Source organism: Triturus cristatus, chromosome 7 (genome assembly GCF_964204655.1).
Source record: "Triturus cristatus chromosome 7, aTriCri1.1, whole genome shotgun sequence".
Taxonomy (NCBI): Eukaryota; Metazoa; Chordata; class Amphibia; order Caudata; family Salamandridae; genus Triturus; species Triturus cristatus.
In genome coordinates this window covers 1,245,455,796-1,245,599,974 of record NC_140590.1, presented here as the reverse complement: position 1 = coordinate 1,245,599,974, position 144,179 = coordinate 1,245,455,796, and the positions used below count along the sequence as shown (strand labels likewise).

The window sequence follows — 144,179 nt, the reverse complement described above, 5'->3', positions numbered from 1 at the left end:
CTGCCCCAGCTCCACCTCCAAAGAGGAAAGACTTTGCTACCTCCCCTTTGAGAATACCTTCACCCCCCCCCTCCGCCTCCTCCCTCTCCCCCCACCTCATCATTCCCCCACACCCTCTCCGGATGAGGATGATGACGATGTCTACGATGACAGAGGGGAAGAGCCCCATGACCAACCCACAGGGGACCCCACTCCTACAGGCTCCCCAGATCCATGGGACGACTATAACATTCCAGACATCTCTAACGTCCCGCAGGACGACCTTTACCCTTCAAGACTTTCCCCACCAGAAGACACAATGGGGTTTAGCCAACTACTCCATAGGCCTGCACACTACCACGGAGTCGATCTCCATACAGACCCCGTGGAGGAGGACTTCCTCCTAGATACCTTCGATACAACACACAGGGCCACCTCCACCCAGGGCCACCTCCACCCTGCCCATGCTTAAGGGGGTTATCAAACACGGGCCGGAGGTCTTTAACCCCTTCCATGCGGGGCGGATTCCCCCGCGGTGCTGACTGCTGCTTGCGCGGGCGGGCTCATGACGGAACGGTTCCGTCATGAGCACAGCTCAACCGACGCTCATGACGGAACCGTTCCGTCATGAGCGTCGAAGGGGTTAAAGACCCGGTCAGGGCCAGGGTCATCAACCCTCGCATCGAGAAGAAGTATAAGGCCGCCCCTACAGACCCCACCTACATCAGAGGGCCAGCACCACTAGTCTTCCTAGTAGTGTCCACTGCAAGAAAGCGTGCACACTCCCAAGCATCAGGTGAGGCACCACCACCTGATAAGGAGTCAAAACTCCTAGACGCCTCGGGCAAGCGCACTGCATCCCAGGCTGCCAATATATGGCGCATCGCAAACACACAAGCGCTTTTGGCAAGGTATGACAGGGCACATTATGACAAACTGAAAGCCATAATGCAACACCTCCCTGACAAATACAAAAATAGAGCAAACGAACTAATCCAGGAGGGTAAAACCATTACCAACACCTCCATTCGCTGCGCCCTAGATGTAGCTGACACCGCCTCTAGGGCAATTAACACCAGCGTCTTCCTCCGTAGGCATGCCTGGCTACGAATTTCAGGTTTCAAACCCGAGGTGCAGGCTTCCATCCTGAACCACCCCTTTGACCAGGAACATCTGTTCGGCCCAAACGTTGACGATGCCCTGGAAAAAATGAAAAAAGATACAGATACGGCAAAGTCTATGGGAGCCTTACAGTCGCACCCTCCCAGGCGCTCCTTTCACCGCTCTTCCTTTCGAAGCACCTCCAGAGGCTACTCCTCCGATAACGCTTCTACTTCCTATAAAGCCCCTACCTAATCCACCTTCACAAGGGGTTACCAAAGAGGCGGTTACAGGGGAAACAATAATAAAGGCAGGGGCAAGACTAACGCCTCCCGCTCTGCCTCTACCCCTGCCCAATGACTTCCCTCCACTCCCCCCAGACCATCCCACTCCGGTCGGGGACAGACTCCACAATTTCCTTCCTGTTTGGACTACTATCACCTCAGACAAATGGGTAACACAAATCATTTGGTCAGGCTACTGCCTCGAACTAGCATCTACCCCCCCCCCCCCAAACATTCCACCCAAACAACGACCAATGTCACAGGAACATTTGTCACTTCTAAAGCAGGAGGTAATCTCACTCCTATAAAAGAATGCAATAGAACTAGTTCCTACCCACCAACAAAATATGGGGGTTTACTCCCTATATTTTCTCATACCAAAAAGGGACGACACTCTAAGGCCCATCCTGTACCTCAGACCCCTAAATCACTTATACACTCAGACCATTTCCACATGGTCACACTCCAGCAGGTCCTTCCCCTGCTCTCTCAAAACGACTTCCTTGCCACCCTAGACCTCAAGGACGCCTATTTCCACATTCCTGTTCACAAGGCTCACAGGAAATTTCTCAGATTTGTAGTGGACGGTCAACACTATCAGTTCAAAGTGCTCCCATTCAGAGTCACCACAGCACCACGGGTGTTTACCAAGTGCCTAGCGGTAGTGGCAGCACACCTGCGAAGACAACACATCCACGTCTTCCCATACCTAGACGACTGGCTGATAAAAGCCAGCTCATACAACCAGTGCGTACATCACACTTACGCCACTATCCAACTACTTCACCAACTGGGCTTCACAGTAAACCATACAACGTCCCATCTGCAACCGTCCCACCTAAAACAATACCTCAGTGCCACCATAGACACCTCAAAAGCGCTAGCCTATCCCAGTCCTGCCAGGATAGCAAGCATTCAGGCTCTACGTGCCAAATTTCAACCAGAACACTCTCTTCCAGCTCGAGTGTTCATGCAACTTATAGGAATGATGGCCTCTTGCATACTCATAGTACCTCACGCAAGACTCCAGATGCGTCCTCTCCAAGAGTGCTTAGTACGCTAATGGAACCAGGCCCAGGGTCAATTGACAGATCTGGTGTTGGTAGACAGTCGCGCCCATCGCTCTCTGCAGTGGTGGACCACCAAAAACCTTTCCAAAGGGCGACCGTTCCTGGACCCGATTCCTCAGATAGTACTGACAGCGGACACATCGCTCTCCTGCTGGGGTGCTCACCTACTACATTACACCATGCAGGGCAAGTGGACACCTCAACAAAAGTTACGCCACATCAACCACCTGGAGTTGCTAGCCATATTCTTAGCCCTAAAAGCCTTTCAAACACATGTCTCAGGCAAGGCTGTCCTAGTCTGCACAGACAACATGACAGCCATGTACTATATACAAAAAACAAGGCGGCACACACTCTCCCCAGCTCTCTCACCTAGCACAGAGCATATGGAGATGGGCCATACCCCAAAACATCTTTCTCCTAGCCCAACATGTCCCAGGAGTCCAAAACACTATGGCCGACCTGCTGAGCAGGAAAACACAACAGATCCACGAGTGGGAACTTCATCCACAAGTGCTTCACCCATACTTTCAAATGTGGGGGCATCCACAGATAGACCTCTTCGCCACCCACGAAAACGCCAAATGCCCAAGCTTCGCCGCCAGGTATCCACACCCATCGTCCAAAGGCAATGCGATATGGATGAACTGGTCAGGCAGATTTGCGTACGCCTTTCCGCCTCTCCCACTCATTCCACCAGTGGTGCGCAAACTACAGCAACACTCCCTCACTCTCATCCTAGTAGTTCCAACTTGGGCCAGACAACCGTGGTACACCACACTGCTGGAACTATCTGTAGTACCCCACCAAAAGTTACCCCTCTCTCCACGCCTCTTAACCCAGAACCATAGAGAGATCAGGCACCCAGACCCTGCTCAGCTCAACCTTGCGATCTGGCTCCTGAAATCCTAGAATTTGGTTATCTTAATCTTCCCCCTGACTGTATGAACGTCATTAGAGAAGCTAGACGACCTACCACTAGAGCTTGCTACACAGCCAAGTGGAAACGTTTTGTGATCTATTGTCACAACAATAACTTGAATCCCCTAGATGTGTCCAATCAACACATTATAGGCTATTTACTACACCTACAAAGATGCAACCTAGCCTACACGTCTGTTAGACTGCACCTTGCAGCCATAGCAGCTTATTTGCAAAACAGGCAACACCTATCACTCTTTAGAGTACCTGCCATAAAAGCCTTCATGGAAGGCCTCAAAATAATAATTCCCCCCAGAGTGCCACCCTGACCTGTGTGGAACCTAAACATCGTTCTCACAAGACTAATGGGGCCTCCCTTCGAACCTCTACACAAATGTGAACTTCAATTCCTAACATGGAAAACTGCCTTTCTTGTAGCCATTACTTCCCTCAGAAGGGTCAGTGAGATACAAGCACTCACCATTCAAGAACCCTTTCTGCAAATGCACCATAACAAGGTTGTTCTCCGCACTAATCCAAAATTCTTCCCTAAAGTCATTTCTCCCTTTCGCCTAAACCAATCTGTAGAACTGCCCGTATTCTTCTCGCAGCCACAGACCATTGCAGAAAGAGCTCTACACACACTAGATGTAAAACGAGCCTTACTCTACTACATCGAGAGAACATAACCCTTTCGTAAAACCAAACATCTGTTCGTGTCTTTCTCACCACCACACAAAGGCAACCCCATCTCTAAATCTGGGATAGCTAGGTGGATTGTTAAATGCATACAGATTTGCTACCACAAAGCAAAACGAACACTATCTGTTCCCCCTAAAGCCCACTCTACACGTAAGATAGGGGCTTCCATGGCATTTTTAGGGAACATCCCCTTAGATGATATCTTCAAAGCAGCTACATGGTCTACACCGCACACCTTCACTAAACACTATTGTGTAGATGTGCAAACTAAGAAACAAGCTAGTGTGGGCCAGGCTGTACTCAAAACATTGTTTCAAACCACTGCAACAGATACTAGTGGTTGCCGCTAGGAGCGAGTACTTCTATATAATCTATGCACAGTGTGTAATCTGCAGCTCATATGCCTCGAACGGCAAATGCTACTTACCAGTATGCATCTGTTCATGGCATGTAGAGCTGCAGATCTACACATGCCCACCCGCCTCCCCGGCTACCTTTATCTGTTACAGTTTATCTTATTTAGATACAACACACATGGGCATCTTCACTGCTTATTACTACGCTCCATCATTTCCAGGCTGGCGAAAAACAATCTGAGGATGGAGCCGAAGCCCATGCGCAATACGATCCAAAGGAGGAGTCACATACCTCGTGACTTCCAAAGACTTTCCAAGAGGAAAAACAACTGCAAACATCCGGGCCCAACACCAGATGGCGATCTATGCACAGTGTGTAGATCTGCAGCTCTACATGCCAAGAACAGATGCATACTGGTAAGTAGCATTTGCCTTATCTGGGCGCACGGGAAAACCAGGAGGGCTCTTAGGTATATGTCACTGCCTAGGGAAAGAGGTGGCTTTGCAGTCCCTGATTTTAAAACCTATTATTGGGCTGCGGCCCTCCAATATATGAGTAGTTTGTTTGGTGGGTGCCTTTACGGATCCCTGGGCCAAAGCAGGGCTCCCAGATGTGTATGAGTTATTGCTTGGCGATGAAGGGGTGAACTGCTTTATGAAATTTAGTGAACCTCGCTATTATAAGAAAACAAAATTTAAGACCCTGCTGGCAGCTTTCAAAATCTGGGCCGCACTTAAAAAAAAAGACGGGCCTCGGGAGAATACATTTCTACACTCAATTGTACAAAAACCCTATGTTTCCTGGAATTTTCTCTGATGTAACTGTGGCAGAATGGGCGAAACATGGGGTTCGGAATGCTGGGGATTTAATACGGACGGATGGAATTCGCCAGTTTAGCAACATCCAGTCTGAGTTTGGCCTTGAAAGGACTAACTTTTTTAAATATCTGCAGCTATAAAGCTTCTTTAGCAGGAAGGTGGGAGGGCTCAATGGCTTTGCCAGAGTTAAAGTCATTGATGCTATTAGGGATGGTAGGAACTGCACTACAAAGACAATATATGCTTAATCAGGATGATCTGGAAAAACATGGGAATAAATGGGCTGAACAGTTGGGTGTAGAACCGGAGAAGTTTCTTGAATCCTTAGAACTTGGGCAGACGGTTGTGTGCTCTGCAGGGCTTCAAGCTAAGCATTATAAGACAATTTTTGCACTTTATTACACACGGCGAAGATTGCACAATGGGGTGGGGGGGGCAGGTAGGAGTTAGATGCCCTCGGTGTGACTCGTTGGATGTTGATTTAGCTCATATGTTTGCGTCCTGCCCACATCTTGAAACCTTAATGAATTCCATCAAGAAATTTCTTGACCTGACTTTGGGCGTGAAAGTTAAGTTAACCCCGGCTTTAATACTTCTCGGGGTTAGTAGCAACGGAGTGCAAGATCCATCTTATCGCTTCCTTTTCCTGGCTATGGCCATAGTGTGGATCTGTATCGCTTCGACCTGGTTTGACCCAGTAGCCCCAACATTCCAGCACTGGCTTGCGCGGTTACTTGCCATGTTTAATTTGTAAAGAGGTATTTACGAGAGAAAGGGCAAAAGAGGGAGATTATTGGGTAGGTGCATCTGGACTCCTATTCTGAGTTGGAAGGAGTCTCAGGCTTCTAATGGTCCCTGATCCACTTGAATGCACGGAGGTGGAATTTATTGTTACTGTCAGTCATATCAAATTTTGTCGTTTATAAATTTTGTAGGATAATTGTGATTTTTTTGCCTCTCTTGATTGTCTTGTGAAACAGGATGACATTTTTTCTTTCTTTCGATAGTTAAGATCCGAATAAACCTCACGTCTTAACTTGTTGTATAACTCTGTGCTGTTTATATATAAAACTGCAATAAAAATATATTTTTTAAAACAAAAGGACACCCAAGGTATTTGTCCTTGTATTAGTGCAGAGCTACGTCTTTCATGAATTCACAGGAATTTGCAGAAGTTGGCCAGAAAATCGTACTCCTAGAAAATATTTGTGAACTGCATTTTAGCACGAGCAAATATGTATGTGTAGATTTGCTGATAAAAATCTGTTGAGTGTTTAAAACGTCACTTTCCCGCCAACCACTTTTTTTCCCCAACCCTGGAAGAAGTTTTACTTCTGCCCTCGTCAGGAGTACATTTCCAACCTTTCTCAAAATGGGAAAAGAGTAGGGAAGAGCTAGTGAAAACCCTTAACCCCTTCAGTGCCCATGACGAGCTGGACTCGTCATGGGCTGCGGTGGCGCTGTGCCCATGACGAGTCCAGCTCGTCATGAACTCCGCTCGCTAATAAAAAGCGCGGCACTGGGCGGGGAAAGGGGCGGGCATGCAAGGGGTTAAAGCAATGACATTAGTAGAGTTGCACAGAATTAAAAGGGCATTCCAACCTTGGAAGAACTATCGTTTACCGGTACTTCCAGCCCCAGTGTGTAGATCTACAGAAAGGTGGCAAAATAAGGGAATGGCTAGTATTCAACCGTAGTATAATATAAACCCTGGCATAATTAGAGAGAGGAATATCAGATCTCCTTTATAATGAGATTACTGCCATAATTTGTCGCCGTATTATGTGGCAGCAAAGGGACAAGTGATGTTTTTTACAGGATAAGTAGATTTATGAAACAATCTGTCCCATCGGTAAGTAGATATTTTATTAAATTCTGCATCCCTGAGTGCTTCAGTCTCCTGATTCATGACCACTATCAGGGCGCTGCCGTTGCTGGTCCCATTAGTTCATTGAAAGGTGGGGCAACGCCTTGATAGACGAGTGGCCATATGAAGCAGGCTGCGGCCGAGGTGGACCTTGTTGCTGCTGTGACATTGTGCGAGCAAAACCCTCTAACTGCCTTCTGAACCTGAGCGAATGTACAATCAGCCATTATGTGAGACAATACCAGTGTCTTCCGTGACGGTCCTCACCTTCTGAGTACCTCCATGCTGGTTGCTGTCTGACCTATTCATGGAATGTATGGGCTGCTGTTTCTCGCCTGTTGTCAAAAGTGCTAAAGCCAGAAAACCTTTGTATGCGGGTGAAGGATACTGTGGAAATCCCACTGCACATTACATGTCCTCTTCCCGTCTGTTTGCTCTGTATTTCATTTAGTTTTCTTTTCCTTTAGTTTTTATTTTCCTCCATGACGGTGCAGCCCTCATTGCACCTTCAGGCCTTGATCTGACCAGTAAACCATCCAGGCGGTACAGTGCACTTCTTCGCGCCAGCAGGTGGCTCTGCACACACACTCCTTCCAAGTGGGGGCCTCCAGACGCTTGACCCTTGCAGATCCTGGGGGCGCCGAATACACAGTGGGTGCAGCAAGTAGCAGTTAAGTGGCCACGTTGTCACCTGGCAGGAGCTACAGGATGAGGCGGGGCCTCACCGCAGGCCTGAGAAGACTGCCCTGTGTGCCGCACTATGAGCAGCGTTGCAAGAACTTCCACAACTGCGGCCATGTCGAAGGCACCAGTGTCAGCCCTACCAAGTGCCACGCATCAGGCGTTAGACTAACTCATTTCAGTGTGGTGATGCACATCACTCCACTGAAATGGAAAGTCACACATTTATATAGCACCTGCTGGGATCTCAAACCAAGCCGTAGCGCTACTAAATGAACCAGAAAACTGGTAGTGTGCCCTGAGTGCAGCTTGCAGGCAGGCTCAGCTCTCTAAGGCCTCTTCACGCAGGTGAGGTTACAATGTAACTAATTCACCCGCACCGGCGTTGTTGAGCAGACAGTTTCAGCTGAGTGCTCACACCTCGCATAAATGTTTGCTTGAGCTGAAATACCATAAAGTGAGGACGCCGTCACCCAGGACCCGTATGCCACCAAAGTGTTAGTGCCTGAGCAGGCACTGCAGTTAGTCCAGCAGCACTGAGGCCATTATCAAAATGCTATGCAGGCACTGTCCTCGACTCGTGGCCTGGACCGCGCTGGCGCTGCTGCAGGGGAAAATCATTGCAGCAGGCTGGTACATCAGTCCGAGTGTTGCGCCGCACAGGCGCAGGCTCGGTGGCAGCAGCTGCTGCAAAAGTGTCCGGTTACCAAACATAGTTGCTTATACTACTGCTCAACTGTTTCAGTGCGGTTAGTAACTGAAATGCAGAAATACCTTATTTTTGGGCGGCTCAGCATTAAACTCATTTTGCTCGAATGAGGCTGAGCTGCGAGCTGCAGTAAAGACAGCCCAATGACTGGCACTCCCAGGATTGTTTCCTCTTCGCCGCAGTCTCATAGCTGCCAAAGTTTCAGATTGCTGTGTGACATTTTCATAATTACAGTGTAATTAGAGTGATGTTTCAACGAGTATGAGTGACACTTTCTTGCGAGCAAAAATCAAGCAATGAAGAGTGCTCACACCGAGCATAACTGTTTGCTTGAGCTGAAATAGTAAAATACCATAATGTGAGGACACCGTCACCCGCGACCCGTATGCCACCAAAGTGATGGTGCCTGAGCAGGCACTGCAGTGAGTCCAGCAGCACTGAGTAGTCAAGCGATACCGTGATCAAGCCGAAAGGTGAAACGCGTTGGTAGAGGAAATTTTCTGCTAATAAATTAATTGAGCATCCCGGAGTCCTGGCTTATTGTTTTTTGGAATATTGTGGAGCACCAAAGTCCATCCAGGACTGCCGCAAGTACAAGCCCCAGAGTTGTGTAATAAAAAAATATATATATACGCACAAGTTACTTACCTTCGGTAATAATATATCTGTAAGAAACATTAGTAGTGATAGATTCCTTACCTTAGAATTACCCCCAGGCGTCAGACTGGATCCGGAAAGTTTTCGTCAGCAGTACCCCTGCGCGTCGGTAGGTGTCGTAGTGCGGCTCCGCATGTGCCGTTGGCATCGTCGGCGCCGAGATGACATCGCTGGACCTACTTAGACACGCCCACGCTCTCTGACGTCAGTTCTGGACACGACTTTCCGCACCAGGAACGCAGAGCCATGCAAGAAATTGACCACTGGTGCCATGAAACTAGGGCCCTGAAAGGGATTACCTTAACCCTAGAAATCAGTTCGCAGAACGGGGAGGATGGGTGGCGCGGTAAGGAATCTATCACTACTAATGTTTCTTACAGATATATCGTTGCCGAAGGTAAGTAACTTGTGCATCTGAAAGAAACACATAGTGATAGATTCCTTACCTTAGAATAGATACCCCAGCAATACCAACCCCGGGTGGTAGGTCTGCGAACCAAGACCACACCAGAAAGTCCTGGAGAACAGAACGGCCAAAGAAGCTGTCTCTCCGGACTTGGTTGTCCAGGCAGCTATGCTTGGTAAACGTGTGCAGCGAGGCCCACATAGCTGCAAGGGAGCTCCCCGTCCCAAAGCAGTAGTGGCTGCTGTCGCCCTGGTAGAATGGGCGTGCAGCCCCACCAGAGACTCTTTTTTAGCCAAAGAATAACAAGCCTTTATGCACAGAACGACCCACCGAGAGATGGTCCGCATGTGCACGGCCCAACCTTTCCTGGCGCCCACGTAGCCAACAAAGAACTGGTCATCCACCTGGAACTGTTGTGTGCAGTTCAGGTAGAATGAGAGTGCACTTTTTGGGTCCAGACGGTGGAGCCTCTCTTCCTCTTTTGAGAGATGTGGAGGCGGAAGAAGGTGGGCAAAGTGATGGTCTGCCCGATATGAAAGGCAGTGACAATCTTCGGCAGAAAAGATGGACGAGTTCTTGGAACTACTTTGTCCGGATGGACAGAGAGGAAAGGAGGTTTAGAAGAAAGAGCCTGGAGCTCACTCTTCTGGCTGAGGTTATGGCCACCAGGAAAGCTGTCTTTAAAGTGAGAAGATGAAGAGGACAGTTGTGAAGTGGCTCAAAGGGAGCACACATCAGACATGTCAGAACCAGATTCAAGTCCCACTGAGGCATTATGAATGGAACAGGAGGGAAAAGATGAGTAATTCCTTTCAAGAATCTATTTACGGGGGGGAGGAGCCTAGCGCTTGACCAAGATGGCCGCGTGAGCTTTGAGCTCCCGAGACCCTCGTGCCCTCCGTCGTCTATCCTGTATATAATCCTGTTTGTATGCATGGCATCGTGTAGATGACTTGTCATGGAGGCGATCGATGCCACCCGAGGTCGAATCGCCCACCGGGAACCGGAGTTATGCATGGCGGAAGATTGAGGCCCATCTCCGAGGGATGCCAGGGGCTCGAGTTGGCAGGATGCCCGACCTCTAATTGAACAACAGCGGCCAGGCGAGGTGTGAACTGCCGGACGGAGGTCCCTATCCTTTCACTTTCACTTTCTCGCCCTTTGTCTGCCCAGCCCAGGGAGTGCTCGCGTCTGCTTTATTATCATTTGGACGCTCTGCATGCCGCACTGGCGACCCATCGTAAGACGGAGCACTCCTGATCTCTCTCGCTGAGAGAGGGCAGTCCTGTTTGACCCGACTTGCTTGAGCCCACCATGTCGGGTAAAGCAGAGGTGGACCGGCCGAAGCCCAAGGCCACCAGGCGGGGAGCCTACACTCAAGCCAATAACATGGACCGCTATGCCCAGCAGAAGGGGTCACCGGGTGCACCGAGCCAGTCCCCGGACACACAGAAGACTGCCTCACCCTTGGCCCCGGAGCTCTCACTGCAGGATGTCATGGGTGCACTCGACGGGCTGCAGACTTCGATTGGGAGACAGTTTGATGCCCTGGCGCACAAAGTGGATACCATCTTGGTGGATGTTAATCTGATCCGCGCGGATTCGGGCAAAACAAATGAACGGGTCAAATCCCTGGACATCAAGACCACGGGCCTCGCCGATGATGTCTCGGACCTGCAGACCGAGGTCCGTAAGTTGCGGACCGAGAATGATCTCGCCGCCCGTCGGCTGGAGGACTTCGAGAGCCGGGCCAGGCGCAACAACGTGCGCGTTATCGGGGTCCCGGAGTCCTCGGACGAGACTTCAGTGGACCTGCTCGTGGAGGACTTGGTGCTCAATCATCTGCAGCCTAAGGGTCTAGGGAAGTTCTTCGCAGTTGAGCGGGCCCATAGAGTGCCGGGTGGGCGGCCCAAGGTGGGAGCCACACCGAGGCCGATCGTCGCCCGGCTCTTTCATTTTCGAGACCGGGACGCTATCCTGCAGGCCTCGAGGGTAACGGGCCCGGTCCCCTTCCAGAACGCGTCGGTGAATTTCTATCCTGACTCCACCCAGCAGGTGCAGAGGCAGCGGCAGGGCTTCCTGGGGGTGAAGAGGAGGCTTCGGGAGAGGGAACTGAAATACGCCATGCTCTTCCCTGCCAGACTACGTGTGGTGTTTGAAGACCGAACATTCTTCTTTGAGTCGCCTGCCATGGCGGATGAATGGCTGGACGCTCTGCCTCGACGACGCACGGAAGAGGACACTGCCGTAGACGGGGACAGTGGCCGGGATGAACAAGGTTGATGTCTTCGGAACCGGACTGACTCGGACTGACTTTAGATAATGACTTGCAGTAAATACGGAGGTTGTGGGAGGACGAGGGGAGCTCTTTCCTCCCTTAGGGTACTTTTTGTAGATTTTGGGTTTGGTAGGGCGACAGGCACACTGCAAGTTGGGGGGGCTTTGTAAGCTGCAGCAGGGGTGCAGGGTGGGGGGGGTTTCCGGGATTTTGGGTTTGTTGTTGGGGGGTTTGTTTCCGCAAGGCATAGTGATTATTTCCAGGACTGTTCCATGGTGGCTCTTTGGGTGTGGGGTGGGCCTCTTTACGTTTGGGGATGGGGGGTAGGGGTTTAAGTGTTATAAGCTGGAATGTTAATGGTTTGGGGGATCGCATTAAGCGTGGGATTGTTTTGCAATTCTTGAAACGGTCATTGCCGGATGTTGCCCTGCTGCAGGAGACGCATCTTATAGGTAATACGTGCTATGCCCTGAATAGGAAGGGTTATAAATTCATAGCTCATTCGGGATTCTCCTCTGGGTCCAGGGGTGTGGGCATCCTAGTCAGAGCCTTGCTACCATTTGAGGTGGACTCCACCATTGTTGATGATAGGGGGAGGTTTGTGGCGGTGGCGGGGCGGTGGGAAGGAAGAACTTTGGTTTTAGTTTCGGTTTATGTCCCGCCGGCCCTGCAGGCCTCCACGTTCACAGATCTGGGTAGGGCCCTGCTGGATCTCCCGGGGGGTATGCTTGTAGTGGGAGGTGATTTCAACGCTGTTGGCTCCGGCCTGCTGGATAGATACCCGCCCAGAGACACTGGGGGGGCTCAGAAGTGGCTTCCAGACTTTCTAGATACGCTTGGCCTGATAGACTGCTGGAGGCTCCGGCACCCCACACAGAGCCAATACACTTTCCACTCCGGGGCGCATGGTAGCCTTTCTAGGATTGACTACCTACTCACTCTGGCTGCGCATGCCTCATTGGTGTCTGAGGCCAGGCACATGGCGCGTGGTATATCTGACCATTCGCCGGTGTGGGTCAGGCTGGATCTGGGTCGAGAGGGAGGGGGAAGGGTGGCCCCTATCAACCCTTGGTATTTCCGAGACCCCAAGATGCGCAGCGCGCTGGTAAAGACAGTAGATAATTTTTTCAAGGACAATCAGGGATCCGTGGACTCGGCAGTGTCGCTGTGGGAAGCATTTAAGACCGTGTTGCGAGGGGAAGCCCTCTCCCTTGTAGTGGCTGCCAAGCGGCGGAGAGATGGCGAGGTTTTGCAGGTTGAGGAGGAGATCGCGGCTTTGGAGGGAGCGCTGGAGGAGGAGGTTACAGAGGCCTCACTGCATGAGCTGTGCTTGAAGCAATCCGAGTATAAGGACCTGGTGACGAATGCCGCTAAGACCCTCGGTAGGGAACAGCAGGGCCGTCTGTATGATGTTGGTGACAAGGCCGGGAAACTCCTGGCTTGGCTGGACAAAAAAGAACGGGTCAATAGAGTAGTGCCGGAGTTGACGGGAGAGGGGGGAGAGGTGATTGTGGAACCTGAGAGGATTGTGCAGTGTTTCTCGGACTATTTCCGTATGGTTTATGCCTCAGTGTCGGACAGGCCGCCCGAGGACTCGCGTGACCTCCTGCGTGATATTGCATTGCCCTGTCTCTCTGATATAGATAGGGACGATCTAGATGGTGACATAACGGTCGATGAGGTGGCGGGGGCTATCCGCGCGTTGAACTCGGGCAAGGCCTCGGGTCCGAACGGCTTGCCGGTCGACCTGTACAAGCTGTTTCCGGATAGGGTTGCCCCTCACCTGCGCGCCATGTTCGTGGAGGCGCGGGGGAGTGGGGCCCTCCCGTTGGATCAGCGACTGGCGACGATTGTGGTTATACACAAAGAGGGCAAACCCTGAGATAAGTGCGCCTCATATAGGCCTATCTCACTCCTTAACGCAGAGCCGAAAATTCTGGCTAAAATCCTGGCGGCCCGGTTGATTAGGGTACTCGGTGACTTGGTCCACCCGGATCAATCCGGATTCATCCCGCACCGTAACACAGCGTTAAATCTTCGGCGCCTTCATGGTGTAATCGCCAGGGCGGGCACGCTGCGTGAACCAGCTATTGTGGCGTCTCTCGATGCCACGATGGCCTTTGACACGGTGGAATGGGCATATTTGTGGGCCGTGTTGACCAAGTTCGGCTTTGGCCACGGTTTTGTGAGCTGGGTGAGGTTGCTGTATGAGGGCCCTCTCGCGAGTGTGGTGGTAAATGGCCGGGCGTCGACTCCGTTTCAGCTTGGGAGGGGTACTCGGCAAGGTTGTCCCCTGTCGCCATTGTTGTTTGCCCTCGCCCTTGAGCCGCTGGCTGCGTGGATACGCTGGCACCCGGATATACGGGGACTTAGATGGTCGCCTGAAAATGAGGACCGTATATCGCTCTATGCTGATGACATCCTGTTGTATCTTGCCTCACCCAAGAAATCACTTATAGTGGTCTGTGACGTACTCACATCTTTCGGTAGGAACTTGGGTCTCGTTATCAACTGGAGTAAATCGTATTTATATGTTCTTAGTGGCGAGGTTCCACCGATCCCTCGAACTTGTTCGATCCAGGTTGCTCAGCAGGGCTTCGTGTATCTGGGGATCTTTATCTCCATGGACTCTGCCGTGCGATATGAGAGGAACCTGCTCCCCCCCCCTAGCGCGCCTGAGGCGGGATGTGGAGGGCTGGCGGAGGCTGCCGCTCTCCCTCGTTGGGCGCACGGCCCTGTTCAAAATGATGTCTCTTCCCCGGTTCCTCTACGCACTGCAGAATACTTTGGATTGGGTACCGGCCAACTACTTTCGGGAGGTCGAAGGCCTCCAACGAACGTTGCTGTGGGACGGGCGGCCGCGAATAGCTATTGCAAAGTTGACGCTCCCATGGTACGACGGGGGTATTGCGCTTCCAGACATCCGACGGTACTATTGGGCCACCCAGCTGAGTGCGCTTAATCATGGGTTTTATGGCCCTGCCCTCAGCCCTGGGTATGCCATGGACAGGTGGTTGCTGCGTGGTGGTAACTATTACAGGGCGTTGTATTCGCGGTCCCTGGACTCGTCCCTCACGGGGCCCACTGGTGTGGCGGTGCGTGTGTAGAAGATGGCAACTGACTCGCTGGGCTGGAAGGATAGGCTCACCCTCGCTACCCCGCTGGTTGAATCTGAGAGACTGGGTAGGCTTTGGCACACAAAAGGCTTTGACAAATGGGACTTGATCGGCATCTCCAGGGTCGGAGATGTCCTGATTAAGGGGAGGGTGAAGTCCTTTGAAGAGTTGCAGAAGGAGTATGAGCTGGGGCCATCTGAGTTTTTCCGCTATATTCAGGTGCGTCACGCCCTCCGATCAGTCCTCATAGAGGGTGAGAAGGTGCCTGAGTCCTCTCCTTCGGAGGACCGGGTCCTTGATGGCCATATGCCCGAGAGCACGATCTCGCTCATCTATAGGAAACTGATCAACGTCCGGGCGGATATGCTTCTGGGGTTGAGGGACCAGTGGTCTAGGGATGGCCTCGAGTTGGATGACGAGGATTGGCAGTCTGCTGTTTCCTCTCCTAAGGAGGTTGCGATCCCGTCGCGTCTGAGGCTGGTGCAGCTTAAAATACTGCATCGAGTGTATGTGACGGGGCCAAGGCTGGTTCACATGGGATTCTCGGAGGACGGCCTATGCAGGAGGGGATGTGGTATGGTGGGTACTTTCCTGCATATCATTTGGGAATGTGGTGTCATCACGGAATTCTGGAGGAGAGTCCATGCAGTGATGGGGGAGGTGACGGGCATTGCTATGCAGCCGGAAGCGCGGTGTTGTCTCCTGAATGTCTGGGGGCCCACTGATCATAATGCGGCGCAGACCCAATGGGTGACTCTGGGTAACATGGTCGCTAAGAGAGATATAGCGCGATTGTGGGGATCCGTGGGGCCTCCCACATTGACCGCGTGGAAAGAAAATATGGACTGGAGTATGCTAAGGGAGAAGACGGTATATTGCGCTAGAGGCCGCCCTCGGAAGTGGCACGCCATCTGGGGGCGGTGGAATCAATACAGGGGGGGGAATTTGTCTTGCCCCTGATTTGGATCCCCCCGAGGAACAGCTTTCCTCCTAACCTTCTTTCCAGCTCAGTATGGTTAATGGACTTCTTTGGCCTCTGCTGTCCCCCTTCTTCCTCTTTTCACAGTACTGTAAATGGTAGATGATTGGGGTCCTGCCTCCCCTGGGGGGCTATCACCATGGGCATTTAGTGTTCTTGCCTTGCTGGGGGTTGTTGTGTGTTTTGTGTTTATTTAAAAAATGGAATCTTTGCACTCCTCCTTCACTGTACTGTGGACGCGTCTCTGTTCCTCTTTATCGAAGCTGCCGAACCTCCGGGTTGTCGGCTGAATAGCTGTGTCCAGACTTTTGAAAATAAAGGTTTTTATAAAAAAAAAAATAATAATAAAAAAAAAGAATCTATTTACAACCGGGGACTTGTATAGGGAAGGTTGATCTGGAAGCCGTAAAAAGGCTAACATGGCCGAAAGATAGCCCTTAATAGTGCCCAGAGTAGAGCCCTGCTAGGTCAAAGAAAGGAGGAATAGAAGGACCTCTGAAAGAGGAGCAGAAAGGGCATCCACAGCCTTTACTGTGCACCATGCCACAAACGTATTCAATCAATCAATCAGAATATTTATAGAGCGCGCTACTCACCCGTGAAGGTCTCAAGGCGCTGGAGGGGAGGGGGGGGGGGGGGTCTGCTGCTACTGCTCGAAAAGCCAAGTCTTGGGGTGTTTCCTGAAGGTGAGGTGGTCCTGGGTCAGTCGAAGGTGGGCTGGGAGGGAGTTCCACGTCTTGGCAGCCAGGTAGGAGAAAGACCTTCCTCCGGTGGTGGTTCTGTGAATCCGTGGTATGGTGGCAAGGGCGAGGCTGGCGGAGCGGAGCGGGTGGGTAGGTGTGTAGAAAGTGAGGTGGTTGTTGAGGTATTCGGGGCCCATTTGTGGAGGGCTTTGTGTGCGTGGGTGAAGAGCCAGAACGTGATCCTCTTGTTGACGGGGATCCAGTGCAGGTCTCTCAGGTGGGCGGAGATGTGGCTGTGGCGGGGGATGTCGAGGATGAGTCGTGCGGATGCATTCTGTATGTGCTGGAGTCTTTTCTTAAGTTTGGCTGATGTCGTCGGTGGCGGTCTCGGTGCTGTGGTTGGCTCGGAATCCGGACTGGGATGGGTCGAGGGAGCCGTTAGCCTCAAGGAAAGCAGTCAGCTGTTTATTGACGGTCTTCTCGATGACTTTTGCCGGGAAGGGGAGAAGAGAGATGGGGCGGACGTTCTAGAGGTCTTTCAGGTCCGCTGTGGGTTTCTTCAGTAGGGCTTTGATTTCTGCGTGCTTCCAGCTCTCTGGGAAGGTGGCGAATGTGAAGGAGTTGTTTATGACGTTCCGGAGTTGGGGTGCGACGATGGCGTCGGCTTTGTTGAAGATGTGGTGAGGGCATGGGTCGGAGGGAGAGCCGGAGTGGATGGTGTTCATCACGTGGGTGGTGTCTTCAGTGCTGGTGGGCGTCCAAGTGTTGAGGGTGGTGGTAGGGGGGGTAGGTTTAGTGGCTGGAGGCGCGGTCTGGGCGTTGTAGCTGTCGTGTATGTTGGCGATCTTGCGGTGGAAGAACGTGGCGAGGGAGTTGCAGAGGCCTTGTGATGGTGTGATGTCGTTGCTGCTGGCGTTGGGTTTGGAGAGCTCTTTTACGATGCTGAAGAGTTCCTTGCTGTTGTGAGTGTTGTTGTCCAGCCATTCTTTGAACGAAGTTTTTTGGGTGGTGCGGATCAGCTGGTGGTGTATGCGCGTGGCGTTCTTGAGGGCTGTCAGGTTTTCTGTCGTCTGTTCGACGCGCCAGGCTTTCTCCAGGGTACGACAGGATCTCTTTGACTCCTTAAGGTCTTCGGTGAACCATGTGGCTCTCCTGTTGCTGGGCCTGACTGGAGGGGTTCTCAGAGGTGCAAGGGCGTTGGCGCAGTTGGTGATCCACTGTGTGAAGTTGTGGGTTGCGGCGTTGGTGTCAGTCGTGTCGGAGGGAGGGTTCTGGTTCAGTGCTGTTGATAGCTGGTCGGTGGTTACTTTGCTCCAGCATCTGCGGGGGATATGTTGCGGGCGGTGGTGGGATGTTGTTTTCTTGAAGGTGAAATGGATACAGCTGTGGTCGGTCCAGTGTAGTCCGGAGGAGTGGCTGAAGGTGACGTGGCTGCTGGTGGAGAAGATGGGGTCGAGCGTGTGGCCGGCGGAGTGGGTGGGGGTGTTCACAAGCTGCTTGAGTCCGAGGTTGTCGAGCAGGCTGGTGGTGTTGCTGTCATTGTTATTCCACCTGCAGGCGTATACCGTCTTAGTGGAGGGATGCCTGGCTGCCAAGATTACATCACAAACTTCGGGAGGCAGGTCAAAAGACGTCAACTGCCGCCGCTCAATCTCCACACAAGGAGGTGGAGGCTGGACAGGTTGAGGTGGAGGACCGTCCCCTGGTGCTGCGACCAAAGATCCTCCCGAAGAGGCAGTCGGATCGGGGGATCGATAGCCATGCTGAGTAGCTCAGGATACCATACTCTTCGAGCCCAGTCCGGAGCCACAAGAATGACTTGGGCCCGGTCGCGCTTGATCTTCTTCAGCACTCTGGGTAGAAGTGGTATAGGCGGAAAGGCGTATAGTAGACCGCAACTCCACTCGCGACGAAAAGCGTTGCCCAGCGAGTGCCGCCTTGGAAATTCCAACGCGCAGAACTGATGACATTGCGCGTTCTCTTTGGTTGCAAATAGATCTAACCAAGGCTCTCCCCACTGCTGAAAGAGACCTTGTGCCACGTCCGAGTTCAAACGCCATTCGTGATCTATCATGCACCGGTGGCTGAGTTTGTCCGCCCTGGAGTTCAGAGAACCTTCTAAGTGTTGAACCACCAGGGAAATGCCCTGATGTTCCAGCCATGTCCAGAGGCGCAGAGCCTCCTGACATATTCTGCATTTGTAAAGTGCACAGATACCTCTAGAGAGGTGTCCAGGGGCCGTCGGGAAAATTAAGCAAGCTATTGCCCAGAGTCACATGGTGGTGGGCTAACCTGCCGCCGGGGATCGAACCGTGAACCCTGTGGTCCGGAGTCAGGCACCCTGGCCGCTGCGCCACACCTCTTCCACATAGGGTCCACAACCCCACCCCGCCCTGTTTGTTGCAGTACCACATGGCGGTGGTGTTGTCTGTGAACACCTGCACTACTTTCCCCTTGACAGAAGGAAGGAATGCCTTCAGTGCAAGTCGGATCGCCCGAAGCTCCAGAAGGTTGATATGGAGCCGGGACTCCGCCGGAGACCAGTCTCCTCTGAGCTCCGCCTCTCCCATGTGGCTGCCCCAGCCCAGAAGGGACGCGTCCGTCACAACTGTGTGTTCCGGTTGGGTAAGGGAAAGGTATCAAACATTGATCCAATTGCGATTAGTGAGCCACCACTGCAATTGTCGTGCAGCGCCCTCCGAGATCTGGACGTGATTGGACAGGTTGCCCTGATGCTGTGCCCAATGGAACTTCAGGTCCCACTGCAGAGCCTGCATATGCCATCTGGCATGATCCACTAACAGGATGCAGGAGGCCATCAGGCCCAGTTGCCGGAGGGTCATCCTGACCGAAACCCGGGATAGAGGCTGAAAGATCGGAATCATCGCCTGAATATCCTGGACTCGCTGCTCGGGAGGATAAACCCGAAACTGCACCGAGTCCAGAACCGCTCCGATGAAGAGGATCTTCTGAGAGGGAATCAGGTGGGACTTCAGCACGTTGATGGAGAACCCCAGCAAATGCAGGAGGCCGGCCGTAGTCTGGAGGTGGGAGATGACTGCCTGGGGCGAGCCCGCCTTCAACAACCAGTCATCGAGATAGGGGAAGACTGGAACCCCTGATCGGCGCAGATGAGCTGCGACCACTGCCATCACTTTTGTGAACACCCGAGGGGTGCTGGTAAGGCCAAAGGGGAGCACTGTGAAGTGAAAGTGCTCATGGCCTACCGTGAACCGCAGGTAACGCTGGTGGGCCGGCAGGACGGGGATATGAAAGTAAGCGTCCTGCAAGTCAAACGCTACCATCCAGTCTTGCGGGTCTAGGGCAAACAAGACCTGAGCAAGTGTGAGCATCTTGAAATTGACGTTACGAAGGTCTAAGATAGGACGCAGGCCATTGTCCTTCTTGGGGACCAGAAAGTAGTGGGAATAACAACCACAACCTACTTCTGGCCCAGGAACGTGCTCGATGGCCCCCTTGGCCAAGAGGGCCGTGACTTCCTGTTGAAGAAGCGCAAGATGGTCCCCCGACATGCGGTGGTACTGAGGTGGCATGGCTGGAGAGGAAGTCTCGAAGGGGAGGGAATAGCCCCTTCAGACAATTTGCAGCACCCACTTGTCCGAGGTGATGTTGCACCAGTGTGGGAGATGATGTCAAATCCTGCCGCCCACTGGCGTTTGATGGGCCTGAAAGGTTGGACTAGGAAGACTTTGTAGTGGATACTGCGGGAGTGGAGGTGGACTGACCCACCCGCTGGCCCCAGAACCGCCTCAATGGCTCCCACGTCTGCGACCGCGCTGAGTATGTTGCTGCACAGGCCTGTGGCTCTGGAACGAACGTGTTGGGGCACCACTTCCGTGGCCACGAAAGGAGTGGAAGGTGGAGTAGGGCGAGTGGCCGACAGGCCCAAGGACTTGGCTGTAGCCCGCAAGTCCATAAAACGCTCCAACGCACTATCCGCCTTATTGCCAAAAGGGCGAATGCCATCAAAGGGCATGTCAAAGTGATCTGGACATCCCATGAGAAGCCAGTTGTCCTCAGCCAGGCATGGTGCTGAAGCGCCACCATCATGGAAATCTCCCTGCCCAGCGAGTTGGCGGTATCAAGCCCACAACAAATAGTGAACTTTGCTGCGTCTCTCCCAGCTGCAATAGCTTGGGAGAGTACTGTCCATGCCTCCTCCAGACAGTTGGGCAGCACCTGCGCAACCATATCTCACAGAGAGTGGGAATAACAGCCCAAGAGGCATGCGGTGTTCACCGACCGCAGCCCTAAGCTGGCAGAAAAAAACAACTTCTTGCCAAGCTGCTCCAGCTTCTTGGATTCCCGTTCCGGGGGTGCGGAAGGGAACGCGCTCTGGGAAGCAGAGGCTTGGACAACCAAGCTCTCGGGAGTGGGGTGTTGGGAGAGAAAGAGGGGGTCGCCCAGAGCCAGGCGATGGTGGCGGGCCACGTTCCTGTCCACAGGAGCCCCTGTGTTGGGCCTGGACCAAGTGCCCAAAAGGACGTCAGAAAGTGCGTCATTAAAAGGCAGCAAGGGCTCCGAAGAGCTTGCCGCCGGCTGAAGCACTTCTGTCAGGAGGTTAGTCCTGATGGCCACCGTAGGGATTTCGAGGTGGAGGGCCTCGGCTGCCCTACGTACAACCACTGCGTAACTGGCTACCTCCTCCGTAGCCACGGTAGGAGGAGACAGCATGCCAAGGTCAGGTGAGGTGTCAAGACCACTGGCATCCCCCAAATCCTCTGCCCAGTCCGGATCATAATCACACTGTTGTGTGAGAGGGTCTTCAGACTCCTCCCAGTCCTCCCCTTCCTCCGACGTCTGCGAAACAGGCAGAAAATAAGGAGGACGGACATAGGGGAAAAAGGGCCCCACTGGCGTCGGGATCGGCGACGATCTGGCACCGTGTCCGGTTCAGGGCTGAAACTGGGGACGATGTTGTCCCGAGGACCGGGCAACGTCGGAGGTGGTGCCGGTGGGGTCGACGTCAGTGGAGGTGTTATAAGGTCAACCGGGGTCGACCAGGGTCCGATCATGGATCCCGGGGGGTCCTGCGGCACCGGGGCTGGAGCCGCCGGCGATGGAAGGACAGGACCCCCGGTCAGGCCCGCGGGGCCCTTAGTCGCACCGGCGGGGCCAGACGGCCCAAAGAGTCGGGCCATGGCATCAAGAAACTCTTGCACCTGAGCAGGCGTCGCCGATGGACCCGGAAAGGGTGGGTAGGCCGGCGGCGACGTCACAGGCTCTGCCAGAGCTGCGGGGGTGGTACCACCCTCACCCTCAGCCACACGACGGGCGAGGGGAAGTCGAGGAGCGACGACGCTTCTTCGACTTCTGTTTGGAATGCTTCGACTTACCTGACCCTAAGTGCGAAGACTTAGATCCAGAGGAACGATGGTGACAGCTTTGCGACCAGTCCCTCGACCTCCCTCGACCTCCCACGGGACCGGGACCTTGAGCGGCACGAAGCCAACTGCCGGACTTCCAGCAACTTTGAGACCACTCCCCCAAAGTCTTCGGCGCCATGGCCCGGCAGTCAGGGCACAACTTGGAGTTGTGGTCGCGCCCCAGGCAGTAGAGACACATGCGATGTGGGTCCATCACCGACATCATGCGGTGAAAGTCCCCACAGTTCTTAAAGCCGGGCATCCCTACGACACCAGGAGTCGATCGACTCAAACAACTTGAGACAAAAGGCCTCGAAAAAACTCAGTCAAAAAGTGACTGGGGGTAGTTGCTCTGCCCAGATCTGCCTTGCTAGCGCGGAAAAAGAAAGAACTGACGCCAGCGTGCGTGGGCGCGTCTACGTAGCTCCAGCGACGTCATCTCGGCGCCAATGACGCACGCGGAGCCGCACGACGACACCCACCGACGCGCAGGGGTACTGCTGATGAAAACTTTCCGGATCCAGTCTGACGCCTGGGGGTAATTCTAAGGTAAGGAATCTATGACTACGTGTTTCTTTCAGAAATTTTATACATACATATATATATATATATATATATATATATATATATATATATATATATATATATATATATATATATATATATATATATATATATATATATATATATATATATATATATATATATATATATATATATATATATATATATATATATCCCTAGGTTCTCTAAAAGTATGGGTTCACCCTTGTTCATAACCCTTGCAGTTCAGCAACTGCACATGAACAGTGTTATTGTTATAATATCCTTACCTGTATTCCATACACGTTCCATGTGTTTGTGTATCTATCTTTGTAAAAAAATATTCATGTTAGACTTTGACATGATATAAACAGCGAGATTCCAACCTAGAAAGAGGAATAAATAGCTAAGGTAATTAACGGACCGTCCCCGTTCCATACTAATACACCAGCTTACACATCCACTGCATATGCATCAGACAAGCTTTAGGAGTTGGAAAAAATGTAAAAAGAAACATATCCGCACTGAACTACATGCTCGTATTCTTACAGAGTACTTGAAATCAGACAGAATCCTACTAGGCCTACAAGTCCGTAACGTTCTGCCATTTTTATTCTTGACAAAAAATTCAGGTATGGATTTAGCCACACTTCGGCAATGTGCTTGAGACACTGGATGGTCCTACGGATTGACACTGCCCTAGAACATACTGTGAAAGAACTAGAGGAGATACTTCAACTGGAAAAAACTATTCTAGAAATTGAACACCCAAAGAAATACACAAAGGTTTCCTGTGACATCAAAAACTTAAGCAAAGAAAAAACGTACCCTTTATTAGACAAGCATTTCACTACCCTTTCCCTGTTGCCACATACAAATTACACAGTCTCATGGGGCAGATTCCAGCATCAACAGATGCCTACATTCTCATAATATTCAGCAGACTCAGACACTGCTGATCCTGGTGAAGGGCTGAGTACATCAGTACAGGTTCAACAGCCATCCCATATTTTAGCCAGAGACGAACAAGGTTACAGTAGGGGGCAGAGGCAGGGGGAGAGGAAGTAGCAAGGACAATTTCCCCCGGGGTAACGCCACACGCGATGTAAGTTTCACCAATAGGATCCCGAATACTAGCAATCAACCCTCTGAGATACCCATTTTCAACCTATCACAATACTGTCTCTCCTCCACAGAAATCTCCCTACTCAGCTGAGGCCTCTCTTTTGTGGTTACTGAGAAACCTAACTGGTTTATGAGTTACGCTGAAATACTGTAATTTTTCAGAAAAAACTGATTCAGATTTTTTATGACCAAAGACAGTACTGTGAGATATCACAGGATTATGTCCCAAATATAGTTTGCAAGCACCCTCTAACCTGATTCCTCCAGAGATTACCACCTTAGTGGTCCTCAGTTGAGAGCTTTGTCAAGCATCACGTTTATGGTGTTAGACTAACGCAAATTAGTCATTGTCTCTGTATTACCACGTTGACACCTTGCTGCCACGTTATGTCATGGTCCTTAGGGGATCAGCATCACATTCACTCAAAGTGTGGAGGGCCTATACATGTGAACTCATTGTAAAATGAAACAAGCAGAAGCAGCTAACATTGAGTGCTGACAGCATGCTCTCTATCCTGGGCCGAGGAGTGTCTATGCCGAGCCACACTCTCGATGAGATGGGGAGGCTCCCATCACAATGAAGGTTTTAAATGGGGTCGGATAGATGAGAGCATCAGTACAGAGAGGAGGATGAACTTGCATACACACTTATAGAGCATTGCAGCTGTTTTCTGGTTGTCTCTGGGGAATTCTATTGTGTAAAGCAGGATCATTTGTGAAATCTATCTCAGTACATGGATATAACTGCTTTGATCTATTCACAGTAAGGTGTTACTCAAAGTGACACACGTGAAATTTAAAATGTCACACGTAAACATACTGAAAACATGGAAATGTCACACATAAGCAAAATGAAAATTGAGAGTCCGTGCATCGAAGGGCTGTAATCCTAGAGGCCAGAGGTTGGATGCTAAGTGCTGGTGGTTTCAGTATTTTGTCTGGCTCCTGTTAATTTTCTTTATGTTTTTCTTTTAATGCCTTAATTCTCTATCATTGATAAAATCTGTGCGCTGATTTGGGCGACTGTGTACCTGGATGGTGATCATGGACCTCATTTGGGGGTCGGGTCTTGGTGACCCCGGCACTGCTTTTGCGAACCCTAATCTCAGAGGTGGCTAAGTCAGTGCCAAGAACACACGCGCAGCTCATTCTTATGGGAGTCAGTTGTGGCTCCACCCGTCTTTTCTTCCAATTTCTTATACTAATAGTTAATAATGGTCTATTATTCACTTGGCAACATTGGTGTATACCTCCTCAACCTCTAGCAGATCTGAAAACACATTCTCTCTCTTCCAAACCTTATAATTGTTTTTATCCTAAACCAATCACCCTTCTTCAGAATGTATTCCTTCACTCCATTCTTTTTATTTTTTTAAATATCTTTATTGGCATTTTTAACATAAGGAATATCTTTTAATCAGATATTGAGACACTTGCATAGAAGGAAAAGAAACGAAAAACACAGTCCCACTCTCCATTTCAGAATTATCCAATACCAAATTATCAGTTAGCCTGTTCCCCCAACATATACAGTGTACCTTCTTAGAGAATGCCTCTTAAACAGCAAAAAACTTTTATAACCCCCCCATGTCCTCTCCCCCCACTTAACCCTCTCCGTGCATCTGCCCTACTCTCGATCTGATATTCCGTGTGTGCCATATCTGGTGTCTTAGTCCTTGTGCATCCTAGTGTTGTTAATGATTACCTTGTTTCCTATGGGGTATTCCCAGCGGTTGTATTCTGGGGTGAGGAAGCCCCAGGCAATTGTGCCTCTTTTCTATCTCTTAACATTGCCTGCCATGCACCTACATCATCTTCTACTTTTTCATCATGTCTCGTCTGTTTCAATCGGATCTCTTCTGCCGTTGCCCGTTGATAAACATCTCGGACCCACATCATTACCTTAGGTGATTAGTGACTCATTCATGATACGGCCTCCCGTCTCTTTGCAAGTACTAGTCCTAGCATCACGAACTTCCTACTGAGGTTTTTATTCTTGGGTCTGGAAAGTAAGCCCAGCAGGACCGTGCGGATGTCTCTAGGGACCACCCACCCCGTGGCCTCTTTTAGCTTGTCTAAAATTGCGGTCCAGTAAGGGTCCATGCTTGAGCAAGACCAGGACAAATGTACGAAATCTGCATCCGCTTCACCACACTGGGGGAATTGCCCCGATTGATTTGGATACATTCTATTTAATATTTTGGAAGTAAGGTAGGCTTGATGGACATAATTGTACTGTATCAGTTTGAATCGTGTATTCGAGCTCACTTGTTTAACCATTTCGTGGATCTTAATCCAATCCTTTGCCGTTAATGGAGCGTCCACTACCGTTGCCCATCTTGTCTGTACAGGGAGTATCTGGGTTCTCTTATCATCCCAGATTGCCCGATATATATGTGAGATAAGTCCCCTCCCCCGGGCCATGCATAGCATTACTTGCAGTACATTTGTGACAGGAGGTTCTTCTGGGAAAGAGGGCCACAACTCCCGAGCAACCTGGGAGATCTTTTCATATTTCAGAAACTGCCCATTTCCTAGGTCAAAGGTCGTCACTGCTTGTTCTCGCGTAATATATTGTGCATTTTCAAAGAGATCTCCCATCGTCAGGCTCCCACCTTCCTTCCATCTACGGACAGACATAGAAGTCGCGATTTTAGAAAAGGGTTGGATCACCCATAGTGGCATATGAGGCGCATAAGGTGCGCGACCCACCACCTTCTTAATCGTGTGTTCCCACATCTCAGCAACGTGGCGGATTATGTAGGGGCATGTATGTCAGGGGCACCCTTCTCCCCAGCATCAGGAGACCAGGAAGTGAGCCCTCCGCAACAGTTCCTGCCAGGAGATTCTTCTCCCAGTTTTTGGCCTCATCCAGCCAGTGGACTGCATGTTGTAACTGGGAGGCCATGTAGTAATACTCGAGACATGGCACCTCAAAGCCCCTGTTTTGCCATGTCCTCTGTAATGTGGCCAAGCTCACCCTTTTATGCTTGATTCCCCACAACAGGTGTCAGCAGGCTATCCAATGTTAGAAACAAATGCTGGGCTATTCTATATAAGGAGTGCTGCATCGCGTAAAGGCATCGGGGTAGGATGAGCCTTTTTGTTATGGCTATCCTTCCCATAAGTAATAGAGGAAGCTCCCGCCAGAAGCGTACCAAGCTCCCAATTCCCTCAATCACCTTTTCTATATTAAGCGCCAGATATCTTTCAGGTGTAACCGCTAACTTAATCCCCAAGTATCTGAGTTCCGTCTCCACACATGGGAGTCCCACCTCCAGCAGCGCCCCATGTGGCCGTAGGGCCAACCATCCAACTGGGAGTAGTTTTGACTTTCCAGGATTGATTTGTAATCCTGATACCTTACCAAACCCTTGTGGTATGTTTAATAACATAGGAATCGCATGAGCAGATTGTCGGATATACACTAGGGTATCATCCACATACATTGAAACCACGTGATTGGTAGCTCCCAGCAGAATTCCCCACACATTCAATCCCTTTCTTAAAACCGCCACTAGTGGCTCCTTTGCCGCCGCAAAACAGGAGCGGCGACAACCGGCATCTCTGCCTATTGCCACTGCAGTGCAAAAGTTCTCGACACCAGCCTTCCAATCCGTACTCTAGCGCAGGCGGCGTAATAGAGCAGCTGTGTCCAACTAAGAATTCCTCAAACCTCTTATAATTAATTTGTGCCTTCAAGATGTTATCCTTCACAATTTCAGAAGAACACTCTACCGTTTACTTCTGACAATTCCTAAATTACCTTTGTGACATAATTCCACAATTTTACTCCTCAACTGGGTCGGAGGAATCATCTAAGACCCTCTAACAGGATTACCATACTCTTTTTTTTATTTCAAATCTTTTTTTATTGATAAAGAAATAGAAAAATGACAAAGACATACAATAAATGACAATAAATGACAATAAATGACATGTGCATTCCCCGAACAAACAGACCCATAGTACCTGAGAACTGGCAAGTCTATAGATGAGTCACCCCCATCACGGACATATATGGAGTCATATTCCTCAAACACATAGTAATAAAATCCGTAAGTCAGGACAATAATTCTTACCCTCATGTCCAAGTAACATGGACGTACTTATAACAAATGAAATGAAATTAAATTAAATTAAGATATGTCATGAAACCATGTTCAGCCCCCAAATTCCGATTGCGCTATGTTGAGTGAGCACCATGACTGCCAATGCCTCATTTCATGTGTGTTACCTTTCCGAGTCCGCCACGCCCCTTACTCTATAGCTTTATCAGCCATAATTCCGCCTCTTCCATTCAGGGTGGGTCAAATGAGAACGAAGATCTGTCTAGGGATTTCCATAGCCTCCTATGGGGAGCGCGCCACGGGCAGGAGTGTAGAGCTGGATTGTCAGCTCCTCTTAGAAACGAGAGCCATTCCTGCCAAACCCTGAATGAGACCTCAGAGGCGCTTTTCCATTTACATAGTACCACCTTACAGGTAAGCAAAATATCTAACAACTGACGATCATTGTCATTATGAAGCTCCTGATCCAACACCCCAAATAGAACATAGACAAACTCTCTTTTAGAATTGACCTCGAAAATATGATCTATGCAATCAAACACTTTTCCCCAGAATGGTCCCAGCGTAGAGCAACCAAAGAGCATATGAGCTAAGTCTCCCACCGCTGAATCACAGTTCCAACATAGGGGGCTATCCCTCAGATGGAGTCTATGGAGTTTTTCTGGCGTCCAGTATGTCCTATTAATGAGCATGTATTTGGTTTGGGCTAGAATCGGGGAGATCTTATCCGTTAGGGCAGCAGCATGTATCAAATCCCAGTCAAATACTAAAACGGTAGAGTTAGGTTCAGATTCCCACTTGGATTCATTTTTCTTGTGCGCCTTCCTTGGGGCAGGGAGAAGCAGCTTATAAATTTTGGAGACAAAGTGACCCGACTTCATAAATCGTGGAACATGGGTCTTAAGCCAAGGGTCACTCGAGTTGAGGGAGCGAGTAGACAGAATGACCTTGAGTTTCAAAAAGTCATAGAAATCCATTGGTGACAGATTGTGGCTGGCCTGGAGTGAGGAGAACGGCAAAGGATGCCCTCCCTCAAATAAGTCGTTCACCAGGTTAATGCCTTTCATAGACCAACCCCTCCACTGCAGAGGTTTCCCTTCCATCTTAAGTCATGGATTATACCATAAAGATACCATAGTAGACTTTCTCCACAGCAATCCGACTTTATGAGTTTGATCTAGTCTCAGAAGTGCTCTTCTAGTGTTTAGTAGGATGTATTTGGAGTGGGGGAGATGGGATAGATCCATTGAGAGTAATGCTATATGTGGGCATTACCAATCAGAGATTTTTCATTCCTAATCCACAGCGGAGTGTAATCTGCATCCTCAGTCAACCACTGTGCCCCTTGTTTACATAGAAAGGCCGTCTGATAGTTCCTGAAGCTAGGGAGACCCAAGCCGCCTTTTCCTTTTGATAGCTGTAGCTTCTTCATAGATATCCTGGGTTTCTTCCCCTGCCACAAGAACCCACCAAATAGCCCATCCACCTTTGTCAAGAAGGCCTCCGAGAATGTCATTGGTAACATACTCGCCAGATAGTTTACCAATGGGGTCACCATCATCTTTAAAGTTTCCGCCCTGCCCCACCATGAAAGGAATTTTGGGGACCATCCCTCTAGTAATTTAGATATTTTCTTCAGAGTCCAGCTTTCGTTAACCCTCAAAGTTGTGATTAGATCTTTATCAAATTCCAGCCCCAAATATTTAAAGCAGCCTGGCTGCCACGTCAAGCCAGAGTCCCCCATAACCTCTCTATTACCCAAATTATTCAACAATTTAACCTCTGTTTTATCTTTATTCAACTTGTATCCCGACACCCTGGAGAAATCGTCAATGGCAGAAATGAGGGCCGGTATAGCTTCTTCCGCCCTTTCTGATACTATTAAGACATCATCCGCATATGCGGTCAACTTTATTATACAATCTTCAAATGGGATTCCAGCAATACCATCGTTAGTTCTCAAGTGATAGAGAAATGGCTCAATGGCCAGTAAAAACATTGAGGGTGAGAGAGGACATCCCTGTCTGGTGCCTTGGTGCAATTGAAACGCGGAGGAAAATGAGCCGCCAGCTCTAACTCTCGCAGAGGGACAAGAATATAGAGACATCACCATCTTTGTAAAAAATTGACCCAGGTTGAACTTATTTGGACTGCATTCAAATAGTTCCAGTCGACTCTGGCGAATGCCTTTTCGGCGTCAAGTGTGATTGCAACAGTAGGGGTAGATAACAGTTTTGCTCTTTCGAGTACATGCGCCAGTATTCTGGTATTATCACTGGACAGTCTAGGTTTTAAAAAACCCGCCTGTGAAGCATGTATCAGTTTGGGCAGGACCTTTTGAAGTCGGTTAGCCAGAATCATGGCTAGAAGCTTACAATCAAGATTAATGAGTGAGATAGGCCTATAATTCTTTGGTAACGTTGGATCTTTCCCTTCTTTTGGCAGCACCGCAATAATGGCTTCCGATAGCGTACCTTTCACCTCCCCTATAGTACTGATTTCTTGGAATAGGTGCAAGAGTGGTTGTGATATAAGTGAGGAAAAGCCCTTATAGAATCTAGCAGTGAACCCGTCCGGTCCGGGTGCCTTACCACATTTTAACGACTTAATGACCATCTCGACTTCCTGAAGCGTGATGGGACCGTTAAGGTCATCACGATCCGTAGTGGAGAGGGAGGGAAGATTACACTCATCCAAATAACCCTCAATTTTGGAGTCGACTACCTCTGTATTCTTGGCATAAAGTTGCTCATAAAATTGATTGAATACCTCCTCTATCTTGACCGGGTCCGAGTGTGTTGTTCCCCCCTGATCTTTGATGGAATTTATCGTATTTTTCAGTATTTTGAATTTGAGGTATGCAGCGAGGCTCTTCCCTGCCTTGTTGGATTCACAGAGTTTGAATTGTTTCCTCCTAGTTAACCAAATCCCCGCTCTTTCACTTACTATTTTGTTATATTCATACTTCTTATTTGCTAGTTTATTCAGTGTTTCTTCCGTCCTATTAGACAAGTGGTTCTTCTCTAGAGCGGCAATTCCTCCTTCTAAAGTCTCCAGAGCTTTATTGTGGTTCTTGTTTATGGCAGATTTTATTTTAATAACGACCCCTCTTATCGTACTCTTTAGCGCCTCCCAACAAATCAAATCAGTAGTGTCTCCCCTACTGTTATGCTCTAAGTACTCTCTAATCGCGGTCTCGATCGCTACCCTATGCTGTTCTTTTTCGAGGACCTCCTCATTAAACCTCCAGATTGATTGTTGAGTAGAAGATTTGACGTTGGAGATGGATAGGGAAATACATGAGTGATCGGATAAAACCCTTGGTTCTATGGATGTTCCTTCAATTCTGGGAATGCCATTCTTTGTAATAAATAAATAATCAAGCCTGGAGAACGAATCATGTGGAGGAGAGTAAAAGGTATAATCCCTCCCATCAGGGTTCTGCAACCTCCATGTGTCTACTAAATGGAATCGAGTACATAGATTAGTGAAGGCCCTATGAGATCTATTGCTTCAAAAGGAGCATCTGGAATCCCTATCCAATACTGGATCAAATAGTAGGTTAAAGTCCCCTGCCAGAATGTGTATGGCTGAATCAGGGATAGTCTCGAGTTGCTTGGCCAGATCGGACCAAAAAGTTAGGTCACATGTATTAGGAGCATAGACATTCGTAACATAGAATTCAGTATCATCTTTAGTCAGCTTGGTCGTAACCCACCGCCCTTTGGAGTCAGAAGCGGAGGAGAGCAAATCTATGTTAGATTTTTTTGCAATCAATGTCAGGACGCCATTTTTCTTCCTATCGCCTCTGACCCTGCGACCTCAACAAAGAATTTATTCCTGAGAGTATGAAATTGTGAAGCCTCAAGTTTAGATTCCTGCAACAATACAATATCGCCTTTTTGCCTACGTAAATAATCCAGGACCTTCTGACGCTTAACTGGCTGATTGAGACCCTTGACGTTGAGAGAGTATTTTCAAGTTATTCACTCTTGTTACGCCTATAAGAGTGTCAATTGTGGATAATGACATAGCCATTCAATAGCTAACATGGTGAATTGTTAATAGACTACACTTAAATGTATTTATATGGACCTCCCTCATTCTCTCCAAGAACACCCGAACTCTCACAGCACTGGCATGAAGGTAAAAGTACAATCGACATAGGCATTGACAGGAGAATGATGTTGGACCTGGTGTGCATTGGAACATGACATAAACACTATCAGGATCGTGACAGTACATCGGCGTAGGCATTGGCAGTGGAATGATTTTGGGCCTGGTATGCATTGGAACATGACATAAACACTAGCAGGGTCGTGGCAGTGCAATCGGCATAGGCATTGGCAGTAAAATGATGTTGGACCTGGTATGCATTGGAACATGACATAAACAACGACATAAAAGAAAATTAACACAGAGAGCAAACATGTATCCCACCCTATCTCCCTCTCCCATCCTCCCTCCTCCCCCTCTCCCTCCCAATCACCCTCCCCCACCTCCCCACCCCGAGATAAGCTAGTAGACATGGTGACACAGAACAAATAGTGTCCCTCCCATGGCCTCAATTCGTATCCGTGTTGGCAATTCGGGAATTAACCCAACATATAAAACAGCACATAACTTGTGCGCCCATTAAGCAACAGTACCTGTTTAGGTAACAACTAACTTATACAGACATAGCTGCCGTTGGACCACCCCCCAGTGGGGTTCTCAACATTAACTACCCATCCTCACTGAACTTAACCTGACTTAACAAAAAGCACAGCCGAGCAGGCCTCCCCTCTATCCATCTATCCCAAAAGATTCAATACCATACGATGCACGATCCCCTTATATGCATGCATTAGATGCATGCATTAGATGCACCTCCCTACTTCTTGACTGGTTGGGGACTACTAGTGCATACCAATTAACGATTAGTAGTTAGTAACGATTCGTGACTAGTAATCAACACTCGAACAAGGCACAAACCACCCAAGAGCACATAAGATAAGACTTGCGTCTCCCCCTACTCCATGAACAGAGCCCAACATTGCAACAGTACAGCAGTACATCAGGACCCAACATTGTACGACCACAAATGACACAACGGCATAATAATCTGCTACGGAAACAAAGAATCCTGTTTAGAGGAGGAAGTAGAGGCCACCGATGATGTATCCATGTGTAGCTCCTCGCATCCTTCCAGACATTGCCTGAGTTTTAGCGGATCTGTGAAGACCTGCGGAGAACCCTTGATAAAGACACGGAACTTTGCCAGACCCACAAAACCAAACTGGTGGCCCAGCGACTTCAACTGTGGTCGCAAAGCAAGAAAGGCTTTTCTTGTATCGACAGTTTCTTTACTGCAGTCCTGTGATATGTACACCTTACTAGATTTCCATAGTACGTGGTTATTTTTGCGCACAAATGATAGTATTTGGCTGGTAACGCAATGGTTTACAAACAATAGGTCGCGGTCCTTTTTGGCCCGGCATGATCCTGCCCGGAACCCTATGAGCTCTATCAAATTCCAGTGGGTGATGAAAGTTAAGGTTGGTTGCCTGCGAGAACCATGCCTCCAGAAATGGGACACAGGACCCGTATGTCTCTTCTGACCCCTCCAGTATCCCAAAGATACGTAGGTTTCCTCTCCGATTTCTGTCCTCCAATTCCGACAGCTTCCTTGACATCTGTTCTGTGGAGATATGTAGGTGTTTCAGGGAGCTACAGGTTTTGGTCTCTGAATCCTCTAGGCGACTGATTCTTGATTCTGACTCCGTCAGTCTGGCATTAGTGTCTCGGATGTCCTTACGGATAGCTACAATTTCTTCTTTTGTGGACTTCGCAATCTCCCTCACCTCTTCTAGTTTATTTAGTATTATGTCCATCGTGTCGGTCACATCCTTTTTACCTTTGACAGGTGAGATCGGATTAGGTGGTTCAGCTTTAAGTCTTTTTAGGTTCTTTGTTTCTTTGTCTCCCATCTTGTGATCACTCGTGGAAGCTGCTTATTTCAATTACCAAGCCCGAAGATATTCACCTTGGCAAGGATCCTTCTATTTGGTCTCTCCCCGATAGCGGTGTGGATAGGGACTCAAAACCGTAGAGCATACGTCAGCGCCCTACGTGTGGCCAGCATGTCGTGCAGGGGGAGCGGTGTCGTCGATCTCCCATCACCACGCATTCATCACGCTCCAACCTTCTTGCACCACCATTCACCTTGCTTTATCCCTCCGCTCCGCAAATCCGAGCCACTCACGCCTTCTCCTCAGTTTTCTGCGATCCATGTACTGCTCGGATCCTCTGCGCTGCAAACGCGGACACTAGCTGCACAGCCGGTACACATGCAATTAGGGAGCCTCCTGCAGTATCAGCATTACATTGTGCAGTACTTCTTGCCTTCAATAGTGCTCATTATGCCCTCCATGCATACTCCATGTGTTGAGTAAGTGAATGCCCAATATCCAACCGCTGAGTTCAGTGTCTCCAGAGGAGCCTGCTAACCGCCGCCACTGCCGCCATTTCGTGAAGGAGCAATCCCACGTACCAATCTAACTCTTATTTGTGTTCTTATACACCATTTGCAGCATTACTCAGAAAGTACTTCACCCGTCGTGCGCTTCATTGGCAGTCCCGCGCTGACCTCCCTCCTTAATAAAGCCTTCCTCGCATTCCCACGAGCACACGGGAGCCTCGAAGACCCTTTGCAGCCGCCATTTTGTGTCTTCCATACATCGATGATTACCGGCCAAGCCCAGTACATTGGGGGTGAAAATTATATGCCACAGAGTGTTTGCCCTTTATATGCTCCAGCGGTGATCCCGCGCTGACCTCTTTCCTCATTTAAGCCTCATTTAAGTCCGGCTCGCGCTCCGATGAACATGCCGGGACCTCATAGATTCCCATCGCCGCCATTTTGCATATCGGCGTTACCCAGCATGTCGGGGATGCACCACCTTATTTAGTCCCTCAAGCAGTCCCACTCTTTGGTGTGGCGTCGGTGTAGTCCCTCCGACCCTCCAAGAAGGCAGCGGCAGCATCCGCCCGGTGACCAGCAGGGTCCTACGGTTGCATGTCTCGCTCGGGATCGGTCTCCAGGGCACTCGGCAAAAACTCGCTGTCAGGGCTGCCTAGGCGTCTCAAAATCGTCCCAGAGGCAGGCATTGACCTCCGATCACCAAATCAGTCATTATCGTCAGTCACGGCTTGACTTTGACCTCCCAAATTGCTCCGTACTTCAAAACCACGGCAGGAGCAGTGCGCTAAGCTGCCATCTTCTCCGGCGTCCAAACCACGCCCCCAGGATTACCATACTCTATTGATAATTCATTGTGAATTTGCCAATAAGGCTTAATATTAAAGCCCAACTTGCACTTGGAAGGCCAACCATTCATCACATAACCATGCAATTCCTTCAAAAGCTCATCTACAGCTAAAACTTCAATCCTTTCCTCTTTTGACCCTTCCATGCGTCATCATGCAACCATGTCCCACTAAAATCTTCTGTATTTTCCTGAGACACTCTTAGTAAACGCTAACATTTCATTTATTGTGGGCAATGGAAATCTCACTACTCCAATGTTCGGATTCATATCCCTTAGATCAACATGAGCAAATGTTCCCAATAGACCGTCTAGCTCTACTAAAGGTGTAATCCAGTCAGAGGCTTCAATTGGTTCTATACCACCATCCCTTAGAAGTTTTTCTATTGCATTATTCACCTCACCTCTCTCAATCATAGGTAAGGCTCTAGCTCTATGCACCATTAGGTGTCGCATTGGCAGTGGCGTAATGAAACTTGAGGCGCCCCCCTGCAAAGTACATGTAGGACCCCCCTTCCAGTTCACTCAGGAGCTCTCAGGCCAGCATACTTTGCTGAGTGGGCCCCCTGGAGCTCAGGGCCCCGCACTGTGGGGGCCTTTGTTACGCCCCTGCGCATTGGCCATTTGAATTATTCAGTGAGTGAAACCCTTCAAAATACTAATTTCGAAGGAAAAAGACACTGGGAAGCAATTGTTGGTGATGCACCTCGTCCTCTCCCACTACCATAACCTGTTCATGACTATTAGGAAAAGCTAATTTGTCAATCTAACGAAGGACTGATGAACTCTCCTCAGCTACGTACAATTTTCCAATAGCCGTCCTGTTTTTAAATTCAAAAGAAACTGCGGTATCCAATCACTGGTATAAGGTCGCCATTAAAGCTTTCCAGTCTCACATAAGATGGTAACAACTCTTCTCCCAGCACTTTGACAAATCTTTCTTTCCGCATATTTTTGACAATAACGTTGTATGGAGAGCCAGAATCTGCCACTATAAGCATCTCCACCCTACCCACCTTAATGCTACATATAGGTTGATTACAAAACGTTGTACTAAACATACGCACTGTGTTCCCTGTACCATTACCTGTTTATAATCAATATACAGTCATTGCTCCAATCAGATTCAGTATAGTCCTTTTCAGAACTGGACTTCTTTACAACCTTCACCTTGACCTGATTCTTCTGGCAAACTTGAAAAGTGACCTTTAACACCACAAAAAGAACATTTCTGGTTCACAGCTGGATATCTTTTACAATAGGCCAAATGCTCTCTACTCACACATCTACAACACCGCTGTCAATCCTTCCCTTTACTTACATCCTTTTTAGGCCTAGTGTTGCAGTGCGCAGAACGGCTCGCGCCGCAAGAGACCTCTTGTAGGGGGTTTGGAAACTGACCTAGGAATCGCACACGCTCGTGTGTGTGCTTTTCATTTGGGGCCACGCTATTGGTCTTTGCGTGCCTCTTTCTTTTACAAAGACAGCACGCAATTGGCCAAAGGCAGGCGCATTGCTCCGCCCATGACCTATTGGTGTCTGTTACGCGCAGCAGCAGCAGCATATGTTTCCAATTATCGTGCCCAGACACGGGCGCAATAATTGGAATCATGCTGCTACTTGCAACCGCGCACGCACACCAGCAGCTCCCACATCTTGTGCGCACCATTCGCTGGCTTGTTTGAGCTCTCAGTGCGTGACGATAACACACTGGACTAGCGATGTAAACAAGTAGGCAAATACAAACTGGCAAACAACGCAGGTGACTGGAAATGTGCGCCGCGGGTTTTACATCCACCCATTTCTACTGTCGTGCATCTCCTAGGGACAAATTACAGAGTGCAGGAATTACCACCCGCTGTTTTAACAAGCAGTCTGCGGTCCGGGACTCTGCGTTTTCGCCTGTACCTGCTGAGTGAGAGCTAAACAAAAGGATTTTCACTATCTCGCCCATTGACAAGTGTAACGGAGGTAAAACTCACCAAATGTTTATGCCTAGACTTAGATTTATTTGACAGCTGCACACCTCCAGGCCTGACATATTTAAATGTTTTGACAGCTAAACAAAAACCTGGGAAGTGTTAAATGGTGCACAGTCGATCTGAAAAAGAAACAAAAAAAGTGTAACATAGCAGCTCGGCTGTGTTGCTGCACGCCTAGAGAACATATATATTAAAGCACCGCCTCGTGGCTTTTAACAGCCATGTCTTCCTTTACTCTGGAGCGACCGAGGTTGCCTTGCACAATTGTCCCGGCTGGAGAAAGGAAGCACGTCAGTTTTTGTTTAGTTATCTTCCTGCGCCCCAGGCAACGTAAAGCAGGATCCGCGCGGAAATCGAGTAATGCACAGATAAAGTTTCCGGCGCCCAGACGCCCCAGTGTATGAGTGCGCTTTATAAACTATTTTCATTTGACAGCTGAGAATGTAGATTTCAGTATGTTTTTTTTTCGTAGTAGTTGTATTTGAAGTGTTACGTTTTCAATAGAAAAAAACAAGTGTGTCATAGAATCTCAAAATAGCGCAATCATGCATGTTTCTAGAATAATCCCTCTGTGTTTTTCACAGTGCACAATCCTGCAAGGAGTATATTTTACATCTGGCTAGGAAAGCGTTTTGTTCCTTCTTTTATGTGCGGAGGCCTGATGCATTAAGTTAGTGCGGCGTGGTATCGTGTAACACTGTTGGGAGGAGCAATGGTGTCAGCTATGTATATTCTGCAGTATGGCAAAGCAGAGAAACAACCACGAGGCTGTGTGTAGAAACCATATGAGGAGAACTACGTAGTTCAATGGCCATGCCTCTCAACCTTTGACTCTCCTAGTAGAGTGAGCGTAAATGGCTTTGGAGGGATGTTTGTTCTTGTAAAATCGATGGCGATGCAAACATGTTTTTTTGCGGGTGAAGAGTGCTTTCCGGTCTGGTGATCCCAGTGAACTCTTTGGGAAGTTATTTCACTGGTTTGACGATGGTCCAAGGAGGGGGAGACCCTCCAAACTAAAGTGAGTTAAGAAAATATTGCCAATGACACCTCTGCCTCTTTCACTTTTGTCACCATAACAAGGAAAGGAAATTCTGAAACTTCAGGTTCTGATCAGTTCCCGCCGAAGGGGATTACTGGCCAATTCTAGACTTGTTTCTGTAGAAATGTGTTCATCAATTGTTTCAGGGTAATTAATAAAGAACTACTTCCACCCGGGCCATTTTAGAGGCCGCTCACCCTTCACTGCCATAAAAGGAAGAGGAGGAGTTAAAGAAAAGTCTGTGCAGCACTCATAACTTGAAATAGTTAAGTGCAGGGTTTGTAATAAAAGGCACACTAGAACCAAACAGAACAGGTAACAAAAAATGATTCCTACTTTACACAGTAACAATTGAATGACTGCATGATGGTCTCCATAACGAACTTCTTCTGGCGATCCAGCTCAACAATTTAAGATAAATAGCGAATCATTCCAGATCAGTACAGTACAAAGTAGTTGATTATAATATCCAAAGCCCAATAGAAAATGGCTGCTGATGTGACAATTACACTTTCTTTTTCTAAAAAATGCCACCATCCGATCTAAGATGTCCAGCAGTGTGTCGAGTTTGACCTCATTGTACTGATGCTCCACCACCCGATCCAAGATGGCCACTCCGATTTCCAAGATAACACGAGTATGCCTTGCTCACGACAGGACACACAGGTCCTCTTCCACACACTACCACAACAAAGACGGCACAAGCACACTGCCAGCAGGAGATTTCTTCCTTAAAACAGAGGTGTTGCCACTTAAAAAAAAAATAGATGTACACAAGCAGAGACTAGTGTCATGAGCTAACTTCCGAACTGCAAAAAGAATGTTGATCATAAGGAACAGGTAAGAGTTGAATCCCATGATCTGCACGAATGGGTTCCAGAGTGTGCAGAGGCTGCTTCAACGCGTTGTCATCTTTGTTAAGTAAGAACTCTTGCGAAGTTGAAAGTGCAGGTACACTTATTGTAGTCTTGGTGCGGGACTGCCACCATTAAGTCAAGTGGAGCAACTGCTTCCCAGGTACAAATCACAACATTCTAATAGTACCCTTATGTGTGAACAATACAGAGAGGACAGTGCAAGCCTATTCACACTCTCAACCTATCGCATTAAATACCCAGCATAACAGGGTTGCATACTCATGGTGTATATTATTCCATGTATACCACATGCCTGTCCTATTTTAGTGGAGAGCTGATAGGAGTGATGACTTTCAAGTGAAATTGGGCCATCCTATGGTGTAGACTCTTGGTTCATAATCTCTCCTTCGGAACCAGGGCCAAAGCCAAATTCAAAGACAAAAAGCCAGAAAAGACATAGAAAAAAGACTGATAAATGACATTAGAAAGGTAGGAGAAAGCAAATGTGGTTCTCCTCATGTTGGGCACAGTAGCAATACTGGTACAACTTGGAGAGAAGATTGATTTGTTTTCCTCATTTGATGTGCTGTCAGTTTTTGCACGTCTTTTCTGTTTTTGGCCGCATCAAAATAAAATCTGAAAACCAAACTTTCCAGTTATAGATACCGTTCAGAGCTATTAGTGTTGCACATGCTCTTTTACTTATCAATAAGGCTTTGTTTTCTGAAATTCCAATCCACCACAATACATTTTTGGGTAAAATTGTTTATTTGGATACAAACTGGAAACAAAATCGAACATGGAAAAATATAAGGCATTGAGGACTCTAAATTATAATAGACATTTTTGCTCAGTCTAGATTTGTTTATGTTGGAGAACATTCCTTTTTGGGATCTGTCCCTAATTTGCACAGTGTCGAAGGTAAGGAACTGGTCACAATAAGGAAGGAAAGCGATACGTTTATCCATTTCTAAAACACTTTCCTATTTAGACATATGCTGTACTTAAGTGGTGGCTCTGTGTGAGACAGGTGTCCACGAGACTATAGGTCCAAATGTGCTTAAAAATAATTGCAAAAAGCTACTCTTACCAATACATAGCGACCCCAAACAAACTGTGGTAACCAGTGAAGAAATGTCGATTAAACTAATTGTAGGAATTACTACTATAATTAATTGATATTTGAATTTTGTGACTTTACGTCAGAGTCAGGAAACCTTTTGCGGTCCCAAGTGTAGCTTGCAATCTGAAATAGAGTAATTGTTTGTTATTAATTCCAGCTTCTGATTCACAGAATCAGTACTTGTAGAATTTCCCTTTTACAAATTTTGCTTACTACTGCGAGAAATCCACCAAGACGATTTAATTATTCACAGTGGTGAGTAAGGTAAAGGGGTGAGAAAATGGGCATATCCAGGATTTTTTTTTTTTTAAAGTTCTTTTTATTGGCATTTAGGAATATAAGCATACATACATCACATTCCGTGGAAATGAGTATGTTACATGAGTAGCGAAATAGACCATTATCAATATAGAAAGTACGTATGTGTCTTATTCCGTGTAGATGTGGTCTGCACTGTAGCAGATCTTTGCCCGTAAAGAAAACTGGGGAGGAGAACCAAACTGGGAAGTGCCATGAAGTTCTGAAGGACGGGGCAAAGGCTATGTCCCAAGTCTGCCATTGTCCATTCGACAGTAGAGCTGCCTCCCACCTAGGGGGGGATGGGCGTGTGCACAATCCGGGATGAGGAACCGTTGGGTGAATCAGGTGAGCAGGGGGGAACCCAACTGGCCCGAAGGTGGTGTGCGGGACATTGGGTGGGATCCCCCGTCGTGGGGACCCGGACCGTGTGAGGCGGTGCGGTGTCGGGGGTATGCATGTCGGCTACCGGGGCACCCGGGGTCTGAGATTGATGGGCTTATCCAGGATAATAGATATTATGCATTGTTTTATCGGAAACCTATAAAATCTCAACTTCGTGTATGTTAGCAACTTCCCCAAGGTTTTTTCCCGCCATATTTGTGCACCTAATTGTATTAATGTGAATAATTGGAGTATTTGCAAAAGTATGGCTGTTCAATGCTCCCAGCAATCACATATTTTTATTTGGTGCAGGAGCACTTTTCTCCAAGCGAAAAAATGTTTAGCACAAGGAGAAAAATAGAAAAAACTACAATGTGTAAATACATATTCCCAACGCAGCCGACAATCTGCTGGAGTTGAATGCAGGAGAACGACTGGAAATGTATTACTAGTGCAGATTTCTGAGGCAAAGTCTTCGGATTTCTGTAGATCCCAAAAAAGAGGAACTGTTTGCAAATTATATTCAGATATCTACGATGCATAGATATTCTAATTCTTTGTGAATTAGGCCCCTAGTGATTATCATGATGTAACATATGTTAAATGTGTGTTTTTAAGGAAAACCAAAGAACTACCTTTCTGTTGCCTAGGCAACAGATGAAACTATGATAGCAAACGTGCATCACCTCTTGCCAGACAGCTCACTCAGCAGTAAGAATAAAGCAGATTGAACACTGAGAACGAATGCATACATATGTTGCCAGCCTGTAAAACTTATGGTACCGAGTGCATACATGTGCGAACATCCTCTACTGTATGCACTTGAGCCCTGCTCTAAAAAGCCAAATGGTCTGGGCTTGTTTGCCAGGTGAGGGTTGGAGAGGAATTGAAGTCCAGGGTTCTCAAAGACACCAAACAACCCTCCAGGCACCATACAGTGCTAGAGAATGGATGTCATGGGCATCCGTGGTAGAAGGTGCTCACCCAAGCTTGCCCTTGGGGTCCCCATGGAATTGACACTTCTACCCCTGCTCTCAAAGTTCATGAAGAAAGTGTCAGGAACTGAAAGTAAATGGGACACCAAGGGCCCCATTTACTTTATGTACCCTTCGCCCCTCAACAGCAAATGTGTGGCGGTTGAGAAGCTAATTATGGGACCTGTGATGTCATCAGGAAAACGGTATGTGATGTCACTGTTATCACCCTATGACATATTGGTAAATCGGCGTCCAAGAGTCCATACTGATACAACTCCACCACTAGTGGAACATTCCATTGAAATCTAAATGTCCATATTTGGGAGCCTATCTCATTACTCATGATTTTTGCCTTGCTCTTCCTAGCTAGCCACCACCATGCAAAATTACTCCGCCCCTTATCAGGCACCATGTTGTAACTTAAACAGAAGCTGGGGACTAACTCGTGAAGCTCCCGCCCTCACTTGGAGTTTTGCTGGTTTTCGCCCCTCCAGCCATTTAGATCTTACAGAGGTGTTGTTGCTTCAAAAAGTACCCACACATTACCCTGAACGTATTTAATGAACTGAGTAAAGAAGTCCAGTTCGACTAAATTAAGGGGGTTAAAGGCACAGTAATCTTATATGAAGTGGCGCAGTTCTTGTCTGTTTACAAGTGCATTTGTACAGTAATGCCCCATTAGATGGTCCAGTTACGTAGGGGTCCACCATCGTTGTTATTCTTAGAAGCCGCTGCTGGGGTGAACAGTGCACATCTTACAAATGCAAGAACCTAGAAACATGGAAATAGAATCTACCACTGGCTATATGCTTAGTCGTGAAATACAGTTTGAGAGCATAGAAATAGGACTAAAGACACAGAAATGTGTTATAAATGAATAACAGGAGACATGGGTCGATAACGTCCCCTCCTACGTCATCATGCTGCATCTTGCACTGATGTCGTGACTCGATTACAGCTCCCCTCATCCCCCATGAAATGAATGCATACAGTTGTCTCGTGATGCTATGTAACATTAACAGCAGGTTCAGCTTTTCTCCAGAGTTTTGGGTAGTGGCTTTGTGCTCCTTTACGTCCTTTTCCACTTCCTGCTCTCTCCTGCATTTCCTCTCACACAGCAAACAGTGATTGGCCCGTTCCCAGCAGTGCACGTGATCCTGGAGGACGCCTTAGTGAGTCAATTTTTCCAGCGCACTCTTTCTCTGCTGTAGAGTCAACAAGTCTTGGCATGAATCTGTAGTCTCTCTGCACGTGCGCCCAACCCGTCGGGTTGCTCACAGCAGCGCCCTCTACAGAATGCCCATTTACAGGGCACTGAGCAGGTACACAGTCAGGAAATACAGTGGTAACGAGGCAGCCACCAGGGCTAAGGAAGAGGCCCCATTGGCATGAAAGACGCCATCTGCATCTATGCACCCGCCCTCTGGTTCTTCAACTGGTGTGATACCAATGGTGGGACAGGATATTTTTGCCCCTGGGGCATTTTTCGCAATCCATGATGCATATACGCTGGTCAGAGTGTAGACACCAACCCGATTCGGGGATCCGCACTCATCCCCCCAGCTGACGATTCCCGCTTGGTAGTAGGTGTCACCCACTTTGCATGAGAGTGGGCCACCAGAATCTCCCTGCAGATAGGGGACAAAGAAACAAAGTCATTAGTCCAACCGCAAACATATTCAAATATATTTAGCAGTAACATGTCTTCATAAGATTATCTAGGAGCTCCTCTTGTTGTTCAGTTATGTTTCAGTGGTTAGTAAGAGGCGCTAGATATTGCTGTCAGCAAATATTGTTCCAGGGTCAGCAAGCACCACTTCTTCAGCCCTAAATGAGCACCTGTCACTGTGATTGACGGGCACCTCTCTTGCTGTACCAGTACATTTTGATGGCTTCTAACAGATCTCCCATATTGAGAGGACAGATGTACAGTACAAGCTAGGCTTATACTCAAGGGCAAATGGCCCTGACTCCGGTGAGTTTGCATAAAAAAGGTACTAGTGGAACTGGTTGCCCCAGTTCTTTTAGGGGTATTTAAAAAACGACACCCCTTGTCAAAACATCTTTTGAGGTGCTGGTCTGTACCTTCAAGGCTGGTGTTGGAGCTACATAAATTACACTCAGTTCCCCTGAGGGAAGTGAAAGGAGGCTGGGCTGGGTAGGTCAACACCACGTAAGAACTGGGCATTAATATGGAGAAACAGAGGAAAACATGGTATTCCAACACACCTGCTGGCTGAGATTTAGTGTAGAGCAATGTGGCTCGGAAACCAAAAATGCTGCGCTGCAAAACCGCGTAAAAGGGAGAAAACATCACAGAGCCATATTTATTAACAAGCATTGGCAAAGACAGTAGGTTTGCCTTTGGGATTTATTGACTTGCCAATGAGTTTTAGCCATGCTTCCGCTCTGATTCCTTTAGCATAGCTAAAGAATTACAGAAAAAATTGGTATGGACTGACATGTAATTTCGTAGGTACACACCTATCAAATGATGTGGATGCTTTTCTAAAATAATTTTTAATTTCCAATCTGAAGATCAGTAGTACAGAAGCACACGGCGAGGAAAAGCAACATGAAAACTGAGTTTATGGGGCAGAGAAATACATGACAGGACACTGCTACACAGTGACAGGAGAGGGTTGGGAGCACAGAAGCACATGGTGAGACAGAGCAACATGGAGAAGAGGGGGCACAGAAGCACACGGTGAGAGAGCAACATGTAGACAAGGGTGCAGAGAAGCACACAGTTTACAGGAACAACATGGAGACAGGGCAGAGAAGCACACGAGGGAGATAGCTGGAAAAAACACACACTTCAAGAGTGCTTAACTAAAAAGAAAAAAGTTACAAAAAAAGAGCAGTGTAAAGACACAGTAATGTGTCTGTGCTCCAGGAAAAAGACAAACCCATGATAGAGGAAGTAAAGCCCACACAAACCATCAAATAGGAAACAAGCAACTGAGCGTGACAATAAAGCCAACCAATGGTAAACAATGGGCAGGCTCTAAGCCCAACTGTATGCTGATAAAAAGTCTTGAAACATACAGCATTTGCTGTCTTAGGCAAGACCTAAAGCACAATAAAAAGCCTGTCTTAGGCCACATTTAGCCTCATATCAATGTGCTGGGGTGAGTGCTCACTGTCAAGCATAGGATTTGTACTTGAGTCATACCTTTCTAGTACACATTCCTATACTTAGACAAGATGTGAAGCATTCCACACATTGGTTGTTTGCTGAGCACTACAGCACAATGCAATTGTATGTGTTGTTTGGAGAATTGGAGGTATTTCCCCTTTTTAATGCCTGCTTCAAGAAAGGTTTTAACATCTTTTTTTTTTTTTACACACATCCCAATGTACCCATCTTAAAAGTATTGGTGTTTGTGCTGATCTGCCCAAGTTACCCCTTTTTGATGCAAGGTAACTAAGTACTATTTGCCTTGAGAAAAGGATACATTTCAGGCACAAAACACCTTTGTAAGACTTTAGTGGGTTTTACCCTGGTCAAATGTTTAATAAATCTAGGCCAATGAGTAATTTTTCAAAATCATGATGGGCTGGTACTTGACTCTGTACAAGCTGAAAGGGATTGTCCAGAACATTTCAAATCTAATCTGAAGACAAAGTGGTGAAGTCGGTCCACCCTAGTGAATATTATGGTTGTACAATAAATTGAAGATATGATGGAAGAGTGTTAGTGGCCATTAACTAAATGGTGAGATTCCTCTTTCCCATGGATGCCCACCCTGTCATTCTTGGATTTCTGTCCTAGGTGTGGGAGAAAGTAGGTGTCAAGCATTGGCAACTGATATAACAGCTTTAGGAGACTGCCCCTATGGTGATTGCAAATCAGTGAAATGGGGCGTGAGCAAGTCTGGGAGGTTATGGCCATGGTGAGACTGCTAATAAAACTGGTGAAAGATAGGGACAATCTTTTGCTGGTGCTGCTTCCTATCCTGCCTTATATAGATGCAGAATTCGGAGACGATTATAGTATGAATGTAAAGTAATGCCTACTCTGTAAAAATGATTTGCAATGGGCGAAAGGAGGGGTGGTACTGAAAGGTGTACCCTGGCAGAAGAATCCGCGCACAAAGGCAGAAGCTCCCTAACATTGCACCAACGGATCCAACCGGATGCAAAATAGCAATGATCATTAACCTAGGACTGGTTGACTCCTTTACCCAGTGCTCACCACCGCAGACCCTGGGCGACTTGGGAGGATTCTTCATCTTCTAGCTACAGTGGTTTCAATGTATGTTTTTCTCTTGTATATGCTATGAACAATGTCATATACTCTTTTATGTTGCCTTGTACACATGATTGCTATAGTGGAAATGCAAATATTTTTATATTAAAAAATAATTTGCATGATCTACATCTTGATTCGACTTTTCACTATTGGCTTGGGTGAGGGGCAGAGGGATTCGCAAAAGAACGTCATTGTCCTTTTTATTCAGATGACTTTGGTCACACATTTGCTGGGTGATGAATACATAGGTACACCCATTCTGCAATCATAAATTGTGAATGTTACTGTGACCTTTGTGGGAGAATAAGAAGAGGCTAAAAACAGAAATATAAGTTTAGATTTTGCTGGGAGTTTGGAATTGGTATTGGGTTCCCTAGTTCTTAATAATAATGAAAAGAAGTTTTACGAAATGTGAGTGCATGGAAAGGGGTGAAAAAAAACATTGTAATGCTTGCCAATCGATAAGTCTTCCATACATTTGATGTGAAATAGTGAATTTTTTTAATGAAAAGCCATTCAACCAGCCTGAATAGTCTGATCATGCTTTGAAGCTTTGGCCGAATTTGTACAGCTGAGGACTAGTAGATATCGACTCCGTCTGGGGTGTGCCCGCTGTTCATGTCTTTCCAGATCCTTTGACTGCACCCAGAGCTGCATATGTGGAAAAAATCTTCACCAGTTCTAGTGTCATCAATTAAACAGAATTAGAACGCTGAGCGAGCTCTCATTTACATCAGTGAAAAGTCATTGTTCTTGTAGGTCTGCGACTGCTATAACACATTTTGTTATTTAGTAAACCTAATTAAAGATTTGGAAAAGGTTTTACAAATTGTTAAATGGGTTAAGTAAATATTAACCCTTTCCGTGCTCATGACGGAACCACTCCGTCATGAGCCACGGGTGCGCTGTGCTCATGACGGAGTGGTTCCGTCATGCTGCGGCCGTTGGCGGCCGCTCCGCCCACGCGGCGCTAATTCCCCGCCTGTGCGGGCGATTAGCGCAGTGGGTGGAGACGTGACGGAACCACTCCGTCATGAGCACAGCTCACCCGTGACTCGTGACGGAGTGGTTCCGTCACGAGCACAGCGCCACCGCAACTGCCCCCAAACCCCCCCAGCGCCGCGGCGGAATTTCTGCCGCGGCGAAGGGGTTAAGGAATCACTATTTGAAGGGGCGTATTAAGGCTATCCCTTTTAATAATGATTCCTTAAGAGATGTATTATTGGTCTGCGACCGAAATCTGGTGGCAAACCATTTATTTTTTATCACCAAATCTAAATTGGTGGTAAGCTATTCGCAACCGGAAGGATTCCCCTTTGAGGATGTTGACAAAAACTTTTTCGGACCGCTGCCTTCTCCTAAAAAAGGTTTGTTTAACTTAATTTTTTGGGGAAAACAGACTGCATTTAAATTTTTAAAAAATTGCTTTATTGAAAAGTAATCAGAGATATGGAGGTGTGCTGACCCCAGCAGGCCACCATGCCTGTGACTCTAGCCAATCGTAGTGGGTTGCAATTTTTGATGTGGCTAATGCATATTGATGAGGGAGGTCAAATAGAGACACACTACAATTTGAAATGTTGTGAACCGAACTATTAGTACATAGGTTGGTTCACAAAATTTCTTTCAATTCGCAAAAAGTTGGTGCACAATTTGCGACCACATTTTGAGAATGGACAATTCAAAACCAGAGCCTAATTCTCTAGTTAGTGAACCACGCTCCATTCTTATTTTTTTACAAAGCATTAAAAGACTGAGTCAACATTTTTAAAACTGTAAATGTATTCAACGACAGACCCTATAAATAAAGGATGTCCTTTGAAACTAATCGGAAATGCCCAGAATATAGTTGACACTAATGTCTATGTGCCTCAGATATTTCAATGTTTGTTTAATGTCGCCCCTACTTTTAACACTACAGCTTTACGTCCCTGCATCTTTACCCTACCATGCTACACAATAAAGCAATCTCAGTGTATGGTTGGTTGTTCACCATGTGCACTACCTAGAAAAACTAGAAATGTTTGCGAATATACTTGTTTCTGTCAGCGGTCGACCGCAGATGCACATGTAGCAAGTGAAAGTTTTTTTTTAATGCAGTAGGCCTTCACAACTTAAGAATCCCTAAACTACAACTTACTCCTGAATAGCTGGCCAACGATAACCATCTCCTGATGCCTAAATACAGCAGGATAGGATGTGTGGGGGTGGGCAGGGCGATAGGGTTGCCTATTTCCCTCGGGGACCACACCACATGCATGTGCGTGGAAGGGTATTTTTTTGGCAAGCTTCATGGGCTATTATACAAGGAGGAAATGGCTATGCATTCCTTAGAGGCCAGATGAATAGGAGTAAGGCTGTTAATGTGGGCTAGGCAATGGGGTGCCTCCTCAGAGGATGCGGATAGACAAGGGTCCTTACACTAATCATGGCTAGCAAGTTGTTGCACTTTTCACCGGTGAGTTGATGTAGCAATGAATCTCTTATGGATATTTATATCTGAATAAAGATTCATTTGATTGCTTGATTTAGCAATAAAAACACAAGACTGATGCGTCTGCGGCCCCTCTGTTGAGATTGAAGACCCTATATGTGGTTTCCCTTTTGTGGCTCCTGCAATATGTGACTTATGTATAAATGTGGTCTCTCTGTATAGTACACATCACAAACCACGGTGCCTTCTGGTATGAGAACCACAGGTGTTTTTTATAGCTCCATTCAGTGGGCTTTATTTCCTCAACCACAAACCAATTAAATCTAAGTCAAGCTGTCAGATTGAAACCTGTAATCTGCAGGCTGTTTTTGCTGCTGAATGTATTAGCCAAAGGCCAGATATTTTAAAAAGGCACGTGACACAGCGCAGCCCCCAAAGAGGCTGCACTGTGTGACAGGGAGGGAGCAGTCGAACGCCGTATCTACAGAGATATAGCACTCTCCCGCCCTTCTCCTAGTGCAGATTTCAGCTTCCGAGCGCCACGCACACACCTTAGTGCGGAAGGGTATCCTTCCCGTACAAAATACCATGCCTAGACAAGTTTAAAAGTTTTCTCTCTTTGTATGTGTGCTACACAGTGCAGCATGCGTGCAAAGTCAGAAAAGGAAGGAGAAATAAAAACATTTCTCCTGTTAGAGCCTCCTTTGAAGTGGAATTAACTTTTAGCACTAAACCCTGTCTACAATTCTTGGTAGATAGGGTTTTGCGTCAAAAGGCATGGGTGGTTGCATGGGAACGCCCATGTAACACCTCCTTGGCGCTAAGTAATCCAAAGCAGTGGTTTGCGCTACTTTTGGGGTGCTTTCCAGCGCAATACAAGTTTTGCACTGGAAAGTAAAATCCCCCAAAAACATTTTGTACTGGTTAGTGTCACTTTTGTGACGCTAACCCAGCACAACATGTTCGAAAATCTACCCCTAACTGTGCTCTTTTCGACTCTGACTCATACTGGCCGTCGCAAGAGGGAGCAGAGCTTCGGTCCCATTACCCCTAGGTCCCTCCGTCCTCGACACCGTCATGGACAAGTGAGATGTAACTATCTCACTGACAGAAAAAGAACGAAGGAATGCTGGACCTACCCTTCCCCCTCCCACTGGGAGTACTTAAGGAGTACCGTCCCAGCATTCCTCCTGTTCTTTTTCTGTCTTCCTAACGGTGTAAGGACGCGGCAGGAGCGGGGGCGCTCCTGCCTTCTTTCTGGATTTCACGTTGCGGCTGCTGGTTCTTACCTGGTGCCGGCGGCCCTTCGTTGTTGGCCTCTCCCTCCCTCCCTGCTGGGCTTGGGGGGAGTGGCCCGGGCCTCTCCATTTTTGTGAACCTCGCGGCGGTGTAATACCGCGTTGGTTTCTTCTTGGCCCGATGGCCGCCTCCCCTGGCCTGCCGGGCTTGCTGGGGGGCGCGGCCGAGCTGCTCCTCTGGATTGGTTGGAGCTCCTTCCCCGGCCGGAAGTCGTCATGCCTGACTTCCGGTTTTTGATCGTGTGGACGGAAGTCAGGCGCCTCGAGGTTGCCGGCTTTGGGAAACTCGTTATAACGAGCGTTTGGGGTGAGTACCGCATAGCGGTTGTTATCTCTGGCGATTTTGCTGTTGTTGGTGTGTTCTTTGCGATGGGGAAGCATTCCAGGAAAAGACATCACCGGGAGAGGTCTTCCTCTATTTCTAGTGCTTCCAGGTCTCCCTCACCTGCCAGGTCCAGGCGCCGTGATGCTGGTGCTGATGCGCATATTAAGCGCTTGATCAGGGAAACCTTGACTGAGATGGGTGATGTTGGTTCCCGTCGCAGGTGTCCTGCTCCTGTTTTTTCGGCCTCTAGTGGCGATGAGTCTGCTGGTTTGGGGGATGAAGAGTTGAAGGGCAAATATGTGGACAAGGATGCTATGACCATTATTGTGCAGCATGTTAAAGAGAACATGGGGTTCCCTGACGAGGACGCACCTAGTACCTCTAGGGGCCCTTTGTTGCGACAATTTCAGAGTGCTGCCACTGTCGATGTACCTGTCCATCCCTTCATCAAGGATGTTTTGAAGCGCGAGTGGGCTGATCCTGATCGCATCCTGATTCCGCGATTCATGGCTAAACTCTATCCTCTGCAGGATATGGCTACTGAACTGCCTGATACAATTCCTATTGACTCATTTGTGGCTAGTTTGGTGGGGCGTACTTCCCTTGCTGAAGATGCTGTGCTGAAGGATCCGGTTGACAAGAAGGCGGATGTGGCGCTCCGTAAGGTGTATTCTGGTTCCCACCTGGCCTTGAGGGCGGGCATCTACGGGACTTATGTGTCGCAGTCCCTGTTGTCTGACCTGAAGTCTCTCTATCAGTCTATGGATAATGCCACGGACTGTTCTAGTTTGCTTGAGCAGATTGAGCGTCAGGTGGAGCTGCTGTCTGATGTCTCCTTTGACGTTGTGCGTGCTTCTGCTCTGTCCGGGGGGGCTTGTGTGGCAGCCCGTCGCAGTCTTGTCCTTAAGGACTGGAAGACGGACTCTGCGCAGAAAGCATGCGCTTTGAGGTTGCCCTTTCAGGGTACAATGTTGTTTGGGGGGGAGTTGGAGGCGAAATTGCACAAATTGTTTAAGGAAAAGAAGCATTCTTCTTCTTTTAAAGTCTCTGCTACTGCTCCTGTCCCTTCTAAACCCAAATCTTTCTTTCGCCCTGCTTCTCGTAGGCAGTTTGTGAGAGGCCAGGGTAGGTTTGCTTCTGGCCGTGGTCGGGACCGTAAGGCTAAGTCCCCTCCTCCTGCCAAGCCACGTTCCTGACTCTTTGGCGGTGGTTCCCGGGTTGTTGGTTGGAGGGCGGCTGCGCTTCTTCCTGGATGCCTGGGTTCAGTCTTGTTCCGACGTCTGGGTGTTGGACATAATTCGCCAGGGTTATGTTCTGGAGTTTACGGCTCCTCCTCCAGACTCGGGTGTTCGGCCGACTCCTTGGCCTTCGAGTCGTGTGAAGCGGTCTCATCTTTCTCTCGGGGTTCTGGACCTTCTTCGGAAGGGTGCCATTCAGGAGGTTCCTCCGTTGGAGACGGGGTTGGGTTTCTATTCCCTGGTCTTTCTGGTTCCAAAGAACACGGGGGTTTCCGCTTGATTTTGGATCTGCGGGTGATGAACAAATGGGTGGCCAAGATTCCTTTCCGCATGGAGACCTTGCAGAGGGTGATTCCATTGGTGCTGCCAGGTCACTTCATGTGTACCCTCGATCTTCAGGATGCGTATTATCATGTCTCGGTCCATCCTCGGTCCCGCAGGTTTCTGCGGTTTTGTGTTCAGGGGCGTCATTACCAGTTCATGGTATTGCCCTTCGGTCTCCGGTCGGCGCCAAGGGTGTTTACGAAGGTGGTGGCGCCTTTGGTTGCGTGGCTTCATCTCCAAGGGGTGATGGTGTACCCCTATTTAGACGACTGGTTGATCCATGCTCCATCTCGGGTCCTGTTGCTGGAGGCCAGGGAGGTGGTGTGCTCGGCGTTGCGGGCCCATGGTTTCCTGATCAACTTGCCCAAATGTCAACTGACGCCGTCCCAGGACATGGTTTTCATTGGGGCCCGCTTCCGTTCGGATCTGAACCGTGTGTTCCTCCCCGAGCCTCGGGTTGTGCCGTTGGTGTCCCTTGCTCGTCGTTTCCGGGTGGGGGGTGCCTTTCCGGTGCGCTTTTGGTTGCGTCCTATGGGTCTGATGGCGGCAACTGTTTTTACGGTGGCCTGGGCGCGTTTTCATCTGCGCCCCCTTTGGGTGTACCTCCTGTCTCTCTGGGATCCCCTGTCCCGCGACTTGAAAGGTTCTTATTCCTGTGTCTCCGGTGGTCCTCCCGGTTCTTCTTTGGTGGTCTGTGAGGGATCATCTGTCTTTGGGTCTGCCCCTGCAGTCTTCTCCTTCTCTGGTCTTGACGTCGGATGCCAGCGCTTTGGGTTGGGGGCGACCTTGGGGTCTCGCTCCCTTCAGGGTCGTTGGTCCATCCTGGAGAGCCGCCGGTCGTCCAACTGGAGAGAACTCACGGCGGTGTCCCGCGCTGTGATGGGTTTTCGGGATCTGTTGCTCGGTCGGAGCGTGTTGGTGCGGTCCGACAATATGGTGACGGTGGCTTATCTGAATCATCAAGGGGGGATTCGTTCGGCTTCTTTGAACGCGATAGTGGTGCCCCTGTTTTGTTGGGCAGAGGGCCATCTGCTGTCTCTGACGGCGGTTCATCTTCGGGGAGTGGACAACTTTGTGGCGGATGCCCTGAGTCGGTGCTTTCCGGATTCTCTGGAGTTGTCTCTCACCCCGGTTGCGTTTCGGCTTGTGTGCGGGAGGTTTGGGCGTCCCTTTCTGGACCTCTTTGCCTCCCGGCACAATGCTCAGCTCCCTCGGTTTTGCTCCCGGTTTCTGCGGGAGGGTTGCTGGGGGGTGGACGCTCTGTCTCTCCCGTGGCCGTCGCGTCTCCTCTATGCCTTCCCCCCCCTGGCTCTGGTTCCCAGGTTTCTGGCCTGTTTGTGTCAGGAGGATCGGGAAGTGGTGGCGGTCCTGCCGTTTTGGCCTCGGAGGTTCTGGTTTCCGACGGTGCATCTTTTGGCGGTGCAGGGTCCCTGGTTTCTTCCCCTGTCTCCGTCTCCACTTCGGTCTTCCCCGTGCCTGTCACTTCTCCGGTTGCGGTTGTCGGTGTGGAAGTTGAGAGGCAGGGTTGGAGACGGCGCGGTTTCCCGGAGCATTTAGCGGTGGCTCTTCAGCGTTCCCGGAGGCCTTCTACCCTTAAGGCTTATGATAGGCATTGGGGTAATTTTGATCGTTGGTGTTCGGCGTTGGGGGTCTCCCCTTTGTTCTGTTCCTTGCAGGTTGTCCTTCAATTTTTGTGGGAAGGTTTCGAGAAGGGTTTGGCTGTGTCCACTCTGCGGGCCCAGTGGGCCGCTGTTCGGGCTTTTTGTTCCCCGTGGGGGAATCTTTCGGATATTGAGGACTTGGTTTCTTGTCTTCTACGCAGTTTTACTGTTTCTCGGCCTGTTCCTCGTCCTTCCTTTCCCCTGTGGGATTTGCCTTTGGTCCTGCGGGTTTTGATCGGTCCTCCTTTTGAGCCTTTGGATGTGGTGGATTTAAAATTTCTCACTCTCAAGGTGGTTTTTCTGGTGGCTGTCACCTCTGCACGTCGTCTTGGGGAGTTGGGAGCCTTGATGGCGCGGCCTCCTTTTCTTTCCTTCACGGAGGAGGGTGTGGTGCTCCGCCTGGATTCTTCTTTTGTGCCGAAGGTTTCTTCGCAATTTCACAGGTGTCAGGAGTTGGTTTTACCTGCCCTGGGCTCTGTTTTGGATTCTCCTGGTGGTCCCCAGTGGTCTTTGTTGGATGTGTGCAGGGCTTTGCGCATTTATCTGAACCGTACGGCGTTTTTTCGCAAGTCGGACTCCCTTTTTGTCTCCTTTGGTGCGGCTTCGCTTGGGAGTAAGGCTTCTTCTGTGTCCATCGGCCGTTGGCTAAAGCAAGTCATTTCTTTGGCCTACTCTCTGTCTGGTTCTCCTCCTCCTTTGGGGGTTCAGGGTCGTTCTACGAGATGGGTGGCTGCTTCTTGGGCGGAGGTTCAGGGTGTTCCTCTCTCTGAGATTTGTAGGGCTGCCACGTGGGCCTCTTCCAATACTTTCATCAGGCATTATCGCCTCCTCAATCTGTTGGGGGATGATGGAGGTTTCGCATTGGGGGTGTTGAGCTCTGTTCGCTCCTAAATGTTTTTTGCTACTTTTTTCCAATAAATCTCTGGGTTTGTTTGCTATCCTGGTGGTTTGTTGTGTTTTCTGGTATGAATGCCGGTGTTTGCTTTGGTATTTCTCACTTGTCCATGACGGTGTCGAGGACGGAGGGACCTGGGGGTAATGCCCTATTACTTACCGGTAATCTTCATTACTCCGGGTCCCGTAGTCCTCGACACCGTCATGACTTCCCTCCCTCCCTCCCTGTCTGCCGGCCTTCATTGGGGCTTGGTATTTCAGGAGGAATGCTGGGACGGTACTCCTTAAGTACTCCCAGTGGGAGGGGGAAGGGTAGGTCCAGCATTCCTTCGTTCTTTTTCTGTCAGTGAGATAGTTACATCTCACTTGTCCATGACGGTGTCGAGGACTACGGGACCCGGAGTAATGAAGATTACCGGTAAGTAATAGGACATTAGGCAGCATGGAAGTGGACCACGTTGTTTTCATGATGTGAGGCTCATGCCAGTGAAAGATGGCCTGATGCAGACCAGGGGACAAATGTATTAAAAAGTGAGGGAATACACTACTCATCCGTTGCGTCAAAGGGAGAGCTGAACAGCATCGCATCTGCTAAAATATGGGTCTGTTTATCTCTCCCACTGAACTTGTGTAATTTTGGCTGCCTTGTGCCACACACATACAGGGTGTGTGAAATCTATCAAAGATTTTATACTTGTAGTACAAAATGCTGTGCTTAGACAAAGACGTTTAAAGCGTATCCAAGTTTGTCTAGATGCTGTACAGTACGGCAAAGTTGGAAAATCTGGAGAAAACTAAAACTTTTCTCGAAAGTTATGCCTGCCTTGCGAATGTGCTATTTTTTAATGCAAATCCCAGTTTACAAATGTTAATAGATAGAGGCCTGCAGCAAATACCATGGGTGTTTGCAGGGGAAAGCTATGTACCAGTCATGGTATGCCCTTTAGATGCAATTACGTGCAAATCACTACTTTGTATTACTTTGTGGCAACTTTCAAGTACAAAACCGTGTTTTGCACTGGAAAGTAAATCTGAAAATCAACAATTTGCGCCAGGTTTGCATCACTTAAATATGACCCCAGGTGCAGTATATATTGTGGCTCGGTCACCCTGTTCCTTTTCTCTGCAACCTTAATTTCCCCACTGGAAGCAGAACAGTTTCGGAGACATAAAGACACAGGAAGCCAAGAGGGCGGAGTATTTTCTGTGTGCGTCATGACAGAGTTGTACAGCTCTATTCTAGAAGGAAGACTGACATAAGATTAGTTATTATGGGAACAACAGCAGATAACTTATGCTTCTGACGTAAGCAGAGTTATTGAAGGTGTAACTATGCTTCATAATTTCATAACATATCACACTCCAAGTTGATGTAACTCAACTTTTAATTGGAGGCCTTCCAGGTGGCAAGAAGCCAAAGGCATTAAATCCGGATTAATTGACAAAGGACTTGTTTTGAGGCACCACTTCCTTTCTACTCCAACCCACGACAAGTTAGTAGATTTATATAGCATGGTTTATCACCCGTGAGATTATCCAGGCGCTGTCCATGTGCACAGGGAGATTAAGTGATTTGCCCAGAATCACAGGATGCTGTGCCAATGGCAAGACTCAAACACGGATCCCCAGCTCCCGATTCGGCAGCTCTGGCCGCTGTGCCACATCCTATCCCCTGCCATGACAAGTGATGCAGAATTTAATTTTTGTTTCCATTGGCTTTTTGTATACCCTTTCGCTTCCGACTATGTAAAGAGCCATTCAGCTGTATTCTGCTTCTTCCTGATAGTGTGGGACTCCCAAATCTTGTTTAATGTGTTTTTTCTAAAATGAACAGTAAATCCCCTGTTGTTATTTCACATTGTGCAAGGCTTTTTCGTCACCTTTGCGATTTCTTTGGAAGCAACAGGTGCAGACCATATTTGCACTTTTTTTTAGCACCCGTCTTGCAGGTTTATTATTTTTTAGCACCAGTCAGTGCAGCAACCACAGCTGACGTGCTGCGTTGCACAAGAGGGACAAAGCAGTGCAAAGCCACGTTTATTCACAAGCACTGACATGGCCAATAGGTGTTACCTTTGAGATGTATTGGCTAAATAAATACCTTTTGCTCATATTGCACAGAATCGGCTGTGAAACATGAAGAAAAGAAAAAAACAAACGTGCACGGACACTGCCACTATGTCATTATGTAGGCACGCATGCATGCCATATTTTTTTATTTACCAATCCAAGATGGATCCATAATTAAAGCAGAAAAAAAATAAAGTAGAAATAAAACACTTATTTAGAAAGCAAACAGGCCGACTTCAACTTGCTGCCTGGCCCTCACAAAAAAATGTAAACATAAATGTTCAAGTTAAAAAACATAGAACTGCAGGGGTGTGAGGCAACGGAGGAGGTGTAGCAACATGGAGTGGATGGGGAGGAGAAAGCAACAACAAAGGGAGAGCAATACAGGGGACAGTAAGAAGGACACAAGCGAGAGACCGCAATATGGAGTGGAAGGGAGGGAGAAATACACAGGCAAAAGAGAGCAATACATGGCTATGGGAAGCCCACTGATGACAGACAACAACACGGAGCATGGAAGGAGAGAAGCACACAATGGAGAAACTGGAAATCACTTGCATTCCCACTTGCACTCTCCGTGCTTAAGCAAAAAGAAAAAATAGTTCCCTAAAAGTGAGTAGTTGAAGGTCTCAAGTAAAAAGGGTATGCTGCAGAGGAGGGATAAACAGAGGAGGGACAAACACAAGTTGGACACGGCAAGCCATAGAATACCAAGCAAGCAAATGAGAAGGACAATTAAGCCAGCCAATGGTAAGGAATGGGAGGGCTTTGAGCTCATTGTAAGTTCTTGGCAGGCTTACAATATGTTGTTTTCAAACAGACACAGGGCCGGACTGGCCGTAGCGGGCACCGGGCATTTCCCCGGTGGGCCACCAGGGTGGGGTCCAGTTTTGTTTTTGTTTTGTTTTTGTTACAGAGCTGTTTTTGCAGCATAGCTGCAATATCAGCCCCTGTAACAAAATCCTCTCAAACCGGCCCTGGCAAACAGTTCGGCCGCAGCCCCAACCCCCCGGGGGGCCGGCCGAGCACTTTGCCGGGCCGGATTTGGTTCCCAGTCCGGCCCTGACCAGACAGCTGTGATATTGGTTAGGCTTGATCTAAAAATGGCCTGCTGCTTCTGTCATCCTCTGTGTTGACGCAGTGTTAAGGTTGCCTTTCAGAACACACAACCATTGAAACATGGTACTTTGGTGTGTGTATGCTGTCTAACACAGGATTTGTACTGGAAACATACCATTCTAGCACAAAATCCTATGTCTAGACAACTGAAAAATTCTACACATTGTATGTATGCTGTGCAGCGCCGCACACAAGCAATGTGTAAGATGTTTTAATCAATGAAGGCATTTCTCCTTGTTAGTGCCGATTTCAAGGAGATATTTCTTTTTGATGCAAAGTCTAGTCTTTGTAGATTGGGGGCATATTTACAATAAACTGGCGGAGCACAGTGTTTCTCCAGAGTTGGTAACTCCGCGCTCCGACAGTTTTAAAATGCAGCGATGCACCCTTTTGCTAGGGTGCCTGTGCTGCATGGATGATTGTTTATGTGCAGGAAGGGACTATGTGGATTATGGACAAGTTAAGGGTGCATTCCTAAATTATACATATTATCAGTTACAATGGGCCTATCGAAGATGAGGTCTCCTCTCTTCGAGAAATGTATGATTTATTTCAACTGATAGATGGGCCGGTTATAATTGGAGGTGACTTCAATATAATTCAAGACATCAAACGTGATTGTTCACATGCTAATAAGCAGCAAAATAAATCTCAATCACTATACTGGGTTAGAAAATTGTGCAGTGATCATGCCATGTTGAATCCTTGGTGATCTGATCATCGGCAAGATAGCATTTATACATGCTTTTCAAAACAATATAATTTGGCATCTAGAATTTACTTTTTTCTAATTTCCCACCTATGGAATAGAATAGAGTTAGGCATTTTGTCAAATCCCTTTTCAGACCACTTAGTCCCCTATATTCAGGTACTGTTTAAAGAATCGGGGTCCCAACAACCACGATGGAGCCATGATCTTTCATTATTGACTGACGAGTCTTGGGTTTCGGTAATGCGCACCACCATACACTAATCGTGAAAGGTAGGTACTGCCTCGTCTTTCATGGTAGGGGGCATTCAAAGCATTTCTTCGAGGCAAATCAATTTTGTGTAGAGCCCAGATAATAATAAGAGACCAGGTGAGGGCCTTGAAACTTGAGCTAGATCAGGCACCGTATGTGAACTCCACTGACCAGGTATCTGGAATGGAGATCAGGCTCCAACAAGCCCGTCAAAATTTGAATAATTTTTTTTTATATTTAAGGAAATTGTAAATCAGCAGAACTGCATTCAAAATCTTTATGAAGAAAGTGAGCATATAGGGCTCTTCTTGGCATGGTCTGTTAGAAAATAAATAAATAAGGAGATCATTAAAGCTATCTATGATTAAGCAGAAGGATGTGGTTGTTGAGCCTGATCAGGTTGGCAAAGTGTTTATCGATCATTATATAAGATTGTATACTCCCCCAAGAGACACTTCTCGTCTTCTATTGAGAAGTATTTGCACTCCATCCGATTGCCGACTCTCTCAAATGAGGCGTAAGCCAGTATCATGTCTCCTTTTAAGTACATTGAAGTGCTGAACGCAATTATAACCTCCCCTAATGCAAAAGTCTGCGGATGACTGCTTTGCGCCCTGCACTTTAGTACATCTGACCCAAGGTTCTAACTGAGTAACCGTAAAAGTTCTGTGGTCAGATTTGCCTCCCTACAGCAGTCACTTTGGAGTTTTGAGTGAACCAGAAGGGAAATGCAGGCAATCTTTTCCTTTCTCATGCTGTTCCTGCCGAATGGCAAAGGAAGTACTCGGTGGTAGTAATGTCTTTCCTTACACAACCCTTACAGGGTAATATACAGCACCAAGCTCTTTCCTGGCGCACCTCTCACTGAGTGGACCCAAAATGTTGTGCTGGCACCATATTTCAGAATGATGAGTGATTCTGGGTGATGTCATGTTCTTTCACATTGTAGACAACCCCCTTCCTCAAAGTGATGAAGCAAGCACGGAGGGATGCCGCCTCCCTTCCTATCGCCATCCCTGTCAAATAATTAAGTGCATGTTGTGAAATGCAGTTCCTATTGAGTGATGCATGGAGTACCTCATCAGATTGGTCCTTCCTATTTGCAGAGTGAAACAAGGGGCAGATTTATCAAGACTTTGCTCCGCCGCAAAGTCATGCAAAGTGAAGCAAAGCAGCGTAAAGTCTTGATAAAGTATTTACTTTCCTGCAATTTGTTTTGTGCTCGAAAGTTGTCACTAAAGTAGCACAAATAGCTCTTCTACTACTTTACATTAAGGGGGCGTTTTTTTGGCATTCTAACGCTACCACCATGGATTTTGACACAAAGCCAAATCGCCAAAGATTGGCAGACTTAGCTTTGCATAAAATGGACACCTTAAGACTGGTGTTAACTAAGAGAGATGCATTTATATCTCCTAACATTTTATACATTGCATGTTTACCCTTCCAGTACAAAAACTATGCTAGACATCATGCACACACCTTTGCACTATGGTGCAAAGAGGGGGGGGGGCATGGCATCAGGCAGCCTTTTTGTGCGTCAGAACCAATGAAGAAAGCAGCAGCATCCATCAATGGTAAATATGAGCATTGGCCCCCTAGAGTAACGCAGCACAGCAATTGTGGTTGTTCAGCTGCACTGCACTTTTGTTTTAATAAGTCTACCACAGGATGTTTTGTTGCATGCTGTTTTTCATATTAGTGCAGTTACTACCAAAAGACAAAGCCACTAGAGAGATCCCTTAAGACAAGAGACAGAGGGGAAGGGGAGGAGAAGAGGTTAGAATGGCCCAAAGTGGGTTAAAATGGTTACCTGACAGGCATCCTGGGATCCACTCACGTATCCGGCACAGATCATATCATACATGACTTCGTTTTGATGACCACTGGACGAGGGATTGATCCGGTACAAGCATTTACATGTTCGCTGACTAATGAGAGGTACCATTGCCGCCTGGAGAGTCTGAGGACTAGGAAGGGACACTGCAAGTGCAAAGAAACACTGTCACTCGAACGCTCATTTCTGTGTGATAGACGTCTTGCATCTTGAGCTTCAACCATAAACCCACTTTACTCATTTTGTCTATTTTCCTCATTACAGTGCTTACATTGTGCTCTTTTCAGATCTGATTCACGCTCATAATCACTCTAGCACTATGACTTAAGCATGTATCTTGAGTCTCCCCCCTAGTCAAGAAGCCCCAAATGTGATAAGTCGTTTATCTGCTTCCCAGAGACAGACTTCGCATGGATCAGGATATATAGTCATGAGCCTGTGCTTTTCAGGTTATTTATTTCTTTTTATACCAATTATTTAAAAAGTTATAGATTCCTGTTTAAGGAAACTAGTTCTTAGGATAGAAATGCATAGGACTTTGGTGGACTGTCATGGCAGCTAGAGTGGCACCAGTGTATAACTTTATGGGGTAACCCAACAATACTAACCGGCCTTGGGTCAATAATACAGTACATATAAATGAATGGTCGCGGTAGCAATTGCTTCTATACAGATAATAAATAGTAGCATAAACCAGTGTCCTTGTTATGGCATACGTCCAATGTATTCACTATAGAACAGAAGCATGTAATGCAATTATATTCAAAGCATTAGCAGAGGAAGGCAACGCAGTTGCTCATTCATATCACAGTGCAATATACTACAGTGCTCTTGGTGTGAGTAGAAAAATAAGGGGAAGGAATGGGAGTTGGGTGGTGACGTATGAGTGAAGGACAGGGAAAAGGTGTGAGTGACATATATACATCAATTATACATGGTCTGAACTTTTCCGGTCCGTGATAGATCAAATGTTCCTGTGGGTACACATCACTCTAATGGACAAACACCAATTCATACAATTGTCGCCAGAGTTTGTGTTGTATATGCGTTGTCGATGTTTCAACTCCTAAAGTGCAGGATTATTTGCTATCCTCGCGGTGGAGTCTTCCTCAGGTCTGAACTGAGAAGAGCACTAGGGTGAAACAGCGGGGCATCTCCGCAGTGTGTTTCAAAATGGTGGGCTTGAGAAAGCTCTCAAATATAAATGTAAAAAGACCCTGTAACGGTGTCTCAATGGTTCGAATATCGATTGGAGCCAATCCAAGTTAATCTGTCAGTCGACCGGTTTCCTCATGAGAAACCGGTCGACTGACAGATTAACTTGGATTGGCTCCAATCGATATTCGAACCATTGAGACACTGTTACGTTACGTGAGTTTTCAGTCCTCTATGAAGAAGTGTCTGTCGGACTTCACCTGAGATTTTTACATGCCCACACTGACAAAAAAAACACCCATGCTCTTCTCTCGGCCTTAAAAAATGTTGACTAGTTTGAAAAATGTGTTTTAAGTGCCTCTACCACTCCTCCATCTTCTCTCTTTCCACTGCCCCTCTCATGTTCTACTTCTCATATAATGTGTTCTAACAAGATATCCCAGTGTGACTGTTGGAAAATTTGAAGCTCTCACCCCCCCTCCCCTCTCCCCCAATCAACACCCCTGTGTGCACGGTGGATTTAATCACTCCCTTTGCATAAACTGGCATTAATGGCACTTTTTCCTTACAGCACTTTTAGGCTGAAAGTGCTAGTGGCGAGTGCTTCACAAAATACTCTACAAGTAGAAGCCATGAGGGTGGCTCAGTGCACAAACGCCAGCTCTAGCATATGATATCATCTACATCACATGTTCAAATCCCAGCACTGATCCTCTACTTTAAAAAACATCTAATGCTAGTCAACTGGGTACAATTAAATGTAATTAATACTAGTAACACCTGTTATTTACAACACCTACAAAAAGAAGTGTTGGTTAAAAAAAGTTATTATTAATGTTCTTGTTCAAATGCCTCCTTGTCTTCCTTACCTTTTATTAGGATTGTATTTCATTGTAATTTATTCGATGCAATGTATTTTAATTATTTTATAAATGTTTGGCTTTTGGTCTGAGCAGACCCGGTTTCCTCTACAAGATGATTGTAGCACCCTTTTATACTTTATGGGAAAAAACGCTACCATAAGGAACTGTGGAATAACTTTCCAAAATGTTATTTATTTCTATGTCACACTTGTCAGTGTATTTTAGCATGTTCACCCTGTGATCTGGATTATTAATATTGCTTGGCCCCTACTCATTGATGTTGTCTTCACAGTCGTCGTGTTTTTCATATATATTCAGCTATTTCAGATTAATGTAATCAATCAATAAGGGGGTTTATAAAGCGCGCTACTCACCTGTGAGGGTCTCAAGGCACTGGGGGGAGGGTGCAGCCCCGAAACAGTCGAAAAGCCAGGTCTTGAGGTTCTGAAGGTGTTCAGAGTGGGGGAGCGTCTGATGTTGATTGGGAGCTCATTCCAGGTCTTTGCTGCGATGTAGGAGAAGGCTCTTCCACCTGCTCTGGTTCTGCGGATGCGTGGGGTTTCTGCCAGGGCGAGGTCGGCGGAGCGGAGGTTCCTTTGGGTACGTGGAAGGAGACTCTTTTGTTGAGGTATTTGGGTCCGATGTTGTGGAGGGATTTGTAGGCGTGAGTGAGTTGCTTGAAGGTTACTCTCTTCTCGATGGGGAGCCAGTGGAGGTCTCATAGGTAAGGGGTCATGTGCTTGTGTCGTGGGGTTCCAAGGATGATTTTGGTTGTGGTGTTCTGGATGGTTTGGAGCTTGCGTATCAGGGTTTTGTTGATTCCGGCGTAGAGGGCGTCCAGTCTGCTAGTTACGAGACCGTGGGTGACGGTCTTTTTGCATTCGTGGGGGATCCACTTGAAGGTCTTGTGGAGGGAGTTGAAGCAGGTTGATGCAGAGGTTCTGGGCATGGTACATCAGGGTGGGTGGGTTTTTGAAGGCAGGGGGCCACGAGGAGCTGTCCCACGCCGTGGGGGAGGGACCAATGACGCAGCTGTCGCTCATCCAGGCTGCGACGTCTTTCATTCCTTCTTGAAAGCCGAGTCTTGTGTCTTCGGGGTTCTTTGTGAGAGAGAGGATGAGCTGGGTGTCGTCGGCGTAAGATGCTATGCTGAGCCCGTGCTGTCTGATGATGGCTACGAGGGGGGCCATGTAGATGTTGAAATGCTTGGGGCTGAGCGACGGTCCTTGGGGTACTCCGCAGTTGATCTCTGGGTTCGGAAAGGAAGGGTGGGAGTCTGATCCTTTGGGTTCTGCCGGTGAGGAAGGAGCAGATCCAGTCGAGGGCGGTTCCCCGTATGCCTGCATCATGAAGTCTGCCAGAGAGAGTGCGGTGGAAGACGGTGTCAAAGGCTGCAGAGAGGTCTAGTAGGATGAGGGCCGCAGTGTGGCCCTGGTCGAGTAGCATGCGGATGTCATCGGTGGCGGCGAAGGAGGGCGGTCACCGTGCTGTGGTTGCTGCGGAATCCAGACTGGGAGGAGTCAAGGATGGCGTTCTCTTCAATAAAGGTGGTCAGCAGGGCATTGACGAATCTCTCGGTGACTTTGGCTGCGAAGGGAAGGAGGGAGAAGGGCCAATAGTTTTTCAGGTCCGTCGGGTCGGCTGAGGGTTTCTTGAGGAGGGGCTTGACTTCTGCCCGCTTCCAGTCCTCGGGAAAGATGCTGGATTCGAGGGAGGCGTTGATGATCCAGCCTAGTTCGGGAGCTATGGCATCTGTGGTAGATGTGGGGTGTGCAGGGGTCCTATTATAATAGGGGTACTATTATATGGATTGATATAAATATGTTGTTTTCATACAGTGAAAACTTAGCCGATAGGCAGCGGAGAGGTAAACAGAGTCAATGGCAACGAGTCAGTCAACAAGTGATTGGCGATCTAAAGGGGCCCTGAGAGTGAAGTGGACAGTGACTTTGTCATGATGGAGTCGGTTTCATGATTTCAAAAGCGGTTCTGGGCCATAAAGTGCCTGGGCAGGCATTATATTCCTTAATTGGACTTCCAGTTACCTGTGATAAGCTCTTAGATCTCGTGAAGTTTTGGTTTACGGTGTTGGTGATGCTTTTCAGTCTCCTCCATCTTGGGTGAAGGAAGCTCCTTGGAGAATGCCAAAGCAGTCGTTATCTTTGAAGGACTATGCACAAAAATCTATGTGCCCGAAGGAGGGTATTTAACTTCATATTTTAAATATAAGATTCCTGACCACACTTACAACGTCCATACATTACTGGCTTGTGTAGCAGTTTATGAAAGAAGGTTTGATGGAGAGTGGACAATCACATCCCTCATGCCCCTCCTATTGAGGCTGCTAGTCTGTTCACAAACACGGACAGATGGCTTCTACTACTACTACTGAGGGGAGTAATTATCAAAATGGACTGATTATGACACTCCTTCATGACACACGTGCTTACATTCTATTGATTTAGGATAGTGGAATGACATTGTAAAAAGAGGTATTTTTGTTGCGACCAGCGATTCTATTTTAGGATCAAAATTGTTTGGATGTACCTTCCCCTGGTTGTACCCACATGAGGGCAGCTTAGCTTTCGGCTTTCAGTAGATAGCCTTGCTTTCCAAGACATGTGGGGAAGAATATCTATTGTTTTGGTGACCAGGCCAATCCTCACTTGGAAGTTTGGGGGCAGCAGGCACATGAATTTCACTTCTCCTGTATTTAGGCGATAAATGAACATCTCTTGCCTTCATTATATTGTTTCTTTGCTTTCTGTGATCAGGTTTCAGATCAGGAGCAGGTGGGACAGTTGCTACACTCTCATCAAGGAGAGACTAAATTGTATCCGATCATGCTTTATTGATTTTAGCCTGTCGTGGCAGATGGCACAGAAGCTGCCTCAGTCACACACGGTTATCCCTCTTCAATTCTATGTCTATTCTACTGCTGCTATTTAAGAGTTTATTTGACTGTTGTGCTCTGTATAATGTCAGGCTTCTGTTGAAAGTGTTGGCCATGATGTTACGTACATAGAATTTGTTTCTTGGTAGAGAAGCCTGGGCTTTATACATATGAATTTGCTTTCACCTAGCCCTCTTTCAGAGGGGCATCTTATTTCTAGTTCTTTCTATCATCCCTTGTTTCTGGGTCAGGGTCCTGAGCCCTTCCTTAGGCATACTGGTGTTAGCCTTTCCTTCTTTGTGGGGTAGGAACTCTGATCATTGGTCATTCTGACACGTTGGCTACTACTTACCTAAAAAGACACTCCAGACCCAAGGCCCTCATTAGAGATAGTCAACGGCATTCTAATCCTTTGACTTTATATCAACATCCCAGTGATTCAGTGACAATGGTGGATGAAAGAGGTATCATCCATATAGAGCTAGAAGCTAATGCTCAGAATTGAAGGGTGTTCCTATTGGAGCAGAACCAAGGTTGATTTGCATATTGCCGATCTCTGTCTAGAGTAGTCAATTCACTTCTAGCTCATAAAGAGTGGATACGCCAACTATTTGCAGGACATTTGCAACTGTTCTGCTTTTTGTGGTTGATGCTATAATAATACCCAGAGACCCATGTTCTTACAGAATCTCTTAAACTGTTTCTCTATGCATTTTTATGACAGGGATCCCTACACTTTCTAATACTAAAAGAGTGTTTGAAGCAACATTTTCCATTTTGGCAGTCTGCGCAAAAGGGTTTTATGTCTTCACTACCTTGACATGCAATATCAAGTAGGCTACGGGTGACTGAAAAAGAGTGATTTGTTATTAAATAGAGCAGGAGTCACTGCACAATTGCACTTATTAAAATGGCTGAGCAGTAAAACACAACTTTAAAGTAAACAGGACACTGTAGACTCTAGCAGCCCCGAATGGCAGAGGAATATGGGGATAGGCAAATTTTAGAAAGGTGATTACTATTAAAAATGCATTCTCAAAATGTAGATCTGTGGAGTCTACCCAGGGATAAAGTGAGCGAGAGAGAGACAGAAAGTGTTTGTGTGCACGCGTGTGGGTTGTTTCTGGTGGAGAGTGCGGTTAAATTCAGTGACAGTCGGCAGAATGTAAATTCTGAGCCAAGTTGGAAAGAAACTGACAACAATACTCTGATATTTTACCAGTAATCTTCATTACACTTGGGCATGCTTTTTGTGACTACAAACACAACATGGCTCAGAATGTCCATTTTGCGGACGATCGCTCTAACCAACCGCACTCTACACCAAGAAACACACACTCGCATACAAACATTCTCTAGCTCTCTTTATCCCTCATTGAACGTAACGCAAACGTATACGCAGTGAGTCGTAGAAGCTACATCTTAGAGCTCACTCACTCCAAGACAGCTCTAGTAAACCATAATAGAGGTAGGTTTTGGAAAGCAAAGTAGCAGCATTACCACCACTCTCATACTAAACCACTGTCCTTACCAGAACTTTAAGAAACGTGACCCCCTGCCACTTGAAAATAGCAGAATCCTAATCAATTCATCTGTCCATAGATCTGTGTCACAAACTGCTCACAGAGGCCTTCCTCATTGCTTGACCTTATGCTTGCCTTTTTTCAACTCCTGCTTCGGCCTCCTGCTCAGAAAGACATTGTAGATGGACACCAACTGCATTTGTAGGTATTATTGTTTATCCTGTTTCAACACTCTTTCCTTCACAGATAACACCCAACTAGGTCCTAGATTATGTGATCCCCTACAGAACTATCCTCCTGCAGGTTCGACTGTACTCAACCAGAACGCAAGCCTGAATTCAGTACAGCTAAGGCACTCATCAACTCACTAGTGCTGAGCAGACTTGATTACTTCAATAGTCTATGAGTGAGATTCCCTTAATATGTATGCTAAACTCAACAAGGTCCTATATTCTGCATATAGAACCTTGTGCAATCTTCCTAGACAGACACAGACCTCATCAAATGTGCATCGAGCTGGCTAGCTTGCAGCCACAACAAGGCCATTTACAAGCTACTGATGCTTCAGTGGCATCATCGTGGAGGAGTGTGGCTCAATGGTTAGAGCGGCAGACCCTGAATCAGAGTTCTGGCCAGGGACCAGGGTTCGATTCCTGCCTTGGCGGGGCTCGGGCTCAATTTCCTTGGACCTGTCTATTCTCGCCTCGGTGCCTATTCTAATCACGGGCCCCACGCTGCAACTCTGGGCAATAGCTTGCTTAGCCTCCACACCGGCCCCAACAGCGCTAAGGATGCCTGGCTTCACCCTGGGGGTGCCCAGGAGTGGACACTTCACAGGGAAAGCCAGGAGGGGTTCCACAGCGGTATGAGTATCAGCGCCAGGAAACCGCAAAAGGCGACACCGCAAGGTGGCCGTCTGGTGACAGTGCACTCTATAAGTACCTTGACATTTACATTTACATCGTGAACTAGCGCTCCTACATCATTTGGTGATAGGCTCCACCCTAGAACTCATACAGGCAGGGGCCGCTCCTCTATCAGGGCGGAGGAGCGTCGCCCCACTGCTTTCTCGCAGTGCGAGAAGCAGAAATAAAAATGGTATTTTAAATGCCATTTTATGTTTCTGCTTCTTGCACTGCGAGAAAGCAGAAGGCAGGGGTATGCCTGGTTGGGGGAGGGTATACTTGGTTGGAGGCGGGCGGTTGGGCGAGTCAGGGAGGAGTGGCTTGCGCACTGTTGTGGGACCAGACTGTTTGGTCGGCCCTCTGGGGCCGACCAAACCAGTCATGCACACTGTACATTTTCTCTATGTAGGCTGCATGCAGACTACATAGAGAAAATGGCCTCCCTACAGGCGCACCAATCACAACGCTGCCAAAGGGGAGGGAGCATGCCTGTTCTTGTTCAGGAGCAGGAAAACGCCAAACGTGGATCCGGGCCCAGGAGCAGAGGTATACGGGACCCGGTCAGGTGAGTTTTTATTTTATTTTTATATTACCCCCCTGTACCCCCCATGCCCCCCTCCCCCGCCCCACCCACGAGTATTGCGAGCCGCAACTGCATACAGGCTAGCCAGAATCTCATATGTGCATGCAGTAGGCAGCCCTGTACCACATCCAGGTTCCAGCCCTCCTACCTTATAGATCCTATACACTCAAACAGAACAGAGTGGGAGGGGGGGATTTCCTGCCAGGCAGGCCTAGCTGCATGATTTCATGGACCCCCTAATGGATAAAGAATGGATCGAGGCGTGTGTGCTTACTAGAAGGGTGTCCTGCAATGCCAGGTTTCAACTGATCCACTTAAAATTACGTTCACTGAACTTACTTGACACCAGTTAAGTTGAGTAGGATGTATGTGGGCAGGTGGGCAGGCTGCCTGAGGCATGGGCACCTCCTTTTTTGCGGTGTGCAAGTTTTGGGTGCTGATGACAGCGAGGCTGGGGAGGGTGATTGGCATAGTGGTGAAGGAGGCCCCCAGACGGTGTCTATTGGGCCTAATTAAAAAGCCCCGGAGAGGGCCGATGCGCTGGAAGTTCTTGCAGTTGGCGCTGGTGATTGTAAAGCTGCACATAGCAGTGGGATGGTTGGGTCAGAGGCCCCCCTTTGTGTTACAGCGGATTAGGGATACAGGTGAGTGGGCCCTAGCTGGGAAATGCATGGGCTGGCTAGGAAACATGACAGAGTGAGGGGAGATTCGGACACCTGCGTGGCGCTACTGGAGGCCGAGGAGGGCACCCTGGATCTGGCTACGCAAGTCCAGACAGCATATGTGAGGACCAAATACATACCCATTGCGGGGGGATGACAATGCGGCAATGGCAAGGCCTGTGGCTACCAGCGGTGGGATGAAGGGGACCTCGGGAGTCCTCTGGTAAATCCACCAACTGAGGAAAAAGATTGATTATGTATGGTCTTCGATATGGGGGTATGTGACCTACCTGGGCGCTGGAGAAACTGATAACTGGGGACACTGTAACACTGTGGTCTTTGATGCCGCCTTATTGTTGTGTATCAGTGAAAACAAAAATATACTTTTTTTAGACCCTGAGGCTACGTGGAAAGTCTCTGCACTGCTGAAAGCATTACAAGGCTTTACCAGAAGTAGAATTTGCTCTACACAAATGGCGGTTACGTAAAAGAGTATTTGTTAAGGACAGTGAGCCACTGCTCTTGCTCCCAGTGCATATGTAGGTGAGAACCTTTCTTGCTGTCACAGAATTTATGTTGGTGGTCAAGAGAAGCATGAATTTACTTTCAATGCAACTGGAGAGAGAAAGCGAAAGAAAGAGAGAGAAAGTGGGCGTCAAAATAATTGCATGCTGAATCTTTTCTTACCTGTTTGATGAATGTGCCCCCAACCGGTAACCGTGCACCTCATTCCAACTGGGAACTGGGTTTCACTGCATGGAAGGGCGATGGGCTGAATTTTATCAGACAGAGTAACTTCTCTCTCCAGTGTTGCCACAGCAATGTCACCGCTTCCTCCTTCTACGTAGTCTGGATAGACTTCAACATGTATCACCCTCACTGCAACCAAGCTGGCATCTGGGACTGCCAGCGAGGTGATCCCAAGCCTGATCAGGTATTGTTTTAGATCGTGATCTCTAGAAGATAACAGAATGTTCTGTAAAATGAGCTGATCACCGTAGACAAAAGCCTGTTTTTATCTAATATTTTTAGCAGGAACGACAGCAATAAACATAAAAAAATGCCACAATTTCAAGCAGGCAAATGAAACAAATGGGAATTTAATCTTTCAATAATTCAGCAAACTATGCCTATTTAGCAATGAAAGCTTTTGATGGCTGTCTACGTGGACCTAACATCAATTCTGACGCATAACTGTCCAAACTCTCATAGTATACCTGACTGGTAAGTAGGGGAGGTAGCACCAACCATTTAGTGGCAGTTACCAAGTCGGCCACATAAGTTATTTAATAAAAACGTGTATATACAGAAGTACTCTCGGTGTACCTAAAGATACTTAGCAACAGAACAAATCAAACAAAGGCGTGATAGGATCTTGTTCCAAGGTTCTTGTAGCTTAGGCCCTAAAGGCATGCACGAGACCGGCTTCTGTTTCTTGTCGACCCAGCCATGTTAGAAGATGGAAGGCAACGTCATTTATAAAGTTTCAAGGGGGTATAGTAACCACGGTTTCAAGCTTAGATACTGTTCTAATTTATAATTGGCTATTTCCCCTAAATCCACAGACCACCTCTCACTGCGGCTGGCTAAATTTGATTAATTTAATTTTCTATAGCTTTATCCAAAGTGCTGTATAATTACTTAAATAGTATATCAATCATTGGAATGATGACAAAATACAGACCATAAAGAAAACAAGAAAATTGACACAGAATACCAAGGTGGCAAGAACGAAAAGAACAGTAATAATAAAAGTCATAATAATGAGCTTACATGGTAAAGTCACAGATTCATGACACCCCCCTCAAAATGAGAAGGGAATGAAGAAGCGCGAATTCTATTGCCCTAGCATTAGGTTGCAACCACAGCCCCTGTTCCTCAACGATAGGAGGCATCACAGACATCCAACGGCAACTGGGAACCCATGGTAGATGAAAATCTCCAGCAAAGGGAGCAAGGTGTTGCAACTTATTCAGACAGTGGTACGTCGAAATGAGGCAAGTTGACAAGTCACCCGCAGCTGGCCCCGGATGGGAGGCGTTATTAACCAAGGAACACCCTTCCCTAACCCCACATACCTAAGTTGGAGATCCTTTAACACCACAGACGTGTCCTTCGGAAACGCAGCAAAACAGTTTGGCTCTAGTTTAACCCCTTCGCCGCGGCAGGAATTCTGCCGCGGCGCTGGGGGGGGTTTGGGGGCAGCGCGGTGGCGCTGTGCTCGTGACGGAACCGCTCCGTCACGAGCCACGGTTGAGCTGTGCTCATGACGGAGTGGTTCCGTCACGTCTCCGCCCACTGCGCTAATCGCCCGCACAGGCGGGGAATTAGCACCGCGTGGGCGGAGCGGCGGCCAACGGCCGCAGCATGACGGAACCACTCCGTCATGAGCACAGCGCAACCGTGGCTCATGACGGAGGGGTTCCGTCATGAGCGGGGAAGGGGTTAAAGAAGCCATTTAGAGGAAGCAGATACTTGGAAATTCACAGTTCACCAAGGCATCTCACTGCTAAACCAAGCCATAGCCATGCCATAGCTGGAAGACGAAAACCTGGAAAGGAGATGAAAACCCCAGAACTGCAGCGCTTCCTTGACTACTGCAGCTGTGTGAACACGACTGCAACTCTACACAACATGCGCCTTCAGAAAAGACAGGAACAGGAATCCTGGGGGAGGAGTTGATGAAACAGACCCCACTCCAGAGGTAGGTGCATTGGTATTTAGCACTAAATATTATCTACCAAGTGTGCCAGAGACAAAAAAACGTGATCACGGGGAGACTTAAGGGCTTAGAATTTTTGTGCATGACAAGTTGCACAATTCTTCAAAGACTAACTAACTGTTTATATGATTTGCCCCTAAATGGGAACACAAGCAGTCCCATGTAAGTTTCAGCCGTTTTGGGTCTCGTCAGTAGGGTGCAGCTTGGGTCCAGTGGCACACAGAGCATGAAACCATGTCTGGGCATACCCTTCGCACTCAGAGAACTGCACTGAGGAATATAAAAAAGCGATGAATGGAATGATTGAATAAATCTCAGCCACTGATAATTACACAGGTTGAATACAGTCCATTTTTCCCCATGATGCTGCCTCAGACAGCAGCCATCCAGATTCAAATCAATCTTGGTCCTGCTTTAATAGGAACAATCAAGCCCAAACAAACATGCCAGCTCCCCTCTGAATGGGAACACAAGCATCCCAGACTGGTTTTTAGCCCTTTTGTGCCTCGTCAGTAGGTGTCCGCTTGAGTACTGTGGCACAGTGAGCACAAGACCCATGTCTGAGCATACCCATCGCACTTAGGCTGAATCTGAGGGGAAGACAAAAAAAGCGATTGGTGGATTGATTTAATTAATCTCAACCACTGGTTATTACTCTAGGCCACAGTCTAGTACAGTGGCTGTTTGGAATGGACTATTCCCATGAAGAACAGGGTCAGTGGGCTCCTGTCTAGAGTGGCACAGTGGGCGTAAAATGATGGGTGGGAATGCTACACGGGGCAATTGCTGGTGGTTTAAACCATTTGCAAGCCTTCCTCCCATCACGTTGTGAATATCTGATGTAACACCCTCACGTTTCTAGGCTTCACTTGCATACCTCACTGGCTGTTCATTCTCAGCTGCCAGGCATTCCAAGCTGTCCTGCCATAGTAGCTTGTTTTCTTGCTCTCTGCACTACCTCCTTGGGGGACAATATCTCCTTATTTAGGTTGCTGTAACGTCCTTTTGCAAGTGACATAGATGAACGCCACCATCGCCGTTTTCATACCCTGAAGATGCTGAGAAAGATTTCAAATGGCTTTCAAGCAGCACCTGGGAAACTGTCACGCATGCCCTTGTCACAAGCAAGCTGGAGTAAAGGAACACCCTAAATGCCTCGACCAACAAAAAACTCACCAGAAGGCTGCAGACCATTTAGAACTTGACGGCCAGAATTGCTCTCAACCTCCCATACCGCACTCACATTACATGACACTGGATGGAGCTCCAACTGGCTCCCCTTACAAAAACAAGCAGTTTAAACTCCTCACCCACACTTTCAAGGCACTATATAACACTGGCCCAACATATCTCAACAATCGCATCTGGTTTCACAAACCTTCCAGACACCTCTGCTCATTCGAACTCTTACTTGCAGAAATCTCACTCATATGGAAAACCAGATCCGGCAGTCGAGTTTTCTCCTACATTGCTCCTAAAGCGTGGAACGACCTGCAGCTACACATAAGAGCCTCCTCCTCCCCTATTGAAATCCACAAGAAGCTGAAGACCTGCCTTTTCGAGTAGTCCCACTAGGTCCTAGGTTTGACTAGATTCACGCCTGCTGAGTAGTAGAATACCTTCCCATGTGATAGTGTGCTCTACAAATGTGTATAACATTACATAACTCCCAAATCTTTTTCTCATCTCCTACTTTCTCACACCTCATTCAGTCACAGGTATCTGTCTCTAGGCCATCTGCCATTAGACAAACTTATAGTCCCTCATATAAAATACTCTGGGTTTTATTTTGGTCCCTTCTGGAGTTTGGGATGGATTGTTCCCATAAGAAGCAGGGTCAGCACTGATTTACATAAGGCGGGCCTCAGTCTAGAGTGGCACAATGAGCGAAAAACAATAGGTTGAAGGCAACCTAGAGCAACGGCCAGTGGTTTACACTGTTTGCAAACATTCCTCTTTTCATATCATCACCTTTTGTCTGTTTGATGTACCGCCTTACGTGAATAAAGGTATGCCTAGACATGGATATCATGCTCCCTGTGCCACAGGATCCGAGCTATTTATCACGGATGAGGCCGAACAAGATCGAAACTTGTCTGAGGTTGCTTCTGGTCCTTCCTGGAAGGGACATTGGCAGTTTGGGATGGACTGTTATTACGAGGAGCACGGTCAGTACTGATTTGCTTAAGGTGGGCATCTGCCTAGAGTGGGACAGTAGGTAACAAGTTATGGATTGGAATGCTATCCAGAAAAATTTCCAGTGGTTTGGACTATTTGCAAGCATTTCTCCTATCACTGTTCGTGTATCTGATGAAACAACCTCAACTTTCTAGGCATCACTGCAAATGCACAAAATTGACTCTCATCCTACTTCTCTTGTAGTTCTTTCTCGGCTGCCAGGGACTCCAGCCTGTCCTTGCCATAGCACCTCTCCTTTTCTTACTTTCTGTACTACTTCCTTGGGAGACCTTATCTCCTTAGCCATGTTCTTGTGCCATCTTTATGCAGATATTTTGTGCTACAATGGTCCCTAGGAAGGTAGGGATAGGAAGTAACAAATGAATACAGACCCAATCAGTGCTGTATTGGTTAACTTATCCAGCCGGACAGAGGTTCAATATTTAATTTATCAGCAAGTTTTTTGGATATAAACAAACACAAATATTGAAAAGTGGGACACAAGCTTGCATCCTACTACACAGACATAAAATAGGGAGAACATTTAAGCAAGGCTCAGGCAACGCTTACGGTTTGTTTTGACAAGTAGTATGAATTTTAAGAAACAAATTGCAAGTAACGCCTCTACACAGTTAAAAATAACATCACATTTAGTGCATGAGGCCTTTTAAAGGTGTCGACGACGTTTCGACCCAAGTGAACAATGCGTGGATCATCTTCAGGACATTATATTAGCATGCCTGTATATAAGTGCCTAAGATAACTGTAAATTAGACATAGGTCAAGAGAAGGGAGGAAGAAGACATAAGGAGAAAATTAGGGGGGGTGTATATCATCGGTATACAGCCTCGAGAGAACACAAGCTAGTCTGAACAAAAATGTTTAGCTTCAAAGAATTATCAAGACGCATTGGTAAAAAACAGTGGTAATAATGAATCACGTGGTGCAGTGAGAAGGAGTAAGTGACTGAGTGAGATAATAAATCTTGGAGTTAGCATGACTGCATACATTTAACGCTTGGTCAAAACAATCATGTCATGTCGATAAGGTATCAATACATTCAGCAGTATGAGCTTTTATGGTAGTAAACTAGCATTTTAATAAAAAAGAAAATTGCGGCGCAGTTTATACGTGGAGGAGAAAAAGAGAGAAATTGATCAAGAACGTCGCAGTGAGTGAGGAGAAAGGTTCTGTTGCGGGTATTAGACCATATTTAATCATAGCAACACGGCGCAGTGACTGCGTGATTTAAAAAGGACAAGAGGATGTCGTAGTGAAAAGGTAGGAACTCTAGGATGACCGCCGTGCTTGGCAGACAAGGGAATGTAGCAGCAAGAGAATAGGGGCTCAGAGATAACCGCCGTGCGCAGGGGACGGGGTTGCCGTGGTAGAGGATGAAAGAAGATAGGCACAGAAAGATCCTTACTTGGGGGAGTCCGAAGGGCCTGCTACTAGACTGTGGGTGTGACAACACCGGATGCGGGAACGTCTGGGCTCGGTAGGGACTCCTACGGGAGTGGGGGGAGTACCCAGAATTAGCGGCCGTGAGGAAGCGGGAGTGCGAGGAAGAAAGTGTATGCGATGATGCTTACCGGCCGTCGCAGGTATGCGGTACTGGCAGGTCGAGGATCATGGGGCACTTCAGGGAGCAATTCAGGAGGGGCTGCGTGTAATACGACTTCGCGATGGCAGCACGATGGCCTGAAAGCAATGGGGGTGTTAGTTTGTACCAGAGAGAGGCCATGTAGTGTGGTGGATGCACAGGACAGGGACTCACCGCAAGTAAAGTAATTGGAGGGATTCACGAGAGTGGAGCCACAGGTGTGTTCTCGGACGGCGTAATGACCTGGAAGGAATTGACAGGGGGTCAATTCGGCTGACAGCAACTGGGAATTGAGGAGCTAAAAGAGCGCTGTGGAGGCGCGCTTACCAATAGTCAATGAATGTGCCGTGCTGCTCAGGGGGTCAGCATCCGGGATAGCGGAGGGAAAGGTGACTAAGGCTCTGCTTCAAGTAGTGAGAGAAGTGCCCTGATAGGTCGGTAGAGTCATGTGATGGAAGTTCATCAGAAAGTGAAGAAGGGCCTGGAAGATGGAAACGGTGGCCATATTGGAGTGGGGTGAGTTCCATAGAGTGAGTGTAGGAAGACTTGAATTGAGTGCGATGAAGAAAGGGTGAAGGCGGGTGGGAGGACAGAAAAGAAGAATGGGCTACATAATTCCGTGACAAAGTAATAATGGCTAAAAACCTTTTCAACAAAATTGTAGGCTAAAAAACTTATGAAACAGAATTACATGAAAAAATCTGCGAGGGGGCAGACCAAGTTCAGTCCTTGAATTTAGATAAGACTGGTCCAGTCCTCAAGGCGACTCAACCCTGTATGTAAACTGTTGGTTTTTAAGATCCATTTGAGTTCTTCTTTGTTTAGAAGTTTGCCACTGTATATCATCCTTGGAATGGCCATTTTCCATGTAATGTTCCACCAGAGGTGCATTGGGTGTCTTGCATCGTATTCTGCTCCAGTGTTGGCAGATGCCAATACGTGTTTTATGGGTAGTCTGTCCGATATAGATTCTGTTGCAAGGACAAAGGATCGCATATTTTAGAGTACAATTTTGTTGAAAAGGTTTTTAGCCATTATTACTTTGTCAGAGAATTATGTCACCCATTCTTCTTTTCTGTCCTCCCACCCGCTATCCCGGATGCTGACCCCCTGAGCAGCACGGCGCATTCATCGACTATTGGTAAGCACACCTCCACAGCGCTCTTTTAGCTCCTCAATTCCCAGTTGCTGTCAGCCGAATTGACCCCCTGTCAATTCCTTCCAGGTCATTACGCCGTCCGAGCACATGCCTGTGGCTCCACTCCCGTGAATCCCTCCAATTTCTTTACTTGAGGTGAGTCCCGGTCCTGTGCATCCACCACACTACATGACCTCTCTCCGGTACAAACGAACACCCCCATTGCTTTCAGGCCATCGCGCTGCCATCGCGAAGTCGTATTACACGCAGCCCCCCCTGAAGTGCTCCCTGAAGTGCCCCTTGATCCTCGACCTGCCAGTACCGCATATATGCGACGGCCGGTAAGCATCATCGCACACTTTCTTCCTTGCACTCCCGCTTCCTCACTGCCGCTAATTCTGGGTACTCCCCCACTCCTGTAGGAGCCCCTACCGAGCCTGGACGTTCCCGCATCCGGTGTTGTCACACCCACAATCTCGTGGCAGGCCCTTCGGACTCCCCCAAGTAAGGATCTTTCTGTGCCTATCTTCTTTCATCCTCTACCACGGCAACCCCGTCTGCTGCGCACGGCGGTTATCTCTGAGCCCCTATCCTCTTGCTGCTACATTCTCTTGTCTGCCAAGCATGGCGGTCATCCTAGAGTTCCTATCTTTTCACTACGGCATCCTCTTGTCCTTTATAAATCACGCAGTCACTGCGCCATGTTTTTATGCTTAAATATGGTCTAATACCTGTAAGAGAACCTTTCTCCTCACTCACTGCGACGTTCTTGATCAATTTCTCTCTTTTTCTCCTCCACGTATCTACTGCGCCACAATTTTCTTGTTCATTAAAATGCTAGTGTACTACCATAAAAGCTCATACTGCTGAATGTATTGATACCTTATCGACATGACACGATTGTTTTGACCAAGCGTTAAATGTATGCAGTCACGCTAACTCCAAGACTTATTATCTCACTCAGTCACTTACTCTTTCTCACTGCACCACGTGATTCATTATTACCACTGTTTTTACCAATGCGTTTTGATAATTCTTTGAAGCTAAAATTATTTGTTCAGACTAGCTTGTGTTCTCTCGAGGCTGTATACCGATGATATACACCCTCCTAATTTTCTCCTTATGTCTTCTTCCTCCCTTCTCTTGACCTATGTCTAATTTACAGTTATCTTAGGCACTTATATACAGGCATGCTAATATAATGTCCTGAAGATGATCCACGCATTGTTCACTTGAATCGAAACGTCGTCGACACCTTTAAAATGCCTCATGCACTAAATGTGATGTTATTATTAACTGTGTAGAGGCGTTACTTGCAATTTGTTTCTTAAAATTCATACTACTTGTCAAAACAAACCGTAAGCGTTGCCTGAGCCTCGCTTAAATGTTCTCCCTATTTTATGTTTGTGTAGTAGGATGCAGGCTTGTGTCCCACTTTTCAATATTTGTGTTTGTTTATATCCAAAAAACTTGCTGATAAATTAAATATTGAACCTCTGTCCGGCTGGATAAGTTAACCAATACAGCACTGATTGGGTCTGTATTCATTTGTTACTTCCTATCCCTACCTCCCTAGGGACCATTGTAGCACAAAATAATTGATTCCCGAGGTCCCTGGCTGACTTTACTTGGGTCCCCTTATTGTTTGAAAAGATCTTTATGCAGATGGCACCCAAATCTTTTTCTCATTTCCTACTTTCACTCACCTCTTTCAGACACATACCTGTCTCATGGCTATCTCACATTGGACGGCTCATGTTAAACGCTTCTAAAACTGAGGCTCAGTTCTTTCCCTGCTTATTTGTACCTTTCTCTCACCTGACTTAATCCACTTCCACCATGACATTTTCCACCCCTGCCAGACTCCTTAAGGTTTTTTTCATCATAATGAAAAAACATGGATTCCATTATTACTGCCACAGCCACAGCAGCATGATACCAAGCACTCAACATTTGCAAAAGTCATCCACATATTGTATTGAGTACAGCTAAGGCACTCACCAACTCACTAGTGCTGAGCAGACTTGATTACTGCAATAGTCTATGAGTGAGCTTCCCTTACTATGTATTTGCTAAGCTGGACAAGGTCCTGTATTCTGCATTCATGCATCTTATGCAGTTTTCCTGATCAAATGTGCATCAAGCTGGCTAGCTTGCAGCCAAACAGGGCCATTTGCAAGCTATTGATGCTTCAGTGGCATCATCCAGAACTAGCAGTCCAACACCATTCACTGACACACTATCTGAGAACTGATACAGGGTAGTCATAATCTCATAGTTGCAGGCAGTAGGCTGCCCTGTACCACATCCGGGTTCCGGCCATCCTACTACATCCTGTACACTTGAACACACTAATGTCAGGCACGTGTTCACCTCTCTCCCTGCAAAAGTTCATAAACTTATTAAAATGGAATTTCTTGCGACTGGAATGTCAACAGTGAGCAGGGCACCACGTATCACAAACTGCTGTCAACATCAGCATTATATTCTTCTAGATATAGTTGTGTGCTTAAATCAGCCTGCCCTCGCCATTGATATACAGACAGTGTGCATGAATAATTCCACATTACTGCTGAGCATTTAGGTTGAATATTACCACCTGTCCTTGGTTACATGTACTACAGATTCTTCTCTAAATGTGTATATCCAAACTGTTTTACAATCAACACCCCTTCAGCCAGATGAACCGAACAACCCAGCACTGGCCATCCCTAACACCAACCCCCTCGCAGGCCCTAGAAACTGTCCTGTACCAGACCCAAAATCCAGAGACCAAACCTCCGAAAAAGGGCGCCATGGCAGCTTGATATAGAATGAAGATACAGGAGTGACAGTCGGGGCTTGCAGCTTCACACAGAGCAAGAACCCCTGCAGCCAACATGAAGAAGTGAGAGACTTAGAGAACTGTCAAGCAGCCCTCACCCACTGCCAGTGCCCTGCGTTGCCCAGGCAACCACCAAATGGCGCGCTCTCAGAAAACGCAAGAGCTTCCATCATGAAGTCAGGCAAGGAAGTTTGGCCCTCTGGAGTGAGACAATGCACACATCTGTCCAGCCCCCTGAAAATGACAGTTTGATAATAGCCGACACCGGAACCCTGGAATGAAAACATGTACAATTCGTTCTGGGAATTAGGCTATTTTAGAGAGACAATAACATGTTTGCATATAATTGCATTCTAAGGAAGAAAATGTCAATATCAACTAAATTACTTTAGGTTTCAAAACAATTGTTATACTGGGGAAACGGAGATGATATAGAAGAGAGCAGCAAATTGTAGTCATATGGCTCAGGCACACATTTACGAACCCGGGCTCAGGGAGCACATACGTGATTTACTGAGAGATAGTGCAGAAAAAATAAATTGGCACTACGAAAGGCATAAAGAAGACATTGGGCAGACCAATCAAACACGCACAAGAATGAACACAGAGATCTGACCACAGGCTGAGATACTAACCCAACAAAGAGAGTATCCGACCCCCTTGTGCTGCAGTGGTGGCAACGTAGTGACCGGATCTAGTCGTTGTAGGGATGTACGCATGCACACAAGATGATGATTATTGAGGAATACTTGGAGACAGGAGCTTTAATCTTGTATGTGCTGAAGGTATGTACTATTGAAACATTTTTGTTAAATAAATATAGATAAATGAGGTTTTGACCCACGTGCAGTGGGTTTCAGAGGCAAAAGGCCTAGCCAGAGGACCTGGTCAAAGGCCAGTCTCTGCCTTTAACTCCTGCTGTGCTCAGCCTAAGGTCATTCGTAGTGGGATATATCCACACAGGGTCTGGCCAAATGTGAGGTAATAAGTGATGTCATTGATGATACCATCCCTAATGCCATTTGCAGAACCATATGTGAGGTCATGAATAGCGCATTGGCGGAGAGTTATGGTTGTGATGCTATCTGTAACTGGTGATGGTGTTAAGAAGTTTTGGGTGGTGTCCTCTTCCGCTTCCTGCCTTTTCTTGCTAGTCTGGGGGTTGGATTGTGCTTTGTAGGTGCTTTTATGCAAGTTTAGAGGATGGGAGGCCTTTCAGGATTTGGGACAATGAAGAATGTAGTCGGTTATTTTTTGAAGCCTATTTGGCTCCAGAGTTATCAGTTCAGTGAATTGTTTGTTAATGGGGGTGAGATGGTAACAGCGCTAAAGAAGACGCTCAGGGGTGCTTAGGGAGGAAGGCAGTGTTGCACCAGGCAAAAAGCCGCAAAGCAATCAGAACTGGATAGGAGGTGGCAGAAGGGTGCCATACTTTCCACCTTAACCAGGTCTCGGGTGGTGCAAAGGAATACCAGAAGAGGGACAGAGCAGGAAAAGCATAGGCAGTGATGGGTGACGCGTACCAGTGGGAACATCTAATCTCTACTACAAAAGCTGTAGATGGCATGCAGAATCCAGTTGCTCAGGGTAAAGGTGCGTGGCTGATTGGGCAGAGTAGTGACTAAGGTAGCAGTTGGCTGGCAGAGATAGGTGGTAATTTTCCATTGCTTAGAAGGTGTACTGGTACAGCGAGAGCAGTGGAGGGCTGTGGGCTGGCATAAGAATGCAGTCTTTGCCAATGACAGAAAGGGTGCATCAAAAGGATGAGAGACTGAAGAATGGAGTTATGAAGTGTTGCATTCACCATCCAAGGGCATGAGCACAGACAGCTTGATGCTGGGACATGTGACAGCACAAGGACTTCTGAGTGAGGGCACGCTGAGACAGCGCAGGCCACTGGGGTGACCTGAGAGGCAGAGGCAGAAGAAAGGGGTTATACGAGAGCTTGTGCAGCTACATGGCAGGATGAGGAGGGTGCTGGTAGGAGAGAGGGTAAGAGTACAGAGAGGGACATCTTGGGAAAGGGCAAATGCAAAAAAGGTAGATGGAAAACATAGAAATAGAAAGTGGTGGAGGAGGCAGCCCCAAGCACTAAGGACCGTAGGGGCTGCAGTGGCCCGTATGGCCCATGGCCCTTATTCTAGATGAGCACCCTATCCCTATTTATACTGTGGTACACCTTGAACCAGGTGTGCCAAGCGCAAACAGTGGCAGTGCGCCTTACTGCACATAATGCGCTACCCCCAGGGCAGCCGCAAACTCCCACTGCCCTGGGGGTAAGACTTTAATGAAAGGCAGACTGGCTGGTAAACGTAGCCAGGCCTTCTGTCTCTGTGCATGCTGCAATGCCACCCGCTTAAAAAAGGCTTCCTGCGATCCGGTGCTGGTCGATGCAGTGAGTGACTGCTCCCGCTAGCAGGAGGATGTCCGGGAGGTCCTTTGAACCCCCTTTCTGCCCTCCACATGGCTGCCTTTGGAGGCAAACTGACTGCTCATCACCTTCCTTTGGGGCACACTCAGTGTGCTTCATGACAGCCTTGTGACGTATTCGCCGGCATCCATGATAGGGCGCAGGGCAGGCGCTGGGAGAGGGTTTGCCTCATTTGCATGGGTGTTTAGTGTGGACAGAGTTGGGCTCCTGCTTAGTTTGGAGGAGAGCAGCGAGGCCCAAGGACTCAGATGCCAGAGGGAAATTAAGCGGCGGAACAAGAATGTTTTGGAGGATAGAATGGATTGAGAGAAAAAGACATCCGGAGAACAAGTCTGAAGGTTATGAACTGTTCAGGGGTGAGGCTGCGCCTTTGACGTTTTTACCAAACACGATTTACTCGTTGGAACTGCAAGAAATCTTGAGGGGAAACTTGGCCTTGAAGGAACGTGAGTTTTTTGGGAACTGGGAGTTCTGAATGGGGTTCATTAGGTGGTTGATAAAGCTGGGTAGGGGAGGAAGGTGTGGAGTTGTTTTGTTATCGGTATTAATTACATTGTTGCTGGTTAGTTCCAGGATGGACTGGGGAAGGAACACGATGAAGAACAGGCCCAGAGAGATAGAACGGGAGATAGAATTGAAATGACTGGACAGGACAGGTAGGTGCTTTGACTAGTAGGCTCAAAGGGGGTGCTTAAGGCCCTTTGGGGGGGGACAGGTGGGGACGTCTGTGCTTTGTACTAAAGTGACAATTGATTTTCAACTGTAGGCCGAACTACCAGATTGTAGTTAATGTACATTAACATAACCTGCCATTAGAAGAAGCTTTTACACCAGAGAAGGTGCATGAGGATAACTCGGTGCTCCAACGGGAAAAAGGATCCCCGAGATTACACAGGGACGTGATCCTGCAGGATTTCTCGACACTTATCGGGGACCACACCCGACCACCCTACCTTGCAACTCAGGCACTCACTTCCTCAAACGGCTGCCTCGACCTCTAGAGGTGCCCCTTCCCCACTGCCCTTCCTCGAAATAGTAATCCTCTGTAAGCCAGATTTTCAGATATCATCACACAACACGAGCCACATACCCACGGCACGAGCCACATATCCACGACACGAGCCACATATCCACAACCCTTTCCGCTGGTGAATATCTGGGAGCAGGGTGTGAGATTACTCTCTTAAGTGCACTCCAGCTCCTGCAGCTCGCTTGTCGGACCCTGAGATGTATGAGAGGTTCCTTAAGGCTGGGCACCTTACTGCTTCACTACATGCCCTCGGTGGCGGACTCCGGGGGGTCACGGCAGGGGAAGAAATCGGAATAATAAAGAAAATGTAAAACCTACCTCGAGGCTGGATTCTGCGTCTTCTCTGCTCCTGCTCTCCTGCCTCCGACCCTGACAGGAACAGGAGGCAGGCAGCCAGGCTTCCACCCCTAAACCAATCACAACGCTGCAATGCAGCGTTGTGATTGGTCTGACCGCCATCACATGGCGCTCAGCCAGGGGTTGGAGGGGTGGGCATGTTCTCCACGCATGCTGTAATGCAGCCTGCATGGAGAATGGGAAAGTGTGCATGACTTGTTTGGACAGCCCGAGAGGGCCAACCAAACAGTCATTGCGCACTTACGAGTGGGCAAACCCCTCCTCCCTTGCCCTGCTCTGAGGGCAGAGCAGCCAGCCTGCCACAAAGCAGCAGGACATGAATCATAAAATGATGATAACGCAAAGTTATTATCATTTTATGTTTCTCACTGCTTAAAAGCAGTGCCCTACTGTTGACTCACTCTCAGACCCACACAAATGTTTCATAAATGCTCTATGTTAATGGAGTTTTAGACTGTCAATTGCAAGGTGTAATCTGGACACCTCTGATACATGGAGTTATCGTCTAGATACTTACCCTGGGAAGCAATGCGCTGCTGACAGTATGTGAGTGGTATCTATTAGAGAGCCTCCGCACACATGATCCACACCATAGGTCACGCTAACCTGCCATGGATATTGTCCAGAGTTGGCATCTATACCGCCCACGATCCGACTGTGACCTGGAGCAAGAGAGACAAGAGTTTATTAGCTAAAAATGTCCTTTCAAAACCTAGAGCAATATAAACAAGCATGAATGCGCGAGCCATGCCGCTGAAAGCGAGACGGGTGCAGCTGGGACACTGGGTCCAACTTTTGGTTACAGCAACATGAGCCCCCTTCTCTTCTGCTCCTCCCCACCCCACTCATCCAATTTCCCACCCCTCACCCACACATGCAATCACACCCACAAATTGATACCATCCTCAACCTTGCAAGACACCGACAGTCTCAGATACACGCACCACGCACCACGCACCAACATTTTATGGTATGCAAATCACCAACCTCTGACTGCCACCCCCTACTGCTTGACTGCAGAGATCCGTCTCTAGATTGTCAATAACAATTTAAAACTCAACTCAGACAAAATGCACAGCCTCATGTGGTGCCTAAACATAACCCCTTCACCACTGCTTGGCCAAAAAGCATACTCCCAGGACCAAAAATGTTAAAAATCTTTGGTAACGGCGGACTCAGATCGACCACTGCACAACTATCAGGAAACACTTACCCCCTCGGCATCACCCCTGCTAACCCGAGGAAAATCTCAACAGACATAACTAATAACCTCACAAATGACAAATCAGCAAGCACAACAATGCTCACCATCATGCGGTCTCAAGACCTCCCACTTCAGTGCCATACCAGCATTACCAGCAATGTCACTTCACACCTGATATCCAAACTCCACCAAGAACTCCATCAGTAGCCTCATTAAAACCCTTGCAACTCTCCCAGCTAAATAGATCAAAGGCATAAAACCAAATCTATCTGACCATCTTCTCACCATGAACACCCCCTTCTCCATGATGAAAATATTCAACCCAGGGCACACCACAGGAACCACATAGATCAAGACACTAGTCAGGCTCTAGACACAAGTTTCGATAGCAGACTCTACCCAACTACGCTCATGCATGGATAACAATGCAAAGCTTGCTAGCCCTGTATATGGCCTAAAAGTTACACATGGTTTAATAAACCCAATGACCCGATCCCACAGAAACGTCTTCTTGAAGGCACAGAACATGAAGACCCACAAGAGCAAACAACAGAGCCACACACAGAACACAAATAACCGCCAAACCGAACAAGCTCAGAAACCATGCAACTCATCCATTTCAACACATAACTGTCCATCTCTGACTGCACCTCAGCTACAATAACAAAGACCAGACTAAACTAACCGCCACTCACACACTTAACTGACTCGCAGCAGGACTTCCCAGCCCAATAACACCAAAACCCCTCCTTAAAACCCTGTTAACAAGCACCAGCTAAGCAGCTCCCTCCCAAAACGAAGTCCCCATTAATATCACTACTAGGTGGTGCAAGAAAGGATTCCATGGAACATGGAACCCACCACCCAATTTGGAAGTAAAACAACAGCTACAATAGGCATGCTAAGGGCCTATACACCCTTGGACACTGGTGCCACTGTACATGCTGCAGCAATTATAGCTATGCCGACATCCTTCAGATCATATAGCCATCTCACCCACAGTGATATGCCCACACACCAGATCACAGCAGCATTCAAAGGCCTCACATTGCACCAATGAACCCTATGTAGACCTTCATAACCACCCTCACATCTGCAAAAGAGCAACAGACCAGAAACATGCGCCTAAACGTACATTGGTTGTCCAAACATTGTTCTATCTTCTCTCCTCACTGGATAAGAATCTTCTTTTCCCAGCATAGAAACTGGTGGCCCGACGCACGTACTCCCACCATCTAGTTTCAAAACCCTTACAGACTAGTCTGCCAAAATCACCTGAGCCAAGGAAAAGGAGGTAAACAGACAATCCCACAACCAAACTAAACTAAACCCACTAAACTAAAGCACGCAGATTTCACTCCAGGCTACGAATTCCACTTCTTTATTGCTCTATGCCACATTATAACTCCCTCTCTTTCTTTTGAAATATACAGGTCACCTTCTTCCAACCCCAAATTCTCTGATACACTTAGAGACTCCATAACATACTTCATTCACAAATCCCCAAGTAACACCATAGTGAAGACTTCCACATCCGGTTGGAACAACTTGACAAACCATCTACATTCTTGTTAACCATCAGCATAGAATTTCTACTCCTGACGCAATCAGTCATAGGTCCCATTGGGCAGGGTACATGCTCATTACGATTTTCAGGTCTGACATCCTTCTAGTAGTATCTACACCTCACCCACTGCCATACAGTGAGCAGTTACTCATCTCATTTGCCATCCAACAGCCATAACCATCAACCCTCCACCATCGTAGGAATTATGCAAGAATCTAGCTAAACACGTCTGCTAAATTCAAGACATCTACTAACTGGTCCAGTTACATTTGTCAGACCAACTTTGTCTTTATCCCAAAACGTTGTAAACCCTCATTTACATCCTGACCTTCCCATACCCAAGGAACTAGCCCTCGAACAGTTTAGAGCCCATGGCAAACTCTACTCTGCACATCTAATACAAACAAACAAACTAGGGTGGTTTCAGAGACCCCTGCCCACAAGCAATATTTAAACATATCATGACAATAGAGCAACTCCCTAAACAAATGAATAGTCCCAGACCAGTTCATGGAAGCACAGATAAAAACCAGCCTTAAAGAAGCCAGCTCACGCACCACATAAAGCAACTGTTTCTGACCTTACAACACAACACATCACATCATACACAACTCATAACCAACACACACTGCTAGCCCACAGGTCTGTTTGTCCCCTACAAACCAGCCCCTCAAAGCACGTGGTTAACCTCAAGGACCCATACACATAGCCTCAATAAGTAAATATGCACTACTCAGCCACACAATGACACCCCCCCCCCCCAAGCCAGGATAGGTGGGCCGAGCCTCCTGGAAAAAACACACTAACATATAACTCACATTGCTATTCAAAAACGCCCTCAACGCCCCAAAAAAACATCTTTACACCCACAATGTAACTCAGATTAGGCAGAGGATCATAGGACCTGCACCCCTACTGTGATAAACCCAACAGCGACAACACAAGCTAGCATCGCTCCAACACGCCTTTGGCTTGCTGACTGCCAGCTCTGTCCCTATCCATCCCTCCCTACTTCCCTTACCCCATCAAAACATAACCCTTGGTAAGATCCTGTACTCGTACCACTTTATGCGTTGCTCAAGCACTCTAGTCAAGCCTGGTCTGAGGGCACACCCGTGGAAGACCACTCATGGGCACAAAACTGCAGACACATGCGCTTCAAGAAGAAGCAAGAATAACTGTGAACAAGCAGCATGTAAAAACTGCATGGCATGTCGCAAGAATCCCAGAGAGTGAGCAGTCGGCTGTGCTGTTCCATTTCTTTTTATCTGGCAGCACTGAGATTTCATTTCAGCTACAACTAGCGCTTGCAAATCAAGGAAAAAAACGGGCATCGCCGTTCAAAGCGGCCAGCAATTCCAATAGGATAAGGAGCATCAGAAACCCGACGTGCCAGGGTGGTAAAGTGTGCTTTGAGATAATCATAGAGGACTGACCACATAATTTGTGAATTTTGAGCTTGGAGATAAGTCAGTAACGTGACAGCTCTAAGGGAGGCAAACTAGCCCTGAAGAGGTGTGACCACAGCTGATTTTAACTCTGGGGTCACAATGCCTCCTGCAAACCTGCAGTTGGCCAACTGGGTCGCGTTGACATTGCTTGCTTCAGACATTGTTTTCATGACAGGTGCCACATAGACCTCTGAAGCTTCATTCCAACCCAGAAGAAGTAGAGGAGTCCCCTACTGAATCACAGCAGGTGTAGTGCTTTCCGGTGTGAAATGTAAGCTTTGGGCTAGTACAGCTTCTCTAATACTGCCTATGTCACCACGGAAGAAACACTGAGTGACTTCCCGCCATACTGGGAGCTGCTTCGACTTGCAAGCTGGAATGTCTAACTTAAACAAAGCTGGGGTGCTGATTTCAGCGTATCCAAAGGACTTTGGACAGCGAATTTTCTTGCCTAGAAAATCATCTTCCACAACAATCAGTTCTACAGACAATTTTGTTTAGATTTCCTTTATATGCGTTTTGAACATCCCAGCGATCCTCTAACTTTTTCTGAGAACAAAGACATTTTCACCTGCGTTCGATCCTTGACTTGACCGACCGGAATGGAAACTAGTACTTGAAAAACCTTCTCAAGCAAGTTCAGATTTGTCACCAATGACTTCACTGCTAGGTCTCTCCTACAGTTTCTTAACCACCATCTTGTCATTTTTGGTGACAAGCACTGGGCTGACCACTGAAGTCCAAGAGGCGAGCTCCATAGTTGTAGGTGTAATAAAATATTGCTGAAAGTGGGAACCCAGTCCAATAGCCACCCTCCGGCATGCATGGGACCCTTAAAATGCTGAAATCCCCCATGTCCTAGGGCATCATTAGCGCCACAATATTCTAACTGGTACTCCGTAATCGGGATTTAGTTCACCTTATTGCATACTTTCTAGTAGTTTATGAAGTTTCAGGGGAAACCTAAACAAGTATCTGGTGTCCTGTAAATCAGCTCTACCCCCAATAAGTGTTAGGATTTACTGAACAGATGAGATCAAGCATTGGGCGGCGGTTAGTTCATTTCATGCTGGGTAAATCTTACTGAAAAGGGTACACCGAAGAAAAACCTTTTGAGGAAGGATGTTTTCTTGGCAGAAAAATGCTTCTGTTAGAGACCCCTGATGGGACAAAGAATGTGATGCAATATTATGAGCACTGGTTATATGTCCTGTGTACCGTTTATGCTGAAGTATGCGACAAACCTGATCTGTCCTGTGCAAAACCTGCGGCTTGTCACAGAATGTGGCGCCTCCATTTAAAGGATGCCTCTCTCATGTAGAATATGTGCAAGAACCAGCTTCTGAGGCCACCGGGCTGTTAAATGCACAGAAAAAGAGTTGCGTGTCCAGGCCGCCCACCTGCCTCCACACTGGGCAGCAGTGTCTTCATCAGGTACCATTCCCTTCCATTGAACTATTTGTGGAATGGTGAACTCTTAATCACGGATCTTGGATCAAGGAGAAGTGTGGCTCAATGGTTAGAGCGGCAGACCCTGATGCAGAGGTCTGGCCCGGACCAGGGTTCAAATCCCGTCTCGGCGGGTATTGGGCTCAATTTCCCCGGACCCGATAATTGTCGCCTCGGTGCCTATTCTAATCATGGGTCACACTCTGCAACTCTGGGCAATAGCTTGCTTAATCTCCACAACGGCCCCAACAGCGCTAGGATGCCTGGCTTCACCTTGGGGGTGCCCAGGAGTGGGCACTTCACAGGGAAAGGCCAGGAAGGGTTCCACAGTGGTATGTGCACAGCGCCTGAGAGACCCTTTCGGGGGTGTGTGGAGCGCTATATAAATGCACTACATTTACATTTACATTTGATAACCACTGGAGGTCAACATCCAAGTGTAGATCAGCATGAAACTCTTTGTTGCCAAACACCTTTATCCTAAAATAATACTTGTGTGTCTCCAATTACAGTGTTAACTGCATGTTGTGAGGCCACTTCAACAAACCTTTAATAAAATATTGTTCTTCGGCTGCAGAAAACATCATCTGTACTATTCCAACATTTTAGCAGTTTCTACCATTGTTAACCGCTCATTATATCTTTTGAATAGGAACAGATTTACCTAAACCAGTACATTTTTACTATCCAAGTTTGTACCTGTAAATTAAAACTGATTTTCAAACCTGAGTCTGATGAAATCCAATAGAGCATATTTTCCCATGCACATTAACGATTAGTCCCATGTTATCAATGCCCTCTATCGCTTCCGGTTGGGTATACTCTTCTGAAGACGTTAGGCATAGGTGGTCCTCCACAACCAATGTATCAAATGTAATAGTCTTAATCATCAAGTATGGTATACGTCACAGAAGCGGCTGATGAAGCTAATTAGCATATTGAACTTATGTTTAAAAAACAGACCCTAGTCCTGCCATAATGGGCATCAGCACTGGAGTTAATGTAAATTATTATGATCTATTGAGATCCAGCCAATATCCTGTGGCTTCCTCTGCCTTCCTTTTCTCTAAAAGTTAAACTAAAGAATTTCTATGATATAAAAAACTCAAAAACGGATCAAGGAAAAATCTTAACAGCTCTTTGGACAGTACTTACGTGCTTCTTCAGGTCGTACATCACAGAAACCTACAAAAACAAGAGAAAAAGCAGGCCAGTTACTTTTTGAGAACAATAAATACTTGTCACAAATGTGGTCAAGTAATTATATATATATATATATATATATATATATATATATATATATATATATATATATATATATATATATATATATATATATATATATATATATATATATATATATATATATATATATATATATATATATCCATATTACTACTGATTAATGTCAACCCCTGGATTACTAGACTTATCACTGTTTTCAGAAGGTTGATGGACTATAGAGACAGTCCTTGAACCCATGTTTTGGGGAAAAAAGGGAGCATGGCTGTGAAGATAATAGACATGAGACCAGGACCAGTCAAACAGCGAAAGACCTGTCCCAACTAGTGTTGCCACTTGGACAATTTCCTACCTGCACCACTGGTATTTGGATGTCCCGGCCCATACAAAAAAAAAAAGCAAAATCACCCAATTCTGGTATTTTTAGCCCTCATCTGTACATACTTCAAACTGTAAATAGAAAACACTTTAAGATGTGCTCATGAGCTACGTGAATGATCTACGGCTAATCACTAAAGTAAACAAAGGCAGAAAAGTCAAGTTACAAATTAACACATTTGATTGTGTTAAAAGCCCTATTCAGTATCACACCCCGGCCTTTGCAGCCTCTTAAAATAACAACACATATCTGGTGTTTTTCTCTTGTAAAGGTGGCAAACCTAATCCCAGCTACAGTGCGACAGGTAGATGAACCCAGGGAACCCACATCATGAAAAACATACCCCAGATAAGAAACAAAAGAGTTGTAAGCACTGCCAAGGCTCCATTGGCAAGTACCTGAACCATGCCATGGTTGAATGCCCAGTTCCCAGGGCTTAATTTGAGCCTATGGTATCCAGTGCACAGCACTGGCATTTAATTGTCTACACTCGCACTTATGACAGCTGCCACTTGGTGGCGCAGTTTGTATATAAATTAGAGATGAGCAGAACAGCCATTGTTTATTAATTCAGTACGGATTGAAAACAACTAATACCTGCTGATCCCCCCCCTCCCCCCCCAAGCTATTTACCTGCTGATCCCCCCCCCCCAAGCCATTTTTAAAGATTTGGGGGCCTGGGATAGGCTGAACTGTCACACTTGTAGAGTTCTGGTTAGTAGTTGTTGTGTAGGTACTATCATTGGCAATGACGGCAGTGGCAATGGGTGGTGCAAGCTGCAGAGTCCTCCTGACTAAAGCCCTGGCACTTATTTATTTATTTTTTTACAAATTAAGCACTGCCAGTTCCCCTCCACTTGAGTGAGTCCCTCTGTCACGTGAGCCATCACTAGTACACCTAAATGCTGGTATTAGTTCTCAGGGCACAGTGCAGAGCTGCTCTGCAGCGTATCTTTAATTGGGGTGCCCGGTGCAGACTGCACTCTGCGCACATTGAGGGGGAAAATGCATTGTCCACAGAGCAGGCGCAAACAGACAGTTTACGCCTGCTCTGGAGACAGTGTCTGAGTGAAAGAGAGAGCTGCAGTTTGAAATGTATCCTGTTTTTCACTTCCGGCTGACGCAGCCTTATTTTCAATAAGGAACAAGGATCCGCCCACAGTCGGTGCAGTGTGTGAATACATTTACCTGTGGGAGGGATCTGTGTGGGTTTCTAGGACCTTATGCCCTCGGCCGAAGTAGTGCCCTCGAGAGGCTCAAAAACTCTGTGCCACTTCATTTGTGGCTATCAGTCAGCTTGCCCCGGCACATAGGTATGTAACAGGGAGAAGGGGCAAAGAAGTTTCATCATTTGCATAGATTCTCGCCCCTCCCCCCACCCCCAAAGTATCGTGCAGGGCAAAAAGTGCAACTATGCCAACCATATTAGTTAAGATACTGCACAAACGTCGGAGGCCCGCTCTGTAATGCATACACGCCAACATCTTAGAAGGGAAAAGTGGGAGATTTAGAAAAAATAAACGGGAGACTGTATTTCTCTCATTGACTTCTATTGAGGCCTGGATCTGGTCTATTGGCTGATGTGTGGGACTTGCAAGCGTGCTGCTGCAGGGTCGGATATCAGAAACGCAAATATACTTCTTTTCTTTACCTGTCAGGAGCACAGAGAAAACGCTATGGCAGGCAGAGAGAGACTGACAAAAATGCTGTTCACTGCCTACAGGAGCGGCTTACTGGCAGTGTATACTCCGAGTCACATAAGACCAGGCCCTATTGTATACATGCATACAGAAAACTTGGAGGGAGTCGAGACTGAGACTTTTCCTCGCTCTCCCAACCGAACTATAGATCTCACTGCACGAGAAGGACATACAACCAGCTACTCTATAGAGGACTGGGAATATTGAGAATAAAGACAGTAAAGGAGAAGAAAAACCTTCTGGAAAACTAATAGGGTTGTTAATATTGCCCTCACCCACTTAGTAGTGGCATGCTTCAACATAGGGCCACTAACACACCCTAGCACAGATCTAAACTCTGGGTGGAACGCATATTTTTTTTATAGAAAATAATATTTTCATGAGAGGAATCCTTATTGCAGAGAAAAAGATCATTCAAACTAAGTGGGTGCCCCAATTTTGATTTATTATGGCCCCCCTTGACAGGGTTAAAAATATGATCAACGGGAATATAGGAGGAGCTACATCTCCATTACCCTGTCTGCATGTACTGTCATATTTCAGCCAATTCCAAATGTCCTTCTGGGTCACTGGCCTTCTTCAGGAGACAAGAACTCTTATTACAGTCCTAATCTCTCCTAGTTTAGTTAACCAAAAGGTAGGGATAAGTTTATGGAAATACTTGCCTACAGTAGACACACTGAGGATGCATACCTATTGGATACATGCCAACCCTCCCGATTATGGTGGGAGACTCCCGATTTCAGGGCTAGTCTCCCACCTTCTGATTCTGCATGCAGAAACCCTGATTCTTCTGTGGGCTTCAGATGGCAGGGGCTGGTCTTGTGTGACTCGGTTTGTACACTGAACAGTAACCTGCTCCTGCAAGAGAGTGCACAACATTTTTGTCAGTCTCTCTCTGCCTGCCATAGCGATTACTCTGCACTCCTGACAGGTAAAGAAAAAACTTATATTTTCATTTTTGATGTCTGAACCTGCAGCAGCACACTTTTAAGTTCCATACGCGTCACTAGACCTGATGTAGGCCGCAATAGAAGTCAATGGGAGAAATACATTCTCCTGATTATTTAAAAAAATCTCCCAGATTCCTCTTCCAAATTGTTGGCATGTATGCTATTGGCTGAAGCCCGCCAAGGAATCGGGGTTTTTGCATGCCCGAATCAGGAGGTGGGAGGCTAGCCTTGAAATCGGTAGTCTCCCGTGTGAATCGGGAGGGTTGGCATGTACGATAATGCCAAGGTGCTTTGAGGGTGCTAAAAGTAGGCACTGATGGATGTTGCATCCCTGGGGCACTCATGTAAGTACTATATAACATTATATAATATAAACAATGTTTCTATTGGCTACCATTACTTATCTTCCTTCAGTTAGTAAAGATATCCGTTTGGATGAACACTGTGTTATCAGTCTCTCATCTTGTTGCTGTCGCCATTTGAGATGCATAGGACGTCACTGTGGACGTCTACGTTTGTAGGTGAAAACTGATCCACGGGGTACTCGCTGGTAGACAATGATGTCTAGGATTGGGTGTCTATTTGCGAATTATAGAAATTGTACCTTTTGAACTATTTGCTAATTTTACAATCAATTTATTTCTCTAGAGTTTGCTTTCAACTTGATTCAAATGCTCAACCAATTTAAAATTTAAAAACAACACTACTAAAATCGGGCATTTGAGCCAGAGTAAAAGCACGAAGCACTCTGTTCACAAAATGTGATAGTATTACCACCTAGTGGACGGTACTGAGAACTGCATTCATTTAAAACGCGGTAGAGTCAAGACACATACCTCGTGAGTGTTCCAACGTGCACACGCCTCCATGGCAAATGTTAGTTCACAACGCTGGCAAGAAAATATTGGAAGAACACGTCGTTTTTAAATGACCTCTAGAAGGCTAGAATTTTACTTGGTAAGAATATTGTAAGAGTAAACAAAGGGTTTAATTTACAAAGCCCTCAGACAGAACATTAGACAGAATGTTTGTATAGCACTTCACACCACATATGCCGTTTCTAAGCTATGTAAAAACCAGGCATCACTACTATGCAATTTGGTGTACTCAATATGCGACCTCTCGAACGATACAAGGGTGATTGGGTCTTGTCGGGATGAAAATTCGTCATCTGCAGACCACCTTGCGTTTAAGTGACTCAAGAGCTATCCGACCGACGTCACTGAGGAGGCAGAGTGGAGCACTCCTGACAGGTGAGTTATAAACAGAATTTTGGAATTGTAAACTGTAGCAACTAATCATTCGAAAGACCAAACCAGACATTCCTGAACTTCTACTCCTGAATGTTTCCAAAAGGCTGAAATTGGAAATTTCACTTTCAAGAATTCTACAATTTCAAGAAGGTAGGTATCCTGTGATAATCAGGTTATCTGGGCTGACGTCAGTGTTTGAAAAATGGCAGGTAAAATCGTGGTCTACCTCGTTTTGTTCAGTTGAGACGTTCAGTACTGGGGCTGCTGCAGCACCCCCAGAAATAACCATGCTGGAGTTCAGAAGGTGAATGAGCAATTTGAAATGTATTTATTTATGTTCGATTAATTAAAACCATTACATATATTTATCTCAAAAGTAAGAAAGAGAAAAAAAAGAAGTGTATGCAGCGCAAAAGAGTAGGGGTGGGCGGAATTTGCGAAAGTGACTTTCGCAAATTATCGCGAAAATGTTAAAAATCTCCGCAAACACGCGGAAATATCGCGAAGATGCGGAAGTTTTTTTCCCGCCCGTTCGCGATATTTTCTGCGTGGTCGCGGCTCGCCAACTTACCCATGCGGTTGCTCGCGTGCGCGGTCATCTTGTTTTCACTCTTCTCGCGGTGCATGATCGCGAGAAGAAAGACGTGATCGCGCGACCAATGACATTACTGCGGGCGCGAACTGTCGCGAGACAGCGCAAATGGCTACCAACAATCCAACATCTCGTGGAGAACGCGACCGGATCGGGAAAACTTGTCGGCGAACGCGGGGATTCAGGTAAGGCGATCGCGTGCGCGCGAGAATGTATTATTTTACAGCGCGAGCAAGAAACAAATTATCGCTAAGCTGCGGAATGCGGAAATTTTGACATTTTCGCGCTCTCCGCGGAACGCGAAAATTTCAAATTATCGCAATTTCCACGAGCGGAACGGGAATTTAGCCCAGGCCTACAAAAGAATGATATAAAACGTGTACATAAAAAAAAAATTCAAAAGAGAATTTTTCCTTTTTTAGGATCAGTTAATCAGGGTTTAGGATTGCTTCACCAGGAGCCTCGCTGGTCTTGGTCGTGTTCCGTCCGGGGGACTGAGCTTTATGCAGTGAATGGTGAAAGGTGAATGAGCACTAAAGATGCCTTTAAATGGGGTTTTTATCTTGCCACGTGTCTACGCTCTCAAAAACAATGGTCAAGCTGCTGCTTATTCATGTAACATGGACATAGGCATTTACTTTTAATTCTCAGAGAACATAGTGAGACGATTTTGTAAAGTGAAATATGTGTCTATCTTGCTGCAGTACAGGGAGTGTGGAAGGAAAGGTTGTGGATGTTTTATGTGCAAATGATAATTGCTGAAAAACGATTTTCATACATAGTCTTGTTGCTGTCGCCATTTGAGATGCATAGGACGTCACTGTGGACGTCTACGTTTGTAGGTGAAAACTGATCCACGGGGTACTCGCTGGTAGACAATGATGTCTAGGATTGGGTGTCTATTTGCGAATTATAGAAATTGTACCTTTTGAACTATTTGCTAATTTTACAATCAATTTATTTCTCTAGAGTTTGCTTTCAACTTGATTCAAATGCTCAACCAATTTAAAATTTAAAAACAACACTACTAAAATCGGGCATTTGAGCCAGAGTAAAAGCACGAAGCACTCTGTTCACAAAATGTGATAGTATTACCACCTAGTGGACGGTACTGAGAACTGCATTCATTTAAAACGCGGTAGAGTCAAGACACATACCTCGTGAGTGTTCCAACGTGCACACGCCTCCATGGCAAATGTTAGTTCACAACGCTGGCAAGAAAATATTGGAAGAACACGTCGTTTTTAAATGACCTCTAGAAGGCTAGAATTTTACTTGGTAAGAATATTGTAAGAGTAAACAAAGGGTTTAATTTACAAAGCCCTCAGACAGAACATTAGACAGAACATTGTATGCGTGCGTGCATATCCCGCCCATGGGAGTGAATTTGCGACATTCGTGGAACTCACAAGGAATTTCAGGAGTGTTTCCTTGAATCTTTTATAGATTTCCAAGAGCACTCCCATGGGCAGCCATTTGTGAACACCCTGATGTGTACATGTGTACGCTACCGCATTCAGAAGTGGAAAGCTTGCCAATTTGTTTTGAACCTTTTTTGTAGGTTTTCCACGCGGAAAACTGACTGAAAAATGTTGTGACTGCAGACCAACATTTGTAAATTTTACCCAATTCTGAAAGCCCACGAACCTACTCCATTCAAGATATTTGCTCGTAAGGGGATTTTGGCAAGATTTGTGAAATTTACATGTGAGGAAACTAAAATTGCAACAATCCTAGTACTGTAAGTTAATAATGAGATGTTGCCCTCGTAAACGATATTCGTCCAAACTGATTTAACATCAGTGCGCTAATAGCCTTGTGAATGTGGTCTGAAGTGGTTAAGCGTTTGCAGATTTCATAGCATGAGTGAGGAGTCCTGAAAATGTTTACTAGCTAAATGTTTGTATAGCACTTCACACCACATATGCCGTTTCTAAGCTATGTAAAAACCAGGCATCACTACTATGCAATTTGGTGTACTCAATATGCGACCTCTCGAACGATACAAGGGTGATTGGGTCTTGTCGGGATGAAAATTCGTCATCTGCAGACCACCTTGCGTTTAAGTGACTCAAGAGCTATCCGACCGACGTCACTGAGGAGGCAGAGTGGAGCACTCCTGACAGGTGAGTTATAAACAGAATTTTGGAATTGTAAACTGTAGCAACTAATCATTCGAAAGACCAAACCAGACATTCCTGAACTTCTACTCCTGAATGTTTCCAAAAGGCTGAAATTGGAAATTTCACTTTCAAGAATTCTACAATTTCAAGAAGGTAGGTATCCTGTGATAATCAGGTTATCTGGGCTGACGTCAGTGTTTGAAAAATGGCAGGTAAAATCGTGGTCTACCTCGTTTTGTTCAGTTGAGACGTTCAGTACTGGGGCTGCTGCAGCACCCCCAGAAATAACCATGCTGGAGTTCAGAAGGTGAATGAGCAATTTGAAATGTATTTATTTATGTTCGATTAATTAAAACCATTACATATATTTATCTCAAAAGTAAGAAAGAGAAAAAAAAGAAGTGTATGCAGCGCAAAAGAGTAGGGGTGGGCGGAATTTGCGAAAGTGACTTTCGCAAATTATCGCGAAAATGTTAAAAATCTCCGCAAACACGCGGAAATATCGCGAAGATGCGGAAGTTTTTTTCCCGCCCGTTCGCGATATTTTCTGCGTGGTCGCGGCTCGCCAACTTACCCATGCGGTTGCTCGCGTGCGCGGTCATCTTGTTTTCACTCTTCTCGCGGTGCATGATCGCGAGAAGAAAGACGTGATCGCGCGACCAATGACATTACTGCGGGCGCGAACTGTCGCGAGACAGCGCAAATGGCTACCAACAATCCAACATCTCGTGGAGAACGCGACCGGATCGGGAAAACTTGTCGGCGAACGCGGGGATTCAGGTAAGGCGATCGCGTGCGCGCGAGAATGTATTATTTTACAGCGCGAGCAAGAAACAAATTATCGCTAAGCTGCGGAATGCGGAAATTTTGACATTTTCGCGCTCTCCGCGGAACGCGAAAATTTCAAATTATCGCAATTTCCACGAGCGGAACGGGAATTTAGCCCAGGCCTACAAAAGAATGATATAAAACGTGTACATAAAAAAAAAATTCAAAAGAGAATTTTTCCTTTTTTAGGATCAGTTAATCAGGGTTTAGGATTGCTTCACCAGGAGCCTCGCTGGTCTTGGTCGTGTTCCGTCCGGGGGACTGAGCTTTATGCAGTGAATGGTGAAAGGTGAATGAGCACTAAAGATGCCTTTAAATGGGGTTTTTATCTTGCCACGTGTCTACGCTCTCAAAAACAATGGTCAAGCTGCTGCTTATTCATGTAACATGGACATAGGCATTTACTTTTAATTCTCAGAGAACATAGTGAGACGATTTTGTAAAGTGAAATATGTGTCTATCTTGCTGCAGTACAGGGAGTGTGGAAGGAAAGGTTGTGGATGTTTTATGTGCAAATGATAATTGCTGAAAAACGATTTTCATACATAGTAGATTTATCAGTAAAATCGCGCGCCTGTGCAAATGTAGTGGCCATTTCAATGACAAATATTCTATTTGTAAATGACAGTGCACCAGCACCCCGTGCTTTGTGAGAGTGTGCTCCAAAATTCACCACTGGCTACATATCACACCCATACCTTTATGCGGAATGGGCGTGGCACATTTGCCACCTTGTTCTTTGCGTGACGCTTGGATGTTTCACAGTCACTGTGACTGGGGTGCTGCAACATTGATGGAAGTGTCACCATATTGAAAATTGTTCCAACTCCACTGAACGTGTTACCAAACTACGAAGCTTGACGTTCCTTCCGCATTGATGGCGAGTCCCGATCTGGAAACAAGTGTGGGAGACAGACCTGGAGTTTCTTCGCCCCCTCAAAAATCAGCGCTCATCTGCCGAGTGACCTCACTGAGCAGGGAAACAGCATTTACCACGAAGTCTAAACCATGTACTGCCTTTACGACGTGGTCTTACCACAGAGTCTTTACAACGCTTTCCCTACTGTTGCGCAGACCGGAGTTGGAATAGTAACTGGTACCTCTCCAAAGTCTAGCACTTTCCCCTAAGGCAAGTCGTTTCTCATTGTAAAGACTTGCATGGTCAATGAATGCAGTGGTAAAAATGGGTTATTGTAGAGACCGCGTTGTAAAGTCATGCGTTGGAATGGCTTGCGTGGTTCTGACATACAACCCACCGAGCAGCGTGGGGCCAGCGACCTGTGCTCTGCCGAGTGCCACCCTGTGCTGGCGACACCCTGCGGCCCTCATTGCCCTTCAAATGACCTCCTGCCCCCCACTGAGAGTTTGGCCCACCGTAAAAACACTCCAGCACCCTCCTTAAGAATGTGAGATTGGAAACCGGAAAATTCCAAATGGTGCAGGTCTGACCAGTACAGCTGCTTGTGAAAGGGTATGAAGGCTCTCTTTGCTTCACGCGCGGATGGCCACGAGGAGTTTATTGCGAGCAGAGGGCACGTGCAGCGGAAACGCCACCTGCCAAACCCCCCCTGGTGGTGTACGCTGGCCTCCAAGGTAATGACGCAAAACTGAGCGGTGAGGAGGAACGGGCGGCGGCCGCAGGGAGGGTGTGAAATGCAGGGTTAGGCACAGGAAGGAGGGAGGGTTGATTTAACTTCTGAGAAGGGCATGGCCAAGTCTGTCGCCTAACCCCTTTCAAATGCTCTCCCACAGCACGGGAAACATCGGCACTAAAGACGCGCCCGCTTTTGGTGGCACGCCAGCAGCAAAGTACATATTGATAATGTGGAGGCACCGTCAACAAAGAAGCAAAGAAAGCGCAGAAACAATGACGAAGCGGAAGGCTTTCCATAAAAAATGAAATTGAAGAAAAATCAAGACTCTAAACCCAGCGTTTGAATTAAATTCTAACTGTAATTAATATATATGTGCGTGTGTTTAAACTAGATAACACACTATACTAGTATTACAAGCAACAAATGCCAACCAAAAATGAAGTTAAAAAAAGTGTAGGAAATACACCAGTGGCAATCTCAAGGAAACCTCTTTGTAGGGCCGGTAGAAGTTATGGATCAGGGAGGTGGGAATCGAAGTCAGGTGCTCGAGAAGAGACCAGGGTATCTACATGTCTCCGAATGTCCAGAGCGCGCTCTCCACAAGAGCCTAGACTCTGGCAGAGCCCGAGGGAAGAGGGACCTAGTTCGCCATCTCCTAAGGGCCCAGGTTCGATGGGCTTTGTTGCCTGGTTTTCTGGCCGGTCCTGTTGGATTTATGGCTGTTTCACTCTTTACCTGTGAGTGGAACCTCATCGCGGGAAGTGCCATTCCATCAAGGTTGCCAAATGACTCAGATCATCAGGGACACCATACCACAGTGTAGTGTGGACTTTAACACACAGCTGTAATCAAGAACGTTAGCCCAATTGGTTCAGTTGAGGTTTACCAGGACTACAAATCCCAGATTGCACCGGGTAGTTAAATGAATTCAAAGGATTGGAACACTCGGTCCTTGAGGGCCTGGTGTCAACTGGGAACCTCATATTCCACTGTGTTTTGCACATATTCTCCTTGTAACCAGTTTGTTCAAAGTTCAAAATCTTTCTCAAATCCTAAGTTCTCCATGAATGCTGCTGGGGGTTGTGAGAGAAGGAAAAGAATGGGACAGAGCCCAGGATCTTCATAGGACGATCGTACTTCAGAACCAAACTGCCAGCGTGAAAAATGATAGGGGCAGCAGTGACCTACCTGCAGGCACCATAGCCAAAAAACTGCAACTAAGGGGTCACCTTCAGCAATCCCACAACGTATCAGACCACAGAGGCCCTGTCCCAGCCCACTTACCTATACTCAAGGCCGGGCAGGGCAGAGGCAGGAGCACAGGGTACGCAACCTGCCCCAGCGAGCAGGGAGCGCAGGCGGCCAGGCTCTTGCAGCACATGTGCCATGTGATCTTCTCAGACCAATGCACATTTTCCAGAAGGCAATTACAGAGGTGCCTCTGTGGGCTGTCAGCTTAAAGACCATCTGGGTAAATTCTGACAGTCTCACTGGCAAGGTGAACAGCCTCTATCAAACAATACCTCCTAAAATGACCCTCCACCAGTCCAGAGTAACAGCTGCCCTCGCGGTAAAGTCCAGCATTAAATAATTAGACTGAGGAAAATGACTTCTTAGTCGTTCAACTGACCAATAAAGCAAGTACTCTCGGGTGACACAAAGACTGTACAAAAAATGTCTGGAGTCAACATGAAAGAAGTAGACAAATGCCCAGCACTACCATCTATAACTGTGGGCACAATCACCTCAGTGCAAGGAGAAACTCTTATACCACTTCCCTCCCCATTTTCACTTCTTAGCCTTTGAGTAAAGTCAACTGAGAGAGGTGGGGCTCTCACAGACTCACCCCAGTTTTCTCCTTTAGCTGATATACAGTTCATCTAGCCAGTAGTTACGAAGAAATTATGCATTAAGTGCTATGAAGAACTGCACATCGTGTTAGATACAAAGTGCATACAACTGATCCCGTCGGAACTCAGTGGCTCAGTTGGTGGAGTCCTTTAATTGTTGTATTGGCACCACATTTAGCATCTAGGGTGCCTGCAGGGCTAGTGCTTCTTTAATACGAGGGGTGGTACCACTGTATAGCCTTAAATCACATAAAAATCCCAAATGACCTGTTATTAGTGCACAGTGAGCACTCCAGAGGCAAAATGCTATTTTGCTTTGTACACTGAAAATCCTAGCATTGTTCCTGGACGCCTCTAGTGTGAAGACTGATAGGCACAAGATTGTGTTCTATACAATTGCAACAATAATAATATACAAGAATAACAACTTAGTTTGACTGAAAAATGTGGCTGCAACATTGACAAAAGAGGTTTTTAAAGCAGAAAAAAATAGAGGCACTTGTTGTGCAATCTACTATAGTAACAGTGTTAAACATGGCTTCAGGCCTATCATTTTGGCCTGATTGTTGAGGTTTAAACACTGCAATTCAACCTGTCAAAATATACCCTTTAGCAGGTCAAACCCTACCTTTTAAATATTAATAAGTCACCCCTATGTAGGCCTTGTAGTCTACAAGTCAGGGTGAATAGTATTTACAAGTAGAACATGTAGAAATGTAATGTGTCCTCATAGTTACTAGCACCCAACATCTATTTTCCACTGTGGAAGGTCTAGCTGTCCTATGTAGAAAACCAGAGTGCAGATTACAATTTTAATACTGTAACTCAGGAGTGGGACTAGCTAGAAAAATAATGACACAACAATTTTAAGTTATTAAAAACCCAATTCATTGGTGGAGTCAGATTTTTTGTAAATATTAAGGAAAAGTAGTGCTTAGAAAGTTACCTTTTCCCTGCCTAAGTTAGATGTGGGAAATACACTACGATTACCATAGTCCACTCCCCACAAAACCCCCGACCATCAAAGCTAAGGTTAGTGTGCCCGAAGGTTGTCGTCATCTTAAAAATGTTCTAAGTGTGTAGGGTTGGCCCTGGTTATTTTTACCCCATTGTTTAGGGCATGCCCAGGAGTCATTCTCACCCTCTCGCTTTTGCCAGGAATAAATGTGGCATCACCAGGCATTGACTTCAGAACACTTCTAGACCTGAGGAAGAATAGAAGGTTACTGGACCTTCTATCTGTGACCTGACAAGAGCCCTGAAGGATTGGACCTGCTCTCCCATGTAACCAGAACAAAGACATGGACTCAAAGGGTCATAAGGTCGCCCTCCTGTTAAAGCTATAGGGAGCTACAAGATGTCTTTCATGCAACTGGATCCAAACTGGACCCTGCTGTTTGGCCTCTGCCTGGCACCCTTTATGTCTCCAAATACCTTCCCTGAGGATCTGGGGGGCTTTAGAAGTATACTCCCGCGGTGGATAGGGACTTAAAATTACTACAGTTAGAAGGTAAAATCTTTGACTAGGACAAACCTGGTTGGTTTATCTGACCGGTGCTACATGAGGGTCAGCGTCAAATTGCATCTAGGTCCTGGTTCACCATGGTCATCGACTACCATTGGAACTCTATGCTTCTTTGTACTTTTCGTACTTAATTTAAAAAAATAAAAAATGCATATCTTGGTTCTTTTTATTGGGTTGTCTGCTGTCTTTTTGTTTATTAAATTGAAATCTATTTTTTTTTAATTGGTTTATGATTTTTATTGTTTTGCAATTTGACTTTATTACTGTTTGGTACTGCATAAATACTTTACATAGTGCCCTAAGTTAAGCCTGTCTGCTCTGTGCCATAGCTATCTTGGGTTAGAGCTTCGGTTAATTTAGTGACTTTTGGGTGGTGGTTATTCCATGAAGTGGGTAGTTACCCACCCCAAATAGTGAATAAGCTTCTTACAAACATCTTTTTTCAAGATTAGTCTTTGGGTAAGTCCCGTTTAAATTTGCACCACCTTTTCCTCAAAGCCTTTTTATGAGCTTCTGCTTCGTACTATTTATAATAAAAAAGTGGGTATTCCCAAGTGAAAATTTGCATACTCTTTCAGTTTTTGCCCCGATTCTAGAGTGAAAACATTTGGCACCGATTGGCAAGGGACTCTGTTGTTGTAGAGCATCATAGGTTCCCCTGCACAACACCGTGCCTTTCCCCATCTCTCACCATGAATGGTAAGCGTTAACAGGGTCGGTCTTAGACAAAACATAGGCCGGGCACCAATAAAAGTGGCCCCATTAGCAAAGCAGATAGCCCAAAAAAAAGTGGTTCACATTTGTAAATCAGGCCAGTTTTTAACTTGTAAAAAAAGGATAATAACAGGTTTATTAAGACATATGTCCATAAAACATAAATAATAGAACCATTAAAACATGACATCACATAAAGTATCAATATCATCTTTACATAACATTGTAAAAATCAACCCTTGATATTTAATAAACATTAAAAACTGTGCAATACCAACAGAAACATAACAAATACATATTCACCAATAAAGTGATTGCTGATTGCCTCAGATATTTAACAAATCTGATATTATAAAAAGACAGGTTTTAATTTTGTTTTTTTTTACCGGTCAATAGATAATAAGGAGAGTCAATAAGAACGTGGCAAATAGAACATTTAATTTTAAAAATGTATTTCCTTACTATCCCATATTTCACTGTATTATGTAGAGAAAGGCTGTACGGGTTTTTTCCCATAAACTGCTTGTGGAATTATATATGGGAAATCAACCATAAAAACAGGCCCACTGGCCATAAAACAAGCAAAAAAAAAAAATAATAATAATTGTCCCACACACCGGCCTGTCAGTCCAGCTCATTACGTACTGCCTGATTGCCCTATAGGCCAGTCCGACCCGGAGTGTTAACTGTCTTTGGAGCCTCCTCAACCTTAAAAGTAGGCCAGGTGAGTCACACTGACAACTTCCAAACAACAAAATGCATCACTCAGGCACACTACAGACCATACCTTGTGGCCCCGGGGGAAGTGTTTGTGAGTACCCATGGCCTAGAGGAATAGATGCCATTTAACTCCTGTTTTATTTTGTTCAAGCATACATCGACTACTGACGCTTCAAACTGGGAAAGGGTATTTCTGGATTTTTAATAAGTTCCCAGGCGCCAGGTAATATTCTTATAAATTGGACTGTGTCTCATTATAGCAGCCTTCTGTTAAATCCCAAATATATGGCAAGTTAGATCTTGTTTCTGCTAGAGCACACGCTAAAGGAAGGGTGGTGAATGGGGCAGTTCATAATTAAGGCTTCCGGTTTTTCATTTTTACTGATTTTTAGGTCTCGCTTGAGCCAGCGCTTTAGCGCTGCTCTCGCGAGAGCTTTTGTAAACGGGGGATTTGAAAGTGCAAACTAGTGCTTTCAGGCCGCCAACTACAGTGCATGTGCGCCGGGCGCGTGCACCATTTGGCAGCCTGCGTGATCATTTTGCGGCCGCTTTGATGTTCTCAGTGAGCCGCGCGGCCACTGAGAACATCAAAGCGGCCGCGAAAGTGCACACCATTTGCCACCCCCTCCCTTATCCCACTTCCTGCTTGTTTCACAATGGCGACAGCTTGTTCTTTCCAGGTACCACCTTCTTGCCGGTCTCTCCTGTTTTATTAGCTCCCTCTTATGTGTTGTATGCCTCTGGCACTCTCCTCTACTTCTCATAAATGTGCCCCGAGGACTCTGGTACTATCATTACATCAGAGACAATTTCTTCCTTACACTTCACCCTCATTCAAGAACAAGCATTTGCAATGCATTAGGTCTCGCATTTATGCGAGTTTGAGCTATTGACATTGCAAATAACAATGCCTATTGGCATTGGCATTTACAATGCCAATAGCTTTAACTCGTGTAACTGCGAGACCTATTGCATTGCAAATGCTTGTTACAGATATATACAGACAGAAACCAATGTGTTTCTTGTCTGTATTTATTTTTTTAAAGCAGACAAAAACCGAAAAGTATGCTTCTGGTGAGAGCCTCTCCATTATGTATTTTGTGAATTCCAGGCAAACGCCGAGACGATAGACAGCATGGAGAGTTAAAAAAAACGGATGAGATTTCCTAAAATGCAGACATATGTTAACAAATCTTTGTAATATAACGCTAATATGTACCTGTGAGTGTAGTCTTCTGATATACGTGCTGCTTAACTTGCTAAAATGTGAAGCCATCCATGTATGAGTGCACGTCCAAGAGTTTAATAAACGTGGAATTATACCATTTTACAGCCCCATTTATTCTCAAACCACAATTAAATATGGATAAATACCAATAAAATGGCCCAAAAATACATATGGATAAATAAAGACAGAAATGTTAAAAAAAAATAACATAAAACCGGGAGCCCTATTCATAATTATAGCTCGTGAACTAGAGAATATGAGCTATTAACAATCTTGCATTGAATTCAGAAGGTTTCGAGTGACAACAGGAAAAATCTGATCTAACTAACCTAGACTTCAATATCCGAGTTTACTCCTCTCTCTCGACATTCAAGGATAGTTGGTGACCGGACTGTGTTAACCACATTATCTTCCATGCTGTATTTTATTTATCCCTGGTTTTGCTTCCTTACTGCCTGACTATGTAATGCAATTTCCGTCTGTTTTTCTTTACAGTATATATGTAAAGCGCTCTGATACCCACGGGTCAAGCTAGCGCTATATAAAACTTTTAACATAAAATAAAATAAAATAAATTTAAGATGTTAGCATATAATCCCATTTAGGAAACACGGTCGATCTACCACCAATATGGAAGAGTATAACTTCCATTGTAGCTCAACTTTGTTGTTTCGTGGAACATTCTAGAACTACTGCGGAAGGGAGGTTAAGACAGACCCAGAGGAAGAATGTTTCCTCACATTTTGCTGACCAACCGTTAAAGATGTGTCCATGGGAGAGCAGTAGGAAGGTGTGAGAAGTTGGCCTGGTATATGCTGTTCACTAGTTCTAGTGACCACCTTGTACCATGCCAAGCAACCCTTATGGTGTGGTTGTAAGTCAACCTTTTTGGACTAGCTGCCCTAGTGGTAGCGTAGGCTAAGCAGTCTTTGAGGCTAAACTCGTGATGCGTGTTAAGCCAGCTGTTTTACCAAATGTAACCCCCTTTTATACCAATGAAAGGACACCACACAGATATATATTCAAAATATATATGTATTTATTTCTCAAAGTAACCCCTAGTCTCTTTATGAGCACAGGAGCACAAATCGTCAAACAAGATTATCACAGAATACACAGAAGTTGCACTTTATATGGATAGGCCCTGGTGGCCACTCGAACCATATACTAAAATAGTGGTATAAGTACCACGAACAGAAAAGGGAAAAGGCCTAGGGCCTCTAGAATCGCTGGGCCTACAAGGAGCTAACGTCAGTTAGTGACCAGGAGGTCCACGGGTGGCGTGTGCAGAGCAAATAGTCACACGCGTGCTCCCATAGGTTTCAATGGGTGCGTAAAAAGTACAAAGTTACTGCAAAGAGGATCTTCCGGATGGACTAGGAACTCAAGATTTGGAACACAGGCACTAGAGATGTAATACTACACTTGGGCACAGGTGTGCCAGCTTTACCTCACCCACAGGAAGCGGGTGCATAGGCCTCGAAGTGCGTCGGGTTTCTTCTATCTGTTCCGTGGAGCTTGAAGACAAAGATGCTGCAGGCGGTCGGTCCGGGAGAGATGCAGTGGATCCAAGAGTGGATCGGAGATGTTGAAGACCTGTAAGCAGAGGGGACAGTGTTCACAGTCACTAGCCAGTGACCAGCGTGGCACCAGGTGGGTACCAGGCGATGTCGGGTGCAAACAGGTGATGAGGGGTAGCTTGTCTCCGCAGCCACGTGGTCCCTGAAGGTCGACGACGTCCAGGAGTCGGCTCACGAGCTGTCCCACGCAGGCTCTCGCTGTCGGCGGTGTCGGCGACTTGATCGAAGCAAACAAGCCTTGGCAAAAGCAATTGCAGGAGGATTCGGAAATCAGCTGTTGGTTCTGACCAGCAAGGTCAGAGGGATTGCTCCTTTGGAGGGGAGCAAGGGCCAGTCTGGAGCAACCAGACCAGCGGTGTTTGTCGTAGATTTCGTTGCCAAGATGGCCACTAGCCAGCGGGCCAGCAACCGGTTAGGCGCGTCGAGTGGCAAAATGCAGAAGGGCCCCACGCAGATCGTGGAGATGCTGGAGGGCTCACCTTTGGTGCAGATGCTGCTCGGGGGTTGGGCTTCTCAGGACCCAAAGCACAACTTGGAGGGAGCCTCGGTTGTTGCACTGGTCAGCTTGTCGTAGTCGTTTCAAGATGGCTGGCTCCACGTGTCTCGGTGCCTCCACGGGTCTCCTCTTTTCAGGGACTGTGGATCGGGCGGTGAGAGGTCTGGAGGTCCAGGTCTTGTCAGTCTCTGGGCTCGGGCTCCGGCGGGAGGCGGCGGCAAAGCAGACGGTGATTCGCTGGATGGTGCTTGCGTTAGCAAGGTGGTCACTCCCTGACCACAGGGGAGATTTTCTTCAGTCTTCTGTGCAGCAGAATGTCGAAGTTCCCGTCTTCTTCTTAGTTTCAAGTTGATTCCAGGATGTCTGAAGTCTTAGGACACAGCTCCTACCTTTAAGCGGATTCTAGGGGCCGGACTACCTGCTAGGTCCCTCCCTATGGGTGGGACCAGGAAGGGGGGTGGTTACACCCCCAATCCTTTGTCCAGCTCGCCCCAGGCCCGGGACTGGTGTGCCCCAGGACCGGTTTGAACTGGCATATGCACCGAGGCTCCTTGTGAGCCATAGGCATGTCTGGTTTCTTTCAAGCCCTACCTGACCAATACACAAAATCCTGTCTGGGGTGGTGCACGCACCTCCCCTGGCAGGAAACCCTTTGTCCACACCTCCCAAGCTGGAAGGACTCCCAGCAGCAGGAGGGCAGACTTGTGTCTGTGGTGGCAGCATCCATTTTGTGGAGCTGAGGCTATGTCTGATTTTACCCGGGTTTCAGGCACTGTACATGTCGTGTCCCTCTAGAAGGGTGGAATGCTAACCCCGTCGCCAGAATTGGCGAGGGGTTAGTATTCCAATTCGTATGACACCTTACTCGACATGTTTTGATAAAGCCAAACCAAAGTTAGCATTTAACCGCGAGGTTCATAATGCACTTAAGAGTATATGGTATGACGAGATCTGGAAACAGTAGAAGGAAGTTGTTCCGACCACTGCAGACAGGCTCAGCTCATGCCAGAGCACCATCTCACATGGAACCAAGCACTCTGCCTTCAGGATTGTTAAGGCCTGCCATAGGAGTGACTTATAGGTTACCAGGTGTCCCATTTAAGGTTAGGTATAGGTATACTACACCTAAGTAAGAGGTGATTACACCAACTTACCCCAGCTGAGTGATCAGCCAGTTGTGTCAAATTGTTAGGCCAAGCCTGGGGTGGCATAATACATGCTGCAGCCCTTGGCAGGCCTTGGGTACACCAATGCCCTGGGTACCTAGTGTACACTGGTACAGGGGCTGACAGGGTGATCCACTTCCAATTGGTTATGCACCTAGGGTGCATAGTTTTAATTTAGTAGAGAGAACAGCAGGCTGGGGGTCTGATTGGCAGGCCCACAGCCTCAATATGTCAAAAACCAGTGAAGCAAAAAGCAAAAATTTGGGGTGACCATAGGATAGCAGACCCTACTCTCCTACACAACCCCCCCCCCAAACGCTGGGACATTAAACTAGCCTTGACCAGTCTCGTCTTCATGTCCTAAGTGGAAGTACCTGGAGAGACCATCTGCATTCCCATGGTCAGTACCTGGCCGGTGCTCCACTGTAAAGTCCATCCCCTGTAGGGAAATGGACCACCTAAGCAGTTTGGGGTTTTCACCCTTCATCTGATTTAGCCACAAGAGGGGCTTATGGTCGGTCTGAATCTTGAAGTGAGTGCCAAACAAGTATGGCCTCAGCTTCTTCAGGGCCCACACCACAGCAAAGGCCTCCCTCTCAATAGCTGACCAATTCTTCTCTCTGGGGGTCAACCTTCTGCTAATAAAAGCAATGGGTTGGTCTTGACCATCTACATTAAGTTGTGACAGCACAGCTCCCACACCCAACTCAGAAGCATCTGTTTGGACAATAAACTCTTTGGAGTAGTCAGGACTTTTCAGGATAGGTGCAGAGCACATGGCCTCCTTCGGGTCATCAAATGCCTTTTGACAGCTTACTGTCCACTGAACCTTTTTGGGCATCTTCTTGGATGTCAGATCATTAAGAGGGGTCACAATGGACCCATAGTTCTTAACAAACTTCCTGTAGTACCCAGTCAAGCCCAAGAAAGCTCGAACTTGAGTCTGGGTGGTTGGAGGGGACCAATCCTTGATGGACTGTATCTTACTCTCCAGTGGTTGAACTTGGCCCCCACCTACAAGGTGGCCCAAATACACAACCTTACTCTGCCCTATCTGGCACTTAGTAGCCTTGATAGTGAGGCCTGCCCTCTGCAGGGCCTCCAGAGCCTTCTTCAGGTGGATCAGGTGATCCTCCCAGGTGGAGCTAAAGACAGCAATGTCATCAAGATATGCTGCACAAAAGTCATCCAACCCAGTAAGGACTTGGTTCACCAGCCTTTGGAAGGTGGCAGGTGCATTCTTCAGACCAAAGGGCATCACCACAAACTGATAATGCCCACCTGGGGTTGAGAATGCTGTTTTGGCCTTAGACTCCTCAGCTAATCTGATTTGCCAATAGCCAGCTGTTAAGTCAAATGTGCTCAAAAACTTTGCAGAAGCTAGTTTGTCTATGAGTTCATCTGCCCTTGGAATAGGGTGTGCATCTGTCCTGGTGACAGCATTGAGTCCTCTGTAATCCACACAGAACCTCATCTCTCTCTTGCCATCTTTGGTGTGAGGTTTGGGGACCAGAACCACTGGGCTAGCCCAGGGGCTCTCTGAGGGTTCAATGACACCTAATTCCAGCATTTTATGTACCTCAGCCTTTATACAGTCCCTGACGTGGTCAGGTTGTCTGTAAAGCTTGTTCTTTACAGGCAGACTGTCACCAGTGTCCACCACATGGGTACACCAGTCAGTTTGACTAGGTATCAAGGAAAACATATGTGAAAATGATTGTAGAACCTGTCTACATTCAGTCTGCTGATGGGCAGTGAGGTTGCCTCCAAGGGTCACTCCTTCAACTGAGCCATCTTCAGGGTTCTGAGACAACAGGTCTGGGAGAGGGTCACTCTCTTCCTCCTGTCCCTCATCTGTAGCCATGAGCAAGCCCATGTCTGCCCTGTCAACATATGCTTTAAGCCTGTTAACATGGAGTACCCGGTGGGGACTCCTGGGAGTTCCTAGGTCCACCAAGTAGGTGACCTCTCCCTTCTTTTCCAGGATTGTATGGGGTCCAGACCATTTGTCTTGGAGTGCTGCTGGGGCCACTGGCTCCAACACCCATACCTTCTGTCCTGGCTGAAACTCAACCAAGACAGCCTTTTGGTCATGCCAAGCTTTCTGTAAGGCCTGGCTTGCCTCAAGGTTTTTGGATGCCTTCTCCATATACTCAGCCATCCTGGAGCGGAGACCAAGTACATAGTCCACTATGTCTAGCTTAGGCTTTTTGAGAGGTAACTCCCATCCTTCCTTCACCAAACACAGTGGGCCTCTCACAGGGTGCCCAAACAACAATTCAAAGGGGCTGTAGCCAACTCCTTTTTGTGGGACCTCTCTGTAAGCAAACAGAAGGCAGGGTAGAAGGATGTCCCATCTTCGCCTGAGCTTTTCAGGTAATCCTTTGATCATACCCTTTAGGGTCTTGTTGAATCTCTCAACAAGCCCATTGCATTGTGGGTGATAAGGGGTGGTGAACTTGTAGTTGACACCACATTCCTTCCACATAGCTGTTAAGTATCCTGACATAAAGTTGGTACCTCTGTCAGATACTACCTCCTTAGGAAACCCCACTCTGGAGAATACTCCCAGCAGGGCCCTGGCCACAACAGGAGCTGTAGTGGTCCTAAGGGGAATTGCCTCTGGATACCTGGTGGCATGATCCACTACCACCAGTATAAATCTGTGCCCAGATGCAGTGGGAGGATCCATGGGACCCACTATGTCTATTCCCACTCTTTCAAAGGGGACCCCCACCACAGGTAGTGGTATTAGGGGGGCCTTTGTTGTGCCACCTGATTTGCCACTGGCTTGGCAGGTAACACAGGAGCGACAAAACTCCTTTGTATCTTCATTCATATGAGGCCAGTGAAAGTGAGGGACAAGTCTGTCCCAGGTCTTGTTCTGGCCTAGGTGTCCTGCTAAAGGAATATCATGGGCCAAGGTAAGAAGGAAGCCCCTAAATTGCAGAGGTATAACCAACCTCCTGGTTGCACCAGGCTTGGGGTCTCTAGCCTCTGAATAAAGGAGCCCTTCATCCCAATACACTTTATGGGTACCTTGAGCATTCCCAGCAGCCTCAGCAGCAGCCTGCTGTCTGAGGGGTTCAAGAGAGGGACAGGATAACTGAGCCTGCCTCAAGTCAGCCCTTGAAGGTCCCCCTGTCCCCAGAAACTCAACCTGGTCAGGTTCAAGCTCTTCAGGGACAGTTCCTTCAGGGTCCTCTAGATCAGCTTCCTGGGAAGGCTGATCATCACTCTGAGGCAGGGGGGAAGGCACAGCCTTGACCCTCCTGTTCTTCTTCTTGGTAGGTGCTTGGTCCATTGTTCCAGGATCCAAGACCTGTGGTTCAGTGAGGCACTTTTTGGCCTGTGACCTGGTCACAGCAAGGACATGTGATGATATACCTAACATCTCTGCATGAGTCCTGTACTCCACTTCTGACCATAGAGAACTCTCTAGGTCATTGCCCAACAAACATTCTACTGGGAGGTCTGCACTAACCACAACCCTTTTGAGGCCAGTTACCCCTCCCCATGAGAAGTTAACAACTGCCACACTATGTGAAGTAGTGGCATTGCTGGCATTGGTCACCAGGTAGTTCTCACCTGGTATGTACTGTCCAGGGTCCACAAAGCCTGGTGTCACCATAGTGACATTGGCACATGTGTCCCTGTAGGCTTGAGCCACTTTGTCATTAATTAAAGGAGTCTGTCTGTACTTGCCCAGGTTACTGGGGCTCACAGTCAGGGACAAATCAATGTCCCCATCACAGATCAAGACTGCCTGTGTCAGGGTTCTGTCTAAGTCAGAATCTCCTTCAGTTCCCATAGTGATTCCCACTACACCCTTTGTCTGGGGACCAACACTGCTAACAGTAGTACTGGGAGCAGGTGCCTTAGGGGCAACAGTGTTGGGGGCTCCACCCTTTTTGCAATCACTAGTCCAGTGAGTTGTATTTTTACAATGATTGCACCAGGGTTTCTTCTGACCTTCTTTCTTCTTCTTGGACTGTTGGGACCCACCCTCCTTAGCAGTAGTTTGGGGCCCTGTTGAAGACTTCTGGTCTTTAGGTTTCTGATCTCCACCCTTTTGGTCTGTTTTCTTCTGATCACCCCCTTGGCCCTGGTTCTGGTTCTTTTGCTTAACCCTGGTTCTGACCCATTTGTCTGCCTTCTTTCCCAATTCTTGGGGAGAGGTCAGATCAGAGTCAACCAAGTGTTGATGCAGTTGCTGGTTTTGACAGTTATTTAAAATCTGTTCTCTCATCATCAAATTATACAATCCTGTAAAATCAGATACCTTACTTCCCAGCAACCAACCCTCCAAAGCCTTAGTGGCACATTCAATGTATTCAGACCAGTCCTGAGTCTGTGTCTTTTGGGTGTCTCTGAACATTAACCTGTACTGCTCAGTGGTTAAGCCTAACCCATCTACCAGAACACTCTTCAGGACTCTGTAGTTTCTGACATCCTCTTCTCTAACAGTGAGGAGTCTGTCTCTGCCTCTTCCTTCAAAGGAGAGCCAGAGGATTGCTGCCCACTGGTCTTCAGGAACCTGCTGTACTTTGCAGGCTCTCTCAAGAGCAGTTATCCACTTGTGGATGTCATCCCCACTTTTGTAGGGGGGCACAACCTTAGACAGGTTTCTATTATCGAAAACCCTATCTTTGTCCTTAGGGACAATGCTGCCACCAGTGGGTATAGACCCACTCTCTTTATGCTGTCTAGCCTTGCTCAGTTTCTCTTCCATCAGGGCTACTTCTAGCTCCTGCTTCCTGATCCTCAGCTGGGCTTCTTGCATCTTGGCCTCATGTTCCCTCCTCTGAGGGGTGGTCATCCTTCTCCTGGAGTGACCTTGAGAGCCTCTAGAGCCATGGGAAGCATTGGAGTCACCTGAGCGATTCCTTTGCCTTCCAAGCCCTGTGTTAAGTCCACTGGGGAGATCCAGTGGGGTGAACCCACTGTCAGTCCCCAATAGCCTTGGTTTAGCTGGGCCAAGTATAACACTTGGCACTGGGCTAGTTCTCCCTTCATCCTCACCACTGTCTGTATCCCCCTCACTTTCCTCCTCTGTAGTATGGTTTTCATCTAAGGGATGGCTATTGGAAAGGGGTACCTCAGTGGCATCTTCAGAAGGGGGGCCTCCTGTTCCTGTCCCTAAGGGGGCTAACTGGGAAGCTCTCTTGAGCTTTCTTTGATTCTCATCCTCTTGCAAGAGTGCTCTGAGCACAGCAGAGGTAGGGTTCTTGGGCTGTTTAAGGCCTCTAAGAGTTGCCAACTGCCTGAGCTCATTCTGATTAAGGGTAGCAAAGATGGATGGTGCCCTCGGGGGGTCACTCTCAACAGAGATGGGTACAGTGGACCCCTCTGCCCCAGCCATTGCTCTTAAGTGTGGGTGGATGTGTTGCAATCTACCTACACTTGGGTTTACCTACTAAACCTATCTAGTAGTTGTAGTCAGGGTGTGCTACTCCCTTTGCTCTACAACAACTAAGTTCAGTAGAACTTAAGTATATCTAATCTTGTTTTATATGTACCTACAGGTACCTATGTGATCTTTCAATTGGTAACCAAGAGATTACAATGGTAAAACACAGAAAGCTCAAATCCAACCGCTGCTCACCAATGTGAGAAGTTGGCCTGGTATATGCTGTTCACTAGTTCTAGTGACCACCTTGTACCATGCCAAGCAACCCTTATGGTGTGGTTGTAAGTCAACCTTTTTGGACTAGCTGCCCTAGTGGTAGCGTAGGCTAAGCAGTCTTTGAGGCTAAACTCGTGATGCGTGTTAAGCCAGCTGTTTTACCAAATGTAACCCCCTTTTATACCAATGAAAGGACACCACACAGATATATATTCAAAATATATATGTATTTATTTCTCAAAGTAACCCCTAGTCTCTTTATGAGCACAGGAGCACAAATCGTCAAACAAGATTATCACAGAATACACAGAAGTTGCACTTTATATGGATAGGCCCTGGTGGCCACTCGAACCATATACTAAAATAGTGGTATAAGTACCACGAACAGAAAAGGGAAAAGGCCTAGGGCCTCTAGAATCGCTGGGCCTACAAGGAGCTAACGTCAGTTAGTGACCAGGAGGTCCACGGGTGGCGTGTGCAGAGCAAATAGTCACACGCGTGCTCCCATAGGTTTCAATGGGTGCGTAAAAAGTACAAAGTTACTGCAAAGAGGATCTTCCGGATGGACTAGGAACTCAAGATTTGGAACACAGGCACTAGAGATGTAATACTACACTTGGGCACAGGTGTGCCAGCTTTACCTCACCCACAGGAAGCGGGTGCATAGGCCTCGAAGTGCGTCGGGTTTCTTCTATCTGTTCCGTGGAGCTTGAAGACAAAGATGCTGCAGGCGGTCGGTCCGGGAGAGATGCAGTGGATCCAAGAGTGGATCGGAGATGTTGAAGACCTGTAAGCAGAGGGGACAGTGTTCACAGTCACTAGCCAGTGACCAGCGTGGCACCAGGTGGGTACCAGGCGATGTCGGGTGCAAACAGGTGATGAGGGGTAGCTTGTCTCCGCAGCCACGTGGTCCCTGAAGGTCGACGACGTCCAGGAGTCGGCTCACGAGCTGTCCCACGCAGGCTCTCGCTGTCGGCGGTGTCGGCGACTTGATCGAAGCAAACAAGCCTTGGCAAAAGCAATTGCAGGAGGATTCGGAAATCAGCTGTTGGTTCTGACCAGCAAGGTCAGAGGGATTGCTCCTTTGGAGGGGAGCAAGGGCCAGTCTGGAGCAACCAGACCAGCGGTGTTTGTCGTAGATTTCGTTGCCAAGATGGCCACTAGCCAGCGGGCCAGCAACCGGTTAGGCGCGTCGAGTGGCAAAATGCAGAAGGGCCCCACGCAGATCGTGGAGATGCTGGAGGGCTCACCTTTGGTGCAGATGCTGCTCGGGGGTTGGGCTTCTCAGGACCCAAAGCACAACTTGGAGGGAGCCTCGGTTGTTGCACTGGTCAGCTTGTCGTAGTCGTTTCAAGATGGCTGGCTCCACGTGTCTCGGTGCCTCCACGGGTCTCCTCTTTTCAGGGACTGTGGATCGGGCGGTGAGAGGTCTGGAGGTCCAGGTCTTGTCAGTCTCTGGGCTCGGGCTCCGGCGGGAGGCGGCGGCAAAGCAGACGGTGATTCGCTGGATGGTGCTTGCGTTAGCAAGGTGGTCACTCCCTGACCACAGGGGAGATTTTCTTCAGTCTTCTGTGCAGCAGAATGTCGAAGTTCCCGTCTTTTTCTTAGTTTCAAGTTGATTCCAGGATGTCTGAAGTCTTAGGACACAGCTCCTACCTTTAAGCGGATTCTAGGGGCCGGACTACCTGCTAGGTCCCTCCCTATGGGTGGGACCAGGAAGGGGGGTGGTTACACCCCCAATCCTTTGTCCAGCTCGCCCCAGGCCCGGGACTGGTGTGCCCCAGGACCGGTTTGAACTGGCATATGCACCGAGGCTCCTTGTGAGCCACAGGCATGTCTGGTTTCTTTCAAGCCCTACCTGACCAATACACAAAATCCTGTCTGGGGTGGTGCACGCACCTCCCCTGGCAGGAAACCCTTTGTCCACACCTCCCAAGCTGGAAGGACTCCCAGCAGCAGGAGGGCAGACTTGTGTCTGTGGTGGCAGCATCCATTTTGTGGAGCTGAGGCTATGTCTGATTTTACCCGGGTTTCAGGCACTGTACATGTCGTGTCCCTCTAGAAGGGTGGAATGCTAACCCCGTCGCCAGAATTGGCGAGGGGTTAGTATTCCAATTCGTATGACACCTTACTCGACATGTTTTGATAAAGCCAAACCAAAGTTAGCATTTAACCGCGAGGTTCATAATGCACTTAAGAGTATATGGTATGACGAGATCTGGAAACAGTAGAAGGAAGTTGTTCCGACCACTGCAGACAGGCTCAGCTCATGCCAGAGAACCATCTCACATGGAACCAAGCACTCTGCCTTCAGGATTGTTAAGGCCTGCCATAGGAGTGACTTATAGGTTACCAGGTGTCCCATTTAAGGTTAGGTATAGGTATACTACACCTAAGTAAGAGGTGATTACACCAACTTACCCCAGCTGAGTGATCAGCCAGTTGTGTCAAATTGTTAGGCCAAGCCTGGGGTGGCATAATACATGCTGCAGCCCTTGGCAGGCCTTGGGTACACCAATGCCCTGGGTACCTAGTGTACACTGGTACAGGGGCTGACAGGGTGATCCACTTCCAATTGGTTATGCACCTAGGGTGCATAGTTTTAATTTAGTAGAGAGAACAGCAGGCTGGGGGTCTGATTGGCAGGCCCACAGCCTCAATATGTCAAAAACCAGTGAAGCAAAAAGCAAAAATTTGGGGTGACCATAGGATAGCAGACCCTACTCTCCTACAGAAGGGTACCAGAGATCCTCAAACGTAGTTTTCTGATGGTTATGTATTTATTGATGGCAAGAAATACCACTTTTATTATGACATTGAGTTCAAAATAGAAACAATATTTGTGGAGCTATCTAGAGGCAACTCCACAATCAGGCGCCACCAGGCAGCGGTCCGTGTTACCTAACTCATTGTCAACATACAAATAGAGGTAAAAGTCAGCTTTTGTGGTATGTTGTAGCGGGGGTCCTGCAACGTGCAGGGCCTGGAGCAACCGGCCCCAGTCTCTCTTTTCCCTCCGTGTATATTTTATTTTTCGCTTGACAGACACTGCAAGTGCTTAAAGTGGAAAGAGCCAGTGTTCTTTGCAGAGATCATGCAATCGACAGGGGCGTAACAAAGGCCCCCGGGGAGGGGGGGGGGGGTGTCCGTGCTCCAGGGGGGCCCTTTAGCCCTGTACCCTGTCAGCAGAGCTCCCGAGTGTGGTCGGAGGGGCCCCCTTCATGCCCTTTGCTGGTGGCCCCCCTCAAGTTTCGTTACGCCACTGGCAATCGAGCAGCAGCCAGTAACACCAGACCCACCATGACCGGAACTAGGCCATGAAACCTGTGCCTCCAGACTGCAGAGAATGGATAACCGCCCCCAGTCACCCAGGCAGGTATTTATATAACAAGGACGCCATGCCCTTGAAACCAAGAAACAAAGCATTACCTCAGACTACAAAAGAACGAAGGCTTTAGATATCCAACAAAGAGGCATTTATGTTGCTGCCTGTATCCGAAACTCACAGGGATCAAATTCAGTGTAAAAAAACACTCCTGCCCAGGGCGCAACGGAGCCAGGCTACTGAACGACAAAGAACTATCTAAAGTATATAGAAATGCAGCTCTATGACCAGTGCCCAATGACAAACATTTAGGGTTTCCAATCCGGGTTAAAGGGGAAACAGTACTGGAGATTATAATGAGCATTCACTATAAGACCTAAATACACAGAACAACGCTGTGGTAGATCTCCTTGTTCAAGAGAAAACATTTGCCCGCCCAATACCATCGTACATTTTATCTTTGCAAAAATATTTTGAATCTCAAAATCACATCACATTGTTATTTGAATTATGTCTGCCTAAAGCATCCTATAACCATTACTACTACATATACCCCTATACTGTTTGATCTTACTATTCAATTTCAGTAGTTTAATATACAATAAGTCCCATCATAGCTGTTTCTTGACATTCAGATGGTCGATAGTAAATCCATTCTCCCATATTGGTGTCTACAATACGGTACCCCTTTTATCTGCTGACGCAGCATTTCAGCTGCACCGGTCACTGCAGTCACCCATAGGCATTGATTGCACTGCCTCAGGTAGTTTTCCTTGTACTTGTGGTTGCAGTCTGACATTGTATGGATTTTTCTGCCTCTCCACCTGGTTGTCCATCACAAGGGCTAACCTATACAGAGCTCCTGTTTAAAAACGTGAGATAACTGCCCTATAAATCGCTTCATGCTCATCGGAAAACTTAAGGGAAGAAAAACCTCTTCATGCAGGGGAAGGAGGAACCATCTTCTTTCTCAAGTCGTCTACAAGGAGTAAAAAAATAAGCTGGCAAAGAACAGCTGCGGTGCAGCAACTCCATGAGGGCACTTGGAGGTTCATTGGAATAAGCATGTTAGTCATACCCCCAGCTAGTTAAAACTCTAAGGGAAGAGCTTTCAGCTTGACTCAGAAAAGGACTAGACAGCCCATTACAGATATACCTGATGTAATTTCAGAAATTGGTGAAGCTATTGAGTCCTGAGGAAGGCAACAGAGAATGACGTGAGTAGCTGAAACGCAGCGTAGACAGATGGGCCTTTCACTGTACAGTAGACACTGACTGAAATCTAACTAGAAGATCAAACTGTATAGGGGCTTATTTGTGAAAACTAGTGTTAGATTTGTTTTAAAACCAAATCAATAAAATGACACGTTGATGCGATATTGGACTTCAAAATAAATTTTGAGAAGAAATATAATGTTTTGTCCGATACTACTGGGTGAACATATTTTCTCCCTTGATCAAGGAGATCTAGCATAGGACACACTCTCGACCCCTGTGTTTGCCCCCAGTGGCCATATTTGTTCAAGGAAGATTTCTAGCCGAATGTAGGGTAGTCAGTGCCTTTGTCCAAACAAGCCTGGTGTACGATGCAGAGGACTTTCAATTTGATCCCTGATTCTAAGGGAAAATTGAGTTTAAAGCCACTTTTGAGATGCCAAGTGGTTTTAGGAGGTAGAGTTGCCTGTAGCATTTTGAAGTCTTTGCTTCTATCTATGAGTCTTTCTGGAAGCAGTCTGTAAATTACACTGCAGTAATCCCGCTTTCTCATATCTAGAGCTCTTTTTAGTTGCTCTTAGTTATTGGTTTGCAAATTAGGCAGGATCTCCCTGAGCTTAGACAATTGTCTGTCAAGGCCACTGACCACAGCGCTGAATTTTATATTTATTATTAACAGGTGCTTTCAGCTACCAAAAGCCTCTTGCACAAGGATATCAGAGAAGAAAAAGAGAAAAAAATAGAATAAAAAAGGAGAAAATGATATTTAAGAGGTGGGAAGAGAAAAAAAATCGAAGGAAGGGAGAGAAAAAAAAGAACAAAAATGAGGGATCCTTAAAAAGAACTATAAGTGTGTTCATAGTTCCAGTATTGAACTTTTTCACTTGTGAAACTTCAGTCCCAGTTGCTTGAGTTTCAGATCTGCATGTTCTTTAAAATCATTTCTCTTATGTTCCAGCTTTTTAACAAGTATCTGCCAATAAGTCTTGCAGTGATCTCAGGAATGACACCGTGCAGGTAGAACATGTTTTCATCCTTTTTGCTTAAGCAATGTCATCAGCATGAGGGATTCACTTCTGGCCAGGGTGAACAGTTTCCTCTGACTAGGGTTTCTCAGGAAAGGCATAAGCCTGTGCGTGTAAAGAATCATCAGAGTGCAGAAGACTTACCGACTCCGCTGAACTCCTCCTGTGCGCTGTGCTTAGATGTGAAATGATGGTTAAGGAAACCTTTTGAACATGTTAAGTTAATCCTTTTTTGGGCAGGAGACTCAGAGTTTGTATAGTAGTGATTAGTTCAAGTCCAAAACGTTGAGCTACCTTCATTTAGGCCAATTCGTGGTTGGATGTCATGCACAGGGAGAAATGTTCCTTCCAGCCTTTGTCCACCAGATTCTTTTCAGTCTGATTGAACCTTTCCAATCTGTATTTGATTGGTGACATTTGTCATCTGTTTGAGATCGAGTTGTTTTTAGTGCCACATCCTAGGGTTATAGTGGGGAAACGTGCTGGTAGCATGAGTAGGGTTTTCCAGAATTTTCTTCCACAGAGTCCTACTCTTGTTACATTTTTACGAAGTCAGCAGAGTCCAACACCATATACGATTTGGCTTCCTGCTTTGGCATACCCCACTTGTTCAACTGGTTTTGAGAATCCATTGGCGCATATGCAGGCGAGCCTGAAGATAGCGTTCAGTGAGGTGCTGGATTTTTCAATTGCCTTTTGAATTAGTGAGGCCCATGTTGCAGCGATTGTTGCCAACAAACAGGGTCGGATTGAGGGCAGTGCAACCGGTGCGGCCGCACTGGAGCTGACCTGTGGAGGGGCCGCTGAACTCAGATGGGGGTGCTGTCTTTAGCTGTAACTTATAATGGAAGAGATGAGGGGCACTTTCGCCCGGTGGTAGTGAGAGAATCCGAGGAGGAGGTCATGGTGTGTGGGGGCACCAAAAATGATTGTCGCACTGGGCACTACCAAGCTGGACCTGCCAACAAACCTAGACATGTAAAGGCATTAACGTTGTCCAGGTATGTGTCTCCGATGGCAAAAGTTTTATTTTGGCTCTGCTTTTTCCTGAAGACCATCATCTTGGTATTCTGTTAGTTGATCTCCAGGCAATATGTATCCAATGATGGGAGTTGTGTCTGCAACCCTTTGGCTGAACCTGCAATAAGGATCAGGTCCTATGATGATGGGCACACCCCGAGGTGCTTTCATGAATTCCTGGTAGAGGTCATTGGTATGGAACAAGAACAGCCAGGAGGCAAACCTACTTAACCTCACCTGCGATTGTGAACTGTCTGTTCAAAAGGCTGATCTGTGATGTTGTATCAGTGTGCAGCATTTTTATTGGCCTAGCGTCATACTGCAAGACTGTAGAGCGTACCTTCACTGCAGCCAACTGGACTAGATCACCAAGTCCTCACTCGGATTGGCCTTTCTTTCCCTACCTGGCCTGAGCCATATTATGCTGGACTGCGGCGTGGAAAAATAGGGCTCTCAGGCCCACACGCCTTCCAGCCACAGTGGTGCTATCATTACTGCAGCGCTTTGGCCTGAGTGCGGGGCTCTAGGCCAGTCCCGACCCCGGAGGGCTGTTCTTGCTGCTTTCCAATGACCTGCCTCTGACTGGACTCTTCTGCCCATGCAAGGAGTCTTTGTTGCCACTACAGGCAGGCTGTGCATGGGCCTCTCTTAGCCCCAGGGCATGCACCACTCCAGAGGAGAGGAAGCAGCACACATAGAATTGCATATGTAGCAGTGAGATCACACAGTGGCACTAGACTGGCAACACAACCTGTGATAGCAGTTAGAGCTATAAGCAGCTATGCTCATTTGATGAGCCGCTGCGGGTACCGGTTTACCAGCCTGGCCTCACACGCTGCAACCCACTTACTTGTCCCAACTACACTACAGAAGAGTAGGGGACACTGCCTCCAGAGAGGCACCCCAATACCAGCATCATGACTGTGCAGAAGTCTGCTTGTGTAAACTAGCAGGTCTAATAGTGAGGTCCATACTACAACCCTGAATGGTCACTGTAAACCTTGACACAGCCACAAATAGCCAAGCCTGACTGGCTACCAATCCCAGAAGTGCTCTCACCTGCCAGTGTACCCTACTCCACATTTCCCTGCTTGCCAGATTTCCCAACCAGGCAGGTACCAAGCCAGATCATACCACACATTGTGATGTGAATTGTTGGACACCAGAAGGAAACTGTGATTGCATCATTGCTCAAAAGTCCATAATGTATTCAAGTATGGACAAAATTTGGAGAGCAGATTGTTTGTTCTCGCCCTAAGTCTACACAGCTTCTTATCAGTGCATGTTTCCTTTCTTGAGCGGTTTGTTTGTCTGGACACTATTATTGATTATTCAAATAATATAATTTGGCGGCCCTTCCCATTTCATCATAGGGACTGATACAAGAACCTAACTGGTCAATAATTTCTCGTAATGTATGGTTGCATTTCTAGCACAGAACTAACAAGCTATCTTGCTCTTGATTTATTTGTGGTATAAATATGCATATGTTTAGGTGTTGCCTTTCCACACACGTGCAGTGGGGTTATGTTTGACTATTATTTGCGCCTAGATGGACCTACAGATTAGAAATACGGGAACCATGTAATATAAATACTAAAACTCTGTTTTGATCTAGGCTTTGAGCAGAATCACATTCCAAGTGGTCTGTTTTGTGCGGCCTGAGCAAAACCCAAAGAGCACATTCAAAAGTGCAGGTTTGCTGAATGAGACATACAAGACATGAGTGTTCAGTATAGGTCCAAGAGAGCTGGGCATCAACAAAAGATAAATGTACACACATTAAATGCCCATGCTAGTAATTTTACTTATGCAATATTATTTATCGTTATATTTGAAATTAAACTTTTTTGTTAAATGTATTGTGTGCAATCTACCTATTGAAACACTTTGTAAACCACACCAGCCCCTTTTATTATATATGTGCTTGTTCTCCAAAAAGCTGGTCAGGTTTGCACTGATATGCATTCAACTTATGCTGGTATATGGTTCTTCTCTGTGTCTAAATTTATGCTACATAAAAATTATGTAGTCAAACTAAAAACACTTTGTTGAAATATTATTTTGATGTGTCTGATTCATACCAGCTGTTCAAGAATTAAATGCTATGGATGGATTTGTCTTTTGCTATCTTCTTTTTCTGCGTTTGGCATATCGGCTATCACCCCCGGTCTTAGCCTTGATCAATCAATACAGTAAAGATACAGAGATGCGTTATAGGTCAGAAAAACTTATGGGCTCCATTTTCGTGGTCGGGTGTCCATGGCTTGGAACTTGGCCAGCAGACTACGTTTATGCCAGGTGTAAGTTTCGACTTTCTTCCAATGTTTTCTCGAGACTTCTGCTGTAAAAAGCCCCATTTGGATCCTCCTTTTTGTCAGAAATTTGCAGTAAATGTATGCTTTAAAAGCCAGCACCAGCATTATTTTTTTTTTACTTTTTCATACTGAAGTAGGACCCTTGCCACACCTCCATTTCTTGTTCAGACTTGCTCGCTCACTATATACTCGGGTCGCATATTTACGCTCACTACTTCTAAAATCCACCAGCCGCCCCCGGTCGTGTCCTCCCACTGTCAGACTCTCTGTTTTCGCTCTGTTCAAGTCTGGGTAGTTTCCTTTTATCAAATGCAATGTGGACTGTTCGAACTGACTCCCAAAAATGTCATTGTCAGTGCACATCTGGAGTTGCGCCTGAGGCTGCTGGGGGATGTGAGCCTTCGGTAGCATGTAAAGGATAAACAGCAAGGGAGAGAGGGGAGACCCCTTTTTGACCCCTCAGGCTCATCATTTGCATTGTATATTAGGGTTTATAATGGCCAATCAGTGAGGTGGGAGGTGGTTTCAATTTAAACATTCTGCCAGTAAAAATGCAGAAATTAAGTATTTTTTGGGTGCCATCTAGGGATTAATAATTAATCCTCACCGAAAAACAGAATTGGGGACTTCTAAGCAATGATCAGCGGGGGGGGGGCGTTGTTAAGTGATTCTAGCCAGAGATCAGAATGACGCTGATTTAAACTCAGACGCGCTCGATTGGAGAAACTGGAGGATCGACCCTGTAGTCACACTTGAGAACTTTCCAGATTTAATGGAACGCATCAATTCATTTCATCACTTCTTGCCTTGAAAAGGCTTCAGAGCATAGTTTTCTTGAGCTAAGCAAATGACAGCTCATACACTTTAATGTTTTTATCGTGGATGGAGCCTATTTTCCTTATTTAGACTCTCAAACCTTGGAATGATTTTGGAAAATGATTCAATGATCTCTTACAGGGTCTTACTGCTTCATTAACAATTTACAATAAATACATCAGCTGGGGTGCAGAGGTAGTCAATTCTAAAAGCGCCCGTAGCACCTCCCATTCTCTACCAACGGTAAATTAAGAATGCACAAGAATTTCTAGATGCGGAGTTGACCACAGACCTTCTCTTTAAGCCAATTCTTTTGTTACAAGGGTTTGTGGAAGATTAAATCCTGGCAGGAAGCTCAGTCCACCTGTCACAGCACGATTGCCACATAGAGGATTAAACATGGTTCTCTCGCTTTCTTTCCCACTCGGTTACCACCCATTATTGACTTTGCTGTTTTCACAAATCCCTACACAATAACCTATGAAACTCTCTTTAGAGAGCTCAACCAGTGGGACAGGGTGTTAGTTTCACTCTGTAATTGTATTTGCTTTCAGCTTGGTCCTAAAACTCCACTTCTTGCTGAAGTAAGCTTCCTATGTAAATTGGAAACCCAGAGTCTGAACCCCTTTACAAGGGCCACAGGGCACGCGGGGACTATTAGGTTCAACTGTAGAGATTAAAGCCTTTTATTCCTGATTTCCTGGGGCCCGTCCTACTATGGATACTGAGTAACTGTGCCAAGTACCCCTCCCGCACTTGATTTCCAGTGGTAGCTGTGGACGAGCAGTTAAAGGCGCCATTGGGAGTGGCGGGACATGTTAGTGAACACGACTCATAACTCGGAGGGAACTCAGCAAGAATATATGAAGTTTTTTCGTATGCGTTTACAACGCATGCCATAACAACACAGTTGTTACATCGACCGCGTTGTTATTTCGTATACCGTTACAACGCAAGTCGGAACAACGACTTGCTTTTAGGGGGCGCTGGATGTTGGAACAGTATAATTTACTATTCCAACTCCAGTCTTTTCGGACACTAGGGAAGGTGTTGGATTTTAAATCCAACACCTTCTGCCCCCTAATGCAAGTTGTTGTTCCGACTTGCACTGTAACGGTATGCGAAAAAGCAATGCGGTCGTTGTAATGACCGCGTTGTTATGGCATGCGTTGTCTAGCATGCGTAATAAATGCTGTTTACCACTCAGCAACATCAATAAAATAATATCCATTCAAATACTTGTTTTTATATGAAAAAGACGTATTTTATTTCTATTCAAAGAGATAAGCACATTTGTAAGCAATAACCTATTCCCCTTGAGGTCTGAGCTTTTTGTGTTTGTATGGAGAATCCCTGTCCCACCCTCTTCCTTGCAATGTGGTCAAAGTTATTCTCCATTCACTGGTGGCTGCATCCTGGATATGCTCACTAGTAGGCCTTACTCTAGAGACCCCTTTGACTCTTCCGAAATAGTCAAAAATGTCTACAGTGCCACAGCAGCGAGTTCCCTAGGGCCCGACAGGCACCGGTTAAAGTTGTATCTGCTCCTGCAGCACGGAAACATTTAGAGTTTCAAAAGAAGCCCCTACTGTGGGCACTTGCAAGCTCTGGTCCTTTCAAGAGAAGTCAGGCAGCTTGAGGTATACGCAGCAGAACCCGGCAGGGGCAGGTTCTCTTCCGAGCAGAGCTGCCGACTTCCTCAGGGATCCGAGGTGCTCCCCGCTTCCTGTTTTCCTTGCACAGGGTGGGGAAGGTCAATCTTCAGGCTCCCGACCGGATCCCAGTGATTTTTTTTTTTTCGTTATTTTTTTTTTTAATTGATTTTCCAAATAATTTTCAGGATCAATGTCAAAACATCTTATCCGACATGTTATAAATCACGCTGCCCCTCCTATAACTCTCCCCCCTCCCCCCCCACCGGCGCGCCTTGAGGTATATACAGTATAATCAATTACATATTTCCAGGATCAGTACTGGGCATTGAGATCATACACAATAACTTCCACTATTAGCCTATAGATTGGTGGTCAATCTACTCAAGTGTGGCAGCTGGGGCACCCCGTCCCTCTGCGAGTGAGCCCTCCCGAGTCTGTGTCCGGGATCTGAAGTGCTGCGACTAAGGCCTCCCATGCCCTTGCTGTTTCATACGCTTTGTCGTTATTCAGGCGTGAAGCTTGTTGCAATCTAAGTATGCCCTCACTCCGCGCCCATTTTAGCAATCCTGCCCGCCATCTCCCCACTCTAGGCCCCTATCGTGATTTCCAATGCATAGTAAGCTCCCGTTTAACCAATACAAGCCCCAAGTCAAGGAAGTTGCTAGTCACTTTTGTCCTGGCAGTATGCGGGAACCAATGCAGTAGGCAAGTACCCGGCTCTAGTTCTAATGTCCTATCAGTAACATTATTCAAGAGGTCCGACACCTCCTCCCAATAGGTTCCCAAGTCCGTGCACCCCCACATCATATGCAGGAAGTCCGCTCCCTCTAGTGCACATCGCGGGCATTGTGCCGCCGCCGCTTCAAAATACTGATTAAGCTTCGCAGGTGTTCGATACACTCTATGCAGGACATGAAACTGTATCAATTGAAACCAAGCATTTCTTGTACTCTTACATGCCCTCCTAATCAGTTGAGCCCATGTCTTCTCAGGGATTTCCATGCCAAGATCCGCTTCCCATTTCCCCTGCAGTGCTTGCATTCGCCGGTACAGGCACATTATGGCCTTAAATGTCCCTGCGGCCATTACTACATATTGGCATGCCATTGAGGTTCGTGGTTCTGACAAACCCGTCTTCCAATAGCATTGGACTGCAGCAATAAGCGCTGAATGCAACAAGTAATCCCCTCGTGAGAGGTCATACCTATGCCGCAATACTGGAAAGACAACAAGGTCTCGTTCTCGTAGAGGTCCCCCAACACCTGTATCCCCAGGTCCTCCCAATTTGCTAGTGCTGTCCAGTCCCCTCCATGCGGGAATGCTATACACATACCCAGCGGTATCTCCGGGGCATACGGGCGAGCGAAACCGGCCCTACGCTGGCTCCGGTTCCAGAACAGCCTCATCGTCCATTCCTGTTGTGAGCTGCTCGAGCCGCATCTTCTAGAACGCGGGACCCAAATACCCTCCGGGCCATCCGGACCCCGGAATTCCCTCGCCACAGCTTATGTGAGCCACTGCAGCTGGGCTGCCAAATAATACCACTCAAAATCTGGGACTGCCATGCCCCCATCCGCTCTTGGCCTTATCATTGTGGCCATTGCTACTCGCCTCCTGCCTGTCCCCCAAAGAAACCCGCTAGTCATAGAGCGGAGCTGCCGGAACACAGAGCCTGGGACCCAAATCGGCAAAGCCCGAAAGTTGTATAGTAAACGCGGTAGCACTACCACCTTCAGGAGCGCTACCCGCCCCGCTACCGATAGTGGCAGCGACCGGATCCCAGCGATGGTGCAGCATCCTCCTGAGTCCTCGGGGTCGGCCAGGGGCAGATCTAGATGCACGAGCTCGACCTGTGGGTCGCAGCTTCTACTTCCTCAGGCAGTGGCCTGAACTTTTGGTTTAACTCAGTATCTGCAACCCCTCCTGGCATATGGGGTTGCGGCAGTACTTGCGGACATCTTCCTCTGTTTTACAGTTGGAGACCAGACCCGTTAGTTTTAGCAACAGATGCCTTTCTCCATGATTGGCCTCGAAACATTAACTATGCATTTCCTCCTTTCATTATGATCAGCAGAGTTCTAGCCCAAGTCAGATGGCAAAGAGCTATGCTAGTCTTAGTGACCCTCTTTTGGCAATCTCAGGTCTGGTTTCTGACCCACTTCAAGTAGTCCATGGATTATCCCATCCTCTTTCTATCTTTCCAGATCTCCTACTATACCCCTATGGGTCCAGGTACTCTCTCATCATCAACAACCTTTTATTGTCCGCCTGGAAGGTAACGGGTCATCCAGACTGTATCCAGAAATTATTTATTCGCGTCATTTTACTCTTACAAGAGTCCTTTTTAATTTACGAAGATGCACCAAGACTGTTTTAACTTATGTGTTTTTTCCTTTCTTTCCTGATCATCCTCAGCAATGTGTGGGCAACTGTTTAAAGGTCTATGAGTAACAGACTAACCATCTCAGAACATCCTCCGACACTCAGCTCCTAACTCCCTTTAAGAAACCCCATAAACCAGTGTCTACCCCCACTTTAGCTTGTTAGGTCAAGTGGGTTATGTCATTAGCCGGGATTGATACCTCCATCTTAGGAGCGCATTCCTCTAGAGGGGCCATGGCCTTCAAAGCCTTTTGGGCGGGTTCTCGTCTAGAGGACATTCTGAGATCGGCTGATTAGTCCAATAATAATACTTTTCGTACATTTGATTGCAAAGCTATTCATACTGCTTTTTCTGTGGTGATGAGCATGCTTTTAACAAGCATAATAGGAGCCTCCATGTCTTGACATAAAAACTTGTTTTTTCTAGTCTTATGAAGGAAAGTCTTAATTTTATTAAAGACGCAGAGGTGAGTATTATGCCGCTGCAACATGCTATTAACATTGTTTTTCCCCACCTTACAGTTACCAGTGCTGCAACATCAACATCTTCATGAAGTGCCTGCTTCTTCTTCCAGCTTTGAATTTCTAGTTGCTTCTTCTCCATGGCTTTCCCGACATGGTTGTTTTCCCTCACATTCTCTTTTTCCTGGATCCAGATTTTTGGACTTTACCCAAGAAATGTTTACCCTGGTTTTGGCACTTTGCTTGATTTTTCCATTACTTCTTGCTCGGAAAAGAGGGCTGTTCGCTGTCAGGACAGGTATTATAGGTTAATTTGGCCTCTGATAGGTGGCCATGATGAACTCTTCTGTCAGGGGCGTAACACAGGCCCCCGTAGCCCCCGCGGTGCGGGGAGGCCCCAAGCTTGGGGAGAGGATGTGGTCCGTCGGCTGCGCTGCCGCCTCTGGTGCAGGAAACCAGGGTTCGAGCCTCGGGGCCGCGTCCATATCCTGTGATTCTGGGCAAATCACTTAATCTCCCCGTGCCTGAATGTGTAATGTAAATACGGTGCTATGTAAAGCGCTCCAATACCTTCAGGTCGAGTTCGCGCTATATAAATATGCACACAAAAAAAAAAAGCTCCAGGGGGCCCCCTCAGCACAGCACTCGGGCTGCAGAGCTCCTGATTGAGCCCGGAGGGGGCCCCCTCACGTGCCTTGCAGGGAGGCCTCCTTAAGTTTCGTTATACCAGTGTCTTCTGTCCCTATTGGCTGTTTGTTTCCTGCCTTCTGGGACTGGTAGATTTTATATCTCGACTGCTGTGGTTTGAAATAAAGCAAGATAAGAAGGCACAATACTCGCCTCTGTGTCTTTAATAAAATTAAGACTTTTCTTCGTAAGACTAGGACAATCTAGATTGTGCCTCAGCTCTGCAGCCCAGCCCCGGCTGTTTGCTCTGTGGATTTACTGTACTTCCCTGCGCAGTGGGCCTGCTTGCTCCCTTGGCCCAGCCCCAGCCATTTTCAAAGGCTTTCCTTTCACTGAGCTCTCGTTCCAGAGCACCGGAACACTAGATCAGCTGTTTGGACGCCAAGAACGTCAAAAGGGAGGGGAACCAGCACAGGTGACTGGGCGCGGCAAATGTTGTGCCATGAGAGCAGGTAAAGGATTAGTCCGCACAAATGTTTCTACATCATCCCACCACCATGCCAAGAGGTAGATATGTTCTTGGAGCCAATTTTAATATTGTCCTCCCCTGTCCCACTGGTGCACACTCACGAAAGCTTCCTGGTCCCGTTTTCTGGGGGTTCTGGCGACAGGTTCCTCTGCAAGTATTCTGTGGCCTGCTATTCAACCCCTGAGGGAAAAGGAGATAGGAGGTGGTCTGCTGCATGTGGTTGATGGCTAGACTGTGCTGATTGCATGTGATGGTGTTCGGGGCGGGCAGGCAGGCATGTGTTTGACCACAAACGTTGGTTGTGAGCTACACCAAGCTTCTGTGTATGCTCACGCAGTATTTAAGCGTTTCACCAAGTCCCTTCAAAAGGTCACAATGACTAAGAACTAACTTCCACCTAGGACTGCTGGTGCCCCAGGCAGTTGTTTATTGACTATGGTGGGGATCACATAGAGAGCATCCCTTGAACCGGAAAACCATCGTTTTCTGTGCATCAAGGTCAGCCATATTGAATTCAACATCGCAAAAACTGCGTGCGTTGGGACTCAATAATACTGGAAGCAAATAAAAGGATTTTGTGGCGTGATAAAACACATTCTATGGCAGTAATATTTCACTATGTTGCCATTTTAATAAACATTATTAATCTCTAGCCAAACCTTTCCACTTATCAGTACCGATTTATCACTCAACCCCAGAGTCAGCAAATAAAAGATGCAACGGATCTGCAACTGTACGCCATGGTGCTTTTTTTTTTAAGTAACTTTTGAACCATTTGAGCTAGGAACTGTTTATTTTTTGGGTAAAACTGAAAATTATACAACTGATGGTAGATTATGTTGCATGTGTGGTAAATCCATAACTCTGTGGTAAATGCTGTGGGATGCAAAATTGCATAATACCATTAGTGACACTGAGTGGCTCACAGGAGTACAGGTGCACTACTTATGTGCTCTGTACATTTGCTTATGGGACTGTTATGTGGGCCAAAACATTTTAAAAAATCAGTGCAGCATAGGACCCGCCGTGGCTCCTCTGTTATGGCAAAGGAGCATTGCCCCGCCTGCTGCGAGTGCAGCGGGCACACACATTAATAAAATGGTAATCAATACGATTTTGTTATGTGTCGCAGGCTCGCGCTGTTACAGCACAAGGGCATGGGGAGAGCTGATTAGAGCAATTGCACTATTACTTCAGCCCCTGCCAGTGCGCATGTCAGATTTGGTCGGCCAATCTGACATGCGCACTTAGGAGCTAGCAATCCCAAGGCTGAAAAAAAGATGAAGGATTGCAGCTGCAGGCCCCCAGCCTCAAAATTAGCGCTGGGTTAGCCTGCACCAACCATTCCACTGGCTGATTTCACTTTGCACAAGGGGGGAAGTCCTTCCATTTCCGCACCCCCATCACTGCTGAGGAGAGCGCCAGGAGAATAGATAGCACGCAAGACAGTTTCCAGCAACGCAACATATATATTGTGCTTTTTTGGGGGCATCGCGCACCACAATATTTAATGTTGCCGGCTCCTACTACATAGAACCCCATAGAAGTGGGGAAAACAGCCTGCCATGGTTCACTAAGATCACAGAGTAATTCTCTTCCATGTGACTCCCAGAAACAACAGGAGGAGATTCCTGCTAAACTTTAAAGGTCAAATTCAATGTGTGCAGTTGAGGCTATGCTAAGTGCCGCCTTGAGGCTATGGTAAGCACCCGCCTTGAGGCTAACATTGTTTTGAGATCTTGAGGCTATGGTAAATACCCGTCTTGAGGCTATGGTAAACCTTGAGTCTATGGTAAACACCCTTCTTGAGGCTATGGTAAACACTTGTCTTGGGGCTATAGTAAACACCCTTCTTGAGGCTATAGTAAACACCCTTCTTGAGGCTATGGTAAACACTTGTCTTGGGGCTATGGTCTTGAGGCACCGCCTGTGCACTGTGTTGCGAGCCAACGCTGGAAGAGCCGAAAAGAAATCCATTCCCAAAGCCTCTTGACCACCACCACAACCCATGTCGACACTGCATGGCAACTGAACCAGTAAGCCAAACGCGAGTGACCACGGACTGGGATCAGACTTGCATCAGGTCCCGAAGAGTTACAAAGTGAAGAAACAGAAACATGGAAGAATTCAGACTGCTGACGGACCAGACACCGGGGCTGGATAACCCAGGAATGGTAAGGACAGAGTCCTTTAACTGTCACTTCTCAGAAAGAAAGGTCTGAACTGACAATAATCCTCGAGGAACTCAGTAGGAAGTCAAGTACATGGTGAAGAATATGTACTCTGAGAAAGTATAAGAGCAGACCCAGCAGCTGCAGTTTAGTAATATTATAACCAATATGATGACATCAGTGCACCTGACTACTTAAAGCCCTTGCGCCTAGAGACAAATTAACTATATAGTGAAAAGATGCATTCGCCATGTTCACAGAAAGATTTGACAAACAGCTCCTCAGGAAAAATCTTGAAATACAAAATGTAAATGACGTAGGTAAGAGTTAGTTGTTCAAAGATCAAGTTTTTGATCTCCTGGAAAAGGCTCTATGTCTACCTGCCACCATTGGCCGAAACGTGCGCTGGCTGAGTTTCTGTAAGCATATACAGGCAGGCACCTTTGAACCAAAGCTTGAATCCGAAATATGTCATATAAGTTGATCGCTGAACAAATAACTCTTGCCTGCGACGTTTACATTTTGTTTTTCTGGATCTTTCCAGAGGTCCTGTATGGTACATCTTTTTGTGAATGTGACAAATGCATCCTTCCAATGTACGGTTAATTTGTCTCTAGGCGCAAGGGCTTTAACCTACTCAGGTGCATCTCTCAGCCACTGCAAGAACCTATTATAGATAATAGGGCAGTATAGGACACATGTTTATAGTAGTCTCTGGCACTTACGGGGACTTCTTTGCGCCTGTATGTACAACTGTGATAGGACTGAATGCCATCACTCACAGTGAAGTCAGCCAGTGGCTGAGGTGGGCTGACCCACTGCCCTATGAGGTATGCTGCAGAGGCCAGAATCAAAATGGGAACGGCATAATAACAGACCAATCGATGAAAAGGGTTTTCTTAAAGCCCCTATAATTATAATTTATTTCGAAAAGGGCTTGGCTAACACTGGGGTTGGAAACGGAGCTGTGGCCTCCAAAGTGTGGCATTGACCCGAAACTCTTGATTTGATGTGCCCAGCACTGAGTCAATAACAGCTGGGGAGTTGACATCAGTCCGACGTTCTTCATTCATGAAATGCATTCTCTGGTTCTCCTGACCTCTTACACGTTCCTGGCACCCAACAGACCTGAGTTTGCCGACTCCCACCTCCCGATGTCTACATACACTCACACCAGCCACATCTGAGACTTACATTTCATTGTATCCACGTTAAATAATGTTCCTCCTGTAAACCTCATTCTAGGTAGCTCGAAAACATTCTTTAATGCGTATTAGGTCAACAAATCTCTTATATTTTTTGCTTAAAATGTCCATCTTTCTTTTTGCTTTCAAACTTCTAGTTTTCTACTTAATTGTATTTTTATATTGGATATCTCGATGCAGCAAAGGCCTGTAGTGAGAAAGGGGTCCATAAAACCTGAACTATAACCGAATTAATAAGGTTTGCATATATGCTCGAAATGTGCCTGCTTGGCTATCGGAGCCCAGTGTGTCGTTGATACCTGCTCTGTACAGCGCTGTGAAACCCGGCTGTGTGGAGCGTGAGCTATATAAGATAACATACAAATGCATCATTCTCCTGCTGGGAGTGAGTGTTCCTGCTGCAGGCCTCTTCGCCTGATGTCAGGCGCCCGATGCCCCGCCCTGAAAGTACACAGAGTGGCCGAAACCAAACCCTGAGCTGGGAGGGGAGCCTGAGAACCAGACCGCGGGGATGCACAAGACGTGCCTTCAAAGCTGTGCCCGGGATGGCTCGAATTATGCTGCGTCGTGTGCTTCTGCCATCCGCTACAGCTTCGAAGCGCTGTAAATGGCAGGTGATATTATATAACTCACCGGTATCTACTTTACTGACTTTGGACGGATGAAGGCGTGTGTGGGTTTGCAAGTAGTATGGCTCTGTGAGTTAAGTCAACAGCCGAGCTTCGTGCTGTTCCCCAGGCCTCGCTTGTGAGTCACAGCAGGGATTACTCAGCCTTCCATCCTTCTGAGGCTGAGAAGTGAGAGCCATTTACTTTTAGTGACTTCAACACTTTATTATTACTATTAATATCATCATTATTATATCGGGCTAGAACAGCCAAATAAATATTACATTAAATTGTACTTTGATTAGACACCCCCAAAAAATCCATAAGCCAAAGTATAAAAATATACTGTTTTAAAACCTCTCTTTTTACACTATTCTTATAAATCAAGACCACTACGGTTGCAGCCCTGGGGGTCATTAAAGCGAAAAGATCCATAAAAGAGTCATTCATCTTATACCTGGGGGTTCACAAGCCTTTTCCTTTAAAAAAGTGGCTACAACAGGTGTAAATGTACTGTCCATAGCTGTGTAAGGTTTGCGAAGAGCCTCTGGCACACCTCTCTCCTGTCCCAAAGAACTCAAATCGGAACAGCCTTAGGAGTCGATGCCATCATTGTTCCATATTAAGCAGGCGGCTGTTTCCTCAATTCAGAATTTCTTGAAAAAATAAGACAAGGATTTTTTACATCCTATAAACTGTGTCAACATGGAAAGCTAATTGATAAGACTTCTCTCGCAGGTACCTTTTGATATCATTCTAAACTTCATTCATCTAAATCTCATTTCAGAAATTAAATAGTTTGATTAAATAAAAATATTTCTAAAGCGCAAAGGATTGCCCAAAGGCGTCTGTGCGTTTCCCAAAGCAGGAAAGTACAAAAAAGCTATCAAACATCAAAGATAATTAGAACATTGGAATGTGGAGCACTCCATTGTAGACAATGGAGTGCTACGTGCTTCTACGGGCTGGTTAAGGCCCGCAGAGCAACATTCCAATGTTTTACAAAAGCCTCTCGAAGCTCGAGGGGATTGAAATCCCCTCCAGCTTCAGGAAGCCTTTGTTTAATTTGTTAGAACATTCTGCCCTCTAGTGGCAGAATGTTCTAATAGCCTTATAGCCCTTCGTAGCAGGGCTATACCGCTATTAAAGTCCCGCTGCTTTTGTTAAAGTCTCTCTCCTTCGGCTCGGGCCTTTAACGCTGCAGCGGGCCTTTAATAGCCGGTATAGCCCGCTACGGCGGGCTATAAGGCTATATTAATTGGTCACATCCAGGGTAAAAAGTCAAGACTTTAAACCCTTCCTAAATTTGAGAAGGGAAGCGGCCGATTTTAGTTCGAGGGGTAGATGGTTCCAGTTTAAGGCCTAAAATCTCGGTCATATCTTGGAATAGTCCGCAGAGATGTCGCTCTCTCTTATTAACCAATTCAGATCGCCCCCAGCAGAGCACCTTCAAACTTCCACTCGCCACCGTTCCACAAGGTATTATCAGTACACCAGTTAGAAACGTCATATCTCAGAGCCCTCAACCCGTCTCCAATCGAAAGCCTCTACTCAGTTGCATTAGAAATGTTATGGTCCATCCAGATTGCTTGATCTCCAAACAATTCAAAATGTAAGAATGACACTCAGTGCTTAATTTGAGCCAGTGGTTGCAGGTTGGGCTCACAGGCACCCTTTTTTGTGGGCCGGATCTCATTGTTCCATCATTTGACTCTGGCCAAGAATAATAGAGAAAAGGGAGAAAGAAAAAGGGAGTGAATGATGGGAAACAGTGACAACAGGACAAAGCAGCGTTGAAAAGAACTTTCAAGAGAGAGTGAAAAGGGCTGGAAGTGTAGGGTGGTGGATGTAAGACGCATGAGGTGGAATCAAGAATAGACAGGCTTGGTATTCTGAGAAAAGGTTTTGGCACCAGCACTTATTATCCACTTACAAAGCCAAAAGTGTCACACCTGAGACCTACTGGACCTGCCAATGCACGTAGAGCACGAATGGAGGGGGAGCATAATGAAACGGCTGTATCGTTTTGTGGGGTTGGGGGGCATATGCCATGACGTGTGTGTGAACCAAGCGCCATTTTTTGTTTAAAGATCTGGGATGGAATGGTACATTTAAAAAAAGACTAAAATTAAACGACCATATCACTTTCTTTTCTAGAAGAGAATGGCTAGCTGCAATTAGGTGCCCCCCCCCCCCAAAAAAAAATAACTGCATAAAAAAATGGGCCCGAAAGCGGCTGTGGTGGGAGTAGTGGATTGTTTTAGCAGGTGAGTGGGCGAATAAGGGAAAAGAAGCACATGAGGGTAGAAGCCATGGGGAGGTGATATGCTCATGAGTGAAAGAAAAACACAGGGCAAAGAAAGAAGCACACGGATGAGAGAAAGCAACCTGGAGGGAGAGAAGCACATGAGGGAGACAGATGTAAACACATGCAGCGCTTAAGCAACAAAAAAAAAAGGTATTGGCAATACCAATAGGTCTGGCTTTAAAATAACGTTGTAAGGTAGTATCAGTAGATAGCATGGGAATGGATATATATTTGTGTACAAGCAAAAAACTGTAGAGTAATATTGATGTAGGTTAAAAGGTCAAGTGACAATTGCACTGTCAAGCCAGACCTAAAAATCCATGCAGGTTAATGACTGCCCTCCTTTCAACTGTGCTTCTGCCAGAGAAAAAAAAGTATAAATTATCTAGTTAACTAAGAAAATGTAATGTCACGTGTGTGTCCTTAAGAGTTCAACCTCAGGCAGCTGGGTAAATAAACAAAATGAACAAGGCTATGTGGAAAGCCTGCACTTTTTTAGTGGAAGCACACAACTTCTGCCCAATCAAAACATGTACTTCTGCTTCCCAATGTGTGGCTGGAGCCAAAGCCCTTTCCTGGTATTCTCACATAATGATCCGATGACAGCTCGCTGTCAAGCCAGACCATAAAAGGTAGTTCCCTAAAAAGGATCAGTAGGACAACAAAAGTAAAGACAAGCATTGGCAATGCCAATAGGTCTGGTATTTAAAGAATGTTGTATGGTAATGTGAAGCATTACCAATACATAGCATTAGAATGGATTTGTGTAAAAGGAAAGAACTGTAGAATAACACTGGTGTAGGTGAATCGGTCAGATGACAGTTGCAGTGTTAAGTAAGACCTAAATATCCATGTAGGTTAATGACTGCCCTTCTCCCATCTGTGCTACTGGCAGAGAAAAGCACCATGAATATTCAATTTATTGAAAACACTTTCATAGCATCACAATGTCAAGTGTGTGCCCCTGAAAGTTCAAGCTCAAGCAGCTGGATAAATAAACAAAATGATTACAACTGTGTGAAGGCCAAGGACTTGTTTGTGGAAGCACGACACAAAACATGTACTCCTCCCTTCCAACACGTGGGCAGTCAAAGCCCCTCTTTAGTGATGCTCACATAATTGTCTGGCGACAGCTGCGCTGTCAAGCAAGACCGCAATGATATACTCGGGGGAGGGGCAAACACAAGATGGGACAAAGAAAGCTATCGAATATGAAGCAAGCAAATGTGACTGGCAACAGAGCCAACCAATGGCACGCAGTGGGAGAGCTACAAGTCTCTGAAGCTCATGGTAAGCACGCAATAGGTTTTTGCAACCAGGTAGGCCCAATCTAAAAAAACAGGGGGCCTACTCTCTGCCTCAATCTCTTCAGATGGGGAACTGTGTGACTTCAATGCTCCTCCCTTACACAGACCTGGGCCCATGCCTTTGAGGGAAGAGTTACGTGTTATTTACAGCACTTAGAAATGGCAGACATGCAGTATGCAGTGCTGTGTATGAACATGGCATTATTATTAAAACAGAGGAACTCAGGGCAGTCCCTATTACAGGCAAGACTGGGCAAATGAAACATCAGCCAATCACGGACACTCAATTTGCATAGCAGTCAGTGTCCCAATAGGTGGGACTAGGATTTCCCACTGGGAGGAGAAAGCCCAAATGATGAAGCATGTCACCATTGGTGAGTGAGGGCATTCGTCCTAAAAGGGATTTCTTCCCCTATTAGTTTTCTATTTAAGAGACACCTCTATTGCTCTTCTTTTTCCTCTTGTATCTTTTCTTTTGCTGCTTTGTTGCATTACTTCAAAGATGTATCAGACCTAAGAAATCTATTGTGTTGACAATATATTGTGTTAGGGGTATTATTTCTTGTAGGTCTCTAAAAATATACATACCCTTGGACCCCCTTCTTTTCAAGGATTTGGTGTGTTCTGAGTGTCCCTATAGGACCTATGACTCTTGCAGCCACCCCGCCTTTAACCAACAGCACTTTACTTCCGCACATTCGACCATAATTTACAGTGTTAAACATAGAACTTCTGGTCACCAACACAATGTGCTGTTTGCTAAATCTGTACTGAATGGAGGTATTCACCAGTGATGAAAGGTATATTTCACCCACTCGGATGTCTATATTCAAATAGTCTGAGCATTTAGATAGCAAAACATAATTATACCAAGCCATAAAACAAAGCAATTGGGTTTACGCAATGCTTATTAAACACAATTTCACATTTCCGCACGCTGCAAATGATTATTACTAGTCTAATTAAATAGTGCGTAATTTACTAATCTAAGGAACCTCTGACCTGCAGGCCACACAAGATGTCAGCAGCGAGCGATTAACTCTCAGAGAACTGTTTCCAGATCATATGCATTGACCTCCTGAGGCAACTCATTACAGCTTTCGTGTTACCAAAATATCACCCAAATACCCTTGTAATAATATCAGAACAGCTGCCGGAAGGAGTTTCGCTCCTGTTAGGGCTCGCCAGGGCAGCATAGCCTTGTTGAGACACGAGAACCTTCACACATCGGCAGCCGATACCCAGAGTTTGCGTCACGTGCACGGGGATATGAGCTATCTGGTGGTTACGTGCCAGCGCGACTACGTCACCTCGTGGGGCCCAGTGAATATTACCAGGTCAAGTCTTCAAATAGAGTTAATACAATACCTGGGAAACTGAAGTAGGTCATTACTGTATCCTAGCTGCGCAGGGCAAAATCTGGAGGTCATTAAATGCTCCGATTTCTCACCTCCAGCACACATGCCACGAAGACCTAATTTTTCAACTACACACATTCCGAGGCCCTTGCAGTGGTCGGCACTGCCAGAATTGGTGAGGTTTCTACGTGCCTTTGAATACTCAAAGCTCAATAGAGTTTACCTGCCCACCTCTATATCCAGTAGCAAAAAGGCCAGGTTTGAAAACGACCACCCGTCTTCTGCTGAACGTGAGACGTCACTGACTGACGTTTATAGGGTTGAGAATCTCAACGCTAAACTTCGAACTTTTGGCCAACAGGTGGTTCGGAGGCCTCAGCAGCGGGCACGGTATTCTGCTAAGCTATTTAGATATGGGTTCAAAGTTTTCCCTCTCTGCTCGACGGCAAGGTTGCTGAATAACAAGCCTGCCTACTCTTGATTCTTGATTTTGACTCCATCCATAATCCTACATTTGTTGCCTCCTTGTTTCACTCTCGCGGGTTATTTGTCACCCCCTTTTCTCCCTTTGTCATTGTTTTCCCATATTTCCCTTTCGTTCTTCCTTTTCTGCTTTTCGCTTTCCTGCTCTGAATAAAAGTGTGATGAAAACCAGTCAAAGTCCCGAAAAGTAAGTGATTGCAACCACCGGCACAAATTAAGCACCGAGCTTATTTACAAGCCCTATGCGCCGCCAGTACGTTACTTTTAATATGAGAAAAGGTGACGCAAGGGGCTTGTAAATAAAATAAGTCCTTGAGTTCACGTTTGTGATCATGCAATAGTGAGACCGGAGACTATGGAGAACTTGCACCAGTAAAAATCAGGTTACGGCAACAGCAGCTTTTGATATGGTATAAGCAATTGAAATAACGATTAACACCTCTTCCACATGTCACGCATGCTCTCCGCGTTGTATGTTTTTCACAGCCCCCCCCCCCCCCCCCTTTGTTTGCGTTACGGCCCGGGTGGTTCCGTCCGTTTTCCTCACCTTGATGGAGCAGAAGCAGAACAGCAGCGAGGGTGGGCGCAAGACCCATCGCGAATCTCGGTGTCCAAGTGGGGGTTCGCTCTCAGTGGCACCCCTCGATTATGTCACCCTCAAAACGGAAGAGCCTTCAAACTTTCCAGGCGTAAAAAAAATAACGGGGACTTCGCTGGCTTTTTTTTTAGGTGGAAAATGAATTGGTCGCCTTCGGTCTTCTAAGCAGGAGTCCTCCTGGCTGACGGGAAGGGTGGTAAATCCAAGGAGAAAACAAAGAATCCCCAAATGTTAAAAATACAACACAGTTAAAGGGTTGCTCTTCTGCGTAAGGAGGGAGTCCGGGGTGAGCGCCGCATCCAGCACCGAGAGCATGAACAGGTGGAATGAGGGCAGGGTGGAGCCTGATACCTGAAGTACCGGTCCCAACGGCAGCCACCCGCCCAGAGCCACGCCCCTCCTGGCGTCTGACCCTCCACATTCCTGCCCCCTCTTGGAACGGCCGATGCTCCTCTTAATGCGCCATTTTACCTCAGCGCACAGGTGCGTCTGAGGAAAGGGAGGGGCGGGGGTTTGGGTACCATAGCAGGCGGTGTAACTCCCAACAACCTATAAGTAGTGGAATGCATAGTATCGCAGGAGACTGCACAACAGGGCGTAGGGTGGCATGGGTAACACCTTTAGTAGTGCGTCACAGCTACCTCCCCTGATTGTGATGCAACTGAAAAACCAAAACTCCTCCAGCACGTCTGCCTGTTCATACAGAGAACACACAGCAAACGTCATTGCCTGTTCATACAGAGAATACACAGCAAACGTCATACCGGGCCTTATGTTCTTTCTCAGGAGTCTGCCACGCTCGGCTGTATGCCAGGAGTGTCAAACTCCAAGGCTGCCCAGTTTTATTCCACCTCATACTTCTTTCTTCCACTCTACACCTCCTGACTGTTTCTCAAATGCGCCTGCTCTTTTTCATCCCTGCTTTCTCCCTTTGTCACTGTTTTCCTATCGTTCTCTTCTTCCTCCTCTCACCCATTTCTGTCTTTCTCTCTCTTGTTCTGGGTCAAAGTCTGATTATGATACATAGGCCCCCCTCCCCAAAAATGAGTGCAGGTTTAGATCACCTTCAACCACCTGCACAAATTAAACATTGTAAATGTCTTTAAAGAACATATTTCTATTTGGTGTTATTAAACATCACAGTTTTAGTCTGACCTCACATAGCTCTAATTCCCGCACGTAACTGAATAATGGAATTCTCAGAACTGCACGAAGGTGGCACCCAGATTACGAATGTGCTGCAAAGTCCATGCACATGCTGAAAAAAACTGGAATTATGTAGTCATGCGTTCGCACTGTTTTAAAAAAACCTACAAGACACAGAACACTCATGGTGCAAAGCAGAGGCAGACACTTTGCTGAAGTTAACTGCTCACCTATGCTCAGTGGCACTGTAGTTATGTGATTGTGTGGCTGCAGCGTTTGGCGCATAATTAAAGATTTGCCGCATTTGTCACATAATCCACCATCTGTTGAATAATCTGCAGATTTTAACAAAAGAAAAAATCGTTTCTAGTTCAAATGGTTACAAAATTAAGAAAAACACAGCAACACATATTGCGGCACAGTGGAAGGCCCTTTGCAAAGCTTAACTGGTCACCTTTCTGCTGCTTATAATTTCATTTGGATGCTAAACTGGTACTAATGAGGTACAACCAAGGCTCAGATAGTGTTAACAAGTGTAAAAATGACCAAACAATGAACTAATCCTAGCACAGAATATGCCACATCATGCTGCATAATTTGCCTTTTCTTGCCACATAATTTCCTCAACCGTGTCGTATAATCGGGCCTTCCACTGCTGCATAATTCCACTGGACCTTTCTATGCTCTTGATTGTCGTAGTAAGATGTTAAACTGGTATGTATAAAGAGAATATGCCGCCCAGATAGTACTAATACTGTTCTGAAGTACTCTTTCCTACTGGAAAAGGTGTTTTTATAGATCCCAGTGTGGAGTGGACAAAGAGTAAATCTAAAAATGAAGACAAAATATTAGTGGTATACACAGAATAAAAGAGGCACACCTTTAATTTCAAATAGTGTGCATATTTAGGCTTGTTTTCTGCTCAGCTTAGCAACAATGTAAAAATGAAACATTTCTTTTACACACACTATTGGACTTGTAAAATTACAAGTGGCTGTGTTCATAAAATAGTGTTTTTCAGTTTCCATCCAAGGCCAAATCATAATTAGTTGGTGAATATCGGTGGAAGTGTATACTTTTCTTTTGTAAGAAACCTTTGTAGTTTGCAATGCATTTGCCACCCTTTCATATTAATGTGTGTTAAAAGAACAAAGCAGCCAGAAAATATAGCTATAGAATGTGCCACATAGTACCGCATCATTTATTCATTTCAGACTACTGCATCATTTGGTCCTCCATTTCTGCATTTTAAGAAAGTGGATGTTGGGTGGTCCGGAAAAGGGCCAGGCCTTCATATCATGGGACATGTTTCCCAGCATGCAACGTCCGCTGATACATGTGTTACTTCAATCTATGCACGGGCCCTTTCTTCCTCTGGGAACTAGATGGGAGTGATGTACATGGCACGACTGCTATTTCATTGAATATCTTATCACTGCATATATGAATGGCATAGCAATGGTCCCGTTACTCACAGTGCCAGAAAAACTGGCCCATTAGATGCTGTTGATAAACAACAGACAGTAGTGACTGGTTCAGTGTGCCCTTTTGCCCGTGGTGCCAAGCACCTGAGCATTATTGTATCCATGCCTACTTATGGAAACATTTAAGACTATCATTTGGAAAAAAAACTTAAGGGAGGGTGTAATTTAGCCTTTATTTTGGACGCAGGAAGTATTCAGATGAGGAAGCCACAGGTAACCATTTTTAGTGCAGGGAAAACAGGAAGCTTCCCACCTAAACCAGGAGTGGCGGCTCAGTGCTTAGTTTGTAAGAAACAGAATGAGTTCCGGTGCCCACAACTCCGTTTAGAAGCCCACGGCTAATACCACGGCTGCACAGTCATGAATCCACCTCATGCCTCTTCTATCCACTACCAGGCACCCCCTGCCCCTTTGTCTCACTGTTGCAGGTTCCTGCTTTCTCCCTTTATGACTGGTTTTCTGTGTTTCTCTTCCTAAGTATTTCCACTTTGTTTTCTCTCTCTTGCTCTACATAAATGCCTGATGCAGAGAAAAGGTACCGGTCCGCAAAAATGAGTGCTGGTGGACCCCACCGCCAACCGCCGGCTCAAATTAAGCACTGGCTGGCATGTATGGCAATGGTAGGCATACCTCTGGCAAAGAGAATGGGTCATTGGTGCGTCTTAGAGCTGGCAGAAAAGTGTTGGTTGGGCTGTGTGTCTATGGCCCAGCAGCTCCCCCTGCAATAACCTTTTAGAAAAATTCATGATACAACAAAACACGCATTGACAAAGTCAAAAGATTGGCAGACAAAGACAGTTTTATTGGCTTTATCAGTGCTTGTTTTATAGCATGACATCACATTTTTTAAATAACTCACTTATTTGCTCAATCTCACCTGCTTTCCATGAGCAGAAAACAAGCAGGTGTTGCACTCCGCACCTTTTGTTTTTATTAAAGTAATAATCTGTTATTTATATAGCGCTTTTACAAAAGTGCTTTGGGTCGAAAATGGAAAGGAACATGAGTGGCTCAAATTCTGGCTGCGATGGGGTGTTATTACCCCCCCCTCCCCCCTCCACTTTATCAGCTTGACCTCGGGTTGGGCATCCCAGGGTCATTTTGTGTAACAGGAAAAATGTACTTTTTAATGGCTTCTTTGATTGTTCAGAGACTCTGGCCTCCAGGAAGTTCGTAAATACAATCTCTTGCAGTGCAAGGGGGGAAGAAGGATGAAGAGACAGAAGGATGGACAGAAGGAAGGATGGACAGATGGAAGGATGGACAGAAGGAAGGATGGAGAGAAGGAAGGATGGAGAGAAGGAAGGATGGAGAGAAAAGGAAGGCTGGAGAGAAGGATGACGTGACGGATGGAGAAAAGAGTGACTGGGCAGAAGGATGGCTGAAGGTGAGAAGGGTGAATGGAGAGAAGGATGACTGGGTGGATGGAGAGAAAAGATAGACTGATCTGTGGATGGAAAGAATGGTGGATAGAAGGGTGGAAGAGGAAGGGAAGGAAGGGAGGAGAAGGATGAACAGGGGGAAGGGTGGATGGAAAGACAGATGGAGAGAAGGAAGGGTAGATGGAAAAGACAGAAAGGTGGATGAATGGCAAAATGACCAGAAAGGATAGAAGAAAGCATGATGGAATAAGACAGACGAAGGACGGAAAGAAAGAAGGACCAAAAGACTGAAAAAAGGATGCAGAGAAGGAAAGAAATGAAAGAATTTCAGAATCCCCTAATGGGGGCAATCTCACGAGCATCCGGTAACCCTGAGTCGCCTGGTAACCCTAGCTTCAATGCCGAAAGTGGCTTCATGAAGTTCTGAAATAAGAGAAACAGACCTTTTGTGCTGGGTATTTTGTCTGAGGTTCAGGGGAGACGTGGACTCGGACAAACAACAGGGGATAGTCCCGGAGAAGGTGCGATCAC

The 144,179-nt window shown here is 46.7% G+C and overlaps 1 protein-coding gene across 1 annotated transcript; it reads right to left on the bottom strand.

Moving 5' to 3' along the window:
- Positions 1–39,667: 39,667 nt before the first annotated feature.
- LOC146811711 (prostasin-like) lies at positions 39,668–140,201 on the bottom strand. The gene is made up of 6 exons (XM_085618702.1): positions 139,586–140,201; positions 89,810–89,839; positions 83,501–83,645; positions 69,388–69,656; positions 60,093–60,262; positions 39,668–43,327 (listed from the first exon to the last, which is right to left on the bottom strand). The coding sequence occupies exons 1-6, from the start codon at positions 139,632–139,634 to the stop codon at positions 43,004–43,006; spliced, it is 987 nt and encodes a 328-aa protein (XP_085474828.1). The 5' UTR covers positions 139,635–140,201; the 3' UTR covers positions 39,668–43,003.
- Between the last annotated feature and the right edge of the window lie 3,978 nt (positions 140,202–144,179).

Bases quoted from the DNA above. Each gene is read 5' to 3' on its own strand.
- LOC146811711 (XM_085618702.1), bottom strand. From the start codon at position 139,634: ATGGGTCTTGCGCCCACCCTCGCTGCTGTTCTGCTTCTGCTCCATCAA. The intron at 60,263-69,387 runs GTAAGAAAAGAT...TTGCACTTGCAG, and splicing joins GGGGCACATTCATCAAACAG to TGTCCCTTCCTAGTCCTCAG. The intron at 43,328-60,092 runs GTAACCATTTTA...CCCTATCTGCAG, and splicing joins GATCCCAGGATGCCTGTCAG to GGAGATTCTGGTGGCCCACT.